Source organism: Schistocerca piceifrons, chromosome 1 (genome assembly GCF_021461385.2).
Source record: "Schistocerca piceifrons isolate TAMUIC-IGC-003096 chromosome 1, iqSchPice1.1, whole genome shotgun sequence".
Classification (NCBI taxonomy): Eukaryota; Metazoa; Arthropoda; class Insecta; order Orthoptera; family Acrididae; genus Schistocerca; species Schistocerca piceifrons.
The window spans coordinates 1,253,230,325-1,253,374,503 of NC_060138.1; positions in this window are offsets into that span (position 1 = coordinate 1,253,230,325).

The window sequence follows — 144,179 nt, forward strand, 5'->3', positions numbered from 1 at the left end:
TTATCGCTGTGAACGTCATCACTTGCTTACTCCTGTGATTTTAAGAGTTTATTGTGTTATTGATTTTATGTGATTGCGTATGAGACTCACTCTTGTTTTATGTGAGCAGCTGTTACATGTGTAATTGTATAATAAGTTCTTTCGACATAAGTGACGTTGTAGATAGCTAGTATGTAGTTCTTTTGCACTGTAAGTTTTTAAGATATTATTTCCGGTTACGGTCAAGTGACAGGTAATATAAATTGTTATATTGTTGCCCAGTAGTTGGTTGTAGCACAAAATAGATTTTTTCTGTACTCGATTTTGTGCCATTATTGTTGTTAGGCCAACTGTAATATTTGTTGTTTTGGTCACACTTAGTTCTTTTAGGCTATAGAAATATATATTTTGTTTTGTTGTAAATGGGTTACTATCTAAATCTAAATCCCACGCTACACTGGCAAAAATGTTTGAGCAGTGCAGAGTTTCAAACGTTCTCTTGCAATGCCAATGCGAGTGCCTGCTTTGAGGTGTAGAAGTTCAGTTACGGCCAATGCGTTCCTCCCATACGTTGGTGGCAGCAGTGCGACGAATTTCAGTCGCCATTTGGATATCCGTTTGAACCAGGAGTGTGTTATCATCTTTCCATTTTGAGTCCAGCTACCTCTGAGGACGACCTCATAACTTAATTGATTTAAGATGTCTTTGTAGGGAAAAAAATTTCGTTAAGGCCCTGTTCATTAGGTTCAGTCCTTCTCTGTCCTCCTCATGACTGGCATCTGACGAAGGCTCTCAGCAGAGTTTAGTGTAGTTGTACCACTTTTAGAGAAAACGTATTTGGTTATGGTCTGCTCGATCCGCTTCTCAGCAGAAATTCATCAAGGCAATACACGGGATTTGTACAATTGGTAGTACAGTCTCCTCCATTCGCTTAACAGGTTTCAGTGCAGGTCCATCTATAAAAGTTGATTTTGATGAATATGAATCATCTTTAGCACCAAAAGATATTTACATTTCCTTCTATCGCCACAACTGACAACCGCTGTTTATTAAACGGTGCAGATGTTGATACTACTGTTCCACTTTAAGATGAAACATCGTTTCCATGCAGCATATTCCACTCTCTTGAGAATAAAAATAGGACTAATCCAAGCATCTTTAGAGCCTTTTACTAATATCAGTATTAAGATTTTGCACAACGAGTCCTTTTCCTGAGAAAAGGCTAATGATGATAAAATGATTTTGGTTCTGTTGTACGTTTTTCGTAGGAATCTCTTGCCAGTCTCTCTAAAACAAATAATTAAAAAAATAAAGAAAGACAGTTGATTCTGATTCATAGTGAAACAGGAAGTTCATACTGATGAAATTAAATCATCTTTAGGGTAAAATTCGTTCTTCATTGTCTCTAAAATCGTGGTCGCGGGCAATCTCCGATGTTTAACCATGATTGGTTTTATTGTGTTGGTAATCTTTAGTTGTAGGATTGGTTTTACCGTTTTATTACAAGTGTAGGGAAGCAGCCTACTCACGCCTTACAAAATTCACATCAGTCTTTCCATTGTGTGCCAGCCAGTCCGCTGTAACTAGCTCTGACGTCATAAATATTGCGCAATACTTTAAAATGAAGTAAATAACCTGAAACGTTTCTAGCATGTCAGGAGTAATACAAAATCAATATATGTTGGATATCAGTTCAATAACTAACTATTTTCGAAATTTGGACGTTTTTCTGTAGAAATCATTGGCGCAACAGAAAAGAGCTAGAAACTTAAAAATTTATATTTAGATTCCTTTTGCATAATAATTTAGTAGAAACAGTATTCTCACAAATTAAAATTTTAGTTTAAATTCATGATTTTCTGGTTTTTATCTTAAAAATTAAGGAAGCAAGATAGATTAAGTAGGCGAATAAATAAAGCTAGGATGTTTAAATTTAAGTAGAAGGGAGATCCGCTATAATCATACAGATGTGAGAAGTTTCAACTGAATAACTATAAAACTATAGCGATAGCGTATCTCCAAAGAGCAAGTTCAGAGCTCGTCTACTGCGTGTAGTGTAATTAAATTAATTCTCTCGCCCAAAATATTTGACTTAGCCACTTCAGACTTTTATTATGATTACTTACCTGTGTGCTGATTGCACATTTAAATTGAGAGCTTCATCGGCCATCAGCAAAGGAAGCAATGATTTATTCGATAACTTAAAGTGGTGCATTACTAGCCCAGCGGCTAGTCGGGAGAGCAGATTTGATCAGGCGTTCCCTTAGTCGTCCACACCGCGGTTTTATATGTAAGAACGCTGCGTGAGGAAGTAAGGCCCCAGTTCTCTCCAGACGCTGATTAGCGCACGACCTGTGCCGGGAGTCGCGTCGCGTCGGTATCGTTGATATAAACAGCCTCGCATGCAGTAATAAGCTACTCGGGATACGCGTAACCATGAAGTCGTTTTCGAGTGAACTGATAATTTTGGGATGACGTTAATGATCTATCTTTAGTTTGCGTATGTCGTATTTTCACGTGCCGCCGCAGGACAGACATTCTACCATTATTAGCGTGGCGTTTGATGAACATTATCATCAAATTATGGCGAGCATTCACTTAAACATTTAATTTGAACTGTTATAGTTGCATCAGCGCATTAGACTCTGAACTGCTCTGGTAGTTGGATTGTGTGGATTCTTTTTGGTCTGTGACTTTCAGAATATAGTGAACATTTTAGAGAGAATGGTTTTTGATTATGAATCCCAGACAATCTCCTAATTCCTCAGAGCTATAAGCTGTAGCTATAAATGTATTTCTCAGATGAAGTGGGCACTAGGAATTCTAATTACAGGCTTCACGTTTTGCTAATCACTTTCTGGTTGCCAATATTGTAGTTAGAGAATGGCAAACAGCATAAATACAAAACATTTATTCTATTATTCTACCCGCTGCCCCACGCAAGTTTTACTTGTAATTCACTTATTGCTAGTTTCGACTGCCAGACAAAATGAAATGAATATCCACTGTAGACTTTTATATAGTTGTGTGCGTACTAGCCAAAACTTCTTTTTCTATTACTGTTCCATGTAGTTTAAAAACAGTCTTTAACAGCAATCAGTATAATCCTCTACAGTCACGCCATCATTATCCGCATCCTCAAGAAAACCCCTGCTATTAAGCGCCAACAAGCAAGTAATCAGTAACCGCTGGAGGGCTACAAATGGATCAGGATAATCTTCGAACATTCTTGGCGTCTCATGGATATGATAACACGACATGTCGCCGGTGTCGTCAGTGAGGAATGGATTTCTGCGCTCTCCTATTACTATTACTATTGCCCATGACTGTAAATGTAAAACTGTTTCACAGAAACAATAGCCAAAGCCAAACAATGTGTCTGCACAAAATTAAGAAGTATAACTGTGGGGCCATTGTATCTACCGTGTCGAAAGTGAAGTGTAGAGAAAATATCTCAGCCATCCAATACAAAAACTCATATAAAACTAGATCTATTCCTTAACTGTTCAATCGTCTGCTAAGAAAATTTGTAAGGCATTGTAATCCAAAAATAAAAAATAGCGAAGCTATAGCGATCACATTTATCAAAATGTTTTGCCCAGATTGGGCATCGTTGTTGCTGCTGGGTTCTTCAGCCCGAAGACTAGTTTCATGCAACTCTCTACGCTACCCTATCCTGTGCAAGCCTCACCGTCTCTGAGTAACTACTCCAAGCTACATCCATTTGAACCTTGGTCTCCCCCTACAAATTTTAGCCTTCGTACTACCCTCCATTACTAAATTGACGATTCCCTCGAGTGTCCTATCAACCGAGTCCTTCTTCTAGTCAGGTTGTGCCATAAATTTCTTTTCTCTCCAATTAAATAAAAGTTACTGTTATAATTTCCATGAAAATGAAAGTAACACATAAAAAACCCCTTCTCTATGCAAACCGTCTGACACAAAGCATCTCTGTCTGCATACATAACCTACAAGCCATCGAATGGTCATGGTTAAGGACGCCTTGAACCACTATTAATAATTTCCTTTCCTGGTCCACTCGAAAATGGGACGAGGGAGAAACAACTGTCTTTTCACCTCCGCACGAGCATTAATTTCTCTCATCTCCGTAGTCATTAAGCGAAATTAAGCTGGCGGCAATTGAATCTTTCTGTGGTCAACTCCATATGCCGATTTCCTAAATTTTCTCAACAGAGTTTCACAAAAAGAACGTCGTCTTCCCTCCAGGGATTCCAGTTTCAGTTTACGAAGCTCCCCCGTGATACTTGCGTGTTGATCGAATCTACCCATAACAAATCTACTAGCACACTATTGAATTTCTTCGATGTCATCTTTTAACCCGACCTGATGGGGGTCCCAAACACTCAAGCAGTACTCAAGAAAGGGTTTCCTTTGTAAGTAAGCTTCATATTTCTAAAATTCTTCCAACAAACCGAAATCCACATTCACCTTCTCCACAAGCGTCCTTGCGTGCTCGTTCCATTTTATTTCGCTTTGCAACGTTACGCCTTGGTATTTAATCGACCTGAAGGTGTCAGACAGCTGAAGGTGACTGCAGACAAGTGTCGCAGTTGGGCTCATGATGATATGTATTTGTATGAATCTCCGATAGCCGTTAGGCGATGCTTATGTGCCATGTATGTGTGTTAGTCATGTGGGTTCAACATCTTTGTAAGAGTAACGGCCAGTGAATCGTATGAACTACACACATACTTTGTACTTCTTTTGTGTCACATTCTCAATATACACCCAGCTGACAATGTCTTTCTGATGCTGCACAAACATTTTTAGACAGTTTATTAAAAGAGTAACTCGTCAGTGTTCAGCGCTCGTGAACACATTATGTTTTGCAATTTAACAAAACTTGTCCACATACGACGCTACAAAATCAGGAAACATGATAATATCATTGTGTTTGGTACTTGTGTGTGATTTGAAAAAGTCGAAATCTACCGCAGATACATAGTCTGGAACTTGGGGTAAGTCATCGAGAAATAGCACACACAGTTCATGATGCATACCAAGAAGGAAGACAGATACCGAAAGGAAATGGACAAGGAGATATAAAGAACCTGCTTTTGAGTAGATCCTACGCATTATTGTAATGAAACGTTTGTTAATATGTTTGACATTACAAACAAAAACAAAAAATAAAACCAAAAAACAGCGCAGGATACGAATTTCAGAGGAATAATGGAAAGTAATCTCAACAAGCTATGCCTTAAGTAACACAATGTCTGGCCCAAAATGATACAGAAATTCTTTTTCCATATACTCACAGATACTGGCATTATTTACGAGTTTTTACTGTTCCACCTCTCTCTCAAAATCAATTCTGATACAAATTCGTATCCTTTAGTACGCTATTGTTTCTTTGATTAATTTTGTAAATTTTATTTCCGTCCAAATCTCACACTCAACAACGGTACTGTTAGTACATGAAATAAGTCAAATCTTACAACACTTAAACACAAAGAAGTGAACAAAAATGTGCTATCATAGCGAAACTTTTTAAATAATTACTTTTGTATGTACAACCAATGTAAATGTTACTAGTGCCTTTACTACAGTTTCATTATTATGGTCCGCCAGGTCATTAAATCTTTAAAGTAATTTCTACATATCTCACAAATTAACATCAAAACTTGTGAATTATTAAGTATGTGTTACATCAGCTGATTACAAAGCTATAGTTCAGCATATGAGCTAATATACCACACCTTTAATACAATGGACAGTTCAGCTGTAGATTTACGTCACACAGGTACCAAGTGTTAAACAAAATTTCTCAAAGGGATACTTCTTCAAACTGTTTCTAAACTGTGATGTTCTACTAGAAAGAGTGTTCCTCTGCCCACGAGGTGCAATGAACACTTCATTGCTCCAGATATATAGTCCTTTCTGTACAAAACTATTTAAGTATTTTTATTGCTATCGAGGGCGTTCTCCATCCTCTTGTTGTGATCTACATCTGCATCAAGTTGAATACTCCAAAGGTTAGTGAAGAAAATGCAGTTCCTCTCAGCTAAAGATGTGTAGGAGAATTTCGTTTGACATTTATAACGTTACGAGCATGTGGGCGAGCTAATGCCCCCCCCCCCCCCTCCCAGTTCTGATGCGAAGTACGATGAAATTGTTGCCATGGGAAATTCGACTTGGTGACCGGTACGGACGAATCCGAGTACTAGAACGAGCAGCGTCGCCGGAAATGGGTAAATCCCTAAGCTGGGACTTTGGTCGCCTTTGTGCATGAGAGGCACCAAAAATGGAGGAATGTCAGATGAGCTAAAACATGGCTTCTTACAGCTCTTTGAGATCTGACAATAATTCAGAATCAAATATTAATCAAATCTGAATACATCTGCGATCTCAGAAAAATGAGGCGCAATCAACGACACAACAATATTTACAATATCTTCAAAAGTACAGAAGTTAATATTTCACAGTGACTAAACATTTTCACAGTGAACCTCTAAATTAACATTTTTTTAAACATTTCATTGATTTCACCAAACGGTAACCCGAGGGATAGTAATTGTACAAGAGCTCTCACCCCTAAAAGCCACTCATCTATATCTGTATTATTTGTTGATTTATAATGTCTTTTGTATCTTTCTTATTATGCAAATATTTGTCATAAGATAGTATTCTCTACAGCTATGCCGCAAATGAAGACAGTATGCATGCTCATAGATTGTCATACTTTTAGTCATTTAATGAGCAGTTTACTACTTTTCCAGTAACTGTATTTAAAAGTTGACTGGAAGAAATATTTAAAAATTATGCTAATTTCTGTCAAGAAGTCGTAAATAATTGTTTAAACAACATTTAACGACAATTCGTTGTCATTTAATGTGAGCATACTTGAGCACGAACACTAGCTTATTTATTTATCAACAAACCTTCATTTGTAATTATTATGAATGATCTAAGTGTGACTAAATATTTATAACATTTCTTTATTAAATATTGTTGTAATAATAACTTTAGTCATGGAAGTGATCAAGTTGAGCCAAATCATGTTGTAGAACGTAAGAAGGATTGGTGGGGTGGCCTTCAACCAACTCGGAATTTTCAAAATAAGGGAGCGATTCTGGACAACAGGATGTTCGTTCTGGAAGGTTTCTGAAGTGACTTCATATTTCGAGAGACCTGAATGTGCTCCACAGTAGGACTCTTTCTGCTTGCGTTACAGGACTGAGGATAGACAGATTATGAGTTTCTGCTCATCATCTTGCTTTTTTTTTAATTTGTAAATCATGTCGAACTCTGAACTGTTCTGAGATGGTGAATTTATCGTATTGCGATTACGAAATGGACTTAGTTTTCGCTTATCTTTAATGACCACTTACTTTGGGGATTTTGCTACCATTTTAGTAACACTCTCAGCATAACTTAATTGCAATTTGATAAGAGTATTGTCTGTCTGTATTTTAACTTAATATCGTAGGATCCCTTCCCATACATTTGAGATGTCCCTTCGCTAATAAACATCATTCAGTATAATGCTCTGTCGTCTACATCAGTTACAGATGTTAAAATAGAACTCTTGTTATTAAATTATTCATTCATCTTTTATTTTGATTTCTGTGTATTTTAGTAATTCTAGCCAATGTATAGCCTATTTGACTGCAGGTTCACAGCTGTAGGTTATTACCCGTAGACAATTAGCTGCAGGGCATGAAAGTAGACGTCTACAGCTCGATTCTGTGGCTACACTGAGGTATTCCTTTTAGACAGAGCCGTGCATAGCCCAAGTATCTACCGTACGAGTAACCACAAGTAAAGATTCAACTTGTTTGCTCGTATGGAATGATGTTTGGAAGAGCAAATGCACTAGCAGTAACCATTACGAACGTCGCACATTCTATTATGATTGCCTTGGATTGCGCCAAATATTTGAATTTTCCGTTTCTGACCCAACAACGTTCCCAAAGCCAGGTTCTAATTTCATAGACTTTTATAACATTCAACAGCAAGACATGGAAACATTCTAACATCAGTGCTGTGATAGTGTGTTACAGTAAACGTAGTCAGATGGTTTCGGTTTTGCTAGTCTTTCGAAAAGCCTTGAATGCAGTACTGCATTGGCTGACACCTGCTAAAGAGAAGACCTTCGTACAGGGCCATCTACCCCGTTCTGGGACCAGACAAGCAAAATAACAGCACTTTTTGCTGATTGAAGGGTCAGCCGTAGACATAGCGGCTGTGTTTCGTTTGTCTGAGAAAGTGTTATACTGTTCATGTTATTCATTACTGGCATAACAAATAATATCAGTTGCAATCTCTCCGATAGTATTAGCCACGATATCAGACTTTTCGTCCACGATACTGTCGTCAGTGGAAAAATGTTAATATGCTGAAATTTTAGTAACAACGAGTTATAGCTGTGCAATATAATTCCCATGTGAAGACAGAATATCAGGTATTAGTGATGATAAATATACAGTTTCACAATTCATGAAACGTAAAACTGATGCAGCTCTTCACTACGACATTGTTTTGTTAAAAATAGAATCAGCCGTGTCATACGAGTACATGGGAATATGAATAGGGGGAGATATGAAATAGATAAATGCACAGCATCAGATAGAACTAGGCCGAATTGCATCAAGTCGTCTATGACATCAAATGCTTAAAGTGACACCTAAACAGACGTACTTGAATACTTCTTAAGTAAGTAGCATCAATAGTATACTGAAAGGGGTGGGGGAAGGACATCAAGAATTAATAAAGAAGGAAGATGCTAATGTTCATGTATTTCTTTGACTGGTGAGAGAGAGTAGCATAACAGCTGAAAAATATCAGATTATTGGCAGTTCAAAAGGCACAGTAAATGAGCATCTCGTGAATACCTGCGCAGAAACTCGCAAGATTCGACTTTTAGAGCAGACTCTCAGAGTATTCTTAGCCCACTTAAATATGGCTCAAATAGACACCGTGAAAAAATTAGACCAACGACAGTGTACATGATGACTGGTAACTGTGTACTTCATCTGGACTGGAACACAATAGTTTCATTTCATTTGACGTCGCTAGAAATTTCAAGGCTGCAAATAAACAACCATAGGGTGAGTGCTTTATTCAGTTTAGAGTATTCAAAAGTGCGTACATCAACATCCTAACGACAAAATTCGAGCGCATATGTCGTTAAGAGTGTTAATAGAAAGTGAAAGTAGGAAGTTAGAATAAAATTCAGTATCTACGCCCTCTCCTACGTCCCCACCCTCTATACTCACACACACACACACACACACACACACACACACACACACACACACACACGCACGCAAGCACGCACACGCATACACATACACACACAAGATGATTCAACTACTAGCAGGCCGGCCGCAGTAGCCGAGCGGTTCTAGGCGCTTCAGTCTGGACCGCGCGACCACTACGGTCGCAGGTTCGAATCCTACCTTGGGTATGGATGTGTGTGATGTCCTTAGGTTAGTTAGGTTCAAGTAGTTCTAAGTTCTAGGGGACTGATGACCTCAGATGTTAAGTCCCATGGTGCTCAGAGCCATTTGAACCATTTGAACTTCTAGCAATAGAAACAAATCTCATGATAGTGTACAGCACTTAGATAACAGTAAGAAAGAGTGTCATCCACCGCCAGAACACTTTATATCTCCTCGTACCGTCGTCTTTATGGTGTAAGCCCAGGGTAGCATAGGAATGCCTGTAATTTACTCTCAGTTTTGATGACAGTGAGCTTATACCACTGGTAGTATTAGTTTTATGGACGTTAGTACGTGGTCTAAGGCATGTTCCTATGCCTAACGTTTTATCTCCAGCCACGGGTGATATACTCATAGACCATAGAGACTTAATTTTGAAAAGGAATTTTCCTTAACCAGCCGAGCCTGTCAGTTCGACCCTCCGATACCTAAGTTTTATCGAGGATGTACAGAGTGGACATAGAAATTCAGATACACTAAAACTACGTTAACAGAAAAGAAGAAGCCCTTCGTGCTAGGTAAAACAAACAACGCCAGTTGTTCCGCCGTACAAGCTCCATAACACCGGTAGCGTGACTCCGCGATCTTAAGCACCGTTCAGATTACGTCACAAATTGGACGTCGGCTACTTGTAGAATAGTTGCAGAGGTTCATGGCCTTCAGGTTCCCAAGCAATGATGTCATATCACTGTGCCACAATTGTTGGCGATCGGTTTGAAGAACATTCTTCGCGATACGAGCTAATGATTTAGCCTCCCAGATCGCCCGTCATGAGTCCCATCGAACATTTATGAGACATAAGCGGGAGGTCATTTCGCTCACCGGCACCGGCAACAATTTCGCAATTATGGGCTGCTATAGAGTATTGCTCAGTAGTTCTGCAGGAGGGTTTCAGTGACCTGTTGAGTCCTTGCCACGTCGAGTTGCTGCACTAATCCGGGCAAAAGGAAATCCGACAGGATATTAGGAGGTATAGCATAACTGTTGTCATCTGAGGGGCGCTTCAGTGTTTAAACAATTTGGCAGATTACATTTGAAAATTAACCATATCTTTATAGCCTCTGAGATTGTCCCATGTAGTTGGAGATGATACATTAGACAGAGAACTATGCCTTAGACCACGGCCTAATTTCCATAAAGTCCATAAAACCAGTTTCACAGTTAATGTAAATATAAGCTGTGAAAGTCCCCTGTGCGTGTATTTACCAACTCATTTTTGAATGGCATTTGTTTATTTAATTCTCCCTTTTTTACACACAATGTTGCGAACTTTTGCCTCCCTCCGTACCGATTCTTTGTCAACATGTGAAGCAATGTGTAGCACCTCTGCATGCACATCTAGTTTGCATGTGTTACGCCGAGATGATCGTATGAAATTAATATTATGTGTCTGTGAGGACAGCCTGATGTTTTCGTAGTGGTATACTTACTTCAAGGGAACAAGAAAGGATTATGCATGTACTGCCGAGAGTCGTTACGCGTCACTACAAACGAAGTTTCTACCCCGAAAACGCCCAGGCTGATATTCCAGAGATATTGATATTAGACTGAAAAATTTTACAGAAAATAAGGACAAAACACACGTAATGTATCTCAGAAGAAACAGTTTAGAATAAGAATAGAAATGTAATAATATAGCTTTGACAACTATTTCTGTGTTTTATTAATAACAGTATTCCGAAAGAAGACAATATCACACAAATAAAAGATCCAGCTGCTGCCGAGGAGATCCGTATTTCTAGCGAACACTTTACCAATTTATGCGATAAGTATCGTGTACAGTTATGAACTATGTTTAACTGCATATATGTGTGGTTCTGTTCTATCAGATATTTCCGACAGATCAGGTACTGTATATAGTACATCTGTAGGCATGGCTACCTTGATAACTTCAGAGTGGATGCACAACTGGGTCTACGCCCCTTCCTGGAATACAGGACTCGTTGCGAGCAAGTAGGTGAATGGACAGTGGACGCTGCAGGCGTGTGACAGGTTGAGAATTTGGGTCGGACCGGAGGCGCGTCTGGGGGGCAGAGGCGGTTAAGGCAACCGCTCCCATTAACCAGGAGATCTGGGTTTGAGTACAGGTCCGGCACCAATTTTCAGCTTTCACCATCAAATTATTTTGATGCCCGATTGAGGCTATAGTCGGTCTATCCATTGAAAACTGAAAATTATGTTTAAGGTTCTAGAAAATGAAGCACCAGAAATTTTGCCAAATAAACTACAGTCACCCGACACATTCCGAAAGAAAAGCGATTGTCAAGAATGGCTTCATAATCGAGACAATATATTAGTGGAGATCCAGTGGCTAACTTACAGCATTATTTAAGAGCTATCTGTGTAAGACAGCGATTCCTAATATTTGAAACAAATGTGTAAGTTTCACTCGTGAGCTCTGTGCCTTTTATCTGGTTAACTCACATTTACCAAGTATTCTTATGTTTGACACTGATATTTTTGCTTAGTGTTACAAGCTGGCGTGAAATTTAAAACATCAGTGTCAAACACAGGAATTCTTGGAAAATTTTCAAGCACACGATACTTGCAGATGTAAGTGGAAATCAGACGAAAATGCTGTCAATAAAAATAACACTTAATTATCTTCTAAAACGAAATGTTTTTAGATCTACATGCAAAACAAAATTGTAAATTTCTTTTATTTCAGATTAGTAATTATGTTTGAAATGAATGAAACTAAAGCGAAATTATAGAACAAAAATGAATATTTAATAGTTTCCAAGGCCGATTTCATCAACTTTTTAATAACTGTCTAGTGACTATGGATACCTTAGCAACACAAATATGTTGCTTTCATGTAGTATTAAAACCATTGCACTGCACTGAATAGTAAGTGATTAACAAAGTATAATACGGTTACCGTAAAATAAATTATCGATGTCCTGGGTTCGATACCAGGAGACCACCTCAGATTTTTCTGTGACGGAAACATTTGAAACGGAGTTCACTCGAACCTGTGAAGCAAAATGAGGAGCTCTAATTCTTCAGACTATCGCGGCCATCTGTTGACATCCTGAGGTGTCTGCTATTCTGTCGGTTATCGAAGACACTCTTCCACGATATTTCAACAACGTGACGCGTTATCTTCATCAGATGTTACTTGAGACTGCTGGTAGAGTGGAAGGACGCTGAAATTCTGCAGAATACCCAACAGCACAGGATGTCAAAATGAGGAGCTTCTTGATAAAATAAGCAGTGGAACTGACACGCTAATTCCCCAGTTGGCACCTGTGTTCTAAAGTGTCTGAGCTAACATGAGCTGAAAAAGTGTAACTTTACTAGAAATTTTTCAAGGTAACTGCTTACAGCTGTCAAATATTTGAAGAAATGCACCGCTGAACCATCGGTTGTACAAATACACTTAATACTCTACCGGTTTCGGTTAAATACCCATCTTCACAAGAGGACTATAAAATGTAGAAACAGAAAAAATATATGTGGTATATGTTGTGTCTAGACAAGACAGCCTAGACACAATGAGAGGAAGCCGAAAGGCACGCGCTAAGTTAAAGCTGGATGGCGTGAGGTCTGAAACAGGATACGTAATGAATGCTATAAAGAAAAGTACGTAGCTGTTGGAATACTTAACTTTAATCCATCCTTGTGGTACATCTGGAGATTGTGGCGATACAAGTGAGACTCTATAGTTACATCCAATGTTACTAATGGCGCCTTGCTAGGTCGTAGCCATTGACTTAGCCGAAGGCTATTCTAACTATTGGCTCGGCTAATGAGCAATGCTTCGTCCATGTAGTCGCTAGCAAAGTCGTCCGTACAACTAGGGCGAGTGCTAGTCAGTCTCTCGAGACCTGCCTTGTGGTGGCGCTCGGTCTGCGATCCCTGACAGTGGCGACACGCGGGTCCGACATGTACTAATGGACCGCGGCCGATTTAAAACTACCACCTAGCAAGTGTGGTGTCTGGCGGTGGCACCACATTCCTCCCCCGCAAATCGGCGAACGGTCGTGTTATAAGGCTTCCGCCCGCCGTGGGGAGGACCCCATGTTGACGTATGCGATGAGGTGGGGAGCCTAACAACAGGCGAGGCTGTGCCACCCGCACCCGGCCATTCGGTCCGAGGGGAGCTAGGAAACACCTGAAAACCTAGTCCAGGGTGCACGTCAACATGCGGTGTATGCGCCCGTAAAGAGACAGGAGAGGCCGAAGGGTCGACCTCCATTGCGTCGGGGTATCCGACGCGCGATGACGTCATGTGGTCCGGAGCGGGCGGGAGTTCCATGGCGGAGGACAGCTGGTCACGGGAAGCGATCGGCGGCGCGTGACCCAGGGAGGCGCTTGGCGGCTGCAGCGACGCGTCTACTGCGGGCGGCGCCGGCTGGAGGACAGGTGGCGGCGGCGGAGGCGGCAGCGGCGCGTCGCCATGGGGCAAAATGGAAGGCATCGTCGGTAACACCTGGGGATGAGGCGAGCCAGTAGATGGGTCCCCAGAGCGCTGACCGGACGGCACCGTCGCTGAAAGCAGACGGGGAGCGGCAGAACCCGTGCGACGACAGAGGCGCAGCTGATTGAGATGCCGACGCACCTCACCAGAGGCCCCCAAAACCAAATACATCGCGCGGCCGAGGCAGCGAAGAATGCGCCCTGCGAGCCAACGCCGTGAACCTCGATAGTTGCGATAGAATACAACGTCGCCTGGAGCAAAAGCAGAAGTCTGCCGCTGCACAGGAACCTGTGTTTATAGCTTCTTTCTCTATCTGCGAGTAATTTCTTTGCGCAGACGAGAGCAATTTGGACGCAAAGGCAATAGGGCGATCATGCGATCCATCTTTGTGCGCAAGCACAGCCCCGATCCCGAAATCCGATGCATCTACCATCAACAAAAGGGGTTTCTGGGGATCGAATGGCGTAAGGCAAGTATTAGAAAGCAACGCCGATTTCAACTGGCGAAAGGCGCGTTCGCATTCCGTCGTCCAGACGAACGGAACACCTGTACGGCGTAAGCGATGAAGCGGAGCTGAAATGGAAGAGGCATTGCACACATTCACTCACACCTTGTGATTCTAAATCGTGTAATGTTCTTGTGACCTCATCACGCAATGCGTGAGGAACATTGCGCGCTCCGAAAAATTTCGGTGGCGCATTGACTTTCAGTTCCAAATGTGCTTCATAGTTCTTAGCGCAGCCAAGGCCCGGTGCAAAAATGTCTGCAAATTCTTCACAAAGCCGAGAAACACTGGCGGAAGGCACAGTCTGATTCACTGATAGGACCTGATTTACAATAGACAAGTTAAACAAGTGAAATAAATCCAAACCAAATAAGTTCACTGCAGTATAAGAACGAAGAACGTAAAATGACACAAGTTTTGTTTGTCCCTTGTATGTTGCAAGAAGAGTGCACTGTCCTAACACAGGGATATTCTGACCTGAATAACTATTTAACTGAACATTTGCAGCATGCAACGGAGGTTTGCCCAGTTGTTTGTACGTGTCGTGATTGAGCAATGAAACTGCAGCTCCGGTATCGAGCTGGAATGGGATCACTTTACCTTCAAAGTCCAAGTCTACAAAAAGTTTATTGTCCTGCCAACGACAAGAGCGACTTTCGCGTGCAATTTGAACAGACACTGGGACAGAAGCACTTGCGACTTGACGGGACTTCCGGCGACGTCGACGCACACGTTGTGTGGGACGAACACTGTCACTGTTTGAGAAAGTGGCACTGGACGGGGTGGAATTAACTACATGAATGTCCATGGGCGAAGGTCCACGAGCCTGAGTGTCCTTGGTTCGATACCGGCGCGAAGCAAAGGGCCTGGAATGGTTGTGATTGTCTGATCTGAGCTTTTTCTGGCAAACACTTTGAACATGTCCTTCCTTATTACAGTAAAAACAAATAGCTTGGCGTGACGGGCAATTGTCACGCGAATGTCTAGTAGCACACCGCGGGCATGATTTCACGGCATTTGTATGCTGGCGCGGCACACCTGGTTTAGAGCGTGGAGGCAGCTGCGTGGACGTGCGCGAGGGCAGTTTATCGGTCCGCGCAGCGCGCCCGGCGGGCCGGTTAATGTGACACACGGCCGGCGAAGTTTCAAATGATTCCTGTGCAAAGTCAAGTGTGTCTTGTCTATCCAATATGTCTATCACTTGTTGAAGAGAGGGATTGACGAGTTTCAAAATCTGTTCCCGTATGCGAACATCAGAAACGTTCTGTGCTATTGCATCACGTACCAGAGTATCTCAATAAGGGAGTCCACATTCACACTCAAAAGCACAATCCCTTGTAAGGCCTTGCAATGTTGCAACCCACTCCCTATTAGTCTGACCGGCCGTACGTTTTGTACGAAAGAAAGAGTACCTTTTTGCAACTACATTAACTGTTTCTTTGAAATAGGTATCTAAAGCAGACAAAATTTCTTCGTAGGACAGAGTTGCTACATCGCGTCGGGGAAATAATTTCACTATCACACGGTACGTTTACACCCCTACACACGACAATAAATGAGGCTGCCGCTCGTTACCTTGAATTCTGTAGGCGGCGAGATGAAATCCAAACTGGCGTGACCACTCCGTCCATGTTTCCTTAGCTGGGTCAAACGGCCTAAAAGGCGGTGCAACTGCGAGTTGTGGCTGCGGTAGCGGTGGAGCGGCGGCTGCCGCATCGTTTTCAGTGCACGTTGACCCTGGACGAGCTGTCCAAGGGCATCCAATAACGCCTGCGTCTGCTGATTCTGCAAGCGATAAAATTCGGACAGTACATCTGGCGAAGCCATGACACAAGGAAATCAAGTAAGCAATTAGAAAGAACAAGACCTTTTTTGGACTCGTCGCCAAAAATGTTGTGTCCAGACAAGACAGCCTAGACACAATGAGAGGAAGCCGAAAGGCACGCGCTAAGTTAAAGCTGGATGGCGTGAGGTCTGAAACAGGATACGTAATGAATGCTATAAAGAAAAGTACGTAGCTGTTGGAATACTTAACTTTAATCCATCCTTGTGGTACATCTGGAGATTGTGGCGATACAAGTGAGACTCTATAGTTACATGCAATGTTACTAATGGCGCCTTGCTAGGTCGTAGCCATTGACTTAGCTGAAGGCTATTCTAACTTTTGGCTCGGCTAATGAGCAATGCTTCGTCCATGTAGTCGCTAGCAAAGTCGTCCGTACAACTGGGGCGAGTGCTAGTCAGACTCTCGAGACCTGCCTTGTGGTGGCACTCGGTCTGCGATCCCTGACAGTGGCGACACGCGGGTCCAACATGTACTAATGGACCGCGGCCGATTTAAAACTACCACCTAGCAAGTGTGGTGTCTGGAGGTGACACCACAGTATACATAGGCAAAAGAGGCACATGTGGGGAAAACAGTCAATTAGAAACAACTTACAAAGTTGTGCAATGATGCGTCACGAATACATTATTTTCAAATCAAATCCAATCGTATGTGCAATACAATTGTTCCATAGGTTAGATGAACTAAATTACTTTGTCTGATGCAAATACAGTAATGTACAGAGTTTTTCCGTAACAGCATGCAAAAATGTAACAGGACACAGAGAACACTCCACTGAACAATTTGAGGTAGGAGATTTGGGGTTGGAGAAGCCAGCTTAAGGGGATATGGAAGTAAACGTGTCTACCGCTTTGTCTAGCATTACTGTTTTCCAGCTCATTTATAACTAACATGCCTACAAGTTTACATGTTCTGTGTTGTTTATTTACATGTACATTCTTTATTTCCCGGGCCGCCATTGTAGGCGACAATCTCATTGGGCTATATATTCTAGCGGTCCTATTCCATAGCCTCCGAGATCACGTGACATGAATCCCCTTGATTATTTCCTCTGTGGATATTTAAAGTCACTTGTCCATGAGATCCCAGTGGATACAGATATGTAATTAGCGGCCAGAAGTGTAGCTGCGCGTGATGAGATACTAAACATATCAGGGATATTCGTCAGGATGCGTCATTATCTTGTACACCGATGTCATGCTTGCATTGCGGTTGATGGCCGTCGGTTTCAGCGCATTTTGTAAGGTGCAGTACAAATGGTACGTACATTGTGTCAGTGATCTTATTCGTAGTTAACTGTAACTAATGTAAATAAAAAAGTACACACTAATGTGATTTTATTCCTATTATCTCCTTAAGCTGGCATCTCCGACCCCAGGTTTCCTGTCTCAAATTGTTCTGTGGAGCATTCTCTATGACCTGTTTTGGAAACACCCTGTAGATAGGCTTCCACAAGGCTGACGGTCCCACGGCATTTAGTCAGAAGGAATGGAAACTAATTCCCTATTCTGTGTGGCAGAAGGTCGACAACACCTTAAACATTGTGCAAAAAAGAAATCGTTTAGTTTATTAATTTACAGCTAGTGCATTTCGGTAAAAGCAGGCGCACAAACGCTACTGTCTCATAGCTTACAGAAAGTAATTTTTTTTTTCATGCCCATAATTTAGAGAAATCAAGGAGATGTGATAGTAGCTTGAAATAAAAGTTTTCTACGTTATTGTATCAACAGCCGTTGTTCTTGTGTAAGGCGAAAAACCTTTGCCATGTGTGAAAGGCATAATTATTTTCAAGAAATTTGAAAAAATGTTTTATTCTGTAAGAAGACAAAAGCATCCAGTGTGAAGCCTCAGCACATGGTATTCCTCGAAATGCGGCACCTGCAAGTGCACGAAGACTGAACCGCGAATTTCATTGGCTGTAGCAGGAATGGACTAAAGAGCGCTGCAAACTTGAGGGGAAACGAGGTTGGAGAAAACAATGCCGCATCTGCAATGCAAATGGATGAATCCACCGACGTTAGCAACGTTCCCTCGGCTCTTCGCTTCCATTTCTTTAATTCGCAAAGGAGTGTAGCTGGACAATACCCACGTGCCAAATGAATAGTAATGCAGACGTAGATATTCTTTTTTGTACAAACATATCGGAAATTCGTTTTTGTTAAGGAAGTATACAAAGTAAGCCTTCTAAAAAACTATTCGTAATTAGATCGCAGTCGTCAAAGTATAAACAACGTCTTAGATCATTTAACCGGTTTTATGCCGATTACAAAAATACAGAATTTGTCAAAAACTGATACATTTAGAAGAAAATACGGTAATTAAAAGTATAATAGCAGCAAAGTTTTTGAACTTCCAGGGCTAGAAAACTAGTTTATCACATATAATCGACGAGCCTGTACCGAGTTGCTTTGCTCCTCAAAGAAACCATCACTAGCACCAGTTAAATATAGTTACGTAATTAATGTTATGTTTTAAGATACAAATGAATTACAGCGGGCATTGATCGACATGAAATTTTTTGCCGGACGGAGATTCAAACCCATGTCTCCTGTTTATTAAGCAGACGTTCTGACCACTAAGCCATCTAAATACAGTGGTCACTGCAACTGCACGGACTACCTCAGCATGCCTCCCGCCAGACCCAAATTGTCAACTTTATCCACAACTACCAGTGTAATGCGCCTTGCCCACTATCCTCATTACTAGCGACATTTCGCCGAATCCCGCAGGAGTTCGAGCTTGATTAGCATCTGCACTGAAGACATCATTGGCCGCCACGCCTTTCGGATACGACATATGTACATATGATTTCTTCATCTCTTCAGTATATATGTGACCCAGCAGCCGTTATGAACTGAAACACAAAGGAATTACAGACATATAAGACCAGAAATATGGAAATTAAATGACAATAATCTCACACAAGCAACCCACAGAATTATATCAAATATTTGGGAAGCTGAACAAATACCTGCAGAGTGGAAATGTGCATTAATTCACCTTCTCCACAAAAAAGGTGCAAAAATCGATCCAAATAATTACAAGGGAATTTCACTGCCCCCTGTAATATACCAAATTCTTTCAAAGGCCCTGTTGAACAGACTAGAGGAACAAGCGGACCAGTTAATAGGGGAGTATCAGGCAGGGTTTCGCAAAGGTCGATCTTGCATCGAACAGATATGGAACTTAAAAACAATTTTGCAAATGAGAAGATGTAGAAATACTGTGGTAACTTTTGTCGATCTTAAAAAGGCTTACGATTCAATAGATAGACAAATCTTATTTCGCACCTGAGAGGAGTTCAGGATTGACGGGAAAATATGGCCAACTATTCAACAGGCATTACGAGAGACAACCTCCAAAATTAAATTAATGGGAGAAACATCAAAAATGGCTCTGAACACTATGGGACTTAACTTCTGATGTCATCAGTCCCCCAGAACTTAGAACTACTTAAACCTAACTAATCTAAGGACATCACACACAGCCATGCCCGGTGCAGGATTCGAACCTGCGACCGTAGCGGTCGCGCGGTTCCAGACTGTAGCGCCTAGAACCGCTCGGCCACCCCGGCCGGCAGGGAAACAACAGAAGCATTTCATATCCGTACTGGTGTTCGCCAGGGAGATGGAATGTCCCCCCATCTGTTTAACATGGTTCTGTAAAAAATTGAGAGGACATGGATGGGAAAAGGAAATAAAAGGAATTCAGCTTGGAATTAAAAAAGAGCAGAGACTTAGGGTGTAGTGTCTGGCTTTCGCGGACGATCTTGCCATTCTAACGAACAATGGAGAGGAAGCCAAACTTGCATTGGAAAAACTATACGAAATCTCACAGAAAACTAGGCTACAAATCTCCTACGAGAAAACACAGTATATGGAAAACAAACCTGTAGATAATCTCCCCATTATTACTCAATACGGGAAAGTGGCACAAGTTGCCCACTTCAGATATCTGGGAGAGACAATCCATCCATGAGAACTGAACTCAATAGCCAATAAAGATAGAATCTCCAGATTACAAAAAGCATATAAGCTCACTTGGAATCAGTATAATAAGAAATCTACTTCTGTCGATGCGAAACTAAGGCATTACAACACAGTAGCCCTACCAGAAACACTTTATGCTGCAGAAACTATAGTGATTCATGGTCATACTAAGGTCAGAGAGATTGAAAAGCAGGAAAGAAAAATTCTGAGGAAAATATATGGACCGCTGTTTCGGGAAGGAATTTGGATGAAGAGGCCAATTAGAGATATTTACAAAGAAATAGAAACAATAACAGACACCATTAGAAAGAGAAGGATGAAATTTTATGGACATATCAGCAGGATGAATAAAAGCAGGCTCACAAGACAAATCTTTGAGATAGCAAACAAGAGCAAAAACAAGACAAAGTGGATCACTGAAGCAGAAGAAGACATTAAAGAACTGGGGATCACACAAAAAAACATAAACAATAGAGAACTGTTTAGAAACATCGTAGAGAAACACACACTTAAACAAGAACATACGGAGAACAGAACGGGAAGAAGATGGTCGGAAAAACGCAAGAGAGAACACAGTGAACGTATGAAGAGAATTTGGGAAGAACGAAGTATGAAGAAGAAATCATGACTACTCAGTTTCAATCGCGATAGAACCTTAGTCATGATTTCTTCATCTTTCTTGTATATATATTCTTCTTTCTTATATATATATATATATATATATATATATATATATATATATATATATATAATGTGTTTGTTCGTAGGCACATGTCGGGGGCGGTCCTGATGCATATTGAAACCTCGGCGTCGCAATACCGTAGCTCAGAGCTGCGAGCAGGTAGTGTCGCTCCAAGCTTACTGGAAAGTGACGTCATGACGTCACAATGACGTTCTTCCACAACACATGATGCGATCGTGAAACTCGATATCAGTCCACAAATGAAGAGCTTTGGAGATGCCATTGGATGTCCACGTTTTTCCTTATATCCTGAGAATAAATGCTATTACGAAGACACCACTCTAGGTACAATTTGTAACAACTGAGTGTCAGTTGACGACATATCGCTGGTAAATGTCATCAGGAGTTCCTAAAATGAAAGTGTAAGACTAAATCCTAAGCCGAAAGTCCAGAGTCCCTGTAAAAGTAACTGGACTCCCCAAGGACTCTGCAGTCGCCGGATACTTTGAACCTTCGGCTGGACGGCATTGTATTCGTAAGAGTCGGATAAGTTGAAATGTATTGTGGTTTGTAAGGACACAGGTTGAACATTATATATTTATCGTGGCGTGTATACAGTACTCGTTAGTCGTAACTGACCTGTCTACACATTCCAGTTGACATGGAGAAAAATGGTGAAGAGTTGTGCAGCGTTTAGTTGCACAAGTAGATTCGAGAAAGTGACCAGTATTATCTTTCAGAACTACGTGAATATTTTTAGATACTTTGTATGTTAATGAAATTGCCCAATAAACCTGTCTACGATGATATCAATATAACGAACGACCATTTATTTGTAGGCAACCTGTTTGAAAGCCACACCTTTCAGAAAAATGTTGCCGTGCTGTCAGGAGACATGTTTCCGACTGATAGAAAACCATTTTCTACATTCGGAAAATTTCGAGGGAAGTTGTGTCCTTGCAAATTACGTACATTGCAGAAGGCTGATAGATAGTGCTTCTCCACCCATCTTTCGTTTTCCGAACTACGTAGCTGGAGGTATATTACAAATTATCTTTGTAAGCCATAGGACTTACCATATTTTATTTTAGCTATGGCAGCAGGAGACATCGCGCGTGAGTTTACCATCACAATGGTCGCTATTCAATTAGTCTGCGGTTGACTGTTTATACTATTCACGGGATTTTGGTGCCTTGTGAAAGTTACACATCGTATGAGTTCACTGTAGTGTAGTGAACAGGGGCGCACACAAATGTTTCTTTGTACGTCTCGCGTTGTCAAAGACTTTTGAGACTTATTAATCATTTAAACGGAAGTATGAAAGTTGTTGTTGTGGTCTTCAGTCCTGAGACTGGTTTGATGTAGCTCTCCATGCTACTCTATCCTCTGCAAGCTTCATATCTCCCAGTACCTACTGCAACCTACATCCTTCTGAATCTGCTTGGCGTATTCATCTCTTCGTCTCCCTCTACGATTTTACTGCAACCTACATCCTTCTGAATCTGCTTGGCGTATTCATCTCTTCGTCTCCTCTACGATTTTAACCCTCTACGCTGCCCTCCAATACTAAATTGGTGATCCCTTGCATGAAAGTATGATTTGTAATACTTAATGTAATGTACGTAAAGCAACGACGCCACTTAAGAGTGAGTTGTTCGGTTTTGTTAAGGTGCCAAGGAATATTGACTGCGAGAATGGTCGTCTAAAACATATTCATGTTAACTGAGAAAATTGCGGAGATAATGTGATGAGGAAAGTTATAAGTAGCGTACAAATGCGCGTATCTTCATATATAGAGGGCTCCAGAAAAGTGAACACACTCTTTGATAGCCAACGTTAATGGAACAAAATGACATACCGTTCCAATTATTGCATGGGGGAAGATTATTTTATGTGACGTCGATGTCGAACTGTTGAAATAACTGTGTGACAGCATCACAGAATGCTTCGATGGTTTCTCGTAGATGGTGCAGGGTAGCTGGCTTCTGTTGATAAACTTCATTTTTCAAGGTCCCCCATAGGTAGAGGTCATGAGGTGTAAGGCCTGGAGACCGTATTGGCAACTCAACAGTTCCTCTTTGTCCTATCCACTGCCTAGTTACATTTTTGTTGAACTAGGCCCTGACATCTCCGCGGTAGTAAGGCGGAGCGCCTTCTTGTTGTAGGTAATTTTTTTCATTTCCAAACACCTCTCAACTGGCAGGTAAAGCCGATGTTTGCATCACATGCAGATACACGTCACCAGTTACGGTACCTTCAAAGAAGAATGGGCGAATGAAACCACGTGACGAGGTACCACACCCCACCTTTACACCAGGTAGATTAACATTTTTGTCCACGTGAACATGAGAGGGTGAGTAAAGTGGTTGACAGAGTGGCAGAAGCTTCGAACATCTCTACAGCAACAGTGAAGAGAGTCACAAATAATAAAGAGGCCGCCAATTCAGCTGCGACCCCCGCTATTGTTATGCCTGGAAAGTCAAGGAAGAGACTGTGTCGTGTGACTACAACAGACAACTTTGACGGAAGTGCTATCAGGCAATACATATATGCGTACTATAGCAGGAAGGAGCATTCGACACTTTAAAAGTTGACGCCATCACCGTCGGACAGTGGTTTGTTCACAGGCAGAACGACAAGTCTCTCCAGTGTCATTAATTAAAACTTCCGGGCTGAATTGCCGTGGTCCATATATAAAACTTCTCCTTCCAGACGTTTCGTTGCCCACTGCGGGCCACAGCTTCTGAGGTGAGTCGGCGGCTGGCTGCTAGGCGCTGGACGTCCCGCTTATACAGAGCGCTTAGATGGCGCCACCACTCATCACGTGCTTTCGACTTTAAAACTATCTCTGTCTAGTGCCATCTCTCTCGATTATAGGTAATCGATAGTCACTTCGTTGGTACAGAGTCGACTGCCATATCTTGTCTAGTTTTAAATCCTTCTTCTTTTTTATTAAAATTATTTTCGTGCTTGTAGATCTCTATAGCTTCTCTATACATGCGGGTATAATAATGTGAGGTCCTAGCTATCACGTCTGTATCACTAAATTTTATTTCGTGATCACCGTCTTTGAAAACGTGTTCCGCTACAGCTGATTTGTCAATTTGTCCCAATTTACAGTTTCTTTTGTGTTCCGTTAGGCGGGTATTAACACTCCTTTTAATGGTTCCAATACAAACCATGCCACAGCTACACGGAATTTTATACACACTAGGGGTAGCTAAGGGGTCGTGCGTCTTTCACCGATCTTAAACTTTCACTAATTTTCTTGGTAGGTCGAAAGATTGTCTCCACTTGAAACTTGGCCAAAACTTTCCCAATACGGTCCGTGGTGTTATGAATAAATGGAAGAAAAACTTTTCCAGCCGACGGTTGTTGTTGTTGTGTATTTTCGGACACTTTTCTTCTAGGGTGGAGTGCTCGATCTCTCCATTGTTTAGAAAAAAAAAAAAAAGACTTCCTTTGGAAAAATTTCTCAGGAGGAATGGTATTAATGGAACACTCGAGTTGCTAGCAGTGAATCCAGAAAATGTAATATGGATTGACGAAACATGGGTCAACGTGCGTCATGCACGTTCCGTCTCATGGATAGATGACACGCACCACAGAACTATGAGTGTGCCAACTGGTAAGGGAGGGTGACTAATTATAGTTCATGCAGGCTATATGAACGGTTTTGTGCCCGGTGCTATGATGATGTTTCAGTCATAGAAAACTGTCGATCACCACCAGGAGATGAATGCAGATACATTCAAAGACTGATTCGTTACTCGTTTGCTACCAAACGTCAGTTCTGGTAGAGTTTTTAGATGGACAATGTGCCGTACCATTCTGTACAATTAAATAAGGCACCAACGACTGCTTCAAGGAGAGATGATATAGTCAGCTGGTTGAAAGATAATAAAATAGGGTTTGAACAGAATATGCGGAAAGCGGAACTTTTGGAATTAGTGAAATGATACAAGGCACAGAAGATGCATTATGTGATTGATACATTAGTAGAGAACCACGGCCACAAAGTTGTACATCTTCCACAGTAATACTGCCATTACAACGCAATTGAACTCATCTCGGCTCAAATATGAGCAGATGTTGCGGAGTGAAACAAAATCTTTACGTTGCGAGACACAGAGAGGCTGGTAAATGAGGCTGTCACACGAACAACGCCATAAAATTGGAAGAACCTCGTGAACCACGCGTGGAAAGAATTACGACGTCAAACACAGAAGAAACTATAAGAGAAGAATCCATTCATTATATTGTAATTTCTTTATCAGACGATGAGGACAGCAGCAGCGAAGATACCGAAGACTATGTGGTCGTGATGAGAGATGAGCAATCATATGACGATGTTCTTGGGGTTTCTGTTCACCGGCACAAAAAATAGATGTAACGTCCTTATTCGATATTTTACACATAACGTTTATGCTATTTGCTTTACCTTGTTAATGTTGAAAATCTGATTGTGTGTAATTTTTATTTTGGCTGGAACCATAGTTATGGTAATTTTTTTAATGATGTTACCGCCGTTTGACGATAATAAATTATATGTCATTTTCACGCAAAGTAACTTATTCATATGTCAAATGATATCAGACTGGTATGAAATACAGCGAAATCTGAACAGTATAGCAATAAAATAAAAATTGTTGCAGTCAAATGTCTGAAACATCATTAAAGAAAATATTTGTGTGTGTGTGTGTGTGTGTGTGTGTGTGTGTCTGTAAGGTGACAAGCACCCGTAGCGCATGGGAAAAAATATCCCATCAATAAACACATCGGTTAACAGAATGCTGCCCCTAGACGAATGCTGCAATGAATGACGTGGCATTGTTAGGTTCTGAAGGAGCTGAGTGTTGCCGCCGGCCGAAGGGTGGGATGGGAAGGTCTGTCGCCCCCATCCCCCCGCCGCTGGCTCGGTTGCCCGTCTGTGTTGAATACTGGCAACTGTGCTGCCAGCTGTCGGAGCTCTTCTCTCGACATACGGATTATATCCCAGTTAAACATGGCACCTGGAAAACAGCTGATACAGTTTATGATTTAGTCAGCACGACCACTATTTCTCTTTAATTAGAAGAGGTGTAAACAACTTAAGTCTCATATTTCTACTCGTTCTTCAGTGTACAGAAAGCCACTCCGTCCATATTATATAGCATTGCCTCCGGAAAAAGGAGTGCATAATTAACTTATCGGAATTCAACAATAAAGAAGCGCTATATGCGCTTTTAGAATCGTATTAATTGTAATCTTTGTCTCGTGGTATAAAAGAAAAGCACGTTTTTTGTTTCATTGTCTACAGTGTCTTCTTGGTTCTGGAGTCCCAACTGACGGACACATGTAGATCACAGTCTGTAATTAATACAATTACCTGTAGCGTTATTATAATTTTTGTTAAATATGTATCCACATAATTACTGCAGAATGTGTTTTTGTTAGTAGCAAGAAAGTACCTTCCGTATACATGATTTAGTTACGTAATAATTAAATGTTGCCCTGACTATTTTGTGTAAGTGCATTGTTGAAGCCACGCCATTAACGATAAAATGATAAAAACATTTTCAATAGTCATTTAATTCTGAAAGTATTGAAGTGATTGACCACAATAAATGTCCGCCCCCGGTAGCTGAAAGGTCAGCGCGACAGAATGTCAATCTTAAGGGCCCTGGTTCGATTCCCGACTGGGTCGGAGATTTTCTCCGCTCACGAACTGGGTGTTGTGTTGTCCTACTCATCATCATTTCATCCCCATCGACGCGCAAGTCGCCGAAGTGGTGTCAAATCGAAAGACTTGCACCCGCCGAACGGTCTAACTGACGGGAGGCCCTAGTCACACGACATATATTATTATCTCAATAAACACAATACGGCGTCTTGTAATACTTTCCAATTCAATTTTTAGGCCAGAGGCACAGTTTCATTAAAAAGTATTTTCTATAAATGTATACGCTGCCATTGCACATAGGCAGCTGTACTGGAGCATCAAGCCTCACAAAAAAGAAATAATTAGCATTGTGTTTAATTGGTTTATCGTGTAACATTACAGAAAGATTTTGTTTTTCATCCATCGTAAGACGGATGTCTTCACGTTGGAATACGTATGATATTTCTGGCGATAGCGCCCTGAGAAAAATTAGTTGTCGCTTTTAACAAACATACAAGAGAATCTTTAACAAAACATTTCATTCCAAATTTAACAGAATAATTTATTTCATTCACTTTCCAAAAAGTTACGCCATAATTAGCCGAAATTTTTTAAAAACAAAACGAAACCCGACAGTCCAAGCACGTTTCAAAATCGGTTGCTTTTACGTGGAAGCGAAAATCGATTTCGGAATTGGAAAACCGGCAACCAGAAGCGGATTTCCAGTACCGATTTTGAAGTGTTTACATGAGCACCCAGAATAGGTATTGAGAAATCGGATTACGAAATCTGGTTTTGGGAACTCCATGTAAATAGGGTGAAAGATTGCTTCTAGGTAGCGTCTTTGCCTTAGAAATGACGTTATTGTGGGTGAAATCATACACTAGAATCGACCCAGTTTTCGTACTTCCAGTACCATTTCAATACAGGCTTGCGTTGCTCAAACGACAATCTCACTTCATTCATTACTGCACTGCCATCTGCTGGAAAACACGCGCCAATACCGTTTGAGAAAACAATGGACTACGCTACCACGCAAAACTGCAACGATATGTTATTTTGTTCCAGAGATATTAACCATCGAGGAGTCTAAATTATTCTGCAACACTCTGTACTCGCCAGAAAATTTATATAAAGTACTTTAGTTATGTGACAACTTCCCTTTTTTAATCAAAGAGAAGTATATACTTTGCAACAAATTGTCCTGTTCCTTTTTCTGACAAAGCAATTACAAGCACTTTATCTTCTACATGCACTGTTGCTGGAGCACGTGTACTAAAACTGCATTTCATTACTCAGCTACGGAGGGCACGTAATAAACTGTAAATATAAGTGGAAGACATTTACTGAATGGATTTTGTACCACGAATGAATCAACAGACAAAGTACAATTAATTTAAATACAAAAACTGAAGGCTTTATGATTTATCCAAGTATTAACTACATATCTCAGTTCCCGGAGGCTTTTACCATCTATAGATCAAGTGACATTTGCTTCTAAGTTCCAGCTGACACTAGCATCTCTCTCACAAAAACGTTTTCTACGCTCTGGCGTGTCAGCACGGCCACAGTCTGTTATCGTTAAAAAGGAGACCTCTTCACTACTGAGTCAGCTTTGAGGAATCCCCCCCCCCCTCCTCACCCCCAACTAACTCTACCTCCCGCCATCACACACCTTACTTCCATAAAACACGATGAGGCGATGAAATCCGATAGCAGTAAACAAATATACTGAACAACTGAACGACATTTTGACATCACTTTCCAGTAAGGTTCGAGTGAAAGCAGCATCCAAAACAAAATGTTGTAGCCCACTCATAAAGTGGAGTAGCCTACATACGAATCACACGAAAAACCAGATGCAGTGAAATTGCAACACCATCATATATGTTGTTATTGCTACGTACGAGTTTTTACACAATGTTAAGGAGACGTGGGCTGCAGAGTGGTGACACACCTATCGTCGTAGGAAAGCTGGACAGGCGCAGAAATGATTAGCGAACAAGTAAACACAACAAACAAAAGATTTATACGTACAAATAATCATAACAAATAATGCAGTGAGAAACAAAGTTCAGCTATCACAGTGTCAACCAGGTAGACGGTCCAAGTGCAAGTGGGTGGTGTCGCTGACGATGGCCGTCCTACATCGCGGCAACAGAAAGTCTGAAACCGCTGCCTGCGTGGCTCAGCGGGTGTGCTCCATTGGGTCTGCCAAAGATCTCGTGCAACCGCTGTCCTAGTCAGACAGAAATGAAATTCCATTGCCAAGTACGACACGCAATTGGGGTGGTATCGATACGTGATACCATAGTTACCACTATCAGCAAGTACCATGTTTGTGATAAATCTGGTTACATTTACAACAAGTGATCAAAAGTGTCCAGACACCTGGCTGAAAATAACTTACAAGTTCGTGGCGCCCTCCATCGGTGTTGCTGGAATTCAACATGGTGTTGGCCCACCCTTAGCCTTGATGGCAGCTTCCATTCTCGCAGGCATACTTTCAATCAGGTGCTGGAAGGTTTGCTGGGGAACGACAGCCCATTCTTCACGGAGTGCTACTGTGAGGAGAGGTATCGATGTCGATCGGTGAGGCCTGGCACAAAGTCGGCGTTCCAAAACATTCCAAAGGTGTTCTATAGGATTCAGGTCAGGACTCTGTGCAGGACATGTCCAGAACAGTGATGTTACTGTCGTGTAACCACTCCGCCACAGGCCGTGCATTATGAACAGGCGCTCGATTGTGTTGAAAGATTCAATCGCCGTCTCCGAGTTGCTCTTCAGCAATGGGAAACACGAAGGTGCTTAAAACATCAATGTAGGCCTGTGCTGTGATAGTGCAAGGCAAAACAACAAGAGGTGCAATCCCCCTCTGTGAAAAAAAAAAGCCAAACCATGACACCACCGCCTCCGAATTTTACTGTTGGCACTACACGCGCTGGCAGATGACGTTTACAGGCCATTCGCCATACCCACACCCTGCCATCGGATCGCCACATTGTGTACCGTGATTCGTCACTCCACGCAACGTTTTCCCACTGTTCAATAGTCCAATGTTTACGCTCCTTAACACCAAGCGAGGCGTCGTCTGTCATTTACCGGCGTGATGTGTAGCTTATGAGCAGCCGCTCGACCATGAAATCCAAGCTTTCTCACCTCCTGGCTATCTGTCATACCACTTTCAGTGGACCTGATGCAGTTTGGAATTCCTGTGTGATGGTCTTGTGGGGCAGCTGGTAGAAATAATGTTGTTATATAAAATGTTTGAATGAAGAAACACTGCATTTCCGGGCCGATTAACCATATGGGCGGCGGCGGGTGGAATTATTGTTGTTAAATGTAAATGTTTGGTTTGTAGAATGTAAAACCAGTTCCTATTATTTATGCTGTTGTTTTGCCGTTCTCAACACTGGCTCTCTAACTACAATTTCGGCAACCAGAAAGTAATTAGCAAAACGTGAAGCCTGTAATTAGAATTCCTAGTGCCCACTTCATCTGAGAAATGCACTTATAGCTACAACTTATAGCTCAGAGAAATTAGGAGATTGTCTGGGATTCATAATAAAAAACGATTTTGATTAAAATTAGTTCAGTATATTCTGAAAGTCACAGATGAAAAAAAGAATCCACACAATCTAACTAACAGAGCAGTTCAGAGTCTAATGCGCTGATGCAACTATAACTGTCCAAATTAAATGTTTATGTGAATGCTCGGCATAATTTGATGATTAGGTTCATCAAACGCCACGCTAAATAATGGTAGAATGTTTGTCCCGAGGCGGCACGTGAAAATACAACATACGCAAACTGAAAATCGATAATTAATGTCATCCCAGAATTAACACTTCACTCGAAAATGATTTCATGGTTACGCGTATCCCGAGTAACTTAATACGGCATCCGAGGCTGTTTATAACAATGATACCGACGCGACGCGACTCCCGACACAGATGGTGTGCTATTCAGCGTCTGGAGAGAACTGGGGCCTTGCTTCCTCGCGCAGCGTTCTTATACACTCCTGGAAATGGAAAAAAGAACACATTGACACCGGTGTGTCAGACCCACCATACTTGCTCCGGACACTGCGAGAGGGCTGTACAAGCAATGATCACACGCACGGCACAGCGGACACACCAGGAACCGCGGTGTTGGCCGTCGAATGGCGCTAGCTGCGCAGCATTTGTGCACCGCCGCCGTCAGTGTTAGCCAGTTTGCCGTGGCATACGGAGCTCCATCGCAGTCTTTAACACTGGTAGCATGCCGCGACAGCGTGGACGTGAACCATATGTGCAGTTGACGGACTTTGAGCGAGGGCATATAGTGGGCATGCGGGAGGCCGGGTGGACGTACCGCCGAATTGCTCAACACGTGGGGCGTGAGGTCTCCACAGTACATCGATGTTGTCGCCAGTGGTCGGCGGAAGGTGCACGTGCCCGTCGACCTGGGACCGGACCGCAGCGACGCACGGATGCACGCCAAGACCGTAGGATCCTACGCAGTGCCGTAGGGGACCGCACCGCCACTTCCCAGCAAATTAGGGACACTGTTGCTCCTGGGGTATCGGCGAGGACCATTCGCAACCGTCTCCATGAAGCTGGGCTACGGTCCCGCACACCGTTAGGCCGTCTTCCGCTCACGCCCCAACATCGTGCAGCCCGCCTCCAGTGGTGTCGCGACAGGCGTGAATGGAGGGAGGAATGGAGACGTGTCGTCTTCAGCGAGGAGAGTCGCTTCTGCCTTGGTGCCAATGATGGTCTATGCGTGTTTGGCGCCGTGCAGGTGAGCGCGACAATCAGGACTGCATACGACCGTGGCACACAGGGCCAACACCCCACATCATGGTGTGGGGAGCGATCTCCTACACTGGCCGTACACCACTGGTGATCGTCGAGGGGACACTGAATAGTGCACGGTACTCCCAAACCGTCATCGAACCCATCGTTCTACCATTCCTAGACCGGCAAGGGAACTTGCTGTTCCAACAGGACAGTGCACGTCCGCATGTATCCCGTGTCACCCAACGTGCTCTAGAAGGTGTAAGTCAACTACCCTGGCCAGCAAGATCTCCGGATCTGTCCCCCATTGAGCATGTTTGGGACTGGATGAAGCGTCGTCTCACGCGGTCTGCACGTCCAGCACGAACGCTGGTCCAACTGAGGCGCCAGGTGGAAATGGCATGGCAAGCCGTTCCACAGGACTGCATCCAGCATCTCTACGATCGTCTCCATGGGAGAATAGCAGCCTGCATTGCTGCGAAAGGTGGATATACACTGTACTAGTGCCGACATTGTGCATGCTCTGTTGCCTGTGTCTATGTGCCTGTGGTTCTGTCAGTGTGATCATGTGATGTACCTGACCCCAGGAATGTGTCAATAAAGTTTCCCCTTCCTGGCACAATGAATTCACGGTGTTCTTATTTCAATTTCCAGGAGTGTATATAAAGCCGCGGTGCGGGCGGCTAAGGGAACGCCTGATCAAATCGGCTCTCCCGACTAGCCGCTGGGCTAGTAATGCACCACATTAAGTTATTGAATAAATCATAGCTTCTTTTGCTGATGGCCGATGAAACTGTCAATTGAAATGTGCATTCAACACACAGGTAAGTAATCATAATAAAATTTTGACGTGGCTAAGTTAAATATTTTGGGCGAGAGAATTAATTTAATTACACTGCACGCAGTAGACGAGCTCTGAACTCGCCCTTTGGAGATACGCTATCGCTATAGTTTTATAGTTATTCAAATGAAACTTCTCACTTCTTTATGGTTATAGCGGATCTCCATTCTACTTAAATATAAACATTCTAGCCTCATTTATTAGCCTACTTAATCTATCTTGCTTCCTTAATTTTTAAGACAAAAACCAGAAAATTATGAATTTCAACTAAAATCTTAATTTGTGAGATCCAAAGTACTGTTTCTATTAAAGTATTATGGAAAAGGAATCTAAATATAAATTTTTAAATCTCTTTTCTGTTGCGCCAATGATTTTTACAGAAAAACGTCCAAATTTCGAAAATGGTTAAAGGTATCGAACTGATATTCAACACATATTAATTTAGTATTACTCCTGACATGCTAGAACCGTTTCAGGTTATTTACTTGATTTTTAAAGTATTGCGCAACATTTATGACGTCAGAGCTAGTTACAGCGGACTAGGCTGGCACACAATGGAAAGTCTGCTGTGAATTTACTACGGCGTGAGTAGGCTGCTTCCCTACAGTCTGAATAGACGTCTGCCTGTTACACATTACGACCCTCTTCAACTGTCGGCAGTCTCTGTCAGTCAACAGACGAGGTCGGCCTGTATGCTTTTGTGCTGTACGTGTACCTTCACGTTTCCACTTCACTATAACATCGGAAACAGCGGATCCAGGAATGTTTAGGAGTGCGGAAATCTCGCATACAGACTATGACACAGTGACACACAATCACCCGACCACATTCGAAGTCCGTGAGTTCCGCGGAGCGCTACATTCTGCTCTCCCACGATGTCTAATGACTACTGAGGTCGCTGATATGGAGTACTTGGCAGTAGATGGCAGAACAATGTACCTAGTATGAAAAACGTATGTTTTTGGTGGTGTTCGGGTACTTTTGATCACATAGTGAATTTTGTTTGCTGAAGTGCTGTACAGAAGAGCAGCGAAGTTTTGCCAGAAGTCAAGACGTATAGCATTACATGTGCCGATCCATCAACAGTCATAAAAGTCCGCTGTTACTCGTAATTTAAAAGTTGCATAGCTTAGACATACCAAGATATCTATAAGATGTTACATTCCATTTACGTTCCTAGCTACTGAAAGAAGAAAGAATTCGACAAATTATATTTCATTAATGATTTTCCCTGAGGCAGTACAGAATTTCAGGTATTGTATTTTGTCTATGTTTGGTGACAGTCCATTGTCAGAGAACAAGTTAGTAATTTTTTTGACTTTATTTACATTTTCAAGTAACAAAATTTGTCTGTTAGTCCTGGTTACAATACTTTAAACATTAACAAAGAGTGAAACTTCCTGGCAGATTAAAACTGTGTGCCCGACCAAGACTCGAACTTGGGACCTTTGCCTTTCGCGGGCAAGCGCTCTACCATCTGAGCTACCGAAGCACGACTCACGCCCGGTCTCACAGCTTTACTTCTGCCAGTATCTCGTCTCCTACCTTCCAAACTTTACAGAAGCTCTCCTGCTAACCTTGCAGGACTAGCACTCCTGAAAGAAAGGATATTGCGGAGACATGGCTTAGCCACAGCCTGGGGGATGTTTCCAGAATGAGATTTTCACTCTGCAGCGGAGTGTGCGCTGATATGAAACTTCCTGGCAGATTAAAACTGTGTGCCCGACCGAGACTCGAACTCGGGACCTTTGCCTTTCGCGGGCAGGCGCTCTACCATCTGAGCTACCGAAGCACGACTCGAGCTCGCGTCTCGGTCGGGCACACAGTTTTAATCTGCCAGGAAGTTTCATATCAGCGCACACTCCGCTGCAGAGTGAAAATCTCATTCTGGATTAACAAAGAGTGTTTATTGGACACGCAATGGCAGATCATTTTTTATATCACCAAAAGAAGAGGTAGTATTGATCCTTGTGCAACATCTGTAGTGATTGCAACCAATTACGATGTTGGTGTCCTCTTAATTTTTAATCTTCCACATTAGGGTTGATTATTATACTTACATTATCAGCAAAGACAACTCTTTGACTTCTTCCATACACAGTGGCAGCTTAGTTATTCATTGAGTGGAGCACTTAAAGCTTGCACTCTTTTTTATTTCGTGAACCGTTCAGTATATCGAAACTGTAGTAGCTTGGATGCCCGCAGAAATTTTCTCAGCGGAGCAAGGCTCTAAATTGCCATTTTTGATGTAAATGTTTTTCAGTTATGAAAAGTACCATTCCATAGGAACTACATGTTATAGATGACACAAAAAATTATTATATCCCAGAACATTAATGATTATCCATTCAATACACAGGGGGTGTGAGTTACCAAAGAAATTGGTGGAGGCACCTGTATTCAAATACAGAGGTATGTAAACAGGCAGAATATGGCGCTGCAGTCGGCAACATCTATATAAACAACAAGTGTCTCACACAATTGTTAGATAGATTACCCGCAATGGCAGGTTATCAAGAATTAAGTGAGTTTGGGCGTGGAGTTATAATCGGCGCACAAGCGATGGGACACAGCATCTCCGAGGTACGATGAAGTGGGGATTTTCCCAAACGACTATTTCACGAGTGTACCGTGAATATCAGGAATCCAGTAAAACATCAAATCTACGACATAGCTGCAAAAACGGGACCAAAGGCGACTGAAGAGAATCGTTCAAGGTAACAGAAGTGCAACGGTTCCGCAAATTGCTGCAGATTTCAGTGCTGGGCCATCAACAATTCTCAACGTGCGAACCTTTGAGGAAACAACATCGATTTGGGCTTTCGGAGCCGAGGGCCTACTCGTGTACCCTTGATGACTGCACGACACAAAGCTTTACACCTCGCCTGGGCCCGTCAACACCGACATTGGACTATTGATGACTAGAAACATGTTGCTGATCGGACGAGTCTCGTTTCAAATTGTGTAGAGCGGCTGGACGTGTATGGGTGTGGAGACAACCTCATGAATCCATGGACCCTGCACGTCAGCAGGGACTGTTCAAGCTGGTGGACGCTCTGTAATGGTTTGCTGCGTGTCCAGTTGGAGTGATATGGGACACCTGATACGTCTAGATACCACTCTGACAGGTGACTCGCAAGCATACTGTCTGATCATCTGCATCCATTCATGTTCAGTCTACATTCCGACGGACTTGGGCAATTCCAGCAGGACACTGCGACAGCCCGCACGTCCACAATTGCTACAGAGTGGCTCCAGAAACACTCTTCTGAGTTTAAACACTTCCGCTGGCCACCAAACTCCCCAGACATGAACATTACTCAGCATATCTGGGATACTGTTCAGAACAGATCTTCACCCTCTCGTACTCTTACGGATTTATGAACAGCCTTGCAGGATTCATGGTGTCAGTTCCCTCCAGCATTACTTCAGACATTAGTCGAGTCTATGTCACGTCGTGTTGGAGCACTTCTGCGTGCTCGAGGGGGCCCTACATGATATTAGGAAAGCCTACCAGTTTCTTTGGTTCTTCAGTGCATAAATTAAATCTCTGTGCTTCAGATTCCATTGGGGAGGGGGAGAGACTAAATGCCCTGTTCTGCCTTTTTCCCTCCCTTCCTCCTCCCCCTCGAAGACGCCAACTGAGATAATAAAGCAAGCATACTTTTTGTTATAGTTTTACACTTTTTTAACGGCATTCGCAACCTAATGCAAAGACAAGTAGCGTTGTCACTTTTCGCAAACTATCCGAGGAATTAGCTAAAGCGAAACGCAAGGTGGTCGTAATCGGCTTTTTCTTTTATTTATGCTTTAGCGTGTTTACGCTATTTAGCCATCAACAATTACACTACAAATTATGTTTTAAAAAATTAAACAATATTTCTACACTATTAGTAAAAAGGGAAATCTTATCAATTTCTGAATATAGAAGTTGTAATTAAATCTTTTTTTCCAAAAGAGATTCGTGAAGTTTCAATTCTTTCAGATATAGTCATGTTAATTCCAGTATGTTAGCTGCAAATAGATATCATTCAAGGAAACTTCGGTAACTAATCACTAAAACGATGGTTGCCCCTTCGACTTCAATCAGCTGTCGCAGTGCAAACTTGTCAAGTGTGAATGTCATGCATGATTCCGTCGTCATATGCAGAGAAGATAGACCTAAGCTGCTGGCATTAAACATATTATCTCTTGGCCCTGCTTTATATGTCACAGGCGCAGTATCAGATATTATTGTTGTAAAAAGAGCCATACGCCAACTTCCAGTGTATCAGAAGGGGCCTCGCGAAATTAGTAAATTAGTATAGATGTGTGGTCATACTATCGTTTAAGTAAACAGCTTTCGTGGAAACAAGTAGACAGTGGGAAGGATCGGTACAACGGCAGAGTCTGGTATGAGAGCCCAACTTAGCAGTGTTTATAAAGCAACAGTTGATTCCGGCCAGCTTCTCTTTCAATTTTAGCACATTTCTCGAATATTTTTGTGAAAAGTTTCAATGCCAACATTAATAAGCGTTATAGCACTGCACTCATTATTCCAAGAGCTTTTGAATGCCTTTAAGAAAGTATTGCATTGGGTTGGTGCGTAAGTTCGTGCCGTTTTTACTGTACCACGATTCTATTTTACTAACAGAAAATACACTACATTATATTACAATAAACGTAACAAGATTGATTCATTATTCATTAATGTAATCACTATTTTTGTCAATGACCGCCTGTCAGCGTTCACGTAACATAATATGGGGTGAATAGACTCTGTGAGGGTAATAGGAGCGAAACTTCCAAAAAAGTTATATGCCATTGTGTCGGATGATAAATGTGAATATCATTCAAAGATTTATTTTTTTAGTTTGGTGGTGAACTAATCTAACAGCTAAATTATGAATTTCAAAGTTGGTAACACTGTCAGTTGACTTTTTGTTTACTGGCTTGCTGGCTACAATATTTAGATTACACAAGCACAAATTAAGAGTGCGTGTTTTGTTAGCATATTTTAGCTTACCTGTGACTGCAGCTCAGCTTGGTACGTACTAAACTTTACTATTGTTAATTGTTCAGAATCATTTAATTCAAGTTCAGAGTTAAATCTCTTATTTCTAAACTGCGTAGATTCAAGTAGCTTTTGAAATGATTGTTGAGGTAGCCCAAGACTAACCTTATTTTATTTTATTTCGTAGTGCTTCAGAAACAAAATTCACTATTAAATTCAGTCACTAAATTAACTGTCAATTTTCCGGTTTTATTAATTCTTTTGCTAAATTAAGTCAGAGTGTAGCGAAATTTATTACTTCTGACAAACATTCAGTTTTCACACAACACGTGTCAACCTTCAGCTGCCACACTTTTAGTGCTAATTATATGTGTAATAACCTTTCTTTTTGAGTTATTATAGTAGTTGTCCATAGGACTGGCGACCGTAATTTTCCCCAAATCTCAAATATCTAATTAACGCCAGTTAATTGGTAACGTAACGAACGCATATTTACTTTCCTTATTAAGTTTACCCCTTTTCAAAATTAATTTCCACCAGTTTCATTTGCATTTTTCCTTACATTTAGAGGTAACCCTTTCCTTGCTCTTTACCGACAGATTAACTTCGGTGACGATTGATTTTCCCAAATTTCCATTAGGTACATGCGGTTTAATTTTTACTGTCATTAAAGTCGATAAGTGAGGGGGAGGTTACAAGTTTTAAGTTTAATTTAACTTGTGTTTTGACAAATTGAAAACTTGGGGCTATGCTACCGGAATTAAACTTGGAGTTATGTTTTCGGTGTGAATAGAAACAGTAATTGTCAGTTTTTCTTCAGAAGGATACCAAGAATTTTACAGAAATGAAGGACCACCTGGCATCGTTCTCAATCCAGGAGAGTATGCTTTGATTGAAACATATCAAAAAAGTAAACAGTCATTTAGGTAGCATGCAAGTAAAATTTCTTATTTAGAAAATAAAGCTTACTTTTTTAAGTCAAGGCCGATGACACACGCTAATTTTAAATGGTCAGGAGTCACTTCATATCAAGCACATGTTGTTCGAGAGCTCTCTGTTGCTTCTAAGGGTAACGCAGACGTGTAGATGCAAAGGCTTGATCATTTTCAAAGATGATGTACGTAGTTTAATGTGTTAACAAGAACATGAAGTTCTTTGTTTTTATATTATAGTAACGTTTATTTGGAAAACATAATAAAAATTTTAAAATTTTCGATTTTTTCTTTTAAAGTTGAAAACTGTTCCTATTTATCCCATTTTATAGTAGGAGTATTATGTCCGTCCTATAGAAATGTTGTGTTTTAGAGTTGAAGAAATCTGTGAACCAGCTGGTGACCTGAATGTTGTTAGAGGCCGGAAAAGATGATAATCAGAAGAGGATAAGTCTGGTGTATGGCGAAGGTGAGTAACTGGTAACTGGACTGTGCGGCTGGTCCCGGCGGAGGTTCGAGTCCTCCCTTGGGCATGGGTGTGTGTGTTCGTCCTTAGGATAATTTAGGTTTAGTAGTGTGTAAGCTTATGAACTGATGACCTTAGCAGTCAGACCCATAAGATTTCACACAAATTTGAACATTTTGAGTAACTGGTAACACCAGCAGTCGCATCTGTGGTGATTCTGACCTAATGCAAGCGTACGTTATCGTGGGGTAACAACACGCTTTGACCAGTTCTTTTGCTTTCAGTATCGACAGTGAGCTGTCTTAGCTGTTCAGTATACGCAGCAGCTTTTATCGTTTCTTTTCTTGGTAACAGTCCATGACGCAGAATGCCAGTTTCGTTCCACCAAACACACAACATAATTTTTTGGGGGTCTGCGCCATTCTTCGCAAGTTCAAAATGGTTCAAATGGCTCTGAGCACTATGGGACTTAACTTCTGAGGTCATCAGTCCCCTAGAACTTAGAACTACTTAAACCTGACTAACCTAAGGACATCACACACATCCATGCCCGATGCAGGATTCGAACCTGTGACCGTAGCGGTCAAGCGGTTCCAGACTGAAGTGCCTAGAACCGCACGGCCACACTGACCGGCTTCTTCGCAAGTTGTTGCCTCTCGTGATTGGGTGAGCCACTCGCATACAGACACCATTTCTCATCACCTCTAAAAATGTTCCAGGGAATGGCTTAAGCCTACGACACTCGAAACATTATGTGAACGCAATGGCGTACAGCATCTAACTAGTGCACCGTTCCATCCATAGTCAAACGGCGAAGTGGAACGTTTTGTCAGAACATTCAAGCAGCAGACGGCCAAATTCGCTCCACACCACGGATCAAGCATTGCAACTGTTTCTCGCCTCATATCATTGGCACCCACGAGACGGACCATCGCCAGCGGCATTGCTTCACGGCCGCCGCCATCGGACGCTGCCCCACCTGCTCCACCTTGCTCAGCATCCGACGCCGAAGGAAGGCCGCAACTATCGCTTCGCGCAGCGTGATATTGTGTTTTACAGGGCTTTTAGTGGCAGCAGACTGTGGGTGTGAGGCGAGATCGTCCATCGACTTGGCGCTAGCATGTATCTTGTTTCAGTTCCAGCTGGCTTGGAGGCCGCCATCGAAGTCAACTTCGCCTCTGTCATGTACACGATGATCTTTCAGTCTGTCTTCCCCCAGATCCATGGGGCCAGAGGAAGACGCGCCCACAACAGCCGCCAGAGAGTGTGATCATCCCAACACGGGACGACCCCATTGAGACGGAGCCTTCGCCTCCTCCGCCTCCTCCGCCTCCTCTCGTTCCACCGATGACGCTGGACCCCCCCACGCCAAAGCAGTCGCCGCCTTCTTCATCTGGTTCCTGGCATCAGGAGGTGGATGCGTACCCTTCTGGTCGTTTTTCGGGGCGTTTCCGCCAGAGCGCAGGCCTGATGGCGGGGGACGGCTGAAACCTTGATGCCCCTTGCAGCCGCAGCTTCCGGCCAGTCGAGGCGCCCACACTCCTGCATCCTCCGCCGTGGTCGCACTCCATACGCGACAACGGTCCGTCGCGTTCTGTAAGGGGGGGGGGGGGGGGAGGAATGTTCTGGCGTAACCACAAGCCTCGGAACGAAGACGAAGAACGGAAAACCAGAAAAGGCGGAGAGGAAACGTCAGCCAGTAGCCTGCTTGTAACACCATAGCTTAGACACTATATACCTTTTGTTGATTAATTTAGCTTTCTCTTTTGTTCAACCTCCCATCGTTGAACTTCTGTAATTAGTGTATGATTAATTCGATACTGTAATGAAGTGTAATCTCTGTAATATGCAGAATATGAGCAAATTATATGTTTTGCCTTTCTCACATAATCTCTTTGGTTGTCTTTAAAAATGAATAATTTTATTCAAATAATTTTGTGTAGAACTACCAATATGTGCAAATGATGCGTTTTTTTTTAAAGTGATTGTTTGCTGCTATGTAAACTGCTGACCTTCACTTAGGCTTGTTAGTTATTTTGTATGTAAAAGGTGGTGTGGTTCCCCTCGGGAACGGAACTTGGTAGCGCGCGCAAATTGTGGTTCGCATAGGTAGAAGAGGCGGATTAAGAGTTAGTCGGGGATGAGTTATTGAACCATCAACAGCTCACGAAAAGGTTGTGAATTGTGCTGGTGCCGAGAGGAGCCTTTTGTGCCGTTTTCCAGTGTGCCAAAGCCTCAGATGGATGCACTGGCTAGCTGGAATTATGTTGGAATTGATATCTATCATCGCCACTAAGAAATGACAGAGTCCAGCAATTCTACCTGCAAATCCACCGACCAACATGCACTCGCCACAACATTGCGCAACCACTGTAATGGAACAGAAGAACTATAGTAATGTACAGTGATAGATTAGCTCATAGGATGTTATAGTGTACTCTAATATAAGGTAAATTTTAACTGAACTCTTGTACCTACCGTGATTTATCCTCAGTCACATATCCTCTTACGGTCCCTGCCACGCTAAAGTGCTTATCGAGTGTCCTTTATTGAAAGGATATTAAGATTAATATGGCAATAGAGTGTGCTAAAATTAATATTGCTTGTTGTAAGGATCTTACAAATACCTCAGTTTTGTGATTCACTGCAGTAAAAGTTCAGAACTGCAACAGTTGAGAGTTATATGTTCATGCTTGCTAAGTGCTTGTTTCACTAATGTAAAGAAAGTTCGTTTACTTTGCTCTACTACAGTAGTCAAGATTAAGCCCCCCCCCCCCCCCTCCCCCACCCTTCCATTGAAAGTAGTCCAAATGCTCAAAGTTACTCTTGCTATTCCACTCAAGTTCTGTACAATATTGGGCTCGTCTTGTGTATTAAAAGTACATATTAATGGTGTTACAGGATCCACAGTTTGTCTATTGTGCTCATGCTAGATAACGATTAATAGAAAGACCACTATCTATGAAAGCAGTAACTAAAGTTACTCTTGCTATTCCAGTCAAGTTCTGTACAATATTGGGTTCCTCTTGTATATTAAAAGTACATATTAATGGTGTTACAGGATCCACAGTTTGTCTATTGTGCTCATGCTAGATAACGATTAATAGAAAGACCACTATCTATGAAAGCAGTAACTTCTTTTATTCAGAGGACAGTGAGAAATAGTTTGGTAGTGAAATATTTTTTTCATGTCAGATAGAAAAGTAATTGGTAAAGGAGATACTGAATATTAATAATAATGTTATTGAGATCATTCAGTTGAATAAGCCCTGAAGGTAATAGCCTGTATCGTTATCTGTTATACTGATGCAAATAGTTTGTTCTGCTCTGTCAGCTCCAACCTTTACGTGAACATAGGCAGGTGCCAGAGTTCATCGCACTCTCGCGTGACAAAAGTATAGGCTGTCTTTGCCCATTGAAGTTACTTATTTTCAGTTTTTTAACAAGAATGTTACTCATTCTTATGCCAAATGAGGCTGGCGACCATTTTTATTATCATTTGGACGCTGTGGATAGGTAAATTATTGTTTGTTACTGTTTAAATATTTACTTAATTCTGACTTTCACTTCCGATAAACCGCCTCCGTTAGGTATATCACGGTCAACACAACTAAATTCCTTTCAGAGAGTAACACTGCACTGTTGTTTTATACCGTAATTGCTTTAACAAGATAGTTTCAGTATACGATCTACCTCCAACTTTAAGGTTATGGTATAACAGTAGGAGTGGGAGTGTTATATGCTGAAAAGGACCGAGCCGCGCCAGGAGCGCCCCCTGCAAGAAGTGAATATGAGCGCCGCTCATGCCAGCTTCGGCCGTATACGGACAATAGCGGACAGGACTCACCGAGGAGTATTAGTGACGTGTGTCAACTTCCAGGAACATTACACATAGCCAAGGACTCTAAATTATATTGCATGTCGCTCTTCGTTTGCGCCTACTACTTGTAAATCTCAAAGTATTGTCGATCTGTTTATTTGAAATGAAACTACTAATGTTATTTGCTTGAATTGTTGAATAGCATTCTGAGAACGCAGCATGCCTTAGGCACCCTATGAGCACGAGTGGGCAAGTCCCAACACATATCGTTAGTCACTGACTTCTGTTGATCTCGCTTAATACGCATGGTGCCGGCCGAAGTGGCCGTGCGGTTAAAGGCGCTGCAGTCTGGAACCGCAAGACCGCTACGGTCGCAGGTTCGAATCCTGCCTCGGGCATGGATGTTTGTGATGTCCTTAGGTTAGTTAGGTTTAACTAGCTCTAAGTTCTAGGGGACTAATGACCTCAGCAGTTGAGTCCCATAGTGCTCAGAGCCAATACGCATGGTACCCAATTTTTGCACCTTACTCCACAATTTACGCCAATTCCTACGTTTCCAGAATGAGATTTTCACTCTGCAGCGTAGTGTGCCCTGATATGAAACTTCCTGGCAGATTAAAACTGTGTGGCTAAGCCATGTCTCCGCAATATCCTTTCTTTCAGGAGTGCTAGTTCTTCTGTAAAGTTTGGAAGGTAGGAGACGAGGTACTGACAGAAGTAAAGCTGTGAGGACGGGGCGCGAGTCGTGCTTGGGTAGCTTAGATGGTAGAGCACTTGCCCGCGAAAGGCAAAGGTCCCGAGTTCGAGTCTCGGTCCGGCACACAGTTTTAATCTGTCAGGAAGTTTCATGTCAGCGCACACTCCACTGCAGACTGAAACTCTCATTCTGGAAACATCCCCGAGGCTGTGGCTAAGCCATGTCTCCGCAGTAGCCTTTCTTTCAGCTCTGCAAGGTTCGCAGGAGAGCTTCTGTAAAGTTTGGAAGGTAGGAGACGAGGTACCGGCAGAAGTAAAACTGTGAGAACGGGGCGTGAGTCGTGCTTAGGGATGGTAGAGCACTTGCCCGCGAAAGGAAAAGGTCCCGAATCCGAGTCTCGGTGCGGCCAGTTTTAATCTGCCAGGGAGTTTTAATTCCTACGTTGTTTGGCAAGGATTATTGTCGACCAACTGATTTAAAGTCTTCCAGAACGTGATTCATCACACAAGTCGAATTTTCCTTCTCGGAAACGAGAAAACCATTTCCGTGCCGTCATTTCAGCAAATGTGTCCTACAAGCACACACCACAAATTCTTCTCATAGCTTCTGCAGCATTAAATCCTCGATTAAACACGAAGAGTAAAATGTATCGACAGTATTCTTCTTTCGCTTCTTGACTGTCCGCACTGATTAACCTTGAAAATGATTATACTGAGCCGTTTACAACTTACAACCCCATGTTCGTAACAATCAAACTCCAGGCTGAAGAAAAACGGTTTAATAGCGAAAAACGATGGCTTCATAGTGCAATTAAGAACAACATACACTTATATACCGAGCCAATACATCATTCCATTTAAAGAAAATCATAGTTGCTTTAATATCTCGATTGACAGAAGAGTTAAGAGTATTATTCATGCAAGAAAATAACGTTCTCTACTGGCTTCTGTTATTTCCTGAAGCTTTGCTTTAGATTCTTGAACCGTTCATAAAATGCAAAGGATGAGCTGCAAGGGCCTTGTGATCGTTTGTAACGCCTCCAAACGGACTTACAAGTTTCTCTACAAAATTATGGTTTATGGATACTGCGTTGAAAAATTTTATGATTTTTCCCAAACATAATTGTAATTATATGAAAGTCAAAGGAAGGACAATAATAAGATTGCTTATCGAAAAATATGTATAGTTTATAATGTGACTGATCTACTATCAGTGAACTCTAAATATCTTTGATGGACGATAAAAAGCTACTAGCGACTATTGTTCTCTTCCCTTCGGTATCTTGAGCCAAGCGCGTAAGCATCTCCTTTCATCCACTAGTGTAATTTCATTAGCTGAATAATAATTGCCGCGCGGGATCAGCCGAGCGGTCTTAGGCGCTGCAGTCATGGTCTGTGTGGCTGGTCCCGGCGGAGGTTCGAGTCCTCCCTCGGGCATGGGTGTGTGTATTTGTCCTTAGGATAACTTAGGTTAAGTAGTAAGTAAGCTTAGGGACTGATGACCTTAGCAGTTAAGACCTATAAGATTTCACATACATTTGAACATTTTTAATAATAATTACTTCAGATAATAATTTGTTTTATTTCAAGGAGTTTGACATTGTATCCGGTTGATAAATGTTAACAAGAATCTCTTTGTACCTCATCAGAATTTGGTAGCATTATGTTGACTAAAAGGTATCAGATAGATTATATAATGGTAAGACAGAGATTTAGGAACCAGGTCTTAAATTGTAAGACATTTCCAGGGGCAGATGTGGACTCTGACCACAATCTATCGGTAATGACCTGTAGATTAAAACTGAAAAAGCTGCAAAAAGGTGGGAATTTAAGGAGATGGGACCTGGATAAACTGAAAGAACCAGAGGTGGTACAGAGTTTCAGGGACAGCATAAGGGAACAATTGACAGGAATGGGGGAATGAAATACGGTAGAAGAAGAATGGGTAGCTTTGAGGGATGAAGTAGTGAAGGCAGCAGAGGATCAAGTAGGTAAAAAGACGAGGACTAGTAGAAATGCTTGGGTAACAGAAGAAATATTGAATTTAATTCATGAAAGGAGAAAATATAAAAATGCAGTAAATGAAGCAGGCAAAAAGGAATACAAACGTCTCAAAAATGAGATCGACAGGAAGTGCAAAATGGCTAAGCAGGGATGGCTAGAGGACAAATGTAAGGATGTAGAGGCTTATCTCACTAGGGGTAAGATAGATACCGCCTACAGGAAAATTAAAGAGACCTTCGGAGATAAGAGAACCCCTTGCATGAACATCAAGAGCTCAGATGGAAACCCAGTTCTAAGCAAAGAAGGGAAAGCAGAAAGGTGGAAGGAGTATATGGAGGGTCTATACAATGGCGATGTACTTGAGGACAATATTATGGAAATGGAAGAGGATGTAGATGAAGATGAAATGGGAGATACGTTACTGCGTGAAGAGTTTGACAGAGCACTGAAAGACCTGAGTCGAAACAAGGCCCCCGGAGTAGACAACATTCCATTGGAACTACTGACGGCCTTGGGAGAGCCAGTCCTGACAAAACTCTACCATCTGGTGAGCACCATGTATGAAACAGGCGAAATACCCTCAGACTTCAAGAAGAATATAATAATTCCAATCCCAAAGAAAGCAGGTGTTGACAGATCAATCAGTTTAATAAGCCACAGCTGCAAAATACTAACACGAATTCTTTACAGACGAATGGAAAAACTAGTAGAAGCCGACCTCGGGGAAGATCAGTTTGGATTCCGTAGAGACACTGGAACACGTGAGGCAATACTGACCTTACGACTTATCGTAGAAGAAATATTAAGGAAAGGCAAACCTACGTTTCTAGCATTTGTAGACTTAGAGAAAGCTTTTGACAATGTTGACTGGAATACTCTCTTTCAAATTCTAAAGGTGGCAGGGGTAAAACACAGGGAGCGAAAGGCTATTTACAATTTGTACAAAAATCAGATGGCAGTTATAAGAGTCGAGGGACATGAAAGGGAAGCAGTGGTTGGGAAGGGAGTGAGACAGGGTTGTAGCCTCTCCCCGATGTTATTCAATCTGTATATTGAGCAAGCAGTAAAGGAAACAAAAAGAAAAATTCGGAGTAGGTATTAAAATCCATGGAAAAGAAATAAAAACTTTGAGGTTCGCCGATGACATTGTAATTCTGTCAGAGACAGCAAAGGACTTGGAAGAGCAGTTGAACGGAATGGACAGTGTCTTGAAAGGAGGATATAAGATGAACATCAACAAAAGCAAAACGAGGATAATGGAATGTAGTCGAATTAAGTCGGGTGATGCTGAGGGAATTAGATTAGGAAATGAGACACTTAAAGTAGTAAAGGAGTTTTGCTATTTGGGGAGCAAAATAACTGATGATGGTCGAAGTAGAGAGGATATAAAATGTAGACTGGCAATGGCAAGGAAAGCGTTTCTCAAGAAGAGAAATTTGTTTACATCGAGTATAGATTTAAGTGTCAGGAAGTCATTTCTGAAAGTATTTGTATGGAGTGTAGCCATGTATGGAAGTGAAACATGGACGATAAATAGTTTGGACAGGAAGAGATTAGAAGCTTTTGAAATGTGGTGCTACAGAAGAATGCTGAAGATTAGATGGGTAGATCACATAACTAATGAGGAAGTATTGAATAAGATTGGGGAGAAGAGAAGTTTGTGGCACAACTAGACCAGAAGAAGGGATCGGTTGGTAGGACATGTTCTGAGGCATCAAGGGATCACCAATTTAGTATTGGAGGGCAGTGTGGGGGGTAAAAATCGTAGAGGGAGACCAAGAGATGAATACACTAAGCAGATTCAGAAGGATGTAGGTTGCAGTAGGTACTGGGAGATGAAGAAGCTTGCACAGGATAGAGTAGCATGGAGAGCTGCATCAAACCAGTCTCAGGACTGAAGACCACAACAACAATAACATGTTGACATTCGATCAGATGCCAAGAACCACAGGTCGAGTCTTCTTAAAGTGAAAATTTTGTTCTAAAAATAAATGTACTTTACATGCAGCAGATAATAATTAGATCTTTTCTAAGCCAATGTTCATTCAGCGCGGCGGTTTAAATTTCCCGCGCGTAGTCTATTATTGACGTACCTGCTTACGATATCGCGCTTTACGTCCGGGCAGCAGTAGCTGGATAAAAATTATACAGTTTTCATTCTCACTTTCAATGAAAATAATCAACTGAGGAATCATTTTAAATTTTAGCAGTTCTGTGTCTACCTGAAGGCAAACTGGGTACTTACGTAACAGGACTGTTAATTATATCATTCCCACCCTCCTCATATTTACGGAAACGTTATAATTTGTGAGGGGTTTCTAGACGTAGGGGTATGGAGTATTTTTAATTAATTCATTCATTCATTTCATTGTTGCCCTTATGGACAGTGTTTGAACTCGAAAATCACATGATGACACAATTTTCACTTCTTTCCTTTCTTCCTCTTCTCTTCCCAAAATCTCTTCATCCTTTGGCCGTGCTCCTGTTTCCTTTGCTCTGTCCATAATGTTCCTGTCTTCTTTCTCTCCTTTACAATAAATTTTGCACTCCTAACTTTGCTTCTGAAGTATTTCCTGTCTCCTATCATTTGCCTGTTGATCCCTATCTGCCTTAAGTCTTCGTCTATTTCATGATACCAATTTGTTTTCTTGCTTGAGCTGTTTACTACATCAAAAATTTTCTTTGTAAGTCGGTTGTTGTCCATTCTCTGTATGTGCCCATAGAAAGTTAATCTGCGTTTTCTGATCGCGTCTGTTAGTCTGTCAGTGTGCTGGTACAGCTCTTTGGTAGGTCGCTTCATCCATATGCCATCTCTGTGGATTGGTCCAAATATTTTTCTGAGAATTTTGCGTTCTATTTTTTCTGTGTCTATGATGCCTGATGCTCCAATTGTGGTTGTTTCTGACGCGTACAATGCTTCTGGTAATACAACTGTTTTGTAGTGCCTAAGTTTGGCCTGCCTCGATATGCTTTTCTTATTATAATGTGACCATGTGAGTTTGTATGCCTTCTGGAGTTTCTTCGTTCGTTCCATGTTAGCCGCCTTGTTTGATCCTCCCATTTGTATGTACTCCCCTAAATACTTAAATTTTTCGACTCTTTCTACGGATCCATATACAGTATGCATGGTGCGTACATTGTTGGTCTGTCGTTCCATATATTGTGTCTTCTCGTAAGATACCTGCAGACCTGTTTTGGCAGCTATTTCATGCAAGCATTCCAGTGCTTCCTTTGCCTCCTGTGTATTATTGCTGAGTATGGCTATATCATCTGCAAATGCCAGACATTTTATGATTGTTTTGGTTTCACGTGTTCTTCCCAGCTGTATTCCTTTAACTTGTTCCTCCCACTGCTTGATAATTTTGTCTAACACCATGTTGAACAGGATTGGTGAGAGCCCGTCTCCTTGTCGGACACCTGTGTGTATGTGGAAGGGTTCCGAAATTTCTCCCATGAACTTAATCTTGGAGGTAGTGTCTGTAAGCGTCTGTTGTATAAGTGGCCTGGTTTTTCTGTCGATACCATATTCTTCCAGCACGTCAGAGAGTGTCTGTCTGTCTATGGAATCATATGCTTTTTTAAAGTCCACAAAGGTAACTACAGTGTTTCTTGCCTGTCTGACTTTCAAAAGTGTTCTCAAGTTCCAGATCTGTTCGATGCATGATCTCCCTTTTCTGAAGCCTGCCTGGTATTCCCCAATTTGCAGATCTGCTTGTGGTTCTAGTCTGTTTAATAGCACCTTAGAGAAAATTTTGTATGTAACTGGTACTAGCGAAATGCCTCTGTAATTGTTTGGATCTGACTTATCACCCTTTTTATGTAACGGATGGATCAATGCACATTTCCATTCCTCTGGCACTTTCTCTGTGATCCAAATTTCGGAGATAATCTTATGGATTTTTTTGGTGATGTTTTCATCTTGGAGTTTCCAGATCTCGGCGATAACACCATCTTCTCCGGCAGCTCTGTTATTTTTCATTTGTTTTATGATTTCCTCTACCTCTTCTATTGTGGGTGGATCAGAATCGGCATTAGGTGTGGTCTTTTGGAATGTTAATTTTCCTGTAGGTTTTTTTGCAATTAAGAAGTTTATCAAAGTAATGTTTGAGAATTTTACAGTTTTCTTTTGTGTTTGTTTCCAGGGATCCATCTGTTCTTCGGAAGCAGAGGCTAGGGGGTTGATAGCCCTTAATATTTTCTTTGAAAGTTCTGTAAAAATTTCTTGTGTTATTTCTTTTGAAATCTTCCTCAATTTCTTTTAGTCTGTTATTGTCATATGCTCGTTTTTCCCTTCTGATTTCCTTCGATGCTAGTTTCTGAACTTCGTGAAATTCTTTCCATGTTTCTGAATTTCTAATATTTTTAATATTTTATTTTGCTTGACGGATGGAGACTGGTACGTAGCCATTAGAGTGTCACTTCCGGTTTTGTTAAATCCTACGTAATACCGACTTTTAAATCATTTTCTTGAAAGAAAACACCTGAATAGATTATATATTTTTCAGTTCTTCAAGGACAATTGGGAGGGGGGGGGGGGGGAGGGCGCTTGGCGCCGGTCCTGGGCGCCCTTGGTTTAATTATAGGTGATTCACCCAGAATAAGTAGCACGAGACAGAATGCTGATGCCTGTGGCACCTTAAATGATTACTGCCCATTGTGAAGTTACACTTCCCGTATGTACCCTCGGCCCCAGAACAGACGTCAGAATTTCGCCCCCCATGGGCGCCGCAGTGAGTGCTAAGTCATCCTAGAACTATACACCATTAATAACCCGTGAAAATTCTGGCGTTATGTAAAAATCGCTAAGTGGGTCCAAGGCATCCATCCAGTCTCTTGTTGACCAGTCTGGTGTGGTAGTTGAAGATAGCAAACTGGAAACAGAAGTTTTAAATTTCACGTTTCAGAAATCGATCACGCAGGAAAATAGTACAAACGTACCATTGTTTGACCATCGAACAGACTCCCTTATGGACGACAGAGTAATGAGCATCCCTGCCGTAGGGAAACAACTGGAAGAGTTGAAAACAAATAAGTCACCAGGTCCGGATTGAATCACAGTTCGGTTTTTCCAAGATTGCAGCACTGACCCCTTTGCATTTTATCGCGATTCTTTCGCCCACCGCAAAGTCCCAAGCGACTGGAAAAAATGCGCTGGTGACTCCTGTACGTAAGAAGGGGAAAAGAACGGACTCGCAAAATTAAAAATCAATATCCCTAGCATCGATATGCTGCCGAATACACGTCCTCAGTTCCAATGTAATAAATTTTCTTGAGACCGAGAATTTAGTGTCCACGAATTATCACGGTTTTCGAAAACATCGCTCGTGTGAAATTCAGCTTGCCCTTCTCTCACATTAAATACTGGGAACTATGGATGAAGTGCAACAGTAGATTCCGCATTTCTAGATTTGTGGAAAGCGTTTGACACGCCTCCCCATTGCAGACGACGAAGGTACGAATACATGGAATAGGTTAACAGATATGTGAGTGGCTCGAAGAGTTATGAAGTTACAGAACCTAGTTCGTTGTCCTAGACGACGAGTGTTCATCATAGACAAGAGTATCTCAGGAGTGCCCAAGACAAGTGTGATAGGACTGATATTATTCTCTACATACATAAATGAATAGGCGAAAGGGTAGGCAGCGATTTGCTGTAGTTTGCCGATGATGCTGTGGCGTACTTTAATGTCTCCAAGTTGAGTGACAGCAGGAAGATACAAGATGATTTAGACTAAATTTCTAATTAGCGTGATGAATGGCAGATAGCTCTAATCGTAGAAAAATGTAAGTTAATGCAGATGACAGTGTCCTGCTTGACACAGTCACGTGCTTTAAATATCTGGGCGTAACATTGCAAAGTGATAAGAAATGGAACGAGCATTTGAGGGTTGTGCTAGGCAAGTCGATCGTCCACTTCGGTTTATTCGGAGAATTCTAGTAAAGTGTAGTTCATCTGTAAAGATGACCACATGTAAGACCCTGGAACGACCTATTCTTTAGTACTACTCGAGTGTTTGGGATCTGTACCAGGTCGGATTAAAGAAGATATCGAAGCACTTCAGAAGCGGGCTGCTAGATTTGTTACGGGATGTTCGACCAACACGCAGGTGTTACGGAGATCCTTCGGGAACTCAAATGAGAATCCCTGGAGGGAATGCGGCGTTCTTTTCGAGAGACACATTTGAAGCTGAATGCCGAATGAATCCACTGCTACCAACATACATTGCGCTTAAGCACTACGAAGATACGAGAAATTAGGGCTCGTACGGGGGCATATAGATAGTCATTTTTCCCTCGCTCTGTTTGGGAGTGGAACAGTGAAGGAAATGAGTAGTAGTGGTACACTCCGCCATATACCGTACAGAGTGTCTGTGTAGATGTAGATGTGAATGTAGATGAAGATTTAGAGACCTGCGGCGTAGCCGGACGAAGTGGCCGTGCGGTTAAAGGCGCTGCAGTCTGGAACCGCAAGACCGCTACGGTCGCAGGTTCGAATCCTGCCTCGGGCATGGACGTTTGTGATGTCCTTAGGTTAGTTAGGTTTAACTAGTTCTAAGTTCTAGGGGACTAATGACCTCAGCAGTTGAGTCCCATAGTGCTCAGAGCCATTTGAACCATTTTGAACCCGCGGCGTTTGCGTAGATTTCTCAGTAGTAACACTGCGTGAAATAATCACAAATATCAATGTAGGACGTACGACAAACGTACCCGGTGGGACAGTGCGGCAAGATTTGGGGTTAATAGGATATGGCAGCAGACAACTGACGCGAGTACTTCCGCTAACATCACTGTTATACCGGAGCCAAGGTAGCCCCTGAGAGCCGGCAATCATATTACACCACAGAGGACGAGGTTGTCTATGCCTAAGACGTACCAAAAGCACCACGGTACACACTGGCTATTTACATACAAGATAATGGAAACAGACATTCCGAGCACTACTTGCTGCAGGGGGAGCTCGAGCCACGGCCTCCAGGAAGTATCACTACGCCAAAACTTTCGTTTGTTGTTCAGTCATCAACCTTGTGAACTTACATCAATAAAAGTTGTGTTCGTGAAATATTGCGAATTGTCAGTGACAACGATCACGACATCGCCTGCAGCGACTCTCGTGGGCTCGTGATCATATCGGTTGGACCCTAGACGACAGGAAAACCGTGGTTTGGTCAGATGAGTCCCGAGTTATTGGTAAGAGCTGGTGGCAGGGTTGGAATGAGACGGAGACCCCACGAATCCATGGACCCAAGTTGTCCACAACGCGCTGTGCAAGCTGGCGGTGGTTCCATAATGGTATGGATTGTGTTTATCTGGAACGGACTCTAGTACAACTGCACCGATCATTGATTGGAAATGGTTATATTCAGCAACTTAGAGACTATTCGAAGCCATTCATGGACTTGATGTTCCCAAACAACAATGCTCCTTGTCACCGGAGCACAACATAGATTTCAGTAACATTCTGGATAATTCGAAAAAACGATTTGACTACCCAGATTGCACGACATCAATCCCATCGAATATTTGTAGGATATAATCGAGAGGTAACTTGGTGAATAAAATCTTGCACCGTTAACAGTTTCACAATTATCGACGCCTATAGAGGCAGCATAGGTTAATATTTCTGCGGGTGACTTCCAACGACTTGTTGCGTCTATGCCACGTCGAGCTGCTGTAGGATGCCGGGCAGAGGTCCGACACGATATTAGGGTGTGTCCCATAGCTTTTGTCTTCGCAGTATGTCCATTACAAGGTTACTTCTCCTAAGTCCAAAAACCTATGATAAATGTTGCACCTTCGCATGAGAAAATGGTGAATATAGTTATCAACAAAAAACGACGCTTAGACGTGATCCACTCGCAGCACAATAAGATAATTCAGTCTGTGAAAATAACAGTGAAAGGTACGTGATCACATGCAACCGATAGTAAAATTGGAAAGAGGAGGAGATTAATAAATTCCTGAGAGATGTTACGGACAAGCTTCAGGAACTCATATGGGAACCCCTTGAGGGAAGGCGGTATTCTTTTCGCGGAACACTACTGAGAAAAAAATTAAAGAAAGGTATTTGGGGCTGACTGCGGAACGATTCTACTGCCTCCAACATCCACTGCACGTTAAGGACCACGAATATACACTAATGGCCATTAAAATTGCTACACCAAGAAGAAATGCAGATGATAAACGGGTATTCATTGGACAAATATATTATACTAGAATTGACATGTGATTACATTTTCACGCAATTTGGGTGTATAGATCCTGCGAAATCAGTACCCAGAACAACCACCTCTGGCCGTAATAATGGCCTTGATGCGCCTGGGCATTGAGTCAAACAGAGCTTGGATGGCGTGTACAGGTACAGCTGCCCATACAGCTTCAACATCATACCACAGTTCATCAAGAGTAGTGACTGGCGTATTGTGACGAGCCAGTTGCTCGGCCACCATTGATCAGACGTTTTCAATTGGTGAGAGATCTGGAGAATGTGCTGGCCACGGCAGCAGTCGAACATTTTCTATATCCAGAAAGGCCTGTACAGGACCTGCAACATGCGGTCGTGCATTATGCTGCTGAAATGTAGGGTTTCGTGGAGATCGAATGGAGGCTAGAGCCACGGGTCGTAACACATCTGAAATGTAACGTCCACTGTTGAACGTGCCGTCAATGCGAACAAGAGGTGACCGAGACGTGTAACCAATGGCACCCCATACCATCACGCCGGGTGATACGCCAGTATGGCGATGACGAAAACACGCTTCCAATGTGCGTTCACCGCGATATCGCCGAACACGGATGCGACCAGCACGATGCTGTAAACAGAACCTGGATTCATCCGAAAAAATTACGTTTTGCCATTCGTGCTCCCAGGTTCGTCGTTGAGTACATCATCGCAGGCGCTCCTGTCTGTGATGCAGCGTCAAGGGTAACCCAGCCACGGTCTCCGAGCTGATAGTCCCTGCTGCTGCAAACATCGTGGAACTGTTCGTGCAGATGGTTGTTGTCTTCCAAACGTCCGCATCTGTTGACTCAGGGATCTAGACGTGGCTGCACGATCCGTTGCAGCCATATGGATAAGATGCCTGTCATCTCGACTGCTAGTGATACGAGGCTGTTGGGATCCAGTACGGCCCCTCCTGAACCCACCGATTCCATATTCTGCTAACAGTCATTGGATCTCGACCAACGCGAGCAGCAATGTCGCGATACGATAAACCGCAATCGCGATAGGGTACAATCCGACCATTATCAAAGTCGGAAACGTGATGGTACGCATTTCTCCTCCTTACACGAGGCATCACAACAACGTTTCACCAGGCAACGCCGGTCAACTGTTGTTTGTGTATGAGAAATCGGTTGGAAACTTTCCTGATGTCAGCACGTTGTAGGTGTCGCCACCGGCGCCAACCTTGTGTGAATGCTCTGAAAAGCTAATCATTTGCATATCACAGCATCTTCTCCCTGTCGGTTAAATTTCGCGTCTGTAGCACGTCATCTTCGTGGTGTAGCAATTTTAATGGCCAGTAGTGTTGTAAGGTGTCAGGCAAATCCAACACCTTCCATGAAAACCCTGACATGATAGCAAATCCGGCAGTATGTCACATAGCTCCAAATAAATCCTGACATTAAATTAACCAAAGTAATACGATCAACGAGTGAGCAAATGGAATACCACAGACTAACACAAGAACGCCTAAATGCATGTCATACCTTCCCACCGTGAAATAGACGCAGTTCCGAGGGGAGAAACGAGAACAGAAGCCGAGAGCAGAGCCGTGTAGGCTAGGAGGCCCTACGATAAGGGACGGACACCCACGTCGCCAGCTGACCGCCAGAACCACCCCCCAGCCCATGTTAAAAGATAGAGCCCTCCAGAAGAACAGTATAGATCTTACGATAACACTAAAAGGGCCACACCAGCTGCAATTTTTAGCGTGAGACTTTTTCGCGTCTCTGTTACGTTGCAAACGTTAAAAACATTGCCCCACCACGAAGAGCATAACGTTTCTCATTGGATAGACAGAATTTTTGATGGCGGAACTTAAGGTTAACATTGAGACCCTGATTGGTCAGTTGAAAATACAGCCAGATACCTTTTTCTTAAACCAACTTCGGCAAATTGTCGTAAAGAGAAGTTGGAGAGAGCTGCTTCCGAGACGGCGAGGTGTGTGGAGCTGCACCGCCCGCCGCCCCCTGACGCTGACTAACCACCGACAAGGTAATGAACGCACGCGATGCCGCATAATAGCGCATAAAGCTTCACTCAGAACTGCAGAAGTCTCATCTGTTACATCCCCTTTTTACGTATTACTAGTGTCGATCGTCAACTACATCTCATGGTGTTCACATTTGCTACTTGAAGTTAAAATCTGAAACGCGATGATTTTTCTGTTATATAATTACTGAGAAGCCACATCAGCCACTGTAATTTACGACAAGTTAAATAAGTAATTAAAGATAATTGAGGGTCACTGTAGACCATTTTTGATAGTTTCGTCTTTTATGAAACGCAACTTAAGCCTAGATTATGGAAACCCATACATGGAATATTTGTTCACATTTTTGTTGAACGCAGTTGGTTTTTATCGTCCTGTATTAAAATATTTCCTTTTATCAATAGTGCAATTTATAAACAATGTTTTGTGAGTAGAATAAAAATTCCAATGGTAAACTTAACTGCTTTTTTGACGTTATTTTCCAGCTAACCAAAAATAGGAAAGCCTTGAACTCCTTCCACTAAATTTAGTTAGTATTAAGATTCTTTTACAGGGAGTGCAGTGGAGCTGGCGCTGAAATCATTAAGTATTTGATTATATCATCGCTAGTCTCACTGAACTCTTCTGAATTCTACATGTCATGTGTAGTCTGGCGACTCCTTACCAGCAACAGGTCCCAGGTTCAAACTAGTCAATTCCCTAAAAATCACGCTCAGAGCGTCGTTGCGCGAAAGTGGTAGGGAGACACGACTTAGAACAAACAGACACCACGCAGAATGTTAGACTTCTTTGCTGTCCACATGTCGATAGCTTAAGAAAAGCAAAGACAGGCCCTCGACTCCTTATTTGTGGCTTGATTTGCTGTCCCTAGGAGTGGAAAAAAGAGCAAACGTACCCTTCCTGTATACCAAAGAACTTGGCACAGTAGCGTCGCGCGGCGGCTGGACAGCAACAGCGGGGGAAGAAAGAAGGGCACGCCAGCGGCGGTGGCTGGCAGACAGAAGCCGGAGGCGGCGTCAGGTGGGCCCGCAGATAACTCAGCGCGGCGCGAGGCTCGCCAGCGGCCTCATCACGGTAAAAGCCAAACCACCGCCGCAATTATTCTCGCGGCCGCGGCCGCAGCCGCAGCGCCCGCCAAAACCACCTGGCAGCGCCGCACAGCGCCGAGTTACCGCACTTAACTCACAACTCGGCGCCGAGTCCGCGCCAGCGGCCGCGCGCGCACGTGTTTCGCGGTGGGCGCAACTCCTGCCGCTGTTGTAGCCGAGCCTGTCTCGCGGCGCCGTCTGCCGCAGCAGCCACCTGGCCCGGACCGGAGGTTCGCTTTTGCTTAATTTAATACCTAAGCTAATTCAGTGACTACAGCCATAAGATACGTGCGGTGGCTGGAGCACTCGACAGCTGTTTTTATTTATTTATGCATTTATTTTACTTGGCAAGACTTAACCAGGCATAGTCAGATTGAGCGAATTTCAGTTTCTACAGAACATTACGGACTTACCACGTGTTATACAGTATTAATGTCAAAGAAAAAGTAGAGATTATAACAGTAGTACAAGGATAATTATAACAATCAAAAAAATAATTATAACAATCAAGAAAAATAACATTAATGCCGCCCGGCATTAGCCGAACGGTCTGAGCCGCTGCAGCCATGGACTGTGTGGCTGATCCCGGCGGAGGTTCGAGTCCTCCCTCGGGCATGAGTGTGTGTGTGTTCGTCCTTAGGATAATTTAGGTTAAGTAGTGTGTAAGCTTAGGGTCTGATGACTTTAGCTGTTAAGTCCCATAAGATTTCACACACATTTGAACATTTTAATAACAATAATATAGTAATGACTAAGTATATGAAAGTAAACACGTTTTTCTTTTTATGAATGTCAGGTCCTATTGCTAGTTGGGAATTTTCTCGTCATGTTCTTGCAGCTTGTGAGTTATTCACATCGAGCAGAGACATAAGACGATAGAATGGGGTGAAAGAGATATAGAAGAGGTAGCTAGGTTAGAGGAAGAGAAATAGAATGGTAAAATTCGAAGCTATGATGGAGAGGAGAAAGAAAAAGATGAGAGGGGCACAACAATGGTGGCTATACCATCCCTCTTGAATGGTGAGTGGTTCTGGATAAGACGCAGATCACAGGGGAGCGCGTTCCATACTCGTATGGCTGAGACGGAGAATGACACTGAGAAAGATTTCGTGTTATGTGAAGGTAGAGCCAAGATGCTAGACGTATCCGATCTGGTATTGCGGCTGTGGAATGATGATAGGTGTTTAATGTGAGAAGATAAGTATTGGGGGCACCAGTGGCTAAGAAATCGATTAAGTAAGCACATCGTGTGGAGATCGCGTACCTTATGTGGGCATATCCAACCTAGCTGGGAGTATTGCATGGGGGCTTAATTAAATATGATTGAAAATATTTTTATTTTTTAGTATGTCCGATTACGCAGTGTCTCGTAACCGGTTGGCCCTGACTAGTATTATTACGCTATCTGACTGCAACAAACAATGTAAGAAAATTTTCGTAAACACAGTTAATTAATTAAGTCCCCAGCAACTAAAAAACCTACAAAATCCAAGCACAAATGTAACTGTTCTGTATGTGGGAGTGTGACTCAACGTATGCATCTGGCACGGTTCTTTTCCAACAAGACAAGAATTTTTAAATACCAACTATACAGACGTGACAAAAGAAAATTAGAAAACTATAATTACGCAAGAAAACCAGAATTCCACTCTAATCCAAGAACACAAGCCAGATGCTTTGTTGACTGAACCTGTAGTGACACATTATTTCAGATAGACAATTAATAAAAAAAAAACATTATAAATTTTACCTTCATATATATTGACGAAATGCACTCATTACAATAACATCTGCTATCTCTCCCATCAAATAACTGCATAAAACAAGGAGCAACACTCTTTACTACCACATCTCACTCCGACTTCACGACAATCACGAGCTCTTAACACACACTGTGCTCTCTACTAGCACTGACTGCCATGAACTCTCAACAACCACTGTCCTCTCCGATCTCTTAACAACCACTGACTGCCACGAACTCTTAACACGCACTGCCTGCTACGAACTCTTAACACGCACTGTGGAGGCGGCTTAATAGTACTCTTTGGCGCACTCTCTGGCGCAGTGGCACAGTGTAGCCACCTTTCATATGCCCCTCCTCCACAGGCCAGAATTTGATGGTATTTTTGCCAGCATTGGTGGTGAAAATACCACCAAATTCGTCCAGAAAAATACAGACAAAAATAAAAGATAATATTAATACCTAAATATCACATAATTAGTTAAAAATTTTGGCTTTGCACTGACCTTTCACTAACCTAATATATAAAGTACAGTAGGCAATACAAATTCTTTTCATACACGTGGCTTTACATAATAGTTTACACAATATACAAAAAATCAGTTTATACAAATGTTCACATAAAATGCTTTCAATGATTAGTTTATACAAACAAAAAGATACTTACAGGTGACATCTTTTCAGTAGAAGCAGTCCATCAGTTGCACCCAGTAAAGTTTAGCAGGTACAGACACCAACAAGTGACATCATTTCAGCAGAAACAGTCTATCAGTTGCACCCAGCAATGTTGAGAGCAGGTGCAGACACCAACAAGTGACATCATTTCAGTAGAAGCAGTCCATCTGTGGCACCCAGCAATGTTGAGTAGGTGCAGACAGCAAAAAGTAACATCATTTCAGTAGAAACAGTTCTAACAGTGGCACTCAGTAAAGTTCAAGAGGTACACACAGCAACAAGTCACATTAGTTCAGTAGAAGCAGTCCATCAGAGGCACCCAGCAATGTTGAGTAGGTGCAGACAGCAACAAGTGACTTCATTTCAGTAGAAACAGTTCATCAGTTGCACCCAGCAATGTTGAGCAGGTGCAGACACCAACAAGTGACATCATTTCAGTAAAAACAGTTCATTAGTTGCACCCAGCAAAGTTGAGCAGGTGCAGACACCAACAAGTGACATCATTTCAGTAGAAGCAGTTCACCAGTGGCACCCAGCAATGTTGAGTAGGTGCAGACACCAACAAGTGACATCATTTCAGTAGAAGCAGTCCATCAGTGGCACCCAGCAATGTTGAGTAGGTGCAGACAGCAACAAGTGACTTCATTTCAGTAGAAACAGTTCATTAGTTGCACCCAGCAATGTTGAGTGCAGGTGCAAACACCAACAAGTGATATCAATTCAGTAGAAGTAGTCCATCAGTTGCACCCAGCAATGTTGAGTAGGTGCAGACAGCAACAAGTGACTTCATTTCAGTAGAAACAGTTCATTAGTTGCACCCAGCAATGTTGAGTGCAGGTGCAAACACCAACAAGTGATATCAATTCAGTAGAAGCAGTTCTAACAGTGGCACCCAGCAATATTGAGTAGGTGCAAACAGCAAAAAGTCACATCTCTCAGCAGAAGCAGTTCGACAAAATTCACTAACACTGATCACACAGTTCATCAGCAGAAATTAAACATGACTAAATGTCACACATCATGTTGAAAAGTGCAGGTAACAGTTCAGAATATTTATCTTCACTAATCAGACAGTCCAGGCATGAACAATAGTTTGAATACACATACAAATGCTTTTACAGTAACATAAAAATCATAACAAACACACAAATGATGTCAGATAATTGTCCTATTAACTATTACAATACACAAATATCAGTAAACCTATAATATTCATGGGTGTCAGTGCAAGCCACTACCAACAAATAAAATAATACTTAGGAGATAGGTGGGTAGGATTAGTAAAGGAAAACACACAGAACACACTCACTCATCTCTCATCCACATTAAGTACTACTGTGTAACTGAATAGTGTTAATTGTGCAAATGAAATTCTGTCTAAATCTGATGTTCATCATGTGTATCAAGTAGTACTGGCAGCAATGTATAATAGTCAATAATAGTTAGTCAACGTCATAGTCATCATGTCAAGACCAATGTTTGCCAAGCCAGATCAAAATGTACTGTTGTTGAACAACTGTCAGTGAGCCAAGATATGCAATTACTTCCTCTCTCCAAAAAAAAAGTATATACTGCTCAGTGATTTAACAAAGTGTGTGTATAGACTATCTTCCTTCTATTTTAGTGTTCTAGTCTGCTCTCTTCATCCTCCTTGTTCCATAAGACCAACAAAAAAATATGCTCCTCACTTACTTTACCTCTTATACACCAAAACTCCAATAATCATCAACTTAATCTCAATACGTCACTAATACTTCTTCAATACGTCGATACATATAACTCTTATCATCAATATCATTTACCTTACCTCTTGTCCACAAAAACTCCAATAATCATCAACTTCATATACTCTCAATACCTATAATAATACGTCGATAAATATAAACCTCAGCACCAATATCATTTCACTTCCATAACAACTCTTTCCTCTAGTCAGTCTCCTCGAACAAGTACAGATAAAATCCTAATGCAACTTCAATTCAGCATCCTATACAATCCGAAGACACAGTGTCCACACACAACCTCTGTGTAATCCATCTGACCCAAATTTTCTACTCATTATAAATTATAAGATACATTTTGGTTCCTTGTCCATCATTAAATAAAAGAAATGCATACCTGACCTCTAACAGACTTAGTTCGAATAACTCTCAGTAATTAAGTACGATTGCGGAGTGTGAATAATCATGTTTCACAGCGTGTACACCACTTCAAGAATCATAGCAGAAGCAAACATGTGGAGTATTTTTTGTGTCAAGTGTCACTTCCTATTTCAATTGCTCACGAAAAATGCAGTGTAATAACTGTCAATGGTCTAAACAGAGTTTTGGTATGTCATGTGGTTAGCTTCCTTTCTATTAGCATACATTTATACAGCTTCCATAAAACCTCAGCTCATGTGACTTCTATGACTTTCTTGTACTAATGTCGTTCGTCGAATTATAGCAGTTCATTTTCTTATCTTAAAAATGTAAGGCACTGAGCGTAAGCAAAACATGCAATAGCGAGTAAATATACCAGTAGAGAACAGAATGTCAAGAAGTGGATGCAGCACAATTCTTACAACGAGGCTCTGCCAAGCGAACAATCTATAATTAATACCATAGTGTAACCTAAACTCTATGTTTATACACAGTATATCAGCATTGCTATACACCAAATTAAAGAGCAGTTATGGCAACAAAACAGAAATATGTAAATATGCAATCCATACAAAAAGCAGCAAACATATATCTTACGTAATAAACAGGTCATTAGCATCATATCAGCATCAGCAAATAAATGTTCATATGTCATCTTAATAAGCAAACATGAAGGCACAAGCAGATAAATCACAAAGTATAACTTACATAACTAAACTCATCAGCACAATAAATCAGGTTACCATTACAATTTAAATAAATAAGCACAGCAGGCACATAATTAAAAAATATGACATCAGTGAAAAGCAGTGCAGCCAAGCGATGCATAATATATACAAGTTACAACCCAGTTCATTAGTCAATAATTGTCAAAATCAGTAAATGTGCGCAAGCGCGTCGCTTCACACGTAAATTCATAGAACATAAAATTAGCACAAAGCATGAATCACGTAATCGCGAGCAGCAAATTACGTCTAAAGTACGTACCTAAGTGGAAATAGGTTACCTGTAAAATGAACTCAATTAATAGTTACCTTTTTTTTAGTTTATTACTTTCTTCTTCGAAATTACATTCTTCCTGAAATTTTCTCGATAGCAAGTCGTCTTAACGTCGGACACGCACAGAATTTACCTGAAGGTCTTAAATATTTTATACAACCGTATCCTGCAAAATACTGAATGTTAATAACACAATTCAACAAGTCCTTATAGCTTTATACAGAATTTAGTCGGAGAAATTAGACTGTGTGTTTGTTTACGGCTGTCAGTGCATTCGCACTGAGCGCTCGATCAGCTGTGGGCACGTGACGTAGGAAGCTATTGCTCGCGGTCAACGACTGCCTTGTGCGGCGCGCAGACTTGACTTGCTTTGAGTATGTGCCGCCGCCAAAACACAGCGCGGTATCCTTGTACTCTCCGCATGTTTACATCTAGCTGTTAGTTTCTCACAAGTATGTCATTCCACAAAAATTTTAACATTTGATATATGATGTATTCCTTTAGAGCGTCGAGATTTAAGAGTTTCTACTTCAACAGTGTTATCATGAATAATTTTGCGAATTCTATATGGACCGTTATAAAGCAGAAAAAATTTGCGACACAAGCCTTTTCCTTTGTGAGACAAACGGTGAGACTTAATTAACACTTTTTGACCAACTGACAAGATTTTTGAACGACCAGGACGCTTAGCTGATTTCTCTCTTCTAGCAGCCGCAGATGCAATATTTCGTAGAGCCAGGTTGACAACTTCAGAATGCCGCAGTTTCCGTGAAGGCGGAAAAGGAACTATTCCAGAAATGCGATTTGTTGGTACTTTATTTTTTAATGTCAGTATAGGCGGTAAAGAAGTTGAGTCATTAGGAAGTTCATTCAGAATGTTTTGAAAAATATGAAGATACTGATCCCAAGTTCTGTGATTCTGATGACAATAAAGACGGCACAATTTATTGATTTCCTTCATCCATCTCTCTGAAGCATTAGATTGAGGGTGAAAAAGTGAAATGAAGATTGGTTTAATTTTACGACGCTGCAGAGTACGAAGCCAAATTTTAGAACGAAACTGTGATCCATTATCTGATATAACCTTATCAACGTGACCGACTTCTTTAAGAAAATGTTTGATAAAAGCGTTAGATACTGAACGAGCTGTTGCTTTACGTAAAGGTGTAAAACACACATATTTTGACGTCAACTCCACTGCTACGAAAATGTACGCAAAACCATTAGTTGAACGAACCACTGGACCGAACAAATCGACTGCAGCCATCTCCTTTAATTTCGCTGGAATGACGGGAAACAACGGTGCTCTGTGAGAAATCGTTGGAGGCTTAGCCATTTGACATAATTTGCATTTGGCAAGAACAGATCGAATACGTTTTTCCATATTACAGAAGTAGCAATTTTCTCGTAATTTGTGAAAGCATTTTCGGGGACCAAAGTGTGCATAACTGAGATGCGTATACCAAATCAATTTATTGACCCACTCATCAGGAATACAAACTAACCAAACGGAGTTGTCGACCGATTTTCGTTTAAAAAGAATGTCATTGCGAACTAAATAATGCTGTCTAATCGCTACGCTTTCCTTTCTCCTCCACTTCTCCTTAATGTCCTTCCAGATTGGATCCTTATTTTGCTCCTTAGCGATATCCTGGAGTGAAGACGAAATAAAGTTCTCAAACGCAACACCTTGAATATACATCAAACAATAATTGTTTTCCTTGCCGTCCTCTTCAGCACTTTGTTTCAAACCCAAAGGTGCACGTGATAAAGCATCGGCAACAATATTAGAAGAACCCTGTATGTAAACAATACTAAAGTCAAATTCTTGTAGGTACAACGCCCATCGTGACAATCTGCCATGAGTTAATTTCGTTGACATAAGAAATTCCAGAGCTCGATGATCGGTGTACACCTTAGTATGTCTGCCAAACAAAAATGTGCGAAATTTTGTAAAAGCCCAAACAACAGCCAAAGCTTCAAGTTCCGTAATCGAATAATTCTTTTCTGATTTAGAGAGAACACGACTTCCAAATGCAATAGTCTTCTGTACTACAAGGCCGTTTTCTTCTATCTCTTGAAATAAGTGTGCCCCTAGGCCCTTGTATGATGAGTCCGTCGCCAAACAAAATTCTTTAGATAAATCCGGATGTGAAAGAAGTGGAGCAGCAACTAAAGCATCACGAAGCTGTTCAAATTCTGACTGAGCTTCCTCATCCCAACACCAATTAGATTTCTTTCCGGATAGTTCACATAAACGAGGTGTGGCCAAATCGTCCAATTTAACAAAGCGTCTAAGAAAATTACAGACACCAAGGAAACTACGAACATCACGTTTTGTGGTAGGAACAGCATAATTACGAATAGCATCTAGTTTCTCTGGATCAGGAAGAATACCTTCTGTAGATATAATGTGACCGAGAAATTTCACCTGAGAACGACCAAATTCAGATTTTTCCAAGTTCACTGTCATGCCAACTTTTGCAAAGATACGTAATAATGAGTCCAAAATTTTGTTGTGCTCACTCCAAGAACGTTTAGCAATAAGAATGTCGTCAACATAAGAAGTAATATTGTCACGAAGATAAACAGGTAAAATTTCATTTAAGCTACGAATGAATGCTGCTGAAGATACAGTAAGTCCAAACGGTAATTTCCGAAATTGGTAACAGTTACCAAAAGCTAAAAAGGCAGTATATTTTCTACAACCAGGGTGGAGTTCTATTTGCCAAAAACTTGCGCGCATATCAATCGTGGATAAAACTTTAATTCCATGAAAATGTTGAAGAAGTTCATCTAAATTTTGTGGGCGGTCAGTTTCAGGAATGATGATGTTATTTATCTGTCTGGAATCCAGAACCAAACGAATTGACCCATCCTTTTTTGGAACAACGTGTAATGGGCTAGTATAAGGACTGACTGCAGGCTCAATAATGCCCTGATCTAACATGTACTGAAGTTCATTCTTAACCTTGTCTCTGTAAGCCAAAGGAATAGCGTACGTTTTTCCGCGAAATGGTGTGTGTTCTTTTACTTTAAATAAATATTGTAAGCCTTGTATAGTTCCTGTGTGATGACTAAACACTGTAGCATGTGAAGTTAAAATGTGGTGCAGCTCTTCTCTTGCAACGTCATCTGGCACTTCAGCTTTCTTAACCTTTTCGTTAATTAATTCTTCGCTATTAATTATATCATCCATCGCGTCTCTGTATCTGTTGTCATTATCATGAATAAACACATTGTCGTCATAATGCTCAACGAAAACATCAGAAGTAAGAAACCTTAAACATTTTGTATCTGACTCAGATCTTGTTAAACACTCGAAAAATTTTAAACATTTCGGCATTCCAGCAACAGTCAAATTCACACTTCCTTCTTTAAAGTTCAAAATTGCCTTATGTGCGTTAAGAAACTCCATACCTAATATAATTTGTGTACTGAGTAATGGAACAATAATAAAATTAGCAGAAAATTCGTATCCTTGACAAATGAAATTTAAATTGGTCTGTTGTTTGACCTCCACACTTTTTCCAGAAATAGCACCTCGAATTGTAGTTTTAGAAATAGGTAACACAGGACAGGCAATAGTTCTTTCACATATACGAAAAACTGATTCACTAATGACATTCAATGGGCTCCCAGAATCTAAAACTGCAGTGAACTTATTCTTACCCACACATACTTCAATAACAGGATGTAAAAATGCGTCTACATTATTTTCCTTTTCATCTAACAAAATGTCTCTCATGTCTTCCAGGCGTACGTAGTGTAAAGTCGTAGTGTCATTACTTTCTGAACCGTCTATATTGCTGCCAGAAGCCGAAGCTACAAGTCATTGTCGATTGTTTGCGTCACGTCTTTGATTATTCGCGTTATTTCGCGGATCGATTTCAACGATTTGCACTTGTCTCTCAGAAGTTCTGTCACGTGGAGGATGCCAATTAGGTCCCTCCTGTCTGTTAGATGCAAATTCTGGGTTGTGTCTGTTATTAAAATTTCTGTTTTCCTGTCTGTCTGCATAACTACTTCTTGTGTAATTTCGACTGTCATTTCTGAAATTATTGTTGTATCTACTACCCTGATTGTTCCCATAGTAAGAATTCCTATTACTGTTTGAATAATTTCTGTCTTGATAACACCGATTACTGTTTCCGTATGATTGATCATTCCGATGCGAATTACCGTTATTGTAATTCTCTGTGTAATTTCTGTTAGAACGTCTATTATTGTCATAGGGCTGGTATCTATTGTCCTGTCTGTTACGTCTGTCATTCTCAAAATTACCGCTATAACGTCCGTTCCGACCACTATCAATTTTCTCTGAAAATCTATTGTAATTACTGTTACTGAAAAGGTTACAAGAGGTCCCGTCGTCGTTGTCATACTCAAGTTCTTGCAACAAAGTCTTAAAAGTCTCAATGTCGTCTTTACATCTTCCGGCCAAAGCAATTTGTCTTATTGATTGTGGCAGCTTAGTTAAACAAATGCGAATTAATTCAGTCGGGCTATACGGGTTGGACAGGAACTGATTCTTTCGAATCATATCTTCAAAGTACTCTGCCGGCGTGCGGAACTCAGACTGTTTAAAATTGCGCTGCATAATCAGACTATGTTTGACTCTGTCTTGTGTGTTTTCGGACCAATATGCCGATAGAAATGCATGATAAAAATCATTTAGATTATTACAATCTCTAATGAGTGCACGCATCCGCGTCGCCGGTTCGTTTTCTAAATATCCACACATGAATTCCAGTTTGTGACTTAGTGGCCAATTTGGTGGAAGTGCGTACATAAATTGATCTAACCATGCACATGGATGTATGTCATTCTTAGAATTGCGGAAGATCTTAAATTTCCGGACAGTCAAAAAGTGTTTATAATCAAAGTTTTCGCCTCGTGGCGACAAAGACCTACCGCGTCTGTCCCAGTCCGAATGTCGATTATTGTAAAGTTCGCGCGCCTGGCGCTCTCTTGTTGCATCCCGTAAATGAAAAAAATTATTTTCTTCAAACCCCTCTGCTACCTGTGATTCCAAATTTCTTCTGCTATCTTTTCCTACAATTTCCCCTTCGATCAGCTTGACTTGCTTTCGTAATGCCTCAAATTCCCTTTTCACGCGTTCATTAAATTTTCCCTGATTTTCAACATGCTTATTTATGTTCTGGTATTCTTCGGTTTCTGCAAATGGTAATGGAGCTGTATCATCCGAATCTCTGTCCCCATGTAAACTAAGATTTGTCAGTTTATCTGAAATTTCCTCCACTCTTTCCGATAAGTCACCAAATTGTTCTTTCTGTTTATTTACGTCTTCCGTAAGTGTCGCGACTCGGGTTTCAGTATTGTCACATTTGGTAGCTAGCTGTTCATATTGTTGTGTTAGGTTATTTAATCTGTCATTTGGTACGGATCCTTCGATTCTCTCAAATATTTCTTCCTTATCCTTTGCACGTTGTAAATTTAACTCTGAAAAATTCTGTACTATCACGCGATCTCTTTCTTCCTGTTCTCTATCCTGTTCCCTTTGTCTGATTTCTACTGCAATTAATCTATTATTGTGAGAATTCAGAATCGGTTGTACTTCTTCCCTGATTTCTTTCTTTAATTCATCTTTCATATTTTTGAAACATGTCCCTATTCTTGAATCTAACCGTGTTTCCAAAGTTCCCATCTCTGTTTTAATTGTTCCAATCTCTGTTTTTAATTCAGATCCAAACCGTGTTTCCATTGTTCCCATATCAGTTTTAATTTCAGATCGCAAAGTTCCCATCTGTGTTTCCATACGTGCTCCCAAATTTAATATAGCACTCATCAACTGCTCCATATTAAATTGTTCAGAATTCTTTTCGCCCCTAACATTTCCCACAAAACTAACTTCCTTCTGCATAGCCATAAGGCTATCTGTGTTCGATACTATTCCAGAATCTTCCATCGTTAATCTCGTATTCTGTGAATTTTCTGATTGAGAAAAATTTTGAAATGGTTCCGGACTATTTTCCCGACTTATTACATTGTTTTCCACTTCATTATCCATCATACTGTTTTCCTCTGTTGGCGAGTTCGCCATGTCAACAATTTCGTCATTCTCACTATTCATCATTTTTCCCTTTTTCATCGATCGCGTAATCATTTGCAAAACATACAAAAAATTCGTCACTGTACGAAAATTACACACGGTGACTCTTTATCTCAACAATACCATTCAAATGCAATGACTCCCTCAAACACGATCAATCGAACAATTGAAATAATTGCACAAAATTGTCAAACGCGTATACAAGGCAATAAAAAAATTAAATTTTGAAAAATACCATTAGAAGAATGACAATTACCAAATCTACACATGCAAAATAGACTACAATTACTAACTACAAATTACTACAACAATACTACAGTCTACAATTTTCACAATCAGAAGAATCCAAGGGACGATCCGAAGCAGCGGTCGCCACGTGCATGGGGGCTTAATTAAATATGATTGAAAATATTTTTATTTTTTAGTATGTCCGATTACGCAGTGTCTCGTAATCGGTTGGCCCTGACTAGTATTATTACGCTATCTGACTGCAACAAACAATGTAAGAAAATTTTCGTAAACACAGTTAATTAATTAAGTCCCCAGCAACTAAAAAACCTACAAAATCCAAGCACAAATGTAACTGTTCTGTATGTGGGAATGTGACTCAACGTATGCATCTGGCACGGTTCTTTTCCAACAAGACAAGAATTTTTAAATACCAACTATACAGACGTGACAAAAGAAAATTAGAAAACTATAATTACGCAAGAAAACCAGAATTCCACTCTAATCCAAGAACACAAGCCAGATGCTTTGTTGACTGAACCTGTAGTGACACATTATTTCAGATAGACAATTAATAAAAAAAAAAAACATTATAAATTTTACCTTCATATATATTGACGAAATGCACTCATTACAATAACATCTGCTATCTCTCCCATCAAATAACTGCATAAAACAAGGAGCAACACTCTTTACTGCCACATCTCACTCCGACTTCACGACAATCACGAGCTCTTAACACACACTGTGCTCTCTACTAGCACTGACTGCCATGAACTCTCAACAACCACTGTCCTCTCCGATCTCTTAACAACCACTGACTGCCACGAACTCTTAACACGCACTGCCTGCTACGAACTCTTAACACGCACTGTGGAGGCGGCTTAATAGTACTCTTTGGCGCACTCTCTGGCGCAGTGGCACAGTGTAGCCACCTTTCAGTATGAAGGACTGATATGATCATACAACCGTATATTGCACGCGTATCTAACGCAAGCATTCATCACTAGCTCGAGGCATCTCGAATTTTCACTATTTGTGCCGTGTTGAACTACATCACAGTAGTAAAGATTAGGCAAGACTAGTGTTTGTTTAACATCGGTTGGAAATATTTTTCTGAATTTTTGGATTGCATGTAGGAAGGAGAAGGATTTCCGGCAAGCTGTGACTGTTTGTTCTTCCCGGTTTAGGTGTTCATTCAAGATTATTCCAAGGTCTTTTACTGTCTTTTCGTATAGTAGTTTGTATCATTGAGGAGTATTTAAGGGACTGTTTCGCGAAAGTACCGGCTGATTAACTTTGGATGAGATGTAAGAATGACCTGGGATTTCTTGGGGTTTAGTTTCAGACCTATGTTCTGTGACCATCGAGAAACAGAGCAAAGATCTGCGTTCATGCTCGCTACTGCGTCAGCAATGTTCTTGGGACTTGCACTTATGTACAGTTGGATGTCGTCGGCATGTAGATGGTAGTTGCAGGAGTGAATCACTGAAGAAATATCATTAATGTACAGTAAGAAGAGTAATGGACCAAGGACGGAGCCTTGGGGAACTCCAGAGCGCACGTTTTTCCATGATGACTTCTCCGATCCACACTTATAACATTTGGGAAAACATTGAAACCGGTCATTATTTTCTCGTTAGCGACTTTACTGGTCAAAAGTAAATGCGAGCATAAGCTTATCGTCAGAGAACCACGGAAGTGTATTGTGCAGAGTTATTCGTATCTTTCAGGGTTCAGAACACGGCTGCTCGAAAACTACAGGACATGCTGAAATATGACACATATCACTGGAAGAGCATCTCTCCAGGTTTCTATTATAGCGTGTTTTCTTTGTGGAGAAAACCGTGGCCAGACATACTGCAGCGGTAGGGTAGGTCTAAATTACGGTAAGACAGTGCCGACTGCCAAGACATTGCTCCACCACACTTCCTTTCAGAAGTTCACGATTACCTGTATGCCTAAGTGACTCAGCGTGACCAGGCGTGCCTCTCATCAGTGCCGGCTCGTCAATATACATCTGGGTTCAAATGGCTCTGAGCGCTATGGGACTCAACTGCTGTGGTCATAAGTCCCCTAGAACTTAGAACTACTTAAACCTAACTGACCTAAAGACATCACACACATCCATGCCCGAGGCAGGATTCGAACCTGCGACCGTAGCGGTCGTGCGGTTCCAGACTGTAGCGCCTTTAACCGCTCGGCCACTCCGGCCGGCCATACATTCTGGGTTTTAGATTCACATAAATCTGAGAATATGAAAGTAGTAGCATCTGCTGTATAACAGTTATGCTTATCATCAAGTTTATACAACTACAGCCACTGCCAATAATAATAACTCCAGTAATAACAACGATAGTAATAATAATAAGAAGAATAAGATGCATAACTTATCTGACAAAACCCGGCCACGGTGGCCGAGCGGTTGTAGGCGCTTCAGTCCGGAACCGCGCTCCTGCTACGGTCGTAGGTGCGAATCCTGCCTCGGGCATGGATGTGTGATGTCCTTAGGTTAGTTAGGTTTAAGTAGTTCTAAGTTCTAGGGGACTGATGACCACAGATGTTAAGTCCCGCCGGCCGGGGTGTCCGAGCGGTTCTAGGCGCTACAGTCTGGAAACGCGCGACCGCTACGTTCGCCGGTTCGAATCCTGCCTCGCGCATGGGTGTGTTTGATGACCTTTGGTTAGTTAGGTTTAAGTAGTTCTAAGTTCTAGGGGACTGATGACCTCAGAACTTAAGTCCCATAGTGCTCAGAGCCATTTGAACCATTTTTTTTTGTTAAGTCCCATAGTGCTCAGAGCCATTTTATCTGACAAAAGAAAGAATTATTTTTGTGGAATTTTCTTGTTTTGTACATAATTAAGTATAGTTTAGGGCAATAACGAAAAAAATTTGCAAGCTTTCGCAACTCCCCATTTCGCATTTTTGTGTAAGTGGGAGGTTTTAGCACGACTCACGAGCACTCCTCACAGTTTCACTTTTCTGTTAGTATTTAAAACAGATTTACATAGTTCATGTTTACACTGTGCACGAAAGCTGATTCCTACACAGTAAACAACCAACACCAAACACAGAGTGATATATGTGTAAATGATTAAACTCAAGTTGTAATGTCTACCAGATCCGTAAGGGCCTAAAGTACACTATCATCGATGCCACTTTTAAGTGAATCTCACAGAGACCAGTGATAGAGCTTTTCGTGAATTTTCATGTATATAATGTGGGCCTACAGTGCAGATAAACCTGACTCATCGTAAGGTCAACAGATTTCAGAACCACGAATAAATGCTACAATCTCACAATCGATGGCGATGTGCTTTAGGCCATTGGGATTCTCAGTGCCTCATATAGATTACTGTATGATAAAATTAGTAACTTAATATACTATAACTCATTCAGAAACCCACAAAACAGGTTCACTGCCAGTACTGCATTTATTGACATCCGACCTCACTTTACTGCAGTATATGTACCACCTGGTGGCACTGATATAAACTTCTAGTTAAGTCGCAAGGTCTATCTGTGCACGTAGTGAACTGTGCACAGTGTTTATCAGATCAGTATGCATTTGGTCCATAAGGCAATTACCTGACGTGAGATGCGCATGTGCAAAAGCTCCTTAAAATTGTGCACAACTGAAAGTGTGCTCACGGAGTCTAGAGGAATAGTACCACGGTAGATTTAAGTGGCGTATCTTTCAGATTTCAGCATCTATACTACGTTTAACAGCATTCAAAGAAAAATAACCAATAAATCCGCAAGGTGTCGAAAGTTAGGGTTTTACGTGCACTTGTGCTCTTACACAGCAGCCACCACTGGTTCCAATCATGAGTCTCCTTTTCAGTGGCCTCCACTGTCACTCAACTTAGCTGTCTGATTACTTCTTCTATGGTTATATCCCCACTACCACCTGACTACCACCAAACGGTGTTCGTATTGAGTACCTGTAATGTGAGTTATACACTTGGAGAGACGCTCTGTCCACTAGCATGGGGTCTATTTTCTGTACGTCCTGCAGTTTTCACGTAGTCGCCTTCCGGAGTCCGAGAGCTACTTGCTAATTACCCTGTACTGAGTTGGAATTTTTTGTATCCGTGTTTCCTTACTCATAGCTGCTCCTCAAGGTGAAACTATCCCAGACGAGCTGATGGACCACCTGGTGAAACAAAGTGTGACTGGTGGTCAGCCTTATCACGCTTGCCTTCCATATACAGATTTTGCGCCGACGTAAAGAAAAAAGTTCGTCAAGAATGGTCACAGACGTGGTAGACCCCACAACAGACCAAAGGAAGACACTGCGACGCAGTACAGCCCAATATTCAGCGAAAAATCTGATTCTCCTGAATCAAGCTATCTAAACGTCATAACACTACCACAACGCGTATCCTTCTGGGTCATGGCTGTCCCCCATCACATTTTTATAGGATGCAGATTCAACTATCTCCATACTGCGAAATATCTCCATACTGCGAAGTCCACCCGACTGATATTGCACACTTCAACGATGTTATATTTCGCATGTTAACAGTAATGTTTTTGTATTTAATAGATGGACTAAACATTCCTGGTATCTTTATATACGATCCTATGGCTTTCTCATGCGAGAATAACAAGCCATGTTGGCCTTATTTGCAGAGTACTGTGGGGTGGGAAGATCTGGGGAGCGCGTGGTCACTGCTCAAGTTTGTAACATAGACATTCACATGCACTAATTCACACGGCAAAAAAAATCTCGGCAGCATTCATTGGTGGGAAGAGCTGTATGCGCCTCGTGGCTGGCATCGAGCAGGGTTTTGGTGGCTGCATATCTTAGCGTGAAGCGCTTGGAATCAGATCGATTCATCTTGCCGAATATACGCTCGGTACAGTTTTATTGATAATTTAAAATGTCCCTCAGAAATAAAATAAAATAGCGGACAGTAGCTTTCAGGGCTTGGGCTGCGGTCTGAATCTATAGACCGCGTGGTCGCGCCTAACGGAAATCACAGTATTATGACACTGATTAACTGACCCAAAAAATTGTAGCCAGAACCTAAATGGTAATTCAAAAAATGGCTAGGAGAAGAAATTGTTGAGATAAACAAATTATTATTAATTGATTCAAATACCTTTTGTGCGTTGTTCGACACAGCCGTTCTGAGGGAACGTCTGGTCGCTTACCTGTCTTCAGAACAACTCAACCTGTAACCGTCGCGCGGAGCTCTCTCCGAACCACCCGCCCGAGGTGGTAGGGAGGCCCATGACCAACCTCTGCTAGGAAAACGTTTTGCTTTACTCGTCTGTGGCCAAACGCTCTTGTTCCTGCTCTCTGCCTTCAGCGACACCGTTTAGGTTGGTAGAAGATTAAGAAACCCACCACTTCTCTGGTTCGTCTGCTACTACATTCAAATCATTCACACTTGTCCACACACTTTCAGGAAGGGTGAAAAATTGAAATCAGGACACAGGACGTGCACATAAGAACGAAAAAAAGAACTGTATAGACCCATATGGCTTCTACAGGCATGCGGCTTTTGGGGCTGAGATTAATTACACTACTGGCCATTATTGCTACACCAAGAAGAAATGCAGATGATGAACGGGTATTCATTGGACAAATATATTATACTAGAACTGACATGTGATTACATTTTCACGCAATTTGGGTGCATATATCCTGAGAAATCAGTACCCAGAACAACCACCTCTGGCCGTAATAACGGCCTTGATTCGCCTGGGCATTGAGTCAAACAAAGCTTGGGTGGCGCATACAGGTACAGTTCCCCACGCAGCTTCAACACGATACCACAGTTCATCAAGAGTAGTGACTGGCGTATTGTGACGAACCAGTTGCTCCGCCACCATTGACCAGAATTTTCAACTGGTGAGAGATCTGGAGAATGTGCTGGCCAGGGCAGCAGTCGAACATTTTCTGTACCCAGAAAGGCCCGTACAGGACCTGCAACATGCGGTCGTGCATTATCCTGCTGAAATGTAGGGTTTCGCGTGGATTGAATGAAGGGTAGAACCGTGGGTAGTAACACATCTGAAATGTAACGTCCACTGTTCAAAGTGCCGTCACTGCGAACAATAGGTGACCGAGACGTGTAACCAATGGCACCGCATACCATCACGCCGGGTGATACGCCAGTATGGCGATGACGAATACACGCTTCCAATGTGCGTTCACCGCGATGTCGCCAAACAAGGATGCGACCACCATGATGCTGTAAACAGAACTTGGATTCATCCGAAAAAAAGACGTTTTGCCATTCGTGCACCCAGATTCGTCGTTGAGTACACAATCGCAGGCGCTCCTCTCTGTGATGCAGCGTCAAGGGTAACCGCAGCCATAGTCTCCGAGCTCCATAGTCCATGCTGCTACAAACGTCGTAGAACTCTTCGTGCAGATGGTTGTTGTCTTGCAAACTTCCCTATCTGTTGACTCAGGGATCGATACGTGGCTGCACGATACGTTACAGCCATGTGGAAGATGCATGTCATCTCGACTGCTAGTGATACGAGGCCGTTGGGATCCAGCACGGCGTTCCGTATTACCCTCCTGAACCCACCGATTCCATATTCTGCTAACAGTCATTGGATCTCGACCAACGCGAGCAGCAATGTCGCGATACGATAAACCGCAATGGCGATAGGCTACAATCCGACCTTTATCAAAGTCCGAAACGTGATGGTACGCATTTCTCCTCCTTACACGAGTCGACACAACAACGTTTCACCAGGATCGTCGGTCAACTGCTGTGTGTGTATGAGAAATCAGTTGGAAACCGGCGCCAACCCTGTGTGAATGCTCTGAAAAGCTAATCATTTGCATATTACAGCATCTTCTTCCTGTCGGTTAAATTTCGCGTCTGTTGCACGTCATCTTCGTGGTGTAGCAATTTTAATGGCCAGTAGTGTAGTTGCATCACTCATTTCTTTAATGATTGAACGACATCTATTGTGATGTTACAATAAGAAAAAATTTAAAAAGAAAGACCCCAGAGGCGTCGCAATCCGTCTTCTGTAACTGTCCTGCGTGCACTGTGCTGATCCTGGCTTCGTCTGAATGGCTTTACAGTTTGTTTCTGTCTCCCCTCCCTCTGCCTTTTCAAAATGTAGACTGAGGTGACAGGAGTCATGGGATAGCGATACGCACACATACAGCTGGCGGTAGTATCGCGTACACAAGACATAAAAAAGTTGTGCATCGGTGGAGCATTCATTTGTACTCAGGCGATTCGTGCGAAAAGGAACGAGGGGCACACAGCGGTCAGTTGCAAACCCTTTGGTTTTTATTATTCTTGCAAATCTAGATTTCGGCTATAAACAGCCATCTTCAGTTGCATTTTCGTAACAGTTCTGCCTACATACCTGTAAGAACTTACGGTGACATGAACTGGTGCGTGTCTGTTGAATTGTAGCGTAAATGCACTGAAGATGGCTATTTGTACCCGAAATCTAGATTAGCAATAATAATAAAAACTAATGGGATTGCGACTGGACTGTTGTGCGCCTCTCCTTCCTTACAATCTACGGCCACTGTGCACAACGGTTCCTCATCGAATCAAAGTTGGTCTTCTGAAGAGGATTCCGGCGTGGTTATGACCGCACGACGGCAATGAACAGACTTTGAACGCGGTAACGTATTTAAGTCTAGACGGTTGGGAGATTCAGTTTCGGAAATCGTTAAGGAATTCAATATTTCGAGATCCACAGTACCAAACCGTGAAAGGTGGCTATAATTTCGCACCCTACAAGCACTCATCCACATACTTTGCCTTCAGCTAAAACCACAAGTAGATATTATCTGATAGGTAGGTTGTACATCGTATATTGAATATTTAAAGGAGACTGACATTGTCACGTACGCCTTATAAATAACCGTTAACGCTTATTGCATGAAAGGTGACGGAGTGACTTTATTATGTAAGTGGTGTAATGAATGACTGCCTATACTCTGTTTCACAGAGGAAGACCGCACTGCAGTTCCTTCTCTAAATCCTCGCACAAACGAAAAAATGGCTGACATCGAAATAAGTGTCCAAGGAATAGAAAAGCAACTGGAATCACTCAACAGAGGAAAGTCCACTGGACCTGACGGGATACCAATTCGATTCTACACAGAGTACGCGAAAGAACTTGCCCCCCTTCTAACAGCCGTGTACCGCAAGTCTCTAGAGGAACGGAAGGTTCCAAATGATTGGAAAAGAGCACAGGTAGTCCCAGTCTTCAAGAAGGGTCGTCGAGCAGATGCGCAAACCTATAGGCCTGTATCTCTGACATCGATCTGTTGTAGAATATTAGAACATGTTTTTTGCTCGCGTATCATGTCGTCTTTAGAAACCCAGAATCTACTCTGTAGGAATCAACATGGATTCCGGAAACAGCGATCGTGTGAGACCCAACTCGCTTTATTTGTTCATGAGGCCCACAAAATATTAGATACAGGCTCCCAGGTAGATGCTATTTTTCTTGACTTCCGGAAGGCGTTCGATGCAGTTCCGCACTGTCGCCTGAAAAACAAAGTAAGAGCCTACGGAGTATAAGACCAGCTGTGTGGCTGGATTGAAGAGTTTTTAGCAAACAGAACACAGCATGTTGTTATCAATGGAGAGACGTCTACAGACGTTAAAGTAACCTCTGGGTGCCACAGGGGAGTGTTATGGGACCATTGCTTATCACAATACATATAAATGACCTAGTAGATAGTGTCGGAAGTTCCATGCGGCTTTTCGCGGATGACGCTGTAGTATACAGAGAAGTTGCATCATTAGAAAATTGTAGCGAAATGCAGGAAGATCTGCAGCGGATAGGCACTTGGTGCAGGGAGTGGCAACTGACCCTTAACATAGACAAATGTAATGTACTGCGAATACATAGAAAGAAAAATCCTTTATTGTATGATTATATGATAGCGGAACAAACACTGGTAGCTGTTACTTCTGTAAAATATCTGGGAGTATGCGTGCGGAACGATTTGAAGTGGAATGATCATATAAAATTAATTGTTGGTAAGGCGGGTACCAGGTTGGGAGAGTTCTTAGAAAATGTAGTCCATTAACAAAGGAGGTGGCTTACAAAACACTCGTTCGACCTATACCTGAGTATTGCTCATAGGTGTGGGATCCATACCAGATCGGGTTGACGGATGAGATAGAGAAGATCCAAAGAAGAGCGACGCGTTTCGTCACAGGGTTATTTGGTAACCGTGATAGCGTTACGGAGATGTTTAGCAAACTCAAGTGGCAGACTCTGCAAGAGAGGCGCTCTGCATCGCGGTGTAGCTTGCTCGCCAGGTTTCGAGAGGGTGCGTCTCTGGATGAGGTATCGAATATATTGCTTCCCCCTACTTATACCTCCCGAGGAGATCACGAATGTAAAATTAGAGAGATTAGGGCGCGCACGGAGGCTTTCAGACAGTCCGGAGTATAAATGTAGATGTAGATGTAGGTTGGAACGCCAGTGGAGATGAAACCGCAGGCAGAACTCAAGTTCTGGGTGGAAGTCCCGCACAGTTGTGGTGGTTCAGCTCCACGACAGGGAATGCCAAGACGGACAGTGTGGACACCTGAGCGCGAAGACACAATACAGGGGCGACCGGCCGCTATCGGCTGCTATTGTAGTAGGGGCCAGAAGGATGACCGGATAATTCATCCGAACTCTGCAAATCTTGGACGCAGGTGAGAGGAACGAAGAAGCGACATCTCGGAAACCACGCATGCTGGGTTATTTCCAAGGATTTTTACTCAGCTGCGTACCATTGTACGAGTACAGGATTTTCCTCTCAAACTGTAGAGAGGGAGAATATTCCGTGGTTTTGGGAATATGGTGGAGAGACGAGGTCTTCCGTTGTGAGCGCCCGTGTGTGATGGTCGTAGATTTATTGGTACAGAAGGACTTGCTCTCTTTGCTCTCAGGAGAGTTTATAGTTAGAACAGTTAGGCACTGTACTGTTGCGAACCTATACGACTCTGGACTTCACCTCCATGTTGGAAGTCGTCGTTGAGTACGCAGCGTTCAGTAATTCAGAGCACTTACTCTGCCTATACTTACGTTGAGACGTTATCTGAACTCCGTCCTTGTGGCTGGGAGTTCGCGTTTCTCGTCTGTAGAACACAGAGAGGAGAAGACAGAATTCGAGTATATTAGTCAGAGGACCGCCTTCTGCCGTCCTAGTGTTTGAAAGAGTTTATTTGTGGCTGGAGTTCTTCCATCGATGCAGACGAGTACGAGAACCATCACTTCGACGCACCGGACGCAGTACATACGGTGATATCACAAATTGCTTAGGCTTATCAGGGCTATAAAAGCTAAACAGCTGTGATCACGTTAGTTTATTTCCACTGAGGTTCCACACCACCGTAGACAATCTTCAAAAGTAGTGTCTTCTATTGTTTGGTACGTAGATGATGTCAGTCATCTCGTGTTATTTATATTAGATCCCGCAGTCATAAAAAGGGCAGAGTTGGGCAATTGATTAGTAATTTTACTTACGAAACGTAAACTTCATAAGGTTTTTTTTAATCTACAATACATATATAAGCAGGAACAAGTTTTATCATTTAGTAGGGTTAGTTGCCTTCATCATTTTTATTTATGTTTAGATTGTAATTTATAGAATTAAGAGATCCTAAGATCTACTTCAGGGGGTAGTCAGACAGGGCCAAATCTTCATTTTAGCGTTTATTATTTTCCGTTGCGCACATTCATTTTGCACCCGCCTGGAGAAGCACCTTGGAACTGTGCCGAGAACACCAAATTCCAGGCATCACCTCTCACCACGGACAACGCAGTGGCCGACGGGCTTCACTTAACGACAGAGAGCAGCGGCGTTTGCTTCGAGCTGTCAGTGCTAACAGACAAGCAACACTGCGTGAAATGACTGCAGAAATCTGTGTGGGACGTACGACGCACGTCTCTGTTAGTACAGTTAGTACAGCAGGCGACCGACACGAGTGTTTTCGTTAACATCACGACATCGCCCTCTCCAGGGTGTCCCATTTATGACCGCCCTAAATGTTTGTCCAGATGCAAATTACAAAATGTTTCAAGCAAATGTTCTTTAGCCGTCAGGGGGACATCAATCAGCATGATTGCCTTCGTTGTAGCTTTATTTTTTACAAAGATATGAGCAGAGGTATGACTTTTTTAAATAGCACCCTGTATTTTTAATTCGATAATTCATTTCCTCTCCTAAAGACCTATTCAAAAGTATGTCACAGTGTACCATTCACTGAGACACAACGTTATTAATTACATAACACAGCATTGACTTTGAGTCCGGGATCACAAACTCATCCATTTGCTGGAGTTGTAATTAAACAAATGAAAACCATGTAAAAACATAACACAAAATTGACTTTGAGCCTCCTGTACCATTGCCCAGGAGTAGAATATTCAAACGTGCTCAAAGTGGTGACCCTGGACACCGGTACACTGCTGCACTCGTTGAATGAAAGAATTATTTACTGCTTCCGGTGTTGCCTGCTGAAGAGAATTACAAGCAAGCAGGATACATTCCTGCACGTCGTCTGGAGTTGTTTGAATATCGCGATAGACAATGTCTTTAATGCATTCCCAAAGAAAAAAGTCGAGAGGATTTAAATCAGGAGACCTAGCAGGCCAAGTAACTGTTCCTCCTCGACCAATCTATCTGGCGGAACACCTTCAGTTCAGAACGTGCACGCAAGGCATTATGTGCTGGACATCCATCCTGTTGATACCACATAAGCATTCTGGTCCTTAACGGCACTTTATCCAGAAGAGGAGGAAGAATTCGTCTGAGGAAGTTGGCATACGCTGTGCCGTTTAGACTACTATTGATGAAATAAAGGCTAATAATTGTAGTACCAAGCATCTCTCCATTGACGCTGATGTTCCACATGTCTAAGCCAGCGTGGGCTGTCGCTGGACCAATAATGCATGTTCCTTGTATTTACCTGTTCTTTGTTTGGGAAGGAACATTCATCGGTAAATAGAACATTGGAGAGGAAGATCGGGTTGGCGAGGATTTGCTGCTGTGCCCACTAACAGAACTGTACGATTCTGGAAATCATTCCCATGCAATTCTTGATGTAGGTGTACACGGTAAGGATGGAACCGGTGGCGTGTAAGAATACGATGTACATTGGTTTTAGGAATGCCAATCTCGTGCTCAAGCTGTCGTGTGTTCAAATGTGGATTCATAGCAACGGAAGCGAGAACAGTAACTTCGGCAGGTTCGTCTGCGCGAGTGCCTCGACGACTGCGTTGTCCTGGGTTGAAACTTCCAGTTTCCTGAAGCGTCGCAACAGGACGAGAAAACATCCGTCAGGAGGGTGGGTTCTTGTCAGGATATCGCTCTCTGTACAGTTCCGCTGGCTGCGTAACATTTCGCCTACCTTCAACAACAACAACAACAGTAAAAGAAACGTTATCCCGATTCAGTTTGTAGGAAGGACAGCCTTTACTGTATGCCTACTCTACACAACAGTATCTAAAAGGATTAAACTACTGTACTAAATGTATCCGTACATAAGAAAACAGATTTGCATTTACTGTTCTGCTAACTTACATTCCCCGTAGATGTGTAGCATTTCTACCTTCTCTTCGTTGGTGTACATTCTACTCACACAACTCTTCAACTAACGATGGTTGACGGAATGACGGGTGTCATTCTACTTATGTTTGTTTACATTTGTCCTCTGTCAACGTCAGCACGTTGATGTGTTCCATTATCCCGAGTACCTGCACTAAGTGCTGGGAGCGTCAACATCAATGTTGTGTTACGTAATTAATAACGTTGTGTCTCAGTGAATGGTACACTGTGATACATTTTTGAATAGGTCTTTACGAGAGGAAATGAATTACCGAATAAAAAATACGAGGTGATATTTAAAAAAGTCATACCGTTGTTCAAATCTTTGTAAAAAAACAAAGCTACAACGAAAGCAATCATGCTGATTGATGTCCCCCAGACGTCTAAAGAACATTTGCTTGAAACATTTTGTAATTTGCATCTGGACAAACAATTATTTAGGGTGGTCAAGGTAAATGGGACGTATATGTATACTGGGTGGTCCATTGATAGTGACCGGGCCAAATGTCTCACGAAATAAGCATCAGAAGAAAAAACTACAAAGAACGAAACTCGTCTAGCTTGGAGGGGGAAACCAGATGGCGCTATGGTTGGCCCGCTAGATGGCGCTGCCATAGATCAAACTGATATCAACTGCGTTTCTTAAATAGGTACCCCCATTTTCATTACATATTCGTGTTGTGCGTAAAGAAATATGAATATTTTGGTTGGACCACTTTTTTCACCTTGTCATAGATGGCGTTGTAATAGTCACGAACGTATAAGTACGTGGTATCACGTAACATTCCGCCAGTGCGGACGGTATTTGCTTCGTGATACATCACCCGTGTTAAAATGGACCGTTTACCAATTGCGGAAAAGGTCGATATCGTGTTGATGTATGGATATTGTGATCGAAATGCCCAACGGGCGTGTGCCGGGTAGTTACGTTATTTAAGGAAACAGGAAGTGTCCAGCCACATGTGAAACGTCAAGCACGACATGCAACAAATGATGATGCCCTTGTAGGTGTTTTAGCTGCTGTCGCGAGTAATCCGCACATCAGTAGCAGACAAATTGCGCGAGAATCGGGAATCTCAAGAACGTCGGTGTTGTGAATGCTACAGCAACATCGATTGCATCCGTACCATATTTCTATGCACCAGGAATTGGATGGCGACGACTTTGAACGTCGTGTACAGTTCTCCCACTGGACACAAGAGAAATTACGGGCCGACGACAGATTTTTTGCACGCGTTCTATGTAGCAACGGAGCGTCATTCACCAACAGCGGTAACGTAAACCGGCATAATATGCACTATTGGGCAACGGAAAATCCACGATGGCTGCGACAAGTGGAACATCAGCGACCTTGGCGGGTTAATGCATGGTGCGGCGTTATGGGAGGAGGGGTAATTGGCCCCCATTTTATCGATGGCAATCTAAATGGTGCAATGTATGCTGATTTCCTACGTAATGTTCTACCGATGTTACTACAAGATGTTTCACTGCATGACAGAATGGCGATGTACTTCCAACATGATGGATGTACGGCACATGGCTCGCGTGTGGTTGAAGCGGCATTCAATAGCATATTTCAAGACAGGTGGATTGGTCGTCGAAGCACCATACCATGGCCCGCACATTCACCGGATCTGACGTCCCCGGATTTCTTCCTGTGGGGAAAGTTAAAGGATATTTCCTATCGTGATCCACCGACAACGCCTGACAACATGCGTCAGCGCATTGTCAATGCATGTGCGAACATTACGGAAGGCGAACTACTCGCTGTTGAGAGGAATGTCGTTACACGTATTGCCAAATGCATTGAGGTTGACGGACATCACTTTGAGCATGTATTGCATTAACAGCACTAGTTCTCAGAAATGATAAGTTCACAAAGGTACATGTGTCACATTGGAACAACCGAAATAAAATGTTCAAACATACCTACGTTCTGTATTTTAATTTAAAAAAACCTACCTGTTACCAACTGTTCGTCTAAAATTGTGAGCCATATGTTTGTGACTATTACAGCGTCATCTATCACAAAGCGAAAAAAGTGGTCCAACTAAAACATTCATATTTTTTTACGTACTACATGAATATATAATAAAAAATGGGGGTTCGTATTTCAAAAAACGCAGTTGATATCCGCTTCACCTATGGCAACGCCATCTAGTGGGCCAACCATAGCGCCATCTGGTTTCCCCCTTCAAGCTAGTTTTTTCGTTTGACGCTTATTTCAGGATGTAACAATATTAAGAAAAGGAAAACTCCTACTCACCATATAGCGGAGATGCTGAGCGAGACTACAATTGCCTGAGACTGCAGTGATGTGTGTGTGAGTTCCGTTTGCGTGTGTGTGTGTATGTGTGTGTGTATGTGTGTGTGTGTGTGTGTGTGTGTTTGTGTGTGTGCTATCATCTATTTCTGACAAAGGCCTTACGGGCAGAAAGCTATATTTGTGACAGTCTTTTTGTTGTGCCTATCTGCGACTCAGCATCTCCGCTATATGGTGAGTAGCAACTTTCCTTTTCATAGTATTGTTACATATATAGTGAGTCCCCTAAAACTTGCATCGCAGGTATTGCAGAAATGGGAAGTGCTATTGACATGCTGTTTTCACAGACTGGATTTGTAATCTTGGGAACTTATTGATAGCCAATAAACAGATTATACTAATACTTATAAATGTATTTTTTGTGCAAACACACACTCTTAAATGGAACAATGTTTATTGGCATTAGCAAATTAAAAGTAGGTTAAATTAGAATGTCAGTGGAGTATGTTGCAGGATTCCAGTGCGAGTCGTTCACGAGATATCGTGTTTCGAAAGTTCCCACATCGAAACTTGTACAGTACCTGTGGTAGCACACACTAAAGAGCAACACAAGTGTATACACTAGTTATATGGATTGTGACCAGTAACAAGAAAACTGGCATCACAGGTTGGGTTCAAAATGACCACCAGCAGCGGCAACGCGCTTCCATTCTGGCATGGAACAACTGCTGCACACGTGCTTGCATTTCAGCGGAGATGTCTGAGCAAGCTGCAGTAAGACCTCGTTGCATATCATCGTGTGTAGTTGGTATTTCTTTGTAGACAGAGTCTTCAAGCTTTCCTCACAGAAAAAAGTCTATAGGCGTCAAATCCGTGAAAGGAGGCGGCGAAGGGGCGAAGATACAGGTTCTCTGCGTCCAAACCAGCAACTTGGGAACGGTTCGTGAAGGCAGGCTGTAACATTTCGTCTACTATGGGCTGGACGGCCGTTATGTTGGTACCACAGGTTCCCCCCAGTATGCAGAAGAACGTCTTCTAGCATCCGTGGAATATGGTTTATTACGACGCCGCGACACTTGTGTGCATTCAGTTTTCCATCTGCGAGGGGCATATGAAAAGCCTGTGCAAAAATAAAAAACTACTTACGTGTTTGGGTTAAACATTTTTATTTTTCGACATAGTCTCCTTTTAGACTTATACACTTCGTCCAAAGATGTTCTAATTTGTTGATCCCTTCCGAATAATAGAAATTATCCAAGTTTGCAAAAGAGCTATTAGTTGCTTCAATCACCTCCTCATTTGAATAAAGTCTTTGTTCCGCCAGCCATTTCTTCAAATTGGGGAACAAATAGTAGTGTGAGGGAGCCACGTCTGGAGAATAGGGGGGATGTGAAACGTGTTGGAATCGTATTTCCATTAATTTTGAGACCACAACTGCCCAGGTGTGTGCTGGTGCATTGTCGTGATGGAAAAGGGCATTTTTTTCTGTCCAATCGCCGGCGTTTTTCTTGCATCTCGATTGTCAAACGGTCCAGTGATGATGAATAATATTCACCTGTAATAGTTTTACGCTTTTCCAGATAGTCGATGTGTATTATCCCTTGCGAATCCCAAAAGACAGTCGCCACAACCTTTCCGGTCGAAGGAATGGTCTTCGCCGTTTTTGCTGCTGATTCTCCCTTGGTAACCCATTGTTTAGATGGTTGTTTGGTCTCAGGAATATAGTAATGTATCCATGTTTCATCCACAGTGACGAAACGACGCTTAAAGACCTGCGGATTCTTCCTGAACAGCTGCAAACCATCCTTGTAGCACTTCACACGATTCCGTTTTTGCTCAAGTGTGAGCAATCGCGGAACCCATCTCACGTCCAAATTTTTATGCATAATATTATGTACCCGCACATTCGAGTTGCCCACAGCACTAGAAATCTCACGTACTTTAACTCTTCTGTCATCCATCACCATATCATGGATTTTATCATTGATTTCTGGAGTCGTGACCTCCACAAGGCGTCCAGAACGTTCAGCATCACTTGTGCCCATATGGTCACTCGCAAAATTTTGAAACCACTTATAAACTGTTCTAATCGAAGGTGCAGAGTCACTTTAATGTTTACCAAGCTTCTCTTTAGTCTCTTGAGGCGTTTTGCCTTTAATAAAGCAATGTTTAATCACCACACGAAATTCTTTTTTTTTTCGTCCATTTTTTGACAATCACTCGACTTCCTTGATTCACACGAATGTCAAACACAAATAAATAGACCAATACGGCTGAAACTTGGTGTGCGTTCTTTCCAAAGATGCTACTAATGAAACATGACCTCGATACGCGCTGGAGGTGCCATTTCTCGGACTTTGCATGGACTTTTCAAACGCCCCTCGTATGTTCCTATGAGCTGAAGGTAGAGTATCCCACATCACACGTTTAGACTCCACGGACGCTGAAGTTCCACTTGAAGTCAACGGGGATTATCAGCAGCACAACAGTGCATGTTTCAGCGATTTACCTGGGCTTATTTGGTAAAAGTGGCTTCATCAGTGAACATGACACACGATACTTCCTGTCTTTATGCCGAAGAACAGGAGTTAATACTATTCTCGTAATCGTCTCCACGCAGCTCTTGATGGAGAGAGACGTGATAGGGATGGAACCAATGTCGATGGAGAATGTGTAGGGCACTTGCCTGACTCATGTAACTTCCTCCAGCGATTACGCAGGAGCTAACGTGCAGATCAAATGCAACAGCAACAAGGACGTTAATTTCTGCCTCTTCTGCCGTCACTTGTTTCTTTCTGTTAATTGTCTAGATGTGTTACGCTACCACATTCGCGTAAGTGGTTGAAGACGTTGATAAATAATTGCCGAGATAGTTGACGCCCATCGGGGTATCATGCCACATACACCGTGCAAGAATAAACTGCGTTTTCCTACAGTCTCTACACACCATGAGCATGTCGGCTTTTTTTGCGTTGGAAATCCCATCGTCCACTCGCGAGCTACTGCTACTGTGTTACACATTGAGTAAAAAGTCGTAATGCACACAAGGAACGCACAGGCACACTGTAAGCAAACGTAACATCATACTTAGCAACAACGCAGGTTGAATGGCACAAACAAGTGACGGAGTGGAATCTTTTCAAAACACGATATCTCGAAAACGACCCGCACTATAATCCCGCAACTAACACCTCTGACATGCTAATTTACCCTAGTTTTAGTCTGTTAATGTCAATTATCATTGTTCCATTTTAAAAATAGTGTATGTTTGCACACAAAAATACGCTTTCTAAGTATAATTAGTATCCGTTTATTGGCTAACAAAAAGAGCCCCTGACTACCAATCCATTCAGTGAAAACCGCACGACAAAAGCAATTTCGATTTCCACAATACTTGCGGTGTGCGTTTTAAGTGCGTGTGCATGCATGTGTGTGTGTGTGTGTGTGTGTGTGTGTGTGTCTCTGTGTGTGTTCAGTTATTAGTCTTTGAAGCACAGAATCCTGTAGAACCATTTATCAGTATCACTGATTGAATTTCGTTTATTATTTGTCTTCACCTTTTCTGACACTGGCCTGACAACGAGCAGGACAAAATTCGCGACTGATCCGCTTAATTACGCATTATACAGGGTGTAAGAAAATGTACGGCACAAATTTCAGGACCCATTCCTTACATGTAGACGAAGGAATTAAGTTATATAAACATGGGTCTGGACACGCTTTGTTTCTATGTTACAATTCGTTTTCTCCAAGTCATCAATCATGGGAAACACACAAGAACAGAATGTCAGAATCATGGGGAACTTTCACTCTTGGTGACGTCTGGTTACGTTGCGCACCGCCAATGTTTTGTTTTATTTATGTCATTGCTTGTTTACAGATAACATCATCTGTTCCAGCCATCGGTACGTGCGTTGCAGACACACGGATTACTACATGGAGTTAGTCACAGACTTGTCTCGTGCAGTGGCAGTGTACACAAATGCAGACACGACAGATGCCCAGTTGATGTATGGATTAACTGACGGCAATGGCGCTCGCGCACAGCATTTTTACCGGGAGAGATTTCCAGGACGAAGACGCCCCGACAGGAAAATGTTTGGAGCCATTGATCATCGTCTTCGGGAACGTGGGGCATTTTATTTGTGGGGACATTTGAAACCCTTTGTGTACGGTACCACAGTACACGATGTTCAGAGTCTCTTTTCCGTATTATGGAAGGCTGCGAAACCATACGCAATACTCTATGGATGGGGCGTAGAAAAATTTCCGTTAGCAGTCACAATAGAGCGTTATTTATTTGTCACGCGACCAGTGCACACGAATGTATAAACACCTGAGGATGGGTGCAAGCCCGAAACCGGTCGTGCGACAAATAAATAACCTTTTATTGTGACTGGTAGCGGAAATTTTTCTACACCCTATAAAGGGACAGCCACGGAGTTCAACAGCATCCACTATGGATAAAATTCATTTACTCTATGGATGTATCAGTCCATCCGAGATTCACTTCAAATGGTTCAAATGGCTCTAAGCACTACGGGACTTAACATCTGAGGTCATCAGTCCCCTAGACTTAGAACTACTTAATCCTAACTAACCTAAGGACTTCAAACACATCCAAGCCCGACGCAGGATTCGAACCTGTGACCGTAGCAGCAGCGCGGTTCCGGACTGAAGCGCCTAGAACCGCTACGCCACAGCGGCCGGCCCGAGATTCACTACGGCGGCTGGTTTATGCATGTATTATTGCGCATGGAGGGTATATTGAACATCTCATGTGAGAGAGTTGCATGTGGTGTGCTGGTGCTTTCTGTTCGTGTGCGTTTCCCATGATTAATGAGTTGGAGAAAATGATTTGAAACATGGAAACAAAGCATATCCAGGCCCAATTTCACACGACACAATTTCTTCGCCTACTTGTGAGGAATGTGTCCTGCAATTTGTGCCGTTCATTCTCTATGTCTAAGAGCCTTAGATCGGCGGTGTACGACGCCCAGGAACATGGTAATCCGTTATATTGCTGCTGGGAAGAACTTATTGGCTCATTCAACTGATGTAAATCAAAAGAGAGACACTTCTCATTTCTATCTAGGAACGTTAACTGTACTCATTTTTTGTAACGATATCTTTTCTGTGGAAAAATTGCTTTTATAATTGTTTGGAATCTGTGAAAGTTAATATGTGAAGTATGCTGATGAGATTCTTTATCCATGCAGCCTGTCTTGGCTGTTGTGTGACTAACTGTATCTGCAAAAGTAACGTAGTTGACGTTTAATTATATATCATTGAAGATAACCAACGAATACAGAGTTTTAATCTTATTATTGTTATACTGTTTCTGAAAGTGTAAAAAATTATATATCACGCGGATGCTACACCGGCCAATGAGAACACTGAGCATCTTGCGTGTGAAATACCAGGTGGTTATAATTAAAGTGCAGCTAGTCATGGTAGTCCAGTGCGGGCTGCAATCATGGCATCAAAACTTGGTAGATATGCCAATATCATAATTCTGAGCCGATTTAAGCTATAAAAAACTTAGTTCAAATTTTTTACCGCCAGGTGCACATCTGGCGTTGTACAACATCGTCGCAGTCTCCGGTACTCATACTGAACAAATTTTGTAAGTGGCAGTTAATAATAAAATCAGCATAAAACCTTTCTCATTTGTTTGACCTTTTATGCCCATGTCCCGTTCCTAAGCTTTTACATATAGAAACATTTATATACGTCTTTCTTGCATTCGCAGTTTCAGATATGCAACTGGTGACCAAAATAGGAACTTTTTTTTCTAGCGGAGATCGGTTCCGCATTAACGAGTTAGAATATCTAGCCAATTTCGCTGCCTTATGACATTTACAGCCCACACTGGACCTCTGCCCGCGCGGGATTAGCCGAGCGGTCTAAGGGCGCTGCATTCACCGACTGTGCGGCTGGTCCCGGCAGAGGTTCGAGTCCTCCCTCGGGCCTGGGTGTGTGTGTTTGTCCTTAAGGTAATTTAGGTTAAGTAGTGTGTAAGCTTAGGGACTGATGACCTTAACAGTTAAGTCCCATAAGATTTCACACACATTTGAACTTTTTTTTTTTTTTAACTGGACCTCTTCCATCATTCGCTGCGGTCAGTACGCAGTAACAAGAAGTATTCAAACATTTGTTTTATGTTTGACGTGAACGCTTTCAACCAGGAACCCTCTGTGTAATGGTGAGACTGCAGCAAGCAACGAACATTTCAGTTGCATTCATAAGATTTGGGTACTTGATAACATCCAAGTTCGGTAAAGTCGTGTCTTTTCGCCTTTTCTTGTACAGTCATACTCAAAAGTATCCGAACGACCTGAATTGCATTTCGCCGGATTCGCATGCAACCCACATAACGCAGCTGTCTAGCAGGTCCTCTAATCGCTCCTTGGTACAGTCGTTTGACTATTGAAAATGGTTCCAACAAGTCACCACTAGAAAACATTGCTCTGTATCACGATAACTCAAGATGTAAAGTAATAATACGATACTACAAACATCAGGGAACACCTTATCACAGATAAGACTGTCCGTAAGGATTGTAAGCTCGCATTTATTACAATAAATGACATACCTGAAATGTTACCACTCTCATTATTACGTCAGATAGGTAATGCACCTAGTAAGTCCGTCTTATTCATGATTTCCTCTTCAAAGTAACATACCGTACTTATTAATTAACACAAAATGACATTAAAAATCTAAGTTATTCACGAGCAGCTAGTTGAGAATATGTATGAACTTCAAATGACACGACGAACCGTCTCGTTCTGCATATGGATTCAAACCCAGGTCATGCAGACTAAGCAAAGATTTCGTGACCGACGGAAACTAACAGTCATCCCTGATTAGGCATACAGAGAGTGATATACCTCGATTTCAGACAGTATCAATTAGCAAATACCAGCTTTAAACTACATAACGCAAACATTTTTAACGGACGCGAATTCCTACCCAGCACCTATTGTCCCTGTTAACGAACTACGAGAGATGTTAAATATTGCTTCTTAACAAGTAACTTACTCGAAATGTCGTGAGGTAAACCTTTGTGTTGGACAGGGATTGCAACCCAGAACCTAATAAGATAGATATCGAAGCACAATCAACTGTGACATATCGCATTTTCTTGGCAGTAGCTAGATGTTTTAACTGAAATGACGAGACGAAACATTAATTTTTTCCTTCCCTGGACTCCAGCCCGGCACCTATCGCTGTTATATTCTAGAGAAAACGAACGTTAAATATGGATTTGTTGCACCAGCAGCGACATGTGAGCATGTTTGAACTAGAAATAATATGACGAAGAGTTCAGTGCTGACTGGGAATAGAGCTCCACACATATCGTTGTTGACTACACACTAAGAGAAGTCAGCTACCAAATTTTTCTCCACCAGCAGCTCGGAATAACATCTTGAGCTTACAGTGATCTCGCAAATAGTTCTGTGTCTCATTGGGAGTCAAAAACGTCAAATATCGTTAGTGTGGACACCGAATGAAAACACATTAAACATCGAAATTATTATCCACCAGCAGATAGGTGTTCTCGTGGTAGATCTTGATAATACGTAATGAAATCTTTAGTGACGGGCCATGATTCGAACCCATTCACGCGCAATATGTGGAGATGTTGAGGAATCTACAAAATGGTTCAAATGGCTCTGAGCACTATGGGACTCAACTGCTGAGGTCATTAGTCCCCTAGAACTTAGAACTAGTTAAACCTAACTAACCTAAGCACATCACGAACATCCATGCCCGAGGCAGGATTCGAACCTGCGACCGTAGCGGTCTTGCGGTTCCAGACTGCAGCGCCTTTAACCGCACGGCCACTTCGGCCGGCAGAGGAATCTGCAGTTTTGAACAAACAACAAATTGTAGCCGAGCTGTATTGTCACGAAGAGAACAAATTCCGCGTTAAGGGCGGTCTGAGTTGCATTCCCAGTTCAGAACCAATTTTATCGACATACAGAAGCTCAGATAAAAGATGGCATAAGTGTCCTGTGATCCTACATAGCGTTTGTTTCGTTTGTAGAAATAAATAACTAGTATAAGAAAGGTTACTAGTGATAGAGTTTCTATGTGTCGCCACTCCAGACTTTATTGTGGCTCAACCTAACGTCTACTTGGTAGAGAAGGAATATCATTTTTAAAGTGAATTTCAGACCACAATGTCATTATATCTTCTCCACTTGGTGTAGCCAGAAGAGAATGGAATCTGTCTCTCCCTATCTAAAATCACTGATCGAACCCAGACGATAGATATATGAACCTATCATCAGCCCAACAGGCCACTAAATCCTCTCCTCATTGCTCATTTTCTATCATAACGCCGTTGTGCCACACTGGCTGAGAATTCTGACACACAGGCTCCCTGTATCAATTTGCAGCATGTTCAGTAAATTCTTTTACTTGGTTGACCGAATCACCATGAACTAGATGCCTCGGATACCCAGTGCATACATTCAACTTTATTTTGTAATCACCGAAATAAAATCACGTAACCGCCACCTACACAGAACAGCCAACAGTGTAGGATGCAGAAATTTAAATATGAAGTGTTCCTTTCCACTTGAACTACTGAGCGCTATCTGTTTGTTGAAAACGTCGTGCAGTGCAAAAGAAAAGGTATAACTGTTTGTCTCTCATAAGTAATTACGTGGCCATATGCATTATCCCACAGCGCTGTGGAATGCAGAAGTTCTGGAGGAATTGAACTTGACTTCTTGAGCTGTTATACCTACGTGTCAGCTAGTAGGGTAATGCTACGTATCGCGTGCGGTAGATGAGATGTCTCGAGTTCGAGTACATTCACTGCTATATATTTTTAAAACGCAATTCTGCTGTCTGCTAAAGTTATCAATCTAATGGAACATGTAACATAATTCTCTTCACTTCTCAACCCAAAATAGTCGCATGTGGGAAAAGAGCTAACTTCTGCGACATTTTATTCTTTTCAGATGCAATAAATTGAAACGTCCCCTTAGAACAATTATACATGACTGTGCTTAAACTGACACACAATATTTTTAGCGCAACGCAATCTGACTTTCAGAAATCCCTACAAAAGAATGGCCCTGACTAACGTTAAGCTATGCGTTTCACAAATCGCTTACCTCACAAAAATCTTGGTTACTCGAACTACTGCAATACAGCGAGCGCCACTACTGCCAGCTAAATAAAAGATTCAAACTACGGAAGGCACTAACTACTGATAGGCATAGTTAGCAAATGAAAGATTTTGATAGAGAACAAACAATGTATTTACCTTAATAGTGTTGAAACATCATAATATACATAGCAGTTCATAATATCCAGTATTACAAATTTCAAAACTCCGGCATCTCTCTCCGCACATCAACCACTGCTGGCGGCTCACCTCCATCTGCGCAACGCTACTCGCTGTTCACGTCCAGCTTCCCAACACTACAATGGCAGACAACAATGTAAACTAGCCACAGACTGCACACAGCACAGCCAGTGATTTTCATACAGAGAGCGCTATGTGGCGGCGGCGTTACCAATATAAAAACCTAAACAGCCTACTTACATAGCCCTCATGCTCCCCACAAAAAATTTTACAAATTGTTTTGGGCACTGGGCAATACATATTTGTTAAAATTTTTCATAATCGTAATTACAATAACAAAGAAATCAAATGCACACACTTATTGATACAATGTTGGTCAAAAGCTAAAATTTTCTCAAGTCCATAAAGATAGTCCTGATAAATCATCATAATAGTAATTACGGTTTTTTTCACAAAGTCTCATTAGTAAAAGAAATTGCACACAGAAGTAGTGGATTTCCATGCAGTCTTGAAGAAGTAGTGTTGTCCTTCCAACAGAAAGACAGTGCTGACTCTTGACATGCTGACAGGTAATGGGCCACAACAGAGCAAACCCATCGCAGAGTTATTCGACGTTTTGAAGAATATTGGTAGGTAGGTCATCACAGAGCAGACCCACTGTAGTCTTGGTAGCGAGTATGGTATAGGTGGGCCACCAAAGGTGCAGACCCACTACAGTCCTTGTAGAAATAATGGTACTGATGAATCATCAAAGGTGGAGACCCACTGTAGTCCTTGTAGAAATAATGATATTGGTGGGTCATCAAAGATGCAGACCCACTGTAGTCCTTGTAGAGATGGCCAGCAGCCATCTGTTGTGACTGTGCAGGTGCACAATCACTATTGAAGAGTCTTGCGGATAATATAGCAAGTCCATAACCACCACTTGTGCACTCACAAAAATTTTTTTTTGAAATGTCCTTAGAACCAGCAATGCTGTTATCCAGTCCCTTGCTGAATTATTAACACACATACAAACACTAACAGCCCCTACTTCTCACATATTGTCCATATAGTATGACCAATAGAAACGTGTGCAGTGAAATGGAACTTACAAGTTAATAATATCATGAACTGGTGTCAATTACAATTTTATAACATAAGAATACAATTACAAAGGTACAAAATACATCATTAAAGAACATAACAATACAGATAACATTTGTAGTACAGGCTTTACAAAAGAATCGAAATAACATATACATCAGTGTTACAGGAATTATGACATGAGTACATACATAAAAGATCAGAATAACTTTTGAAACATCAACTTTACACATGAGCATTAAAATAAAACAGAATAAATAATGTCTAAACATCTTTACAAAGAAAATAACATATTATCAGAAAAATTCTACAACATAGCTCTCATCAGCTAAATACATAAAGACAGGAAAAAGACAAATAAACAAGGGTACATAAACACATAGTGGGATAACACAAGGAAAGGACAGGTTTTGTTTTATTGCAGTATTTTGCAAATAAAACTTTCTTTGCTTCTTGGAGATCTCCCTTCATTCATCATTATTCCCAAAAAGTCCTATCTATACCTCCTTCCTGTATTCTACTCATATTTCTTTCAAAATAATTATTTCTGATTGTACAATACTCATTTTGGCCTAAATCTTTTTCATATAACTTCGCAATGCATTCTTTACCTTTTCTCCATAGTCAGTTTCTTATATAGTCTACCCCCCTTAAGCTAACTTAAATCTACTGAGCTCAGATGCTAAACTAAGGGACGAGGCAATGCAGCAGCACAAAACAATTAATGCAAACAGCAATGAAAAAAAATGCAGATTTGCGAAGCAAGCAGCATTATAGAAATTATCAAAGCAATTGCAATATTACAACTAGTATAAGGCAATGTGCAGCAAACAAGAAAAATAAATCAGTAGTAAACTGGCTTAGAAGAGTAACACAAAGTCAAATTCAGTAGCACTATGCCTGGCAAACAGCAGCAGCAAATACAATAACTTATATCTAAACATGACATAGCTCAAGCAGAAAAAATATTACAGTAAAGATGGCCACGTCTAATACCTGTCTCACATCTTAGTGTCTATGTAATTAAAGTGGTGCACCACAACAACTTATTGTAAAAAAAATATTACCATGTACTTGAAAAGAATATTATGTATGCAATTACTGTTACTAGTCCCTTCTTATTGTTCTTTCCTTTCCAAGTGCTCCTTTTTTGAAGAATGTGGATCACAAAATTATTATTTAATAGATCTGTTGACAGAAAGTGTTCACATTATCAAATGCATTTTATTTTAATTTATAAAACCAATGCTGCAAGACAGCTGGAAACCATATGTCAAATGAAATAAGCAACTATGCCAACCAAAGCATAAAAACATCATTTAATAGCTGTGTGGCATTTCGTAAGTCAGTCGCTCGCAACTCTCGTAGAAAGACACTTGTCATAATCAGGTTTGCAGATATAAGAATATTTCCCATCAATTCATAAGTATTTCAGTAAGTAGCACAAAGTGCGATATGTTTCCAAATAATGAGCGTGTCGTATTTGCGAAGCTTTCTACAATGGAATGTCAATAGCGAGGATAATGGCCTCCTTTTTTCTCCACCTGTGCCTCTGAAAGACACACACTAATGGCTTTTTTCCAGGTGACTGTCGCGAGGCTGCCCACGTAATGCGTCGTGCCCACGACGGATTACGTGAAGGTCACTTAACTTTCTTGCCGAAATATTTACGACACCAGTTTCCGCTACAGTGACAGTCTCGTATAAAAATATTTCACAGGTCAAGAATTTGCGTTACAAATCTGTAGAAACAAAATACTATTGATATAACAGTGTCCAAAAAATTTTCGGCGGCATTGTAATACATTCACGCATTTACATACATTTCATAACTCTTAAAAGTACGATTCTTGGTTTCCAACAACCTTTTTCACAAACCAGAGTCCCTAAACACTACTCATTATTCCTTACCTTATTCGTCGACACTTCTTCAATATTTCATCATAACAGCTATGTAGCATAATCAAATAACTCATATAGCATCGGCTTATTGATCATAAACATACCGCAACAGCATAATACACATAGTCATCGTAATAATAACATCATAACACCTCAGTCAACTCTCAAAATCGTCGTAGCTTCCTCCAATAATTAAAAAAATTCTCTGCTCATGTCAAAAGTGTCATCTGCCTCAAACGTACTTTAAAAATCGTGATCCCATACCAAATATATCATTCAAAGCTCTCATAATATCACAATGGGTCTGAAAAAATATGAACAGTTCACAAAGTACAAACAAAATACAATTTAGTAAGTGTGAAGTTATACAACGGTGTAATTACGTAAACATGTCACTGATGTAGTAAAAAGAAATGTTTGTCTCTCTCAGTTAAATGATCAGATAGCTGTGTAATTATGTGTTAGAGAAATATGGTACCGATGTGTAAAGTTGTATAAGCAAATACCATATTAGCTAAGGCTCCTTGTGCTTGCCAAACACATGGTACACAAAGTAAGTGCATACCCCCCTGAGGATTAATGTAAATATACCCTCAGGTGTTACAGATTACAGCAATGGAATGAAATGTATCACGGAAAACCTTTGTATCATTGTACTTCAAATATCTTTAAAAATAAATGATTTAAGTACAAAATTAATCACTCAAATACGTGTCCTGTAGCGCTAAATGTGCGTCTTGTTGTAAGATAATCTCTGTGGAAGTGTCGTAGTTATCATCCTCCGAAAGCTACGTTCTGCAGAAGCCAATGTACTTACCTCATGATACACAAAAGTGAAATGCTTTGCATATAGATATCTTAGTTATTACGCTTATTGCCGTGATGAGGAAAGTACTGTGCTGTAACGTATTGTTGTCCTACGGAAAAGGCTGTCTCCTTGTAGCCATAGCACAAAAGTCACCACTAAAACATGTCTCACTTTACAGAAGAATTCAGAAAAAACTGTGCAGATATAAAACAGCTACACCGCAAAAGCAACATTGTAAATTGTCACTCATTAGCAGCGTCGTGATAAAATCGTGTAGCTGTCACACAAACCAACCACTGTGTCATCTGGCATTTCACAGAAAGCACCTCAAATCCAGAATCCACTCTCAAGCAAACCAAAATGTTGCATGAAAATCTCATTAGCAGTGCCGGTATATGTTCCAAGTATGTGAGCCTCAAAGTCGTTACGCGATCATGCAACTAACAAGCAAGAATGTACAAACAACAACACTGCGTCGTCCATTCACTATAACAATGCATTCGTAATTTCTGTTTAAATAAGTTCTCTTGGTTCTTGACTGGATATTTAACTTCAAACACTGTTGCATGTTAACACATACTAAGTCTGACAAAGCATACTGCTAATGTAAAGTGAAAAGTTATATGGCAAAGACAAAGTTAAAAAGCAGATTATCTTTCAATAAACGGTTTTACATGTGAAATGTGGTGTAAACCTTTACTCTTCCTAGTACGCAGAGTTTCAACTTCAACGCAATTATCATGTGGTATACGTCGGATTCTGTAAAGTCCATTGTAAACTAGAAAGAATTTGTGACTCAAGTGTTTCTTCTTATGTGACAATGAGTGAGCTTTAATGAGAACTTTCTGACCAATATATAATTTCTTTGCATTTGCTTTACCGTGTAGTTTTCTCCTTTTGTTTGCTGCAGATTTTATATTTTTAAGAGCCAAATCAATTATGTCTTTGTGTCGAAGTTTACGTGTATTTGGGAAAGGTACAAGCTCTCTGATTCTGTTCGGTGGTTCTTCATTCTTTAGTACAAGAGTAGGTGGTAAAGCAGTGGAATCATGAGGCATTTCATTCAGCACATTTTGAAATAAGTGTAAATATCTGTCCCAATGCTGATGCTTTCTGTGACAATAAAGTCTGCAAAGCTTATTGATTTCTTTCATAATCCATTCAGACGTGTTACAATGTGGTGAGTACAATGAAATAAAAACAGGTTTGATTTTATGATTCCGAAGCATGCGTGACCAAACAGCAGATCTGAATTGCGGTCCGTTATCTGAAATGACTATACTAACGTGTCCAACTTCACGTAAGAAATTTTTAACAAAGGCGTTGGATACAGACCGTCCAGTGGCTTTACGTAACGGAGTGAAAGAAACAAATTTTGAAGTAAGTTCAACAGCGACTAGAACGTACGAAAATCCATTCGATGTTCTGACAAGGGGTCCCAAGAGATCAACAGCAGCAAATACTTTTAATTTAGAAGGAATAATAGGAAACAACGGAGCACGATGTGAGGTAGTAGATGGTTTCGCCTTTTGACAAAGTTAACAAATAGACAAGACTCTTTGAATTCTCTTTTCCATATTGTTAAAATAACAAGTCGTTCGAAGAATATGATAACATTTTCGTGGACCAAAATGTGCATAGCTGAAATGAATGTACCAAATGAGCTTATTAACAAAATCGTCTGGAATGCAAAGTACCCATAGCTTGTCATCAACAGTGCAGCGTTTGAAGAGTATGTTGTTTCTAACCAGATAATAATGCCGAATCTGAGTGTGCGGCTTTTCATGCCATTTACTTTTGATCTCTTTCCAAATCGGATCTTTATCTTGTTCATGAGCAATGTCCTTTAAAGATGTGGTGATGAAGTTTTCAAAGGCGACTTTCTGAATGTAAAGAATAGTGAAATTTTTCTCGAGGTTGCCTTCTGTGTTACTTTTCTCAAGCCCAGCCGGTGCGCGTGACAGCGCGTCCGCAACAATGTTCTCCTTGCTGGGAATGTAGACTATTGTGAAGCAGAATTCTTGCAGAAACAATGCCCAACGTTTTAACCTGTCATGATTTAATTTTGAAGACATAAGAAATTGTAATGCACGATGATCACTGTATACTTTTACGTGCTTACCAGAAAGAAAGAAACGGAATTTGTTAAATGCCCAAACGATAGCTAAAGCTTCTAATTCAGTAACGGAATAATTTTTTTCAGATTTTGTTAGCACTCGGCTAGGAAAAGCAATGGTTTTCTGAACAGTAATGTCATTTTCTATGGCTTCTTGAAATAAATGGGCACCAAGACCGACTATAGAAGAATCCGTGCTAAGGCAGAAATCTTGTGACATGTGGATGAGCTAGTATTGGAGCGTTAAGTAGCGATTCTTTCAAAGAATTGAATTCCAACTGTGCTTGTTCGTCCCAGTTCCAAATAGTATTTTTTCCAGTGAGAGAACAAAATTTAGGTGTAACAAGAATTTGCATATTCAGAAAACGACGGTAAAAATTTATGAGACCTAGAAAACTGCGGACATGTCTTTTTGTGGATGGAACTGGAATGGCTCTGATTGCTTCTAACTTTTCAGGATCCAGCTGAATGCCTTCAGAAGAAATAATATGCCCCAAAAACCTCACCTTTGACCTACCGAATTCAGACTTTTCCAAGTTAACTGTAATTCCAGATTCTGCAAAAATACGTAACAAACTGTTGAGGATGCGATTGTGTTGTTCCCATGAGGCTTCTGCTATCAGAATATCGACCACATATAAGGTGATGTGACGTTTTAAGAACTCAGGTAATATGGAATTTAGCCCGCGAATGAATGCTGCCGAAGAAATGGTCAAACCAAAAGGAAGTTTCCGAAACTGATAACAAACGCCGAAACAAAGGAAAGCTCTGTATTTTCTACATTCTGGATGAAGTTCGATCTGATAAAAGCTGGATCTGAGATCAATAGAAGAAAACACTTTTAAGCCATTAAAATTTTGAACAAGTTCTTCCATCGTTTGCGGTCTGTCTGTTTCAGGAATGATGATAGTATTGATTTGTCTCGAATCTGAGACAAGTCTGATCGACCCATTTTTCTTCTCAACAACATGCAATGGATTGTTGTATGAGCTTACTGCAGGCTCAATAATGCCCTCGTCAAGCATAGATTGTATTTCTGTTCTAACACGGTCCCTATAATGTGCTGGAATTACGTATGGTCTAACACAAAATTTAGTACGCTCACGAACACGAAATTGGTATTGAAATCCCTTGATTGTTCCTGTTTTGTGAGTAAAAACTGTGGAATGTGATTGTAAAATCTCAAAAAGGTCCTGCCTATCAGTGTCATTACAATTCTCAATTGTTTGAATTTTATTCTGAATTAACTCATTAATTTCAAATATGCCGTCGATATCATCCCTGTCAGTAATTGCAGATTGATTGTTAGTGTCTAGTTACGTAGAAAATTCCGAACTGTTGTCTAACAGAAGGTAAAGCCGATTAATTTTCTCGTCATGGTTTGAGAGCCAATCTTCAAATTTCAAAGCTATTGACTTACCTTCCTTCTCTAAACTTATTTCAGCATCGTGAAAGTTTAAGATTGCTTTGTATTCATTGAAAAAGTCTACTCACAATATAATTTCCGTCGACAATAATGGAACAATAAGAAAGTTCATAGAGAAGCTGTGGCTTTGACAAAAGAATTCTAAGTTGGTTTGTTGGCGCACATCTACACTTTTTCGAACGATTGCACCTTGTAATTTAATCTTACGTAACGGAAGTGTGGGGCAATCGTTCGATTTGTTGCATTTGCTAAAGGCTGTTTCACTAATTACTGAAATGGGACTGCCAGAGTCAAGTACTGCAGTAAATTTTACGTCATTTACTGTAATGTGAATCACAGGATATGCAATGTTGTTATGTTTTACGTCGTGTTCCTGGAGTAAGATGTCCCTAATGTCTTCCATTTTTACGTAATTACTAGCTATGGCAGCTGCGTCGTTAGTGTCATACGTACGTTTTGTGGCTGCCAGCGGTATGAGTCATTGCCTATTGTCTCTTTGTTGGCGCGCGTCGTTATTGGGGTTTGGAGACCTAACTTCTACAAATTCACCTTGCCGAGAGGGCCCTGCCCTGTTTAAATCCCGCCAGTTCTGATGCAATTCAGGTCTGTCGTTACGATCACATCGTCTGTCGTCATGTCGGTAGTTCCTGTAGTTTCTTTCTTGTCGGTTAAGTGGTGGAGAATTTCTCCCTGAATCGTAACTGCACGCTGGACTGTTGCGTCTAAAGTTATTCTGTCTCCCGTAATAATAATTGTTTTGGTTCCCATATTGTCTGTTTCTCTGATTGTCTCTGTGATAGTCATTACCGCGGAGAGGTGATCTTTCCCTGTAATTATTACTACTCTGCCAACGATTGTCCTACAGGTGGTGTCTGTTTTGGTCACGATTTGTGTTGTGAGAATAGCCTTGTCGCGTCTTGTTATTGTTTCTGTCATCACGGAATTGTGACAGATGTGACCTGTAATTGTTGTGCTCCTGTTTTCGCGTTCCGCGATTGTCAGTGTCAATTTCCAGTTCTTGTAAGAGCCCCTGAAAAGCTTCAATATCGTCTTTGCAACGTCCTGCCAAAATAATATGCCGTAAATGTTCAGGTAATTTGATTAAGCAAATGCGGATGAGTTCTGAGGGGCTGTATGGGTTTGGCAGGTACTGATTCTTGTGCAACATGTCTTCAAAATATTTCACAAGACTGGAAAATTCAGATTGTTCGAAATGTTTCATCATTATGATGCCATGTTTTACTCGGTCTTGTGTGGCTTGAGACCAATATGCTGAGAGGAAGGCATGGTAAAATTCTCCTTCACTGTGGCAATCGTGAATGACCGATCACATTCTTACATCTGGTTCATTCTCTAAGTAGCTACACATAAATTCTAATCTGTGTTCTAATGACCAGTTGGGAGGAAAACAATGAGAGAATTGATGGAGCCACCCTTGTGGACGTATGTCGTTGGCAGAATTCTTAAACGTTTTGAATTTACGTGTAGTAATGAACAGCTTATAGTCAAAATCATCATGTCGGCGAGTCGCATGTCGGTCATTGTTACGTCGTTTCGGCGGTTCCATCTCAAAATTCGGTGTACCTTGCCAATTTCTTTCATAATTTCCGAAGTGCCCTGTGTTATTATTTTGTGGCTGTTCCGTATTTCTATGTCCCTCTTCCCGTATTGGAGCGCGAGTGTCCTCTGAAATACGTAATTCTTGTATTACCTGTGTCAGCTGATCTTGTACTTCCCGGATTTCTCTTTGGTGTTGCGTATTAATTTGATTCACATTTTGTTTCAGTTTCCTAATTTGTTCGCACTCTTCTGTGTCATTAAAGACTACCGGTTTTGTGTCATTTAGATTATCATCTACCTTCGTAGATAAATTATTTAGCTGATCCGAAAGTTCAACTACTTTCTCTGATAATGAACTAATTTCCTCCATGTGTCTTTCTGAACCAATTTTCAGAGTATCTGCTGTGTCCTTTAAGTTTTCTTGAGTTTTTGCAAGTTGCGTAACCGAATCGGTAGATGCAACTGAGTCAATTTTAGCTTGCAGGGTCTCATGATTTTGATGAACAATAGTTTGCAGTTCTTTTATGGCTGCTTCGTGATTCTGTAATGCATTTTCATGCCGCGAAAAAATAGGTTGAAAATGCTCAGAAATTTGTGTTTTTACGTCATTACAGACTTTTTGACATTTCGATTCAATGTTATGTAACTCAGTAGTTAAATCTTCACCTGTTTGTTCAAGTGTGGTGTCTAACGTTTGAAGCTTTTGCTGTGTTTGTCTCTGATTTTGTTCCATCGTGTCTAACTTTTGAAGATTTTGTTCCATTGTGTCTAACTTTTGAAGCTTTTGCTGTGTTTGTCTCTGATTTTGTTCCATTGTGTCTAACTTTTGAAGCTTTTGTCCCATTTGTTGCATTAATTGTAATAACAATGCACTGGTCTCTGAAACATGTTCCTCAGTGCTATTCGGCAATGCATTTGAACCGGCAATATTCGCAGTTTGAAAAGCAGAAAATGTGTCTTGACTTATTTGAGAAAAGGGTGATGACGCAAAACCTGAATCTACAGTATTTGCAAGATTGTGTCCTGTCATTTCGGATTCCTGAGGCAAGCTGTTGCCGACCGATCGATCGATAATGCTTCCCTGTTCACTAATTGTTTCACTGTCTACACCATTGTTTGCAGCCCGCTCCATTTCCCTATATACAATTACCAAATTACTACTTTGAACATAAGTTAATTCATTACTCGGTGGCGCTAATACACTGCTTTCGTCTTCACTGTCATTTCTCAGTTTACTTTGGAGCCTAGTATTACGTTTTTCACACGCCATTATTGTCACAATATTTCACACGATAACACAGAAAAACACAATTTGAAGAGCAAAAATAAGAGAACACATTAACATAGCACTGAAAATAATATGTAGTTAATTGCAAGCGCAGCAGCGAAATACTTGGTGCAAATCTACATGCATGCCACAACTGTTTTACTGTACAACAATGAAAGGCTGCAACTACAAAGGAGATTCTCTCTACAATTACGCGCTAGCAATAAACAAAATCTACACTAATTACACAAACTTCAAGAAAAAATCAGAAGATTCCAGTGAGGTATCCTCGGCTAAGGGTTGACATATGAAACGTCCCCTTAGAACAATTATACATGACTGTGCTTAAACTGACACACAATATTTTTAGCGCAACGCAATCTGACTTTCAGAAATCCCTACAAAAGAATGGCCCTGACTAACATTAACCTATGCGTTTCACAAATCGCTTACCTCACAAAAATCTTGGTTACTCGAACTACTGCAATACAGCGAGCGCCACTACTGCCAGCTAAATAAAAGATTCAAACTACAGAAGGCACTAACTACTGATAGGCATAGTTAGCAAATGAAAGATTTTGATAGAGAACAAACAATGTATTTACCTTAATAGTGTAGAAAATTCATAATATACATAGCAGTTCATAATATCCAGTATTACAAATTACAAAACTCCGGCATCTCTCTCCCCACATCCACCACTGCTGGCGGCTCACCTCCAACTGCGCAACGCTACGCGCTGTTCACGTCCAGCTGCCCAACACTACAATGGCAGACAACAATGTAAACTAGCCACAGACTGCACACAGCACAGCCAGTGATTTTCATACAGAGAGCGCTACGTGGCGGCGGCGTTACCAATATAAGAACCTAAACAGCCTACTTACAAAATAACCAGGCAGCAGACGCATCTCGAAACTTTTGTAATATGTATGGGGAGAGCACATCGTGCCAAAATACGTCGGAAATGTATTTTCTACATTAGCTGTCGTCTGGTAGTGGCCTTTTATTTTTCTTGAAAACTTGCTTGACAGCTTTAATTCAGAACAAGTTTTCTACATGCATGTAATCAATAAACTGCATGTGCATTTTCGGACTGTTATAGATAACATCAGAGAATTCGCATATATCGTTGATTATTAATTTCTCTCTCATGTTTACTATTGTTTTAACAACACTAAAGGAAACCTTACGAAAATTGTGAATTGTATTATAAGAAATGTAATAAAACTACCCACAATAATCTTACGACGAAAATCTGTTTTTAAAAACTGAGTATCTGTATATGAGCTTGCCTCTATCGACACGAATTGGTAAAATACTACTCACTTAGATTTTGATTGGGTCTGTGTTTAATTGGTATACTGTGTCATACTCAAGAGGTATGCAAATGTGGCATTTCATAAATAAAGTTTTGTATTCCTAAACCCAAAATTTGCTTGTCAGCAGCGGAAAGAGGCGTTACGTGTTGTGCAGCATTGTACGTTTTTCACCATTGCACTATGAGCCGAAAGTATTTTCTTGCGATTTCCTTATCGATGTTTGATCTGACTGTTTGTAGCTCTTTCACAGAAGGGATAAAAACGCTACACTCAGTGAGACTGGAACTGCGAACCATAACAGACGCTTTTTCACAGGTCAGGACGTTACCACAGAGCTGGCAGAGAAGTACGTGGCTTAGCTTACTCTTACGAGATCAATAGTGACTAGAACTCGTAAACCGCTATTTGAAGGACGAGATTAGTTGCGATTTCCAAGTGCAACGAGTTTCCTGGGCTGAAAACCGTAAATTTACAATCTTTTGTTACACCTCAAGCGATAATAACTCAGATTATTCAATGGAAATGACAGGTAAAATCAAGTGAACTTTGAGGCTTAATTCCGTGCACACCAGGAAGTAACTCGTCGATCACAGAGTTGCCAAACATACATTGCCTTGTTGCCAAATGTCAGTTACAATACCAGTAGGAAGAAGACGAACCGATGTGATCTTATAGCGGGCTAGGAAGTGACCATAGCTGGTGTCTCCAAGTCGCGGCTGCTACGGCCTGGAATACGTAATGCGTCTGATTCGCATTTCTGTAACTAGGTTTAGGGACTGGAGCGTAGTTACTAATAATACTCAGAACTGACTGCAAACTAAGCATCATAAAACAGTAACCCTCATAGTTGTTTTTATATTTCTTTCGTAAGTGTACTCAAAACTAAGGAACTCATTCACAGACGTTTTCGGGCCTCGCCGATGGTCGAGCACAACAAACTAATAAAAATAAAAAAAGAATGTGTGTGTGTGTGTGTGTGTGTGTGTGTGTGTGACAGAGAGAGAGATAAAAATCAAAAAGAATGAGCAGATCTTGCTGCCTTCCGATACACGTCGCTGTCAGGTCTTCCATATGATTTGGTCGACATGACCTGTTTCAAGTTGTGTATGACAGACAATGTTTTAGAAAATCAATTGTTTCCTTTGCAATAAACAGAAAGATTTTCATTCTAAGCTATACAAGTAGAAAATTTTCGCAATATTAGTTCAAATTTAATATTCGCTTCTATAATGTCGGAAAGTATTTCACAGTTGCAAAACTCGCATCCGACTCATTGACCTTACACTTAGTCGCTGACCATAAATTCTAGCTCAGAGTGACACCTAATTAAGTAACCTAATGTAGCGAAGACTGTTTGCCAGTGCTCTTTCTCACCGGAAAATACGCAATTCACTCATTGGGCTCCGTAAGTACACTGTAACAGTAATTTCTGTGTGTATGCAATGCATACGGATTAGAATTTAGTGGTGCTCTCTCTTCCGCTTCTGTATAAAATATGCCTGACCTAAACGGGTCCTTTATCATTACAGGCCATGGGCAGTGCAACGTCATACTGGCAACAGTAATGTGCTTATACTGACAAACTAACTGTTCGTTTTACCTGATTTTGTAATCATTTAAATAAAACAACATGACCTTCCAATGGGAGACATTTCGTCCCTGTTTTCCTTTTGCGAAATTTGTCAGTAAGCTTTATGCCGTCCAGCCAGCGAAATGCGGCAGAGTACGGCCGGTAAACGATTCACAAACCACGATTTAGTGCCCTTAAGACGATTTCTTTAAACATTGTCGTAGCTGAAGGAATTTAGTTTCGTCTTAAATGTCTCGAGTAGCAATGTTCACAGGCATCTTAAATAGGAAAAAGCTCATTATCCAGGTACGAAGGTTGTAAAACAAATTTCCCACAGTTTGTGACAGGTTGCTCTTTTCGTCTGATGGCTCTGCGTAAGTATTTTGTGTATGAGGTATCACAAGTAGTTCGTTAACAGGCACAATAGGTGCTGGGTAGGAATTCGCGTCCGTTAAAAATGTTTGCGTTATGTAGTTTAAAGTTGGTATTTGCTAATTCATACTGTCTGAAATCGAGGTATATCACTCTCTGTATGCCTAATCAGGGATGACTGTTAGTTTCCGTCGGTCACGAAATCTTTGCTTAGTCTGCATGACCTGGGTTTGAATCCATATGCAGAACGAGACGGTTCGTCGTGTCATTTGAAGTTCATACATATTCTCAACTAGCTGCTCGTGAATAACTTAGATTTTTAATGTCATTTTGTGTTAATTAATAAGTACGGTATGTTACTTTGAAGAGGAAATCATGAATAAGACGAACTTACTAGGTGCATTACCTATCTGACGTAATAATGAGAGTGGTAACATTTCAGGTATGTTATTTATTGTAATAAATGCGAGCTCACAATCCTTAAGGACAGTCTTATCTGTGATAAGGTGTTCCCTGATATTTGTAGTATCGTAGTTTTACTTTACATCTTGAGTTATTGTGATACAGAGCAATGTTTTCTAGTGGTGACTTGTTGGAACCATTTTCAATAGTCAAACGACTGTACCAAGGAGCGATTAGAGGACCTGCTAGACAGCTGCGTTATGTGAGTTGCATGCGGATCCGGCGAAATGCAATTCAGGTCGTTCGGATACTTTTGAGCACGACTGTACATGCACTTCACGTGCAGCATCCTGAGACTTTGTTCTCACTTTAGGTTGATTCACAGCATGTTGTGATCTAGCTCCGTCTCTGTGCTAGGTATTTGTAAATTCAAATCATTTACAAACAGCTTCTCTCACCTGCGACTATAACTCTAAACGATTTGTGAATTTATTTTTTTTATATACGGTGTTTTCACAGTCACCATGGCTGATCTCTTTGTCTAATCTGCTTGTATATTACACTGAGTTTCTTACTTGTCAATTATGCGATATGTATTTTGTCTCCATGTTTTAATGTTTAAGCTTCGGTACATGGGAAATGCGTTCCCTACGCTTACGATGCATTGTGGTCAGGTTTTACATTGTACATTTCTCGCTTCTCGCATTTATTTTTCGAATGAGAAATTTCCAGCAGTCCAGGTAAGTTGAAGCTGATACAGTTCTCCGAGCGATTTAATTGTAAATCATCTCATACACTATACGAGCTCTATGTTTATAAGTTATTAGACAGTGTACGTAACAGATGAGAAAAACATATTCCCTACACAACTAGGATATATAAATTACGATTTCTTATACTTTGAGGCTATATACGAGGTTGGTTTGAAAAGTTCTCGAAATAACCGTGAGAGGATTTTCACGTGATATTCATTGGACTGTTGCCTGCAAACACGTGCCACGTCAGTGCTCTTAGAAGAGAGCTGTGGCGGTGACGTGGCTCTGTTGTGGTTCCCGCGTAGTTGGTTGCTTGGTTGGGTGGTCGGGGAAGGAGACGAGACAGCGAGGTCATCGGTCTCATCGGTTTAGGGAAGGACGGGGGAGGAAGTCGGCCGTGCCCTTTGAAAGGAACCATCCCGGCATTTGCCTGGAGCGATTTAGGGAAATCACTGAAAACCTAAATCAGGATGGCTGGACGCGGGATTGATCCGTCGTCCTTCCGAATGCGAGTCCAGTGTCTAATCCCGCGTAGTGATTTGCATAGATGGAAAAAAATCGAGATTCGAGCAGTGATTAAGTACTTCATAAAGAAAGGTGTAAAATCAAAGGACACTCATGCCCATTTCCAGAATACACTAGGGGACTGTGCTCCTTCATATTCAGCTGTTGACAAGTGGACAAATGAATTTAAATTTGGTCGGGAGAGCTTACATGATGATCCGCGCAGTGGTCGACCAAGATGTGTCACTACTCCAGAAATCACTGCAAAAGTGCAAAAAATGGTTGTGGAGGATCGCCGATTGAAAGTGCGTGAAATTGCTCACGCTTGCCAGATGTCATTTGAAAGGCTATATCACATTTTAACTGAAGAATTAGGAATGAAAAAATTATCTGCAAGATGGGTGCCGCGACTCTTGACGCTCCATCAAAAACGCATGAGAATGGAGATATCGGAACAATGTTTTGCCCGTTTTAGGAGCAACGAACAAGATTTTTTGTGCCGGTTTGTGACGACAGATGAAACTTGGGTGCACAACTATACCCCAGAGACAAAACAACAGTCAAAATAGTGGAAACATGCTGACCCTCCTCCACCAAAGAAAGCAAACATAATTCCTTCGGTGGGAAGGGACATGGCATCAGTGTTCTTGGATGCGAAGCGAATTCTGTTCTTAGGCTATTTCCCCAATGGGAAAACAATTACTGTAGAATACTATGCTAACCTCCTGGACAAATTGCAAAAAAAAAACGTCAGGTTTAGCAAGGAAGAAAGTCATCTTTCATTAAGACAATGCGCGCCCGCACACATGTGCCGCCGCCATGGCAAAATTACACGAACTAAGATATGAATCGTTGCCACACTGCCTTATTCACTTGATATGACTCCGTCAGACTTCCCTCTCTTCCCGAAACTGAACATTTTTCTTGGTGGACGAAGATTCACTTCAAATGTAGAGCTGATATGCGGAGTTGACAACTATTTTGCAGGCCTGGAGGAAACACATTTCCAGATGGGATCAAGGCACTGGAACATCGTTGGACCAAGTGCATTAATTCACAAGGAGACTGCATTGAAAAACAAAGGTTTCAGTGATGTAAGTACTTTTTTTCTATTCCGTTCCGAGAACTTTTCAAACCAACTTCGTAGTGCGTGATTTACATTTCACGTTTATGATCAATGTTCAGTTGTGTTACTTCCTACTAACTTTACTCCTCTGCCTGCACTTCGCTAAACTTTACATCTCCTATTGCTATTCAGAAGCCAAATCGCATAATTAATGGCAATATTAATTTTGTGGGAGAGTATTTCAGGGCATAAATCATGTTCATAATTTGGTTGGAACAATTGAGTATAGCTTTGAAAGGAATGGCAGCTCATAACTGATGACCCCCGTGCCAGAATTCTTTCCTCTTATAAATCTTCTGATGATAGGAATAATATAGAAAAGTGTAAACGAATGCATGGTTTCGCCAAGTTGTTTAGAATCCACGAGCTTTCTTCTGAGTACTCCTCAGCCATTGTCAAGCGGTGACTGTCTTTTGGCTGCTGTTACCGTCCTTATATAGCAGCATTGCCTTTCGTGACGTCACTGGTGCTGGCTCCAGCGCCATATAAGGCAATGTTCTCGTTGTGTGTCCGACGAGCCCGCTTCAACCTTCCGATTGTCGGGTCTCATGCCGTGTTTAGCTGGAGTCCACCGTTTTTATCTTGATTGTTTATTTTATTCTTTTTAAAATGGTAATTTTTCTGAATCTCTTCCTGAGGGCCTTTTGTGAAACTGGGAACTGTATAAGCCAGTAGAACTAAATTAAGAACGCCATAAAACCTGTGGAATGTGACATAAAGTCTGCTACTAGATATATCCCTCCACCGTGATTCACGCCAATAGAGCGTTGTCTAACCATTCTTACCATTGCTAACGTTGCCTGGTTTTCCACAGCCAAATTTTTGCGAACTTTGAAATTCTTGAATATCATGCTCTCTCCCTCGCCTTCCGTATTCATCTCCTTTATCGCCTCTCCTCTGATTTCTAAAATATGTCAGGAATGCCTAAAAATCTCGGAAAGTCATATCGTCTCCACACTTCTCATTGAACCTGGACCCTATTGTGCCTCTAAAAGGATATATCTCCTTCTCTTTATCTCCACACACTTCTTATTTTGTTCCCAGGTGATTACGGCCAGTTCCCCCTTTTTGATCCAGAAATCCGTGCAGAAAATTGTCCTTCCTACTAGCTATAGTACCTTCCTACCCTATCACCTATACAGATCAAAGGTCCGTTACTCCTCCAAATCTCACTGCAAATCTAATCCCCCGATAAAAACCGAACCAACTCATTCTCCAATCCTGCCACAAAACCTACATCAATCTCCTACTATCCATATTACTTCACTTCTCGTGCACCCCGTCATCAGACCACTTTCACGAGACGCAGCTATTCTTTCACCAGCAGTCACCAACCAAGAATAACTCCGTATTCATCAATAAATTTTATATTTACTTCTCACCTATTATTAAAATTAATCTTTAGTTAAATGTAACGATTTGTGGATGACATAAAAAATTTGATACTTTCCTTTGTAAAAACTCTATATCTCATGTACATTCAGCGGGTAATAGCTAGGTAAGTCGCACGTTGTGTTGTCTGTGGCTGCGAAATACATTTGACACCTGACGATGGGCTAAAACCCGAAAGCCCCTTCATGATCAGATAAACAATATTTTTCAAAACATCAGAACTGACTTTCCCGTTCAATACGTTTTTTCAGTTCATTGATCTCGTTTTCGTCGATTAGTGAATTTCAGTCGACCACGCTGCGCTGTAACTGGAGAGCGAGCAAGGCGTCGCGCGCCTTCTCTTTATTCCATTCCGAGCCCGGCGGCGCTGAGCCGCACGGCCCTGCATCCCGCGTGTTGTGCTGCGGGCGCCGGGCCTCTGCCCGTATTACACCACGTCAGAGCGGAACAGCTCCCAAGCGTAGCCGGGTGAATCTCCCTTGCTCACGCCGAGGGCCGCCCGCGGGAACAGACTTCCCACGGGAAAGGCCCGCACTCCTCGATCGCGGCGAAACGACATCCTTTCAGCAGGAATTCCATCTTACGGGGAGGGAAACACCCGGGCGAGCGTTGTAAGGTGAATAAGGCTCAAAGGGACTGGCGCTGCTGTCTGTGAAAGGCAGGCAGAGGCACAAAGTGGGTTACAAACCAAGCCGGCTCAATACATGATTGTTGTCGTAGTCTCCGAGGGTGTTTCGACACGACTCTGCTACCCCGTCCCAGTCGCATCGAGCGAGCTGCACAGGTACGTCGGTGGAGGACAGCAGTTCAAATCCCCATTGAGCCATCATTACTCAGATTTTCTGACAACCAAAATGGAATTTTTTACAGTTTGTATATATATATATTTATGCATTTATGTCGATGTATAGTTTTTTTTAATATTACTTGTATTTTTACGCTGGGTCTTGCCTAGGGAATACTATGCTGTCTATGCTATCGAACGATTACATCGATAGGTCATGTGAAGAACCAAAGTGTTTAGGATCTTGGGTAGTGTAAACTCTGCCGCATGGAACGCGGTCAGAGTAGAGTTTGGCTGGAGTAGGGCGGTGGAGCAAGTGTGTTGAGTGACGCTCCCGTGAGTTGCCGCGCTTTCGGGGTTTGGCAGCATGTAATTGCGCTCGACTTCCTATGATAGTTTCTGGCACGGTGTCGCGGACGGGAAACATTAGCTGGCACACATCAAGAGCCCGTTTCACCTGGTGACCGTGCCGAGAAGAAGGCGCGCCAACATTCAGCTTCTGCAACAGCGACGGCCAACAATAAGTGATTGTCGCCACCTCCTCGATCGACGGCTTCAAACCTTCAATCAACCAACAAGAAAGACTGAAGGAACGTAAAGTTTTAGAACTGTATGGCAGACCTCAGCTTTTCAAACTGTTCCATTTGCATCACTAAAATACAGCAACTTAGCATGAACCTTTGTTGCTCATTGTCCCAACTGCATTACCAAGCAGGGTCCCTTCCTTTTCCGAAATGAACCCGTGCGTCGTTGAAATTCAACCGCCACCATTAAATAAATATCATTCTATTTCACTGCTTTAATTTCAAAGCTCAGTTAAAGTAAACAGAACAATATTTAGATTACCCAAGCACAAAATTAAGAGTGCGAGTTTTGTTGCCATATTTTAGCTTACCTGTGACTGCAGCTCAGCTTGGTACGTACTAAATTTTACTATTGTTAATTGTTCAAAATCATTTAATTCAAGTTCAAAGTTAAATCTCTTATTCTAAATTGCATAGATTCAAGTCGCTTTTGAGATGATTGTTGAGGTAGCCCAAGACTAACCTTATTTTATTTAATTTTGTAGTACTTCAGAAACAAAGTTCACTGTTAATTTCAGACACTAAATTAACTTTCAATTTTCCAGTGTTATTAATTCTTTTGCTAAATTAAGTCAGAGTGTAGCGAAATTTATTACTTCTGAGAAACATACAGTTTTCACACAACACCTGTCAACCTTAAGTTGCCACGCTTTTAGTGCTAATTATATGTGCATTAACCTTTCTTTTTCAGTTATTATAGTAGTTGTCCATAGGACTGGCGACCATAAGTTTCCCCAAATCTCAAATATCTAACTAACGCCAGTTAATTGTTAACGTACTAACCGCACATTTACTTTCTTTATCAACTTTACCCTTTTTCAAAATTAATTTCCACCAATTTCATTTGAATTTTTCCTTTCATTTAGATGTAACCCTTTCCTCCCTCTTTACCGACAGATTAACTTAGGTGACAATTGCTTTTCCCAAATTTCCATTAGGTACACGCGGTCTAATTTTTCACTGTCATTAAGGTCGATAAGTGAGGGGGAGGTTACAAGCCCTTTCACACGTGATCCTGCCATCCGACAACAAGTAGTGGTCTCCCTACAACATCTTGTATAGCCTACATCTACATCTACATCGTTAATCTACAATTCACACTTAAGTGCCTGGCAGAGAGTTCATGGAACCATTTTCATACTAATTCTCTACCATTCCACTCTCGAATGGAGCGTGGGAAAAAGGAACACCTAAATCTTTCCGTTCGAGCTATAATTTCTCTTATTTTATTATGATGATCATTTCTCCCTACGTAGAAGGGTGTCAATAAAATATTTAAGCATTGTTGGTAATTGAAATTTCGTAAATAGATCTCGCCGCAAACGAAACCGCCTTTGTTTCAGTAACTGCCATCCCAACCCGTCTATCATATCAGTGACACTCTCACCCCTATTGCGCAGTAACACGGAACGAACTGCCCTTCTTTGCACTTTTTCGATGTCCTTCGTAAATCCTACCTGGTAAGGATCCCACACCGCGCAGCAATATTCCAGCAGAGGACGGACAAGTGTAAAGTAGGCTGTTTCGTTAGTGGGTTTGGCGCATCTTCTAAGAGTTATGCCAAAAAAGCGCAGTCTTTGTTTCGCCTTCCCCCTGATATAATCTATATGGTCTTTCCAATTTAAGTTGCTCGTAATTGTAATTCTTAGGTGTTTAGTCGAATTGATAGCCCTTAGATTTGTGCGATTTATCCTATACCCAAAATTTATCTGATTTCTTTTAGTACCCATGTAGATGACCTCGCACTTTTCTTTGTTTAGTGCCAATTGCTACTTTTCGCACCATACAGAAATTCTCTCTAGGTCATTTTGTAATTGGAATTGATCGTCTGATGATTTTATTAGACGGTAAATTACAGCGTCATCTGCAAACAATCTAAGGGGGCTGCTCAGATTATCACCTAGATCATTACGTAAATCAGGAACAGCAGAGGACCTATTACACTACCTTGCGGCACGCCAGATATCACTTCTGTTCTACGCGATGATTTACTGTCTATCATTACGAACTGTGACCTCTCTGAGAGGAAATCATGAATCCAGTCACACAACTGAGACGATACTCCATATGCACTAAATTTGATTAAAAGTCGCTTGTGAGGAACGGTGACTATTAATAAAATTGAGTGCATATGGAGTATCGTCTCATTTGTGTAACTGGATTCGTGATTTCCTCTCAGAGAGGTCACAGTTCGTAGTGGTAGACGGTAAATCAACGAGTAGAACAGAAGTGATATCTGGCGTTCCGGAAGGTAGTGTCATAGGCCCTCTGCTGTTCCTCATTTACATAAATGACTGTTGGTCAGAGATTTGCAGTAGCCAGCCTGGAGCATCACCGTTTCATGAGTAGGTCGTTGTTAATATCTCAACTCGTGTGGGATAGCACGCCTGGCAGCGTTTTAAAGTTATCTCATTCTGTATCTCCATATGTCAATTAGTGCAATGCCGATATTGTGGAGTATTTTGCTGTGACAGTGAGCCGATGTAGGACTGCGTACGAACGTGAGGGCAGCTAATCAAATTTTTCCTGACATTAATAAGTGGTTCATAGCCAATCCACTGTAATTAAACTTTGAAAAGACCCACTATATAGAGTTCAGAACTTCCAAGATATTTCCTTCTAGTGTGTGTATAAAATATGATCACATGGAAATAGGAGAAGTTGAGAATGTAAAATTCTTGGGATTACAACTTGATAACAAATACAGTTGGGAGCGACATACTCACGAACTTCTAAAGCGCCTAAACAAGTCTGTGTTTGCAATGCGAATGATGTCAGACAAAGTAGACATAAACATAAAAAATCCTGGCACGTTTTGCTTATTTTCACTCCATTATGTCATATGGTATCATATTTTGGGGTAACTCCACAAACCGAGAAAAAATTTTTAGAGTACAGAAGCGTATAATAAGAGTAATGTGTAGTGTAAATCCAAGAATATCATGTCGAAACCTATTCAAACAGTTGGGCATAATAACCACAGCTTCTCAGTATATTTATTGCTTAATGAAGTTTGTTGTAAATAATACACCTCTTTTTCCAATTAACTGATTAGTACACAGTATCAATACTAAGAATAAGATCAATATACATAAGGATCACTTACTCTTGCCCGGAAGGGAATCCAGTATTCAGCAACGCACATTTTCAATAAGCTACCAGCAACCATTAAGAGTTTAGTTTCAGACAAGGCACAATTTAAACATAATTTAAAAGAATTTTTGGTGACCAACTCCTTCTGTTCCATCCATGAATTTCTCAACAAGTGCAGTAGACCATTTTAATGAATATTTATTATACTTTAATTTTTGACAATACTTGGTAGTAATAGCCAAGTAACTAGCTACTGTGTGAATTTTGGATTTAATGAAAGCAGACGTAAGTATTAAACTTGTAAATATTAGAAGTTTAATTTTAATTCATGTACATAATGTTACTGTTTATTGACAGAGGATCATTAAAATTAATGAAACTCAAGTTTTTCTAATTACATTTTTGTAATGTGTTTATCTGACATGTTCCACATCCAGGTCGATCCTCTCTTTTGTGGGTCTTGTAAGGTGTCAGGCAAATCCAACACCTTCCATGAAAACCCTGACATGATAAGCAAATCCAGTAGTATGTCACATAGCTCCGAATAAATCGTGACATTAAGTTAACCAAAGTAATACGAGTAACGAGTGAGCAAATGGAATACCACAGACTAACACAAGAATGCCTAAATGCATGTCATACCTTCCCACCGTGTGACAGACGCAATTCCGAGGGGAGAAACGAGAACAGAAGCCGACAGCAGAACCGGGTTAAGCTGGAAGGCCCTACGATAAGGGACGGACACCCACGTCGCCAGCTAACGGCTAGGACCACACACCACCCGCAAGTTTTAGCGCGAGACTTTTTCGCGTCTCTGTTACGTTAGGACCACCTCCAGCCCACGTTAAAAGCTAGAGCCCTCCAGAAGAACAGTATAGATCTTACGATAAAACAAGAAGGGCCACACCAGCTGCAAGTTTTAGCGTGAGACTTTTTCGCGTCTCTGTTACGTCAGGACCACTTCCCAGCCCATGTTAAAAGCTAGAGCCCTCCAGAAGAACAGTATAGTTCTTACGATAACGCTAAAAGGACCACACCAGCTGCTTTTACGCGTCTCTGTTACGTTCCAAACTTTAAAAACATTGCCCCACCACGAAAAGTATAACGTTTCTCATTGGATAGACAGAATTTTTGTAGGCGGAACATAAGGTTAACATTGAGACCCTGATTGGTCAGATGAAAACACAGCCAGATAGTTTTTTTAAACCAACTTCGGTAAATTGTAGTAAGGAGAAGTTAGAGCAGAGTTGCTTCCGAGATGGTGAGGTGAGCGGAGCTATGCTGCCCTCCACCCCCTGACGAACACCGACAAGGTAATGAACGCACGCGATGCCGCATAACAGCGCATAAGGCTTCACTCAGAACTGCAGAAGTCCCATCTGTAACATCCCCTTTTTGCGTAATACTAGTGTCGATTGTCAATTAAAGCTCATGGTGTTCACATTTGCCACTTGAAGTAAAAATCTGAAACACAATGATTTTTCTGTTATATAGTTATTGAGAAGCCGCATCAGCCACTGTAATTTACGACAAGTTAGATAAGTAATTAAAGATAATTGAGGGTCACTGTAGACCATTTTGATAGTTTTCTCTTTTGTGAAACTTAATTTAAACCTAGATTATAGATACGATATGGCATAGGTCATCCTTCGATCCATTGTAGAACTTGGAAACCCATTCAGGAAATATTCGTTCACATTTTTGTTGAACGCAGTCGGTTTTTACCATCCTGTATTAAAACATTTCCTTTTATCAACAGTGCAATTTATAAACAATGTTTTGTGAGTAGAATAAAATTTCCAATGGTAAACTTAACTGCTTTATCGCCGTTATTTTACCAGCTAAATAAAAATAGGAAAGCCTTGAACCCCTTCCACTAAATTTAGTTAGTATTAAGATTCTTTTACAGGGAGTGCAGTGGAGCTGACGCTGAAATAATTAAGTATTTGGTTATATCATCGCTAGTCTCACTGAACTCTTCTGAATTCTACATGTCATGTGTGGTCTGACGTCTCCTTACCAGCAACAGGTCCCAGGTTCAAACTAGTCAATTCCCTAAAAACCACGCTCAGAGCGTCGTTGCGCGAAAGTGGTAGGGAGACACGATATAGAACAAACAGACACCATGCAGAATGTTAGAAAATGGCGACCCTGCCAGAATGGTAAAATACCATGATTGAAGGTTGACCACATGCCTAACTAGGTCAGAAAAATATCCTGTTGAAAAATTTTCGTAATAAAAAAAATTTTTTTGAACGTTATAAATAGTCGAAAACAGTAATTGCAGCGATAGATAGTAATAAAGTATTCAATAAATAGACATTCTAGCAGAGACAATAACATAATTAAGTTATGAATTTTAATATTGTTATAATTTTCTCTCCAATGCAAGCGCACAGGTGGCGGATACATCGTTGACAAGTTGGTTCTGACCCAACAAGTAAGTGAATGGATTGTCAGTCTTGGTAGTGTCAAGTCGTGTGAACAAAAAGTTTATGAAACGCGTGAGATCGTATGAGCGCAGGTTGACGCGAAGTAGGGCGCGTGAATTGCTTTTAAAACAGAAAATAAGGGATTAGGAAAGATTAGCAATGGCAGATCGAGACCTTGACCGAATTGATGTACAGACCCAGCATGACAATGCACAGAGAATAGAGGACGGTACAACAGACGATGCAGTATGGCGATAAATAGGACATATAACGCACCATAACGAGGATAATGTACGTCAAGGCATAGAAAACATAAGTCATCATACGACAGAGCAGCAGGAAAGTAGAGAGACAGCCGATGAGGATTCTAACTTGCGTCTTGAATACGTATAACCCATAGTACAAGTAATCAGAGCTCCTTCACCACAGAGTACAAGGAATGCGAGCAGAAACGTGTCACAGCACAGTTCAATCCAATCGGTTGTGAACCAACACTTGGGCGAAAACACAGAGCGTTGGACGTTGGAAGAAAACGCAACAGGACCCACCAATCTGGCAGAATTATTACAATTAATCACGGAAACCATGACAAGACAAAATAAAGAAATTGCGAACCAAATTAAAATTCAGAATGCAGAAATGACGAAACAAAATGCAGAAACCACGAGACAAATGCGTGTGATTAAAGAACAAAACAAAAAAATTCAGTTACACCTAAGTCATATTGAAGACGAGGCAAAAGAATCTCGAGAAGTGATAGGAAACTTAATAACAGGTTACAATCAATTGAGAACAGACATTGACAAGGTACAAGTGGACGTACAAACATTGCGTAATGACACTCAGGACGAGATCAAAACATTACGTAACAACACCCAGGGAGAGGTCAACAAACTAGAGAAACAGATAAACGTAATTACTAGACAAGCAGCAGGTACAGCGCGTGAAGTTGTTGAAAACAGTGTGTTACACAAACGTACCACAAAAGCAGCGCTGAAAAGATATGATAAGCGCATAGTCAAAATAGAAGCGCAAACGAAGCGACAATTTCAGAAATTGCGAACAGAGTTGTTGCAAACCATTGAAGAGCGTAGCGAACAGGATCGAACAAGCACTGAGTCTGCAACCACATCCGTATCTGTAACAGCACCGGAAAAACAAGCAATTAACGAAGATATCACGCATTTGCGATTCCAATCACAGGCGGAAAGTAACATACGTGAAATCAGACAACCTGCACAGCAACAAACACGTTTCAAAATTCTTGATGAACAAACGTCATCACAAACACATGCGGAACCACAAATGTATGTTTCAAGACAGTTTGGATCGTGCAATGAAGCAGCAAGGTTAGCCAGACAAGATACCCAACCAATACGTGACAATGGGAAGCCAGGTTGCGAAGAGTACAGTGCAATGCATTCAGTTACACGCTCACAACCGATGGAAGAAAATTATTGCGTACCACTCCAACGATACTACGAAAGGGTAGGCGAAAGTTACAGTGGACAATATCCAATGGATCTACCACAACCGGAAAGAACGACGGGAGAAATGATCAGAACCAAAAGTGGCGAAGAATCTCGAATTTCATATGGAACTATGACGAAGTACGACAACGATCATTTCCTCACAGTCAGAAAATTTCAACATTTTCGAGAAGGAAACTCATTACACACACGAACTTTTATTGATCAATTCCGAGTAGGATTACCAGAACATTGGTCGCTAGCACACAAATTAGACTTTATATGTGCACACATGTCAGGAACAGTCGCAGAAACCATGCAGAAAGTTGCAGTGACATGCCGACCGTACGAAGATTTCAGAGAGAAGTTTCTCTCACGATATTGGTCCAGCGAAGCACAGAACAGAGTGAAGTACGAATTATTACAGAACTCATATTTTGAAAATTCAGGAGAGAACAGTCCCGTCAAATTTTTCGAATTAATGGCAAAGAAAAATCAATGCTTAGATGTACCATACAGTGACGGAGAGTTGATTAAATTATACGCGATGAAGCTACCATTGAAATACCAGCAATCATTAGTAGGTCGCGGAGGCAATGACGTCGAAGCATTTAAAGGTATTCTAAGGGAACTAGAGTTCATATTTTCGGAAGATGACGCAAGAAAAAGACGAAGCGCACGTGAAAACGAAAGCAAAAAGCAGTGGAATCCACAAGACACAGTACGAAGAAACAATAATTACGAACCATGTGATAACTTCGCAACAAGAAACGACAACAGATTTCAACAAAGAACCGGTTATGGCAATAACTATAATTCACCCAGGAACGGCAACAACCGGTTATGGCAATAACTATAATTCACCCAGGAACGGCAACAACTATTACAGAAGGAATAACGACAACCGGAACGGGTACTGGAGAACCAATAGACCGACAGATTGTCAACAAAGAAACCACTATCAACAAGCTGAACAAGAAAAGAGAATACAGATAGAAGAGGTGGAGGTAAGACCACCTAACCCCGATAAACGTTCGAATTGACAGCTAAGCGCCCATGCCAAAGAGAATGACGCACCGACCCAGGACAATTGCAGCACCTTGAACAGAGAAGTAAAAATCTCATCACGAGAAGAGAAGAAGGAAGAAACAAATCCGCAGGGACCAGATGAAAACGAAGACAAGAAAATAACAATGTCGTGTTGGGACGAAATTAATTGGGAGAATACTGACGAGGAAGATGAATTACCAGAGGCATGCACAACGAATGTAGGAGGAAAGGACGAAGTAATGAGTATTGCAGAGCTATTTGAGATGGAAACCAGAGAAAGCGAATTCAGTGAGGATACTGCGCAGTCGACAGAAGTTGAAAATAAGTTACTAGTGGGCACACAACCCAACGTATATAATGAAGGAAGTTATGAAGCGATTATTAGAGCATTTAGATACGATTATGTGGAAGTAGCGACGAAGAAGGAGAAGATAGACGAGGATGAGGAAAAAGTAGATGATGTTGAAGAAAGCGTAAATGAAGGAAGAAATAGAGAAGAGGAAATAAAAGAGAGAGAAGTAGCAGTCGAAGCTTATCCTACAGAAAGTTCGAATTCACAAGGGAAATTCCTAAAAAGACTCATGTATGATTCAGTGGAGGATTCGTTGATGCAAGAAGAAGAAGAACAGAACCAACCCTTTCAAATTCAACCAATTGTGAAGGCCATGGTAAAGCATATCCCAGTCAATATTGTAATTGATAGCGGAAGTGAACTGACTGCGATCTCAGAAAATTTATTCATGCAGTGTAATGCCAATGAGGAATTGCCAGTTCTGAAAACATGTAAGATTAAAATAAGAGGTCCTACTAGAAACAATGCTGCGGAAGTTACGAGACAAACGAGGTTAACTCTTTCGTGTCAAGGTCAAAAGATCGAAGCCAACTTCGTGATTATACCTAAACTAACTGTAGATTTGATTATAGGTGCAGATTTTTTAAATGAGAGACGAGCGATAATAGATATGGGGAAAGGTAGCGTAACATTCGGAAATGTCACACTTCTCTTTGAGAAAAAGCTAAAATTAGAAGAAATACCAGTTATAAACAAACAATTAAGAATGACGCGAGATAAAGAGGATGAAGAATTAGAATGGTATGCACAAAAGGTGGAATCGCTTCAACTCATGTTAGAAGTCCATAAAGAAATCGATGAAAAATTGCAAGAAGTTCAAGGTATTTCGGAACACAGTAAAAGAGAATTAGAGGGTATTTTACGAGATAAAGCAGAGGTATTTTTACCTAAGACTGGCAGTATTAAGCACTTTCAGTACAAGTTTGAAGTAAAACAGCACAAACTATTTAGAGTGCCACCCCATACAATCCCATTAAACTACAGGAATAAAGTATTCCAGGAGATATCTAAAATGTTAGATGACGATATTATTGAACCAGCTACCTCCACATATACCAGCCCGCTCCATATTGTACAAAAACGAGATGGGAGCATCAGGTTAGTGCTTGATTCCAGACAGATCAACACAATCATAATCACTGAGACAGATCGCCCAGAAAAATTAGAGGAATCGATACAAAACTTCCATAGTGCTAAGATATTTTCATCAATTGATTTACGGAGTAGTTTCTGGCAAATAGAATTGGCCCCAGAATGTAGAAAATTTACGGCATTTATCGTATTCGGTAGATGTTACCAGTTTAAACGATTGGCATTTGGTTTAAACATATCATCAGCAGCGTTTATTAGGGGATTTAATATTATACTCAGTCCTGAAATTTTACAAAAAATTACTTGATATGATGATGTGATTATAGCAGAACCCTCTTGGGAACATCACAACGACACATTAAATCAGTTTTTACAGATCATGAAAGAGCATGGGGTCACAGTAAATATAACAAAATCCAAATTTGGAAGGCGAGAGGTCAAATTTCTAGGACACATAATTTCAGAGAAAGGGGTAATGCCCGACCCAGAAAAAATAACGGCAATCAAAGAATTCTGTACCCCATATAATAAGAAAACTCTCAGAGGATTTCTAGGTCTCACCGGATTCTATAAAAAATTTATTTGGATCGACTCTATCGCAACACCACGCCTATGTGCATTGACTGGAAAAAACACGCCATGGGTATGGGATCAAGAAGCCAATGAAGAATTTTTAAAAGTAAAAAACGCACTAACAACAGCACCGATTTTAGCACATCCTGATCTAACACAAAATTTTTGTATGGCCACTGATAGGGCGAAAACAGGTTTAGGAGTTTTTTATTCCAAGAATACGACCAGGCAGGGCTAAGATCATATAGAACAATTGCATTTGCCAGTCGGGTACTCACAAAAAGCGAGAAAAACTATTCAGTCATTGAGCTGGAAGCATTGGCCATTGTATGGGGCTTCCAACGTTTTCGATACTTCCTATTCAGAAGAAAAACAAAAGTATACACTGACCACAAAGTATTAGAATTTCTGTTATCCGCCAAACTAACTCATGGGAGGTTAGCCAGATGGATGTTAATACTACAAGAATTTGACTTCACTATTACACACATACCAGGACCAGCGAATGTATTAGCAGATGCTTTATACGATGTCCACAGGGTGCATCCAGTAACATAGGTTTGGAAGCAGCAGAAGACCAGTTTACAATGTACTAAATGAAACAAGTACCTTTCGAAAACTACATTACGACAGCATTGAAAAACATAGGCAAAGAACAGGACAAGGATCCCGAAATACTAGGAATCAAACACAAGTGGAGAAGTAAGGATTTTCCAGACATTCGACAGCACCATCTCGTAAAAAACAATGTTTTATTTTTTAGACGAAATGTTGCAACGAATGAATGGTTAATTTATATCCCAAATGAACTAATTAATAAGTACATATGGTATACACATTTAAGTAATGGCCACTTTGTACCAAAGAAATGCTTTTTAAAAATAAAACAAACAAGCCATTTTCCTAATATGGAAAGACGAATTAGAACAGTATTAGTCAAACGCAAAAAATGTATGAGGGCTAAACACGTCACTTTCCAAACCAAACCACCTATGTTTCCAATAATCCCTAAAAGATTAAAACAAATAGCTGCAACACATTTGATGGCCCCCCCCCCCCCCCCCATGCACAAAAAATGGATATATTTTCATATTTGTCGTTTTGGAACTTACTTCTAAATATGTTACCTTGACACCATTAAAACGGGCAACAGGTCTTACTATAAGTAAAGCATTTAGACAAGATTTTCTCAGACAAGTAGGTCGAGTGGAACGAATAATTTCGGATAATGGCTCACAATACAAATCAGTGCAATGGCAGAACACGTTAAAACAACACAAAATAAAATCCATCTACATATCTAAGTACAAACCTAGCGTAAATCCAGCAGCACGATCTATGAAGGACATAGGCACTTTATGCCGATTATATGCAGGCAAAAGACACAACACTTGGGATATATACCTTAAAGATTTTCAAGAAGTAATAAATGAAATGCCACATAGCACTACACTACTACCTCCAGTTACTGTACATAAAAATATTGAACCCCCAAACATAACCAGAGAAAATGTTAGATCTCCTATTGTACCATGTAGACAGCACAAACAAGTCATAGAAACAGCACTCTGCAACATCAGAAAGGCAGCCATTAAAAGAAAAGAAAGAGGAGATAGAACAGCAATTAAAAGAACATTCTCAGTAGGCCAGAAAGTATTTGTAAAACCACACCATCTCTCCAGGAAACAGAAACACAAAATACATAAGTTTTACGCTGCATACAAAGGACCTGTCATAATTAGCCAAATTGCTTATGATAATGCTGCGGAACTAATGAACCCAAAAACAGGCAAAACCTTAGGACTTCAGCATGTGAGCCATATCAAAAAGTTTGAAGATTAATTTTATTACTGGTAGATAATCAGCACACTATTTCAAGATTATGTTGCAGATAAGATCGTCAGGAGAAAGAAGAATGAAGAGAGAAGAAGGTGGGAAAAAGAAGTAGTTTCAATAAAAACAAAAACAAAAATAACACCAATAGTACCATAAATTAAAGTGAATGGATAAAACGTAGATACTCTAACAGCATGAAATACTAAAATGCTATACACCAAGACACTACGCAAAAAATAAAAAATAAACGAATTTGAGGATTTCTGTAGAAGTTAAGACTCAAAATACCTTAGAATTGTAACATGGAAAGGGTGCCAAAATTTGTAAAGCTTTTTAAAAAAGGCATAAAACAATGTAGGTACTAGACATATGTTAGATTATTATAAGTAAAACTTTTTGTAAGAACCATTGTAAAAAACTCCAGCAAGGACGAGATGCAACAACCCACTAGTTGCAACGTGAGAAGTATCAAGAAAGAAAAGGACGTAATTAGCAAGACACGATTCCTACAAGGCAGAAGCGTGAAGAGAAAGGAAAGGACAGCGAGACCAAGAGAAGGTATCAAAAGTGGGCAATAAATTTGCCCACTAGGCGGAACCCTGCTGGGACGGAGCATGGAGCCGCACAGTGGCAGAGCCCTGCAGAGACGCGACGGGACGCCAAACGCCGGAAGGGTCTCTAAGCGCCTCGAATGAACGGAGTGAGCAAAAAATGGCCCGACGAGAAGACCACTTGGGCAAGCCACCACTGGCAAAAAAATATGTGTAAAAGTCACACTACCGCTATTAAACAGCACGCTGATGCACGAAACTGAAGAAAATGTCCACAAAGTAGAAATGACATGTCCAAACCATTTATCAAACTGTTACTAGGAGGAGAACTTCAAAGCGACTAATTATCAATAAATATTTCCATATCCTGCCCAGAGAAGAACCAAGAAGCAAGTAAGAAGCAGAGAAAAAGCAGGAAGAACAGAAGTTGAAGATTTGCAAGATTGAGACCAAGAAAGAAGATGGGTGAAGAATAGACGACATACCTTCCCAAATCCCTATCCTATTGTAAACTATTCGTCTGCGAAGTATTACAACCAAAAACGACCGCTTTCAGCGTCACATAACGATGACTTTCATGCATACAAAGCCAGTAAACCACGAGATTCTGTACTCACAGCTCCATTCCATTATGGGACCTCCACAACAGCAACACACACTTGCAAAGCCAACAAGGAACGACGAACGAAGCTGTACATCAAATACTTGCCCACATCCATCTAGCTCAAGTCCATCACCTTCGTGCAAAAACATTTGCCAACCTCATGCTTAAACATTCATAGGATTGTGTGAATGTGTGAAATCAAATTATGTGATGTACGAATTGTGCAAAAGAAATGTGTGAAAAACAAAATAAGTTAAGCACACCAGACAGCTAATTAAGAAAAAACAGTCATTGACTATGGACTTAAGTAAAAAATAGACTATCGATAAAAATAAGTCATTAGTTCTGAAATGGACAGTATATAAAGAACAAAAGTAAGGCATAATTAACACTAAAACTACATGCCACTTATTTTCTCCTCATAAAAATAAAAGAATAACTATATTTTACTTATTTTCTTCTTATAAAAACAAAGAATAAAAAATTATCTTGTTGGATGTTTTCGCTGTTTTTTAACATTTGTACCATTTGTTAGGATAATATCTCAAGACTTGTGTATGTATATTCCTTTGTCAAAGCAATTCTTGGAATTAATTCTTATTTGTTAGTGTAACAATGTTGAAATGAGTGTCTAGAAACAAAAACATTCTACTTGTACATGATATTTAGAAAATGTGTTATGAATAGATTTTACTTAATTACTACATTTATAAAAAAAATTTATTTCTAAGAAAATCGATGTGAAAGACTCCTCACTTTCTATAACAAACTTCTTAAAAAACAAACTTCACACTTAAATAAATAAAGAAAATAATTAAAAATTAATAATAGCATAAAAATATTCTTCTCTTGACATTTTTGAGAATAATGTGGAAGAATATAAAAATATAGATTAGTAATATAAACTAGCATAGCACCAGAATAATGTGGCTGAACAGTAGGCAACAAAATTTAGATAACGGAATAATTTTTGACTGGCTTAGACAACAATTCATCCATTGCCTAACTTCAGTACAAAAATTAAGTTCGAAGGGTGGTGATATGTAAGGTGTCAGGCAAATACAACACCTTCCATGAAAACCCTGACATGATAAGCAAATCCAGTAGTATGTCACATAGCTCCGAATAATTTGTGACATTAAATTAACCAAAGTAATACGAGTAACGAGTGAGCAAATGGAATACCACAGACTAACACAAGAATGCCTAAATGCATGTCATACCTTCCCACAGTGTGACAGATGCAGTTCTGAGGGGAGAAACGAGAACAGAAGCCGAGAGCAGAACCGTGTTAAGCTGGAAGGCCCTACGATAAGGGATGGACACCCACGCCGCCAGCTAACCGCTAGGACCACACACCACCCGCAAGTTTTAGCGCGAGACTTTTTCGCGTCTCTGTTACGTTAGGACCACCCCAAGCCCACGTTAAAAGCTAGAGCCCTCCAGAAGAACAGTATAGATCTTATGATAACGCTAAAAGGACCACACCAGCTGCAAGTTTTAGTGTGAGACTTTTTCGCGTCTCTGTTACGTTCCACACTTTAAAAACATTGCCCCACCACGAAAAGTATAACGTTTCTCATTGGATAGACAGAATTTTTGTAGGCGGAGCTTAAGGTTAACATTGAGACCCTGATTGGTCAGATGAAAACACAGCCAGATAGTTTTTTTAAACCAACTTCAGTAAATTGTAGTAAGGAGAAGTTAGAGCAGAGTTGCTTCCGAGACGGTGAGGTGAGCGGAGCTGTGCTGTCCGCCGCCCCCTGACGAACACCGACAAAGTAATGAATGCACGCAATGCCGCATTTTTGAGCGCATAAGGCTTCACTCAGAACTGCAGAAGTCTCATCTGTTACATCCCCTTTTTGCGTAATACTAGTGTCGATCGTCAATTAAAGCTCATGGTTTTCACATTTGCCACTTGAAGTAAAAATCTGAAACACAATGATTTTTCTGTTATATAGTTATTGAGAAGCCGCATCAGCCACTGTAATTTACGACAAGTTAGATAAGTAATTAAAGATAATTGAGGGTCACTGTAGACCATTTTGATAGTTTTCTCTTTTGTGAAACTTAATTTAAACCTAGATTATAGATGTGATATGGCATAGGTCATCCTTCGATCCATTGTAGAATTTGGAAACCCATTCAGGGAATATTCGTTCACATTTTTGTTGAACGCAGTCGGTTTTTACCATCCTGTATTAAAACATTTCCTTTTATCAACAGTGCAATTTATAAACAATGTTTTGTGAGTAGAATAAAATTTCCAATGGTAAACTTAACTGCTTTTTCGACGTTATTTTACCAGGTAACTAAAAATAGGAAAGCCTTGAACCCCTTCCACTAAATTTAGTTAGTATTAAGATTCTTTTACAGGGAGTGCAGTGGAGCTGACGCTGAAATCATTAAGTATTTGGTTACATTATCGCTAGTCTCAATGAACTCTTCTGAATTCTACATGTCATATTTGGTCTGACGTCTCCTTACCAGCAACAGGTCCCAGGTTCAAACTAGTCAGTTCCCTAAAAACCACGCTCAGAGCGTCGTTGCGCGAAAGTGGTAGGGAGACACGATATAGAACAAACAGACACCACGCAGAATGTTAGCGTCTATGGAGTGAATAATTAATGTAATCTAATCTAATCCATATCTTCACTGGCGTGTATTGTACACACACAAATGTTCAGCTTTAAGGTAATGATATAATTATCGAATATCGCTTGTGTTTCCATCTGTTTACCGCCAACTCCATTATGTGGACTAGTTACGTTACTATAGGGACGTCAATCGTGCGCTGCTTTACGAAATGCCGTGTTTACGTGTGTAGTATGTTGAGATACGTTTTCGGTCAGGTGTTGAAGAGCAGAAAAGGATTACCGAATAAAAAATACAGGACGCTATATAAAAAAATGCTTACTGCTCTTCATGTATTCGTTATGAACGAAGCCACAACGAACGGAATTGTGCCGATTGATGTCCCCATTGTAGCATATTATTCTTGATACATATCTTAGTGTATTTCTGGACAAAAAGTTATTTGTGGTGGTCATGATAAGTGGGACAATCTGTATACATCGTGTTCAGAAATTTCCGTTACAAAATTTTGGGACTTGGAGAGAGGAATGAGTAGTTAAAATTTTGAACAGGAACTCATGTCTGGAAACGTACTGTTTCCGTGCCACATGCTTGCTAGGAGGTATGCAACAGGGTAGTCATGGTGGGGGTAGTTATGTCGGATTGTCATATGACGTCAGTCTTTCCTCTCTGAGCTGGTTCGAGTCTCATTCACATGTCTGTGAGTGTTAGAGCAACATTGTTGGGTACATGTTTGCAGAATTCACCGACATGATCTTTCTGGATGGCGAAGCTCACAGTAATGAAAGAGCTGCTTGTCGTCTTTATCAAGATCGTTCTCCACAACGTCCGACTCCATCACATGACCTTTTTGCCACAATTATGCAACAGCGTCGAGAAGGGGTACCTTCACTGTCAGCAGGCGTGATTGTAGTGCTCCATAGAAACTCATGGCATCCGAACTGGAAGAAGACCTATTGCATCACGTTGATGAAAACCCGTCAACGAATACGCGACCATTAATGAGTGGAATTGTAAAAAAGTGGTGTACTGGGTTACGCCTAATAATTACTCGTAAATGTGATCGCGTTACCAACATGCTTTCAAATGGTTATGGCAATGAAATGGTACGTTTCGGGACATGCGTTGCAATTCAAAATACTATCTACTCACTCCTCTCTACAAGAGCTGGAAATTTGTAACAGGAATTTCCGAAACCCTGTACTGCAGTCACTCAGCCTGCCACACAAGCGGTCCATGTATCTCTCAACAAAAGGTAGCGAGTCGTGTGCGGTCCCGGTTTGTGAATACAGAGTAGAATGCTTTGAACAATCCTGTCTCCTGCAGGAATATATGAAGCGAAAAATATAACGAGCTCACTTCAGGACGCAGAAAACAGTCAATAAGCGAATCCAGTGTTAATGGATTGTCGTGTGACGGAAGTACTGAGCATATCTTGTTCGTCTAACACCTGTTTATTCAAAACATTTGTAATTAAGTCATGACAGAACATCATTTACGCCGCTTCTCTTATGTAGATAAATTACAGTTCATATAACAGAAGGTGACGAACTTTTACGTACTTTCTTTTTGTAGTGTACCTGTGTATATTCAATACCATAAAAACATAATACCAAAACCTACTGTTTTTTAGAAAAGATGAACATTAATTAGCATTTGCAAGAGCAGGTCTTCAAATTCTGGTGTTTAGCAATCTTCATCGCTGCAGTTTGGTAGCATCCATTCATCTATGAGCGACTTCAGCATAATATTGCTTCCATCTTCAAGCTAGCCACACATCCTGATTTCGCATGTTTAGCACGAAGTATCTATGGTACGGCGAATTGTCTGGCGTATACTGCTTGCGGCCACCGCGTGTAGATATGGTTGAGATTGAGAGAACAGCCTTAAGGGGCTGAATATTAACTCCAAGTTCGAGTATAGCTGAAACGATTTAAGCAGCAAACGCCAGGAGAGTACTCAGGAGGCACAATTTAATGGGCAAACATCACCGTGATTCAGCCAATTATGACGAAATTTTGGTATTTTTGTAAACTCGCCTCTCTTTTGAATCAGTGTATATGTTAGTTAAAAACGTATAAAAGTCCCTGTAGTCGTTTCTGATATTAGATCTCACATACAGGCAGATAAAAAGACGCGGGGGACTTTTTTACTCGTATAACACCGCAGCTCGTGGTCTCGCGGTAGCGTTCTCGCTTCCGGAGCACGGGGTCCCTGTTTCGATTTCCGACGGGGTCCAGGATTTTCACCTGCCTCGAGATGAGTGGGTGTTGTGTCGTCTTCATCATCATAATTCATTCCCATCACGGTCGGAGGAAGGGAATGTCAAACCAGCTCGACTAGGGCCTTGCCTAGTACGGCGGTGCGTGTCTCCCACATCGTTCCCCTACGCTCTGTCAAGGAGTATGGGACTTCATCATCATCATCAATACATAACGATACGAAAATTTTCGGACTGGAGGGACCGTGGCTGTTGCGAATATTTGAAGTACAATTTGCTGTTATCAGTCATATTTATAATAACTTTCGCAATACGTTTCGTAAGATAGCACCTCCGCCAGTAGTGGTTTCACGTTAAATCATAAAGCGTGGATGTACGGTATGCAAGATTTCTGCGAAACCTGTGTTACTGCCGTGTGTGGTCGTATTTACGTCACACACACTTTTATCCAGCATCGTAAGTAGAAATTTGGAAATTTGTAGTGAGTACCTATGGGACCAAACTGCTGAGGTCATCGGTCTCTAGGCTTACACACTACTTAAGCTAACTTCAACTAACTTAAGCTAAGGACAACACACACACCCATGCCCGAGGGAGGACTCGAACCTCCGATGGGGGAAGCAGCGCGAACCGTGGCAAGACGCCTGACACTTGAACGCAAATGGCTGCGTTTGGAATAGTGCCGTGACTAGGAAGCATGGACTGCTGGTGGATGGCGTGCGTTATATTCAGCAATGAATAGTGGTTTTGCACCACCCGGGTAACCATCTCCAGCGAGTACGTTAGCGACCTGGGAAGAGGAAGCATCCTGATAATGTTTTGAAGAGGGAGGGGGGTTTACTCTTTGCAGCATGGTGTGGGACGCCGTAAGGTAGAACTTCAGGTCATGGCTGGTAGCTTTGAGGGAACTCTGTCGGCACACTCGCACACCGCTGACGTCTTGCCTCTAATGTGACAGTACCTTGCTTCAATTTTTCAACAGGAGAGCGCTCATCAACACATCACAATTGTGTCTATGAACTGTCTGTGTCGTAATGAGGTACTCTGTGGGCAGCAAGATCTCCAGATCTCTGACCGAGAGAACATTTGTGGGATCTGATCGTACGTCAACTCCATACCTGTCCCAGTATCCAGGACATCAAGGAAGAGGTACAACAGCTGTCAGCCAGCTTACCCCAAGAGGTGTTACAACGGCCTTAAGACACACTTGCCAACCGTTTCTGTGCATGAATCCATACCCGGAGAGGGGGGGGGGGGGGGATCACTAAAATAACGTCACGTACCCTCCGATTCGTAAACTTAGAGGGCTTTTTACAATGTTGGCTGGAGCACTCTCTGAAATTCTGAGAGTAGCAATAGTAAAATACAGAGAGAGAGGCATTTTACAACTTGTACAGAAACCAGAAGGCAGTTAAAATAGTACAGGGGCTTGGAAAGGATGCAACGATGGTGAAGGGAATGAGACAGAGTTGTAGAACATCCCTGATGTTATTCAATCTGTACATTGAGCAAGCAGAAAGGAAATCAAAGAAAACTTTGGAGAAGGAATTATAGATCACGGAGCAGGAACAAAAATATTCAGGGTTGCCGATGACATTTGTAACCCCCCAAGGACAGAAGAACCCAATTAACAAACTTTGTGGAAACTTAAAGTAGGGAAGTGAGTCATCATGACACTGACGGCAACTATTGACGATAAAATCTAGCCGGCCGGTGTGGCCGAGCGGTCCTAGGCGCTTAAGTCTGGAACCGCGCGACCGCTGCGGCCGCAGGTTCGAATCGTGCCTCGGGCATGGATGTGTGTGATGTCCTTAGGTTAGTTAGGTTTAAGTAGTTCTAAGTTCTAGGGGACTGATGACCTGAGATGTTAAGCCCCATAGTGCTCAGAGCCATTTGAACCCTCCTTTTTTTTATAAAATCTACACTGGTAATATTTTGATTAACACCTATGTTGTTCAAATACTGAGAATAGCATACAAAAAGGGGAGATAAAAGGAAAGGATTATCATAGATTCTTTATCAAACTTCTATAGAATAAATTCAGAATCATATGAACGAAGGTTAAATCCAAGAAGCTAATTTAGTGAAAGAAAACATTTACCATGGAAGAGAGTAGTAGCCGCATCGAAAAGGAAATTCAATGCGACTACAATGCAAATTGGATATGGAAATGTTCAGTTAGTTGCTCTTGAGTCGCTCTAGAGTACTTTTGCGATAGTTGTCTGGACGCAAACGCTTTTAGATTGTTTCAGTTTTGGAAGTTTGATAATTCGTGAGGTAGAGACTGAAGTATTGCTCAGTCATCTGACTGAATAAAGTTAATCTTTACCGTTCTCAACGCGACGGTATAGCAAGACGAGTGTTAGACTTCGATTGAGCGATATTGGTTTATCGGACTTAGCATTCGAACCGATAAACAGTTACAAACCTTGACAGCAATGGATCAACGACAGAAAAACAATTCGTAGTTTGAGTAGGACACAATAAAACGAAGACACCAAGAAAGACAAGTACGCCGACTAGTCAAAAGTTGTCGTCAGCGTCACGATTACTGAACTGAACAGGAGTTAATCTTGAATGGCATATCGGTGAGCGTGTGTTGTAGGGACAAACAATTAATTACAGAAAAACATTAAAATCTGAATCAAAAGATAAATCTTACGTGTCGCATAACTCTTTAAACATTTTAAGTGACTAAGTGAGTACATGAATAATGGGCAGAGAACAGCGATTAGTTTAAACCAGTATCACGGCGTATTAAAAAAAAATCATGTACCCCAGCATAAATTATCTCTGGAGTTACGTCGGACCGTTGTTAATAACTAGACGTAGCAACGACATAGCAACGGAATAGTAGACAGAAAACTTTCATCCTCGCTATGTATGATGTGAAAAACGACCGTAATGATGAAATCAAGAATCAAGATTTAATTTCATCACGGAACTAACCGGGCATAAAAAATAAAAATAAACGATTGTAGTTTACCAGTTCGCACAAACTGAGAAGACTGTTGCGGTCAGATAACAGAATATTTCTAAACCACGCGAGGAGCTGTGTTCTTAGGAGAGTTACAGGGGCTGTTCCACGTCATACAGACGGGGACGAACATCATTACGAGTCGCGACTCCTCCCGGCGAGTGAAGAAGGAGGGAAGGGATGTCACATATTGCAATTCTGTCAGAGACGGCAAAGGGCTTCCAAGATCAGTTGAAGGACATGGAAGTGTCTTGAAAGTATATAAGATGAACTTCAACAAAAGCAAAACAAGGATAATGTAATGTAGTCCAATTAAATCAGATGGTGCGGAGAGAATCAGATCAGAAAATGGGACAAAATAGTAGATGAGTTTTGCTATTTGGACAGCAAAATAACAGATGAGGGACGAAGTAGAGATAAAATGTAGATTGGCGAGGCAAGAAAAGCAACTCTGAAGAAGAGACATTTATTAACATCGAATATTCATTTAAGTGTTAGGAAGTCTTTTCTAAAAGTGTTGGTATTGGGTGTAGCCATGTATGGAAGTGAAACATGGGCGGTAAACAGTTTATACAAGAAGAGAATAGAAGCTTTTGAAACGTGGTGCTACAGAGAAATGCTCAAGATTAGATGGGTAAATCACGTAACTAATGAGGAGGTACAGAACAGAATTGGACAGAAACGAAATTTGTGGCGCAACCTGATTAGAAGAAGTGATCGGTTGGTAGGGAAAATTCAGAGACATCAAGAGACCACCAATTTAGTACTAGACAGAAGTGCGCGATGTAAAAATCGTAGAGAAACACCAAGAGATGAATACAGTAAGCGGGTCCAAAAGGATGTGGGTTGCAGTGTTTATTTGGAGTTGAAGAGGCCCGCGCTGGATAGAGCAGCATGTAGAGCTGCATCAAACCAGTCTTCGGACTGAAGATCACAACTAAAACCCTCTTTAGCCGTGCGGGCTCGGCCTTCTATTGATTTCGCTTCCCGTTGACGATCTTTGTCTAGATAACTACAAAGGTACGCCAAGGGCACCATCGATGGGGACAAAAGACGCTAAGCAGAAAGGTTTTGGGCAGCATGGGTGTGGTGTGCGGAGCGAGTCGGCCGATGGCGTGAGAGGTATTGAGCTCTGAATGGTACACACCTTTGAAGCCGCAGAACCTAGTTTTATCGGTCGCTTACCTCCTCCTTGCAACGGTTTCCTTGAGTGGGCTAGATATTTTGGAAAACACACCAGTGACTTGGAGGTTATATGGCCATTTCGACGCTAGTGAAGACAGTCCGGTCTCTTGCATAAGAAGTGGAAGAATGGTTGCCATCCAGTCCAAGCTAAGCAACTTCGAATTATGTCCTTACCTCTCACTCTTCCCCTTCCCTCTCCCATCCGGTGGGGCTTAAAGAACTACCACTCATAATAAATAACAACTGTTTAAAAGTCATTTGGTTAGAAACTGATCAGTGAATTTTGGCCAAATGTAGCTGCTTATTCAGCAGCTTAATTGCTTTTAAAATCCTGTACTTTTGGTGTGTAATGAACAACAGTGGGTTGATAATTAGTGGCAGCTTTTTAAGAGCCATTTTTCTAAAGTCTGCTCAGTGAATTTTACTGTTGATTGTTTTTAAAACTTATTTGACTTAATAAATACAAGTCATGCATTAAAGACGATAAATGCTGAAGCAGTTACGTGGGAACCCCCGTCCTCATGTTAGGATGACCCAGTCCCAAATTTTCCCACCCGAGTTCCTAGTTATCACCTCTCAAACCGTGCAGTTACATTTCGTTTCGCTCAGATACCCGCTCACGTTAGCAAGCCGCTTCCGGTATTCACCCGCTGGCCGCGGATCGAATCCGCCTGGCGGATTAACGACGCGGGTGCCGAGCCCGCGAATCTGAATGTAGTTCTTTGGCGGTTTTCCGCATCCAACTAGGTGAATACGGTGTCGGTACCCACGTCCTGCCTCGGTTACACAATTCACAAATATTTAGAAAACGTTCGCACACTTTACAGCGAGATAACTCAAGACGCAGCCAGGAAGGGCATCCAAGCACTCTCGGCCGCTAACATTGCCAAATGCATAAATTAACACGCCGACCCGGTGAAGGTAAGGTGTAAAGTCCAAGAAAAAGGAGAGGAGTTGGAAAGGCATAGGTCTCGAAAACCGCCGCCTCCTGTAGCGTTTCTACCCGCTCGTCTACGGACACGTTGGATCTGTCAGCCACAAATAAAAGCGAGACTCATTGCAGAACACGAGAGAATGGCTTTGCAACGTGCAAGTATCTACTGTCTGTGGTATGGTGTCAGCGATAAACAACACATACCAACTGGAGATCTCGACCCAGCTATTAAGAGATCTATTGCCGACGGTTCTTGGAGACACACTACCTATAACCGCTGCGCGGAAACAGCTGTTGGCATCTGTCTATTCGTTAGAGGCAGTCAGTGAATACAGCGATCATACAGCTGTGTAGCCTTTCTGGAAGGATCTGCGCTACTCTGCCACAGCCGGCCGCGGTGGTCTAGCGGTTCTAGGCGCTGAGTCCGGAACCGCGCGACTGCTACGGTCGCAGGTTCGAATCCTGCCTCGGACATGGATGTGTGTGATGTCCTTAGGTTAGTTAGGTTCAAGTAGTTCTAAGTTCTAGGGGACTGACGACCACAGATGTTAAGTCCCATAGTGCTCAGAGCCATTTGAACCATTTGAACTCTGCCACACTATTGTCTCGTGTGTATCTCGTCACCACTCCTTCCTGCAATCATTGGACCACAGAAAACTCTGTGGGCGATCATTATGATGCACCTGCTTCCCTCAGTGCTTGATTCTAATTTTATCTAAGTCCGAAAGATGGTGATAAATTGTTCGTGCGCATATTCTGGGGAGGCTGTGTCGCGATCTCCATTTGAAAAGTTTTAGTAACCTTAACCATGTATCATAGCCATCATGTACTCATGCCATTCTTCAACTGCAGGAATCTATTTTTTCCTATACTGTACAGTACATGAGACGACAAAAGTGATTGGATAGTGAAATGCACAGATAGAGATGGCGGTGGTATCGCGTACACAAGGTATAAATGAGCAGTGGATTGACGGAGCTGTCATTAGTATCCAGATGATTCGTGTGGAGAAGTTTAAGACGTGATTACGGCCGCACGACGAGAATTATGGGACTCTGCAAGCGGAATTGTAATTGGAGCTAGACGCATGGGACATTAAATTTCGGAAATCGTTAAGGAATTCAATATTCTGAGATGCAAGAGAGTGCCGAGAACACCAAATATCAGGCATTACCTCTCACCACGGACAACACTGTGGTCGACGGCCTTCACATAACGACCGAGAGCAGCGGCGTTTGCATATAGTCGTCACAGCTGACACAGGCACATAGGAATCAATGTTGGACTGCGAAACATTGTATCTTCAACGGACATTCAATGGAGTATGACAAAATGTTATTTTTGACCATAGAAACATCCTTTTGGGACTCCATTATGAAAGAGTCCGTTGAAATATCCGCCACGGAAAATCTAATGAACCGTGACAGCGGGTACCAACTGGATAATGCGTGGAATCTCGTCACCTCCGAGGTTTGCTGCAGACGAAGACGCCAGAATACTCCGATGACTGACGATGACAGCTCATCTTTGGAGTTCCGCCAGCGAGGGCGCTGCTACCAGACGGAGTGGTCCTTCTGTCACCGTGACTCTGATGCATGCCTGGAAATACTCCCAGGGCGCTGTATAAGATGGAGCGAAGAACCTCATCGTCAGCCTTCGATGGCTCTCCTGAAGATGACTGGCAGGCGTCCTCGTAGAATGAAGTTTACGATGACTGGCTACAGTCTCGAAATATCTTCGAACATCTAATTCACAGAGAAAATTTTAAATTTCACAATGAACACATGTTTACAGTGTGTTGGTTCACTTTTGGAACTCAGTACAGCACGTTGAAACGTCCCCTTCGAAAATTAAGAATGGCTGTGCTGGTAAACTTCTACGTTATTTGATATTGAAACCGCTGAATAAAACTGAACGTACTCAGGCAGTTTTCTCCTTAGTTATTCTGATCATCTCTAAACTGACACACAATATTTTTGGCGCAACGCAATATGACTTTCAGTAACCCCTACAAAAGAAGAGCCCTGACTAACAATAACCTATACCCTTCATGAATCAATTACCTCACAAAAACCTTCGTTACTCGAACTACTGCAATACAGCGAGCGCCAACACTGCCAGCTAAATAAAAGATTCTAACTACTGAAGCCACTAACTACTGATAGGCATATAGTTAGCAAATGAAAGATTTTGACAGAGAACTAACAATTTATTTACCTTAATAGTGTTCAAAACTCATTATATATATATATATATATATATATATATATATATAGGGTGAGTCACCTAACGTTACCGCTGGATATATTTCGTAAACCACATCAAGTACTGACGAACCGATTCCACAGACCGAACGTGAGGACAGGGGTAGTGTAATTGTTTAATACAAACCATACAAAAATGCACGGAAGTATGTTTTTTAACACAAACCTACGTTTTTTTTAAATGGAACCACGTTAGTTTTGTTAGCACATCTGAACATATAAAGAAGTACGTAATCAGTGCCGTTTGTTGTATTGTAAAATGTTAATTATATCCGGAGATATTGTAACCTAAAGTTGACGCTTGAAACCTCCGACGTTCAGTTGCGTGTTGTAACAAACACGGGCCACGGTCGGCGAGCAGCATCTTCAGGGACATGTTTACGATGACGACCGTGTTTACGAGTGTGGATGTAGTGCGCTGTTGTGGTTTGGTCTAGCTGTGGCAGTGTCCGCATGTAGCGCTTGCTGCTACTGTTATTCTACATTCGTCTCCGCATGCAGACCAACTGTAGTACACCGTGTTACCAGACGTCTGTGATCGTGTAGTGTTGTAAAAACTGTGACCATGGTGTATTCGAACTCTGAAAAGGCGGAGATGATACTCATCTATGCCGAGTGTCGACGGAATGCAGCTGAAGCCTGCAGGGTGTATGCAGAACGGTACCAGGGCAGAGAGCATCCAACGTGCCGCACATTGCAAAACATCTACCGCCAACTGCATGCAACAGGTATGGTCGTAGCACGCAAACGGGTCCGTAACATGCCCGTCACAGGAGAAGCGGGTGCAGTTCGTGTGTTAGCTGCTGTTGCCATGAACCCACACATGAGTACACGGGACATTGCGAGAGCCGGTGGACTGAGTCAAAGTAGTGTCATGCGCATACTGCATCGTCACCGCTTTCACCCGTTTCATGTGTCGCTACATCAGCAATTACATGGTGATGACTTTAATCATCGAGTGCAATTCTGTCAATGGGCATTAACAGAGAATGTGTTGCAGTTCTACATGCTTACCGATGAAGCGCGTTTCACAAACCACATGAATCTATGGAACATGCATTACTGGTCCGTGGACAATCCTCGCTGGCTCAGACAGGTAGAGCGACAGCGACCGTGGACTGTAAATGTATGGTGCGGAATCATTGGCGCCACCTCATTGGTCCTCACTTTATTGCAGGGTCCCAAACAGCTGCAACATACATCGCGTTTCTACAGAATGATCTGCCAACGTTGCTCGAAAATGTCCCACTGGAAACGCGTCGACGTATGTGGTATCAGCATGATGGTGCACCTGCACATTCCGCAATTAACACTAGGCTGACCGTTGACAGGATGTTCGACGAGCGTTTCATAGGACGTGGAGGACGCATAAATTGGCCAGCCCGTTCTCCTGATCTTACACCTCTGGACTTCTTTCTGTGGGGTACGTTAAAGGAGAATGTGTACCGTGATGTGCCTACAACCCCAGAGGATATGAAACAACGTATTGTGGCAGCCTGCGGCGATATTACGCCAGATGTACTGCGGCGTGTACGAGATTCATTACGCCAGAGATTGTAATTGTGTGCAGCAAATGATGGCCACCACATAAAACATCTATTGGCCTCACATGTCGGGACACACTCTATTCCACTCCGTAATTGAAAACGGAAACCACGTGTGTACGTGTACCTCACCCCTCATGGTAATGTACATGTGCGTCAGTGAAAAAGACCAATAAAAACGTGTTAGCATGTGGACGTAATGTGCTGTTCCAGTCTCTTCTGTACCTAAGGTCCATCACCGTTCCCTTTTGATCCCTACGTAATTTGGTGCTCTCCGATACACACGATCGAACAGCGAAGGAGTGGTACTCAAGCGTCAACTTTAGGTTACAATATCTCCGGATGTAATTAACATTTTACAATGCAACAAACGGCACTGATTACGTATTTGTTTATATGTTCAGATGTGCTAACGAAACTAACGGGGTTCCATTTAAAAAAACCTAGGTTTGTGTTAAAAAACATACTTCCGTGCATTTTTTTATGGTTTGTATTAACCAATTACACTAGCCCCTCTCCTCACGTTCGGTCTGTGGAATCGATTCCTCAATATTTTATGTGGCTTACGAAACATATCCAGCGGTAAAAAAAATGGTTCAAATGGCTCCGAGTACTATGGGACTTAACATCTGAGGTCATCAGTCCCCTAGAACTTAGAACTACTTAAACCTAACTAACCTAAAGACATCACACACACCCATGCCCGAGGCAGTATTGGAACCTGCGACCGTAGCGGTCTCGCGGTTCCAGACTGACGCGCCTAGAACCGCTTGGCCACACCGGCCGGCCCAGCGGTAAAGTTAGGTGACTCACTCTGTATAAATTCGTGACATCCAAGTTGACAAATTTCCGTTAGGAAAGTGCGGCGAAATTTGGCGTTAATGGGCTATGGCAGCGGACGGCCGACGCGAGTGTCTTTGCTAACAGCACGACATCGCCTGGGCGCGTGACCATATAGGTTCGACACTAGACGACTGGAAAACCTGGGTCTGGTCAGATGAGTCCCGATTTCTGTTGGTAAGAGCTGATGGTAGATTTCTAATGAGCACAGAATCTATGAAGTCATGGGCCCAAGTTGTCTGATAGTGGCTGCATAATGCTGTGGGTGTGTTTACTTCGAATGGAGTAGGTCCTCTGGTTCAAATGGTTCAAATGGGTCTGAGCACTATAGGACTTAACATCTATGGTCCCCTAGAACTTAGAACTACTTAAACCTAACTAACCTAATTACATCACACAACACCCAGTCATCACGAGGCAGAGAAAATCCCTGACCCCGCCGGGAATCGAACTCGGGAACCCGCGCGCGGGAAGCGAGAACGCTACCGCACGACTACGAGCTGCGGACTGGGTCCTCTGGTCCAACCGAACCGATCATCGACTGGAAATGGTTATCTTCAGCTACTTGGTGATTAAAGAAAAATCAAGACACGTTCATAGCATTCGTCGACCTGGAAAAGGGGTTCGACAACGTAAAATGGTGCAACTTGTTCGAAATTCTGAGAAAAATAGGTGTAAGCTATAGGGAGAGAAGGATAATACACAATATGTACAAGAACCAAGATGGAATAATAAGAGTGGTAGACCAAGTACGAAGTGCTCGTATTAAGAAGGGCGTAAGACAAGGCGGTAGCCTTTCGCCCCTACTCTTCAATCTGTACACCGAAGAAGCAATGATGAAAATAAAATAAGAGTGGAATTAAAATTCGAGGTGAAAGGATATCAATGATACGATTCGCTGATGACATTGCCATCCTCAGTGAAAGTGAAGAAGAATTACAGCATCTGCTGAATTGAATGAACAGTCTAATGAGTACAAAATATCGTCCGAGAGTAAATCGAAGAATGACGAACGTAATGAGAAGTAGCAGAAATTAAAATACCGAGAAACTAAACATCAGGATTAATGCTCGCGAAGTAGATGAAGCTCAGGAATTGTGCCACCTAGGCAGCAAAATATTCCGTCACGGACGGAGCAACGAGGACATCAAAAGTGGACTAGCCCTGGCAAGAGGGCATTCCCGGCCAAGAGAAGTCTACTAGTATGAAACAGATAATTTGCGGAAAAAATTCTGAGAATGTACGTTTGGAGCAGAGCCTTATATGGTATTGAAACATGGAATGTGAGAAACCCGAAATCGAAGAAATTCTAAGCATTTGAGATGTGGTGCTATAGAAGCATGTTGAAATTTAGGTGGACTGATAAGGTAAGCAATGAGTAGGTTCTCCGCAGAATCGGTGAGGCAAGCGATATATCCAAACCACTGACAAGAAGAAGGGACAGGATGGTAGGACATCTGCTAAGACATCAGGAAATAACTTACATGGTTCTAGAGGGAGCTGTAGGGAGCGAAAACTGAAGAAGACATCTAGCAAATAAGTGAGGACGAAAGTTGCGATTGCTACTCTGAGATGAAGAGGTTGGCACAGGAGAGGAATTCGTGGCGGGCCGCATCAAACCAGTCAGACGAATGATGATTCACAAAAATCTTGTAGACCAATTTCAGCCCTTCATGGACATCATGTTCCCCAACAACGATGCAATTTTTATGGATGACTATGCACCATGTCACCTGGCCACAATTGTTCGCGATTGGTTTAAATAACATTCTGGACAACTCGTGCGAATCATGTGGACACCCACTGAACATTTATGGTACACAATCGAGCTGTCATTTCGTGCACAGAATCCTACACCAGCAACATTTTCGCAACTATGGACGTCTGTAGAGGCAACATGGCTCAATATTTCTCCAGCGGACTTCCAACGAGTTGTTGAGTCCATGCCACGTCGAGATGCTTCATCACGCCAGGCAAAAGAATGTCCGACACGCTATAGTGAGGTAGCCAGCGACTTTTGTCACCTCATTGTACTGTGCCGTGAATAAAATCATTTAATGATGAAATTTGAATCAACACCTTCGTTACGCATGGAAATACTGAAGTATCAGTTTGGTATTGTTCACCCAAAGTATTCATGTGAGAGGTACCATTTCGGACAGTGTAAAATGCACCCACGTCAGCACGTAGCTTCTTTTGTCATCACTGTTGAGCTGTTGGTGCGACCAGCCACGCCTTCCTCCCTTGTGCCAACTTCTTCATTTCATGTGACTAGGAAAACCTTCAGACGTCAAACTCGCTTAAACCTTTATTTTATTTCACAATGACCGATTTTGACACAGCCTTACTGTCAACGTCAGATCTTCCTAAAAATCCTCATTACCAAACCCACATGCCACCAATACAATCAGATAACTTCCCATTTACAGGAAACGACACCACGTTGGCTTGTCAAATATTGATGAAAAGTGTTCTCATTGTATTTGTGGTATATTTGCATCGTAATAAGAATTTTCCGAAGTACCGTTGGTGGCAGCAAGATTCTGTCGAAACCGGTCTTTGTGAAGTAAATTGAAAAGACGAAGCGATCTTGCCCGCATCTCGTGGTCGTGCGGTAGCGTTCTCGCTTCCCACGCCCGGGTTCCCAGGTTCGATTCCCGGCGGGGTCAGGGATTTTCTCTGCCTCGTGATGGCTGGGTGTTGTGTGCTGTCCTTAGGTTAGTTAGGTTTAAGTAGTTCTAAGTTCTAGGGGACTGATGACCATAGATGTTAAGTCCCATAGTGCTCAGAGCCATTTGAACCATTTTTGAAGCGATCTTCAGTGCAGAAGATTTTCCTGTTCACCTCCCTACGAGCACGTCAACTCTTCATCTTAAACTGACACTTGCATCCAATGTCATCGGTTGTTTGTTGGTCTCTTTCCAGTCTCTGTCTTCCCTATGCTCTCTCCGGCTACCTCTAGTACCACGTAAATTATTCCCTGAAGTCTTCACACATGTCCTACAATCCTAGACCTTCTGTTTTACCTGACTTCTATTCCACTTTCAATGATGATACCAATGTCATCAACGAATCTTATCATTGATGTCCTTCCGTCCTGAAGTGTGATCTCACGCCTCAGCCTTTCTTATATTACCGTCATCGCTTATTCGAAGTACAGGTTGAACAGCAGGGGTGAATCCCTGCCTTAAGCCTTTCTTAGTGTAAGCACTTGTCTCTTTAATCTTTCATTCGCATTGCTCCATCTTATTTCTTATAAATATTGCTATTGCACGTCTTTCCCTATAGCTTTCACTAACTTTTTGAGAATTTCAAAAATGGTTCAAATGGCTCTGAGCACTATGGGACTTAACTTCTGAGGTCATCAGTCCCCTAGAACTTAGAACTACTTAAACCTAACTAACCTAAGAATATCACAAACACCCATTCCCGAGGCAGGATTCGAACCTGCGACCTTAGCGGTCGCGCGCTTCCAGACTGTAGCGCCTAGAACCGCTCGGCCACCCGGGCCGGCGAGAATTTCAAATAGCTTCCTTCATTTTACGTTGTAGATCGTTTTTCGCAAGTCGACAAACCCTATGAAGATGGTTTGGTTTTCCTTAAGTCTTGCTTCCTTTATTAAGTGTAGGGTCAGAAATGCCTTTCTGGTGCCTTGCCCTTTCCTCAGGCCAAACTGGTCATGTAACACATCCACAGTATTCGTCTGTATATTCTCGTTGTCAGAAATTAAATTCCGCATGAATATGGTCTATGTCTTCCGCCTTGTTTGATTCCATGTCTTCCAAAATTCTACCAAACTCTGGCACTAACAGCGGATCCCTTATGTCTTTCTAATCGACTCGCACTTCTTCTTCTATCACATCATCAAATAGTTCCTACCCTCCCTTTTCATCTTCCCGTTGTCTTTTCTACGTTAACAATAGAATTTCTCCTTTAATTTCACCGAAAGGTTTTTGACTTCCTATACGTTGAATCTGTGCTTATGAGGACTCTTTCTTTTTTGATTTTTTCACATTTTTGTGAAGCCATTTCATTTTCTTTCCTGACAATTCGTATTGATTTGATTATTGGTAACATATTCATGTACCCTTTATTTTCATGTACATTTTTGTATTTTCCTCTTTCGTAGATCAACTGAGGTATTTTCTCTATCACCCATATTCACAATAAACTTCTTTGTACTTGTCAGTCCAGCTTCTGTTGTAGCCAATGTTTGAGGGATCAAATCTCTGCAACCAAACTACTTACTCTGGGATTCATTGTCGTAGAATTCACAGATTGAGATAACTTTAAACGCACGTCATTATTCCTCAGTGCTTCAGTATCCCACTTCTTTCCACATTCAATCATCCTGACGAATGTGTTACTCTTCTTTCTTTCTTTTGCTTACGCCTTTTTCCCGCAATGACGCATGGTCGGATTTGTCAAGGTTAATTTAAGGGGTGTCCGAATGCCCCAGGACGCCATTAGTGTACCCCAACTATCTTTGTCTAGTGTAATCCATGGAATAGTGCGAATGTGTTCAGATGGCTGCGAGCAGTGTAACTGAGGTGGGACATGGGGACCAGCCCGGTATCCACCTAGTGGGACGTGGAAAACCGCATAAAAACCACATCCAGGCTGGCCGGCACACCGGCCTCCGTCGTTAAGCCGCCGGACGGATTCGATCCGGGGCCGGCGCGCCTACCCGAGTCCAGGAAGCAGCGCATTAGCGCTCTTTTTTTTATCTCATTTTGTTCGTTATTGTTCGTTTCAATTGTTCGTGGCGGACGTCACCTGACGCCCGTTGAAGTTCGTTTTGATCCATTCACTCAGTTTTTTTATTACAGGGGGCAGCTAACCCTCTGACCGAACACGCTGAGCTACCGTGCCGGCAGCTCTCGCCTAATCTGGTGGAATGAGGTACTCTTCATCAGTACTAAATTGTGATCTATATCTGCTCTTGGATCCACCTTGCAAACGATTATCTGATTTTGGAATCTCTGGCTCAACAAGTGTAATATATCTCGCATGTACCATGCCTTCAGGCCTTTTCCATGTATACCTCCCTCTTTTGTGATTCTTGATCAGTGTATTTGCTATTAGTATCTGAAATTGCGGAATTCAAGAAGTCTTTCTCATTATTCTTATTACCAAGCTCGTATTCTCCCATAACAAAGTCTTCTGTACCTTCCTCTACTACAACGTTTCAATCCCCCAAGACTATTAGATTTTCGTCTC